This window comes from Anas platyrhynchos, chromosome 3 (genome assembly GCF_047663525.1).
Source record: "Anas platyrhynchos isolate ZD024472 breed Pekin duck chromosome 3, IASCAAS_PekinDuck_T2T, whole genome shotgun sequence".
In the NCBI taxonomy this organism is placed as follows: Eukaryota; Metazoa; Chordata; class Aves; order Anseriformes; family Anatidae; genus Anas; species Anas platyrhynchos.
In genome coordinates, this window is record NC_092589.1 from 23,464,371 (window position 1) to 23,586,266 (window position 121,896).

Consider the following 121,896-nt stretch of genomic DNA (forward strand, 5'->3'; position numbering starts at 1 on the left):
ACAAAGAGAAATCTGTATACTGCCAAAAAAAAAAAAAAAAAAAAAAAAAAAAAAAAAACACTAAAAAACATTAAAATACTATTTCAGTAGTTTGAAATTCAATATTCAGTATAATTATGATTCTTGGTTTCAAGTAACCTCTGGAGATGACAAAGAATACCGTATTTCTAGCCAGCTCTCCTATGTGCTCTGCAGTACCTCTGGAGGCACATGCTTCTTCCTGTTGACAATCTAAAGGAAAACTATCCCCCTAACATTCTATGCTCCCGAATTCCATATTCTTTGGCTGCCTACAATGATTTAAAATAAATTATGCAGATACCCTTGGGTGTGTCTGCTGCTGCTTATTTTACTCACAGAAGGAATATGACTAATTCTATTTTAAGGCCAATCAGTCCTGTTAGGTCATTCAGTCTGCATCCTGTATAAAACAAGGCACGGAATTTTTGTCACTGCTATACTAAGCTCAATGAATGTTACCTGATTAAAGCTTGCTTTTAATTTTTTTGATCTGAATTCCCCAAGAACTCCAAGAATTGTTGTATCAATGTAGATTTTTACCTAGATATTACCACTTCCTTACAGATAATCAATAAAAATTTTGGAGTTGACAGAGCTCCTACAATCCCTGTAGAACAATAGCAAAAACAGACTCATTCGGTAAAGTTGTCCCAGGAAATTTGAAGAGAGAGACAAGCAATGTCTCCGTTTACTTCCAAACATGAGAGATTAATCACCATGATCATTTTAAAAGATGGAACTTTATTTCTAGAAGGTGAATTTGTCTGGGGTGTTTAACGTCAAGACACTGGTTTCTGAAAAGCTTTTGTTTCATTGATTAAAGAAGTCTAAAAATTCCGACCCCATCAAAGTAGTTATGACCCCTAAATAATTACAACTGGAGGTTCTTGTTATACCAGAGAAACAGAGTATTTTTAATCTCTCATTTTAAAGCATTTTGCCAGCCATTCTCATACAGCTTGCATTTCTTCTCCCTAATTTTCCCATCCTTTATGAAAGTGAATATAACCTTCCTAACGCTGGCCCAGCAAGCTTTCACAGAGAGACAAGATCACCCCTGCTTCTCCATTGCCTCCCTTCAGCCACGCTAATGCTCACATTAAGTTTCTTCATGCCTCTGTGACACCTCACATTTGTTGGAACCCTGCTGTCTGAGATGTGGTCCTCTCCTCTGTAAGTATAGCCAGCAATCCCAAGTGCACCCAGCTGTCCTCAGGAGGAACTGTCTTCAAACAGGCTCAGAGCAAACAGCAGCCCTCATGAACCAGGCTGCCTGCTCTGCCTCACCACCATTTACAACCCCATCAAGTCATTTTTCATAACAGCATCCTACTACAAATGCCTGCTTGCTATCCAAAGAGCCAATTCTTCAACCGCTCATCCATGTGCTGCAACAAGTTGTGTAACACTTTTTTTTTTTTTTTTAACTCAAGTGAGTTTGTATTTTGTAAGATGAGAATGGCCCAAGTTTCACTGAGTCATTTCCCTGCGGAGCTGGGGAGAGAAGTAGGCTTCAGATCTTTGGGGTACCTGTCTTGTAGGCTGGGTCATGGCAGGGATAATCAAGATGACTACATCTTTCCTATCACAACCTCTTTCCCTCAAGTTTTCAGAAATGTAACTACACTGGAGTGAACTCCAGCTGGGGTTGTGTTGTAGTGCAGATACCACACCACAAAGCTTATTCCAGTTTCAAGGATACAAACCCAATGAGTAATTTCAGACAAGCTACAGCAGCCTAAACAAGAACAAAGGGCTGGTATATATAAATAATAACTGCATCCTCTCAGACTGAAGACTCTAAGAGACGTTAAAGAAAACATAAAGTTTCTGAGGTTTTTCACCTTAAATAGAAAGACTAAAACACTCACAGGCTGGAAAAATAGAGTCATCCTGCCACAGGACAGAAGCAAAACAGAGTCTTTCACCAGACCAGTATTCAGGGATCTCTCCTCTCTTTGCAGCAATTTGGTTGTGAAGCCACAGCCAAGCCCTCACTCAGGGCTGGCGTTTGGGTTAACCATTGCCAGATGATACTGGGTTATGACTGCTAATCTTTGTCTTCTCAGCCTTGAGGCTGGTGGCCTCACCAGTACTCTTCATCATTCCAGCTCTCTCCATCCCTGGACAGAGTGGACACCATCACTGTTACCTGCAGCAGGAGTTAACAGTATATTTTTAACTTATCTGGAATAAAGCAGAAATTGCACTAAACATTTCCATATCAAAACTTTTTTTTTTTTTTCCCAGTTACTCATTTTTACCATGTTTTTAGGTTGCAGTTTTTTCCACCTGGCTTTTGCTTGTGCTAAACAATTGTTTAAGCTTTTGACCACAAACAGTTAAGTCATTTCTGAGCACAATGGCACAAAACTGTGTTTTTAAAAATTTGCTTCTTTTTTTTTTTTTTTTAATATATATATTGGCAGTCTTATTTGTTTGTTTCTTTTGAACAGTTCAGCATCTCAGCAGGAAGTGGAAGAAAATTAAAATTTGACCTTAGGTCAAAGATGTTTTTTGATGATTGAGTGAAACTCTACTTTTCTTCCACCAACTCTGTAAGATACAGAGCTTGGTTAGTATGCAATTAGATAGTTTGTCAACCAGACAGTGGATCATTCTGGTTTTCATTGTGTTAGCTTTTGAGGTCTAACACCATGCCACTGCTCCTAACTAGCTCTGCTCTGAATTTTCACATGGTGAAATTAATTATTTAGGAACTAGTTGGAACTAGAGGCATGTTTCTATCATTGTCTAGGATAAATAAAACTTATAAACTAGGAAATAAAAACTTATAAACTGGGTGAACTGTTATGAGTATGTTAAAGTTATGGACTGATGCTTTCATTTATGATTGAAGTTTCTTTAAGTCATGATTTAATGAAAGTATAGCAAAGTGGGATGACCTCTGCTTTGAGAGAGGGCAATTATAAATTTTACCAACACATCCTTCTTCAGCCTTTTTACTTAACCTCATCCAATACTCATCTTAGCTCATAACCTTTGGTATAATATAGAAAGCCAGAACTATATATATTCACTGAACTGGTTTTTAAAAGGGTAGGAAAGAACAGTGTTTTAACATGCTGCCTTTTCTTTGTGAGAGCAATCTAACACTTTGTGGTTTTATCACTCACCAGGTGCTCACACAGGTGAGGTGAGGCACTCCATCCTGGAGCCTTGCCATCTTAAGATCTGCCGGCAGGATGCAGATATAAGTTGTAGCTTGTGCCCAGCAGGAAGCAACTTGTAAACACAAGATAAAGCAATGCATACAAAGGCACTGGCAGAAGCGTGTGTGTTAAAAAAGTTAGCAGTTCTCCTGTCTGAAGTGGTCAGGCCAGCAGATAATACTTTGGAGTAGTTTCTTCCTCTTCAAAAAGTACTCAAGTGACCTTAAGCTGCTGAGCTGGCAGCAGATATGGCTCGAGTTCAGTGGATGCACATGTCTGCGCTGCGTGATTCCACCATAGGGACCCGAGACCTTAGGAAAGCACTTTAATTGAATAAAGCCATCCAGGGCATGGACAGCGCTCAAGTTGAATGGCTGGAACAGAATGAACTGAAAGACGCACTGTGGCCTACAAGCTGTAAAACTGTGCTGACCACATCCTCCAATCATTTTTTTGGCGCTGAATTACACAAAGTTGTCTTTTCTTGTTTTGTTGCACATATATATGACACAGATTATTCATTCATTAAAAAAAAAAAAAAAAAAAGAGAGAGAGAGATCTTAAATAAAAATTATTATCTTCAGAATGTCCCTAGATATACTGCTGGAAACAGCAGCTTAAAATCCTTTGCAGAAAACATTCTTTTTTTTTTCTTTCCCTCTGTAAAAGAAATATAACAAAAATATATTTCTTCAATTTTGAATGTATATATACCTGTTTATCAATATAAATATCAATATCAATATAAATACAGATACACACACATGCAGAAAATGTACATATATTAAACTACTGCAAGGCAGACTTCCTACCAGTTTTATTTGGGGTTTTACTATCCTCAGTGGAACAGCCTAAAGTTCCTGGAGTGTTCATAGATTGAGTATACAATGTATGTGGAATATCACTGATAATAACTGACATTGACAGCATCAGCTACAGAATAATCAGTTGAAATTGCTTACTCACTTCCAAAGGGTATCAGTCTCATTTCTTTGCATTTTAAATGGTATCATAACCTTAGTTTTCATTAAACACATTTTTTATACTACATTATAGCCAGAAGCAAGTGTGTGCAACCCCAACTTAATTCTACATGGATGATTAAAAAAAAAAAAAGTTATCCTCTGCAGAAATCAATTATAATTTTTGTCTTCCACAGACGACACCAACTCTACTTGAAAGGACTTGAAGAAGCTTGCACATGGCTCAAGTCAGAGATTCTTATGTCTTCTGACTGCTCAAGGAGTGAAAATTGCATATTACAAAGTCTAAATCAGCAGGTATTGTGCAGTGAGGAAGTTTTTTTGTTCATTTTTAACCAGACAAAAATAAAAATAAAAAATAAATTATAAATTCTAAGCATCTTCACTACAGTTTTGTTTTGTATGAGCTTACAAAATTCTTCCCCTGGTGAAATTAAAGCTAAAGAAATGAAATAGGACAAGCTAGAGCTGTAGTCTAACACAGTTCGTATGGTTACTAAACACAGTCATGTAAGAAACATGAAAATGTTACCTTAGCTTATTTAGACAGTATTGTAGGTCATGCATTATTCACATGTTTAACTTGAGAGTGAAAATAGATGTTGGAAATTTTGCCTCCACACTAATCCTTTTGGCTTAGAAGAGGCTCTGTGATGCTGTTCCAGCAACATGCAAGCTAAAAGGCTGTCCTGTTTGGATGGGTAAAAGCAGCAACAGATGGAGCTATCTAGTGTGAGGTTCTCATAAGTCTTGAACTTCTTAAAGCACTGAACAGCTTGATATAACCTTAAGAAGACCTTCAGAACATCTTAAGGAGCAAATATAAACTTGCTGATTATTAAGTCTTGAACAAGTTACAAATCCTTTGCAGCAATACACAAGAGGCATCAGTAACATTAACTTTAGATCCTGTTGTCCTTGCAGTTAAGCAGACAGTGGACACTCCCAAGCATTTTTAAAAGGCTGCTGCTCCTGCCCTCTGATGCAGACTGAGGACATACAGTTTTTGGATATCTTTCAAGGCCCTAAGTCCACCTGAGTGTCACTCCAGAGATGCAGGCTATGCCTGCCCTACTGGGCTGCATTCCTTCACATCTTTAGAAATGAGTGAGGTTAATTACGTAGATGGCAGTCTTCCATGAATCTTCCTTGAATCTTTATTAAACAAGTGACCCAGCACAGTATTAGGAGGCATTATTGTATGGTTAGAATGGGCTCTTCTTTCCAGATATAAAGAAAATAGAGGTTCCTATTATCGTTAAAACTACCACATACCTTCCTGTAAAATGACTGGAGTGAAATTTCGGGGTATCCTGTGAATTCTAGCCTTGATAATATGAAATCTGCCTTTTCATAAGGTTTTGGCTGGAAATATTATTTTTCTGCACAAATTGTGTTATGTGGTTCAGTTCTTCCTCTTTATCATAAATGACTTCAACTGAGGAGTTAGGGAGGTTGCCACTGCACAATTCCTTGTTTCATCATACTGCTTTAAAGCTTCATTTATATTTTTTACTATGCTGTATATCAAAATCATGATCATGAAAGCTCACCTGTGACATTTCAACAAAGTCAGCAAGTATTGCTGCAAGAACCTTGAGTCTAAACACCTTATAAAAACACTTCCATAAGTAAAAAATTACCCATAGTTGAAAGCCTGCTCAGTCAGTTTTTTATACCAAGATTGCCATTGAGATTCCTTAGAAGCTGTGGGTTTTAGAAGCATATTTTCATTTCTTTGTCTTATTTTTCTTTCCTTTTTTCTAAAAAGGTTTTTCTGCTCAGTGAAACATAAATAGCAGATCTTTCTCATCAAAAGACAGAAAGATATCTTGGATAACACTGAATGTATTTACAAACCATTATTATTTTTAAAGAAGTATTATGGCTTGAAAATTTATTCCTTTACTCCAGTATTCCATTTTGTTTATCAAATAAATATAGGGGGGAAAAAAAAAAAAAGGCATAGAAGTGTTTTTGGCTTTGCGATTGGATATGCTGTATGAGCTATTTGACCTAAGAGAAACTGTATGTGACACTGAAACATGAAAATTTGATACTCTGGTGGAGCACCTCCTTGTAGGGAATAAACTATCCCCTGTTGGTAAATGCAAAAGTTATACAAACTTCATTCCTCCATATTTCATTCTACCACATTTTTTTTTTTCACAAACAATTCAGTGTTTCCAACTGCTACTAGGACTTATATCATTCCAATATACACGTTTCAAAGCAAATATGGTATATACATTAACTGCACACATTTTTTCAAAGGAATCATGTATGTCAGCTGGTGTTAGAAGCATTAGAAAACACTGTATACCAATTAGCTGTTTAAATGATGATGCTCAATAAAAAATCTGAATGGAACAAGTGCCTTTAATTTGCAATTAAGGACAGCTTGATCCCTCCGTAGAAGCATCAGTTCCTCAGTTTTAGCTTGGTTCAGCTTAATTCAGGTTTTAACTATTCATCTATCTATTTAGAGGAAAACATGATATTCCTGTCCTTATACAAGTTATCTAACCTTTCTTTACAGATGTATCGATTTTAAACAGGCCATGTAAGATTTCAGAAAGCCATCCTCAATTTGGAATCCCTAATAGGAGCAAAGCCCAATGCTGATACTCACAGGTAACAGCTACAGGTAATGGTGAATCAGGGGAAGTTCTTCCATGATATTTACACAATCTCCTTCAGGATAGCTCAAGCTGTTTTCAAATACATTAAATAGATATATTGGTGACTGAGGAAAAGCTATCTTTAAATGGTAACTGCAACTATTTTTTACCTTGTCTTTTCATAAAGCATTTCCTACTCTCCTTTTTGCTTGCTGAGAAATGCTGGTTAGTTCAGCAGAGTATCTGGAACATTTTCAGTGATATTCAGCATACAGAGAACACTTTCTATTAGTCTTTCATCTTCCAGGAGAAATCTTGTCTTCATAAAGTTAAACACAGAACACTAGCTGACTTCAATGGGATGTTTGAGGTTCTTCTCTTGCATCTGTTACCATGGTACGTGAAAATCTTTGGGAATCACAACTAATAATTATGTTTACTATACATGGGCAGTAGTGTCATCCCTTTTACAGAGATGGAAACTGAGACAGAGAGAGGCAACACATTCATATCCAAACACTAAGGACTTACATTCTTAAAGAAGTCTTCAAGTTTTTTTGTTTTCATTTTCAATGAATAGATGTTCCCTGTCTTTTAGACAGGGGAATACCTCGTCTGTTAAAAATTTCCCTGTATTTGTTGGATGGCAAGAGAGAATTCTGGGAATGTCACTGCTAAACAATTTTGAACTCATATTTTAACCTTCTAGTTAAAAATTATCCTCAAAACTGAAGTCAGCAGAAAAGTAGAGGTTCCAGCATGAAATTCCATATTAACTTTCCTGAATAGTCTTTGTATTCCTTTCTATCATAGAATCATAGAATATCCCGAGTTGGAAGGGACCCGCAAGGATCATCCAGTCCAACTCCTGGCACCGCACAGGTCAACCCAAAAATTCAGACCAAGTGACTAAGTGCACAGTCCAAATGCCTCTTAAACTCCTATGTTACAATCCAATCTGTTTAGACTGTCCCTTTCTATTACTTAGTCTCCCGTGCAGTGTGGTAACAAATAGTGTTACAAAACATTTCTGAGTCTGGTGGCCATTAGAGAGTGCAGGGCGTGGACACAATGAGCTTAAGACCAGAGTGTGAAGGGATTTACACTGGGGATAAATCTATGCAATCGGAAAAGACTGTCTTAACTCCTTCCAAATGCATTGGTGATAGATTGTGTACTTTTTTTATTCATGTACACAGTGATCTCAGCCTTATGCAGCCCTGCCTTTTGAATGCCCGTATTTCAACTGAATAGGTTTTAAATAGCCAAGAGGGTTATGAAGCTTAGTAGCCTGATAAATGCTCTAGTTTTTGACAAGCATTTTGTATGTACCACTATAAAGGCTAGAGAGAGTCAGGAGAGTAACTTATTCTATCACTTCTGTCTACTTCAGGTGTTCGGTTTTGCTTTCAAATACATCTGGTGAGAGTCTCATTTGCAACCTTTGTCTGCAGGCAAGTGCCAAAGACCTCTATCAAGGAAGCATTACTCTCTGAAAAGGCCTATGTGCAAATGACACTGCTGGTTTTTGGTAGCCCTTACTCATCTTTCCAGGGCCTTGCATGACTAAGGTGTACTATGGAAGACTCTTTCTACAGAAAACACCTGTAGCAAGTATGAACACAGGGATTGTTTAACACTAACAATGGGTATGTTTACTAGACCATGATGCATTCATGACATATAGTTGCAGATATTCTACAGCATGAATTATACATGAATCGCTTAAGTTAAGAGACATCTATAGTAGACATTAAAAGGGGGACCGCTTGAGATAGCTGCTGATACATCAGCTCATGACGCTGAAGAAGGTTGTGTTTGCAGGATTCTCACAAGTCTTTTGTCTCAGAATATGCTTCTACTTTCTAATTTTAAATTTGAATCTGTCTGCTGGAGAATGACTCAGAGAAAGGTTGGGTGACTTAGTATGGAGGAAATTAGAAGTTCAGTCATAGTCAACCCAGACTTTTGATCCTGAGCCTGAGTCACATTAGTTGTACATACTGTAACCCCCACAAATATACAAAGAATCAAATAATTACTTTAAAAAAAAAAAAAAAAAAGAAAGAAAGAAAATAGTATCTGGGCTTTCATGAAGCTCTGACTCTGTCTTAGTCTGGAACTGAAAATGGAGACGAGGAAAAAAAGATACTTCATGCAGTTTTTCCAGCCCTATTTAATGAAAAAGTGCATACAGAATCTTGGCCTCACCATAACCATCAGCAACATTGTGCTTGGCTTCACTGGGCTACTCAGAAGTCCAAAGCATGTTAAGCATGTTTGGGATTCTCAGTTGACACAGTATAAATAAGGCTTCTTATTTCCTTCAGAAAACATCATCACAGCTGGTCTTGCTTGTCATTCTCAGAAAAGAGGGCAAAGATGCAAGGGACTGAGAGACAAAGTAGCTTCTCTCTTTATAATTTTTCTAAATAAAAAAAAAAAAAAAATGTTATGAGCAAAACTCTTACCCTATAATACCATACTAATTTTAAAGTGATTTAAAAATCAGTTGGAAATATATTTTCCCCATTTTAGAAAGGGAGTAATGGATGAATTTATGGAAACAATCTGCTTGCAAAAGGTCGCAGATAGAGGAAGATACAAGTAAGAGCTCATAGGCTTGCCAGCAATGCACCAGTAAATCCACTAGGAAATGGTGTTCTCCTATCATGCAGGGGATATCCAAAGCAAATTATGTCCTTCTGTAATATGATTCTTGCTGATTCATTAAAAAAAAAAATGCCTTGAGAATTCATCATGTTACTGTCCCCTTACTTAAAAAATCATATCTTGTGCTAATTTGGCCCCACATGCCCCCACTAAAGACCTCTTGTCATTTTATCTGAACATAAAGTTAATTTTCTGTGGTAATTTAAACCATGAAATATGTAGGAGATCACAGCCTATACATTTATAGTTGCTGGAATAACTCCAGTATTCATGATTTCCTTATTTTAAACCTTTTCTTTTTTTTTTCCTCACAACTGGAGAACACTGGTTTTGTGCAAATTTCCCCTCAATAACAAGACAATGAAAAGGAGAAAGAAAGTTGCCTGAATATTCCAGAGAGATTCTGAGAGTTAGATCAGAAATTGTGTCCTTCAGGGTGCAATCTTCCCAGCTAACCAGTGAGCTCTTGTGAGTACCAGACTAACAGAGAGAATTATTGAACTCTTTTCTTGGAAGTATTCCTCCTCTCCCCTCCCCAAACACACACGCTCTTTCACCATCTCATCTTCATGTAATCTTTTCCAAAAGATTAGAGAGGAAATCAGGGACCTTTGGAGGCTCTCAGGACACATCCTCGATGAGAGGCAGGCTTCACTATCCAGACCCTTCTCAGCAGCTCTGCACTTTGTAACTCTCAGTATGGGACATGAAAGACAAGTCTGAGGAAGAAAGGTCAGACCACAGAATGCAAGGGGAGATGCCCCTGCTTCTTGAGAAGATAAAGTATCTATTGCTTCTCAGACTTTCTTATTTCAATAACTTCCTGTAGGAGCACGATTGTACCCAGGACCATGTCTGCAGTGACAACAGCAAGGAAAGATGTACTCTGTTACAATCAAGAATGCAGCAGTGAGTAGTGCTGCCATCGTTAATCAGTTACTTCATGGCTGGTCCCACTGAAACCAGTGAGCGAGTGCTCTCAGCCGACGTTGAGCTGTTCCTTGGATGCCCTAGGGCAACAGTCCTGTTATACAGTCCCAAAATTATTGCCTTTACTTTAGCTGCAGCGCTTGCAATAGTACTTCACAGCCTGAATCAGATAGCAGTATGACCCTCAGTTCTCTCTAACAGGGAAGATGGCAAGTCCCTAACTTTATAATAGAGAAGAGTTTAAAAAATAAAATATTTTAAATTTTAAATGGTGCCAAAGAATGCCTTTAGGAAAGGGAAAGCCCACAGCAATATCCCAAGACAGGTCTCTAACACTGCTGAAATCTGAATTTTTCCACAATCAAAGAGTCATTTTTCTATTTTCATATCAAACCCAGAAAAGTTAACAGATTATTATTGTCCACTACACTTTTGCTGAGCTTAAATTGAAAAGGACCAGAAAGAAAGAAAAATCACTAGGCTACCCTCTCTGTGTATTTTAAATCTAATAACTGGTTTGCCTTACTCATTGTGACAGTGAGTCTCCTCTTTAAAAATTGTTTCCAGCAGTGCAGCCCTGAATTTTCTATTCTGTTTCTGCCCCTCAGGGGGGGAACTGTTATGATAAATTGGAGACCTAGTCTGAGATAATCTGTTCAATAGATGTAGTCACTTACTCAATTATATGAGCTCTACATCGCTGGATGAGTTTCTGGGAATAGGAGAACATGGATTTGGAGAAAGTTTTGTTTCTAAGAAGCTCAAATCTCTAGGGATCAGATACTCATGAGACTGCAGCCACTCTACATTAAAAAAAAAAAAAAAAGGAAAAAGGAGCATCTGCCCCCAGTGAAATGGGATGATGGCTCCTTCTCACCAAATAAACTGTCTATTTGAATGTTTGTTCAAAGAGAAACCACTTCTACAGCCTTCAGAAGCCATTTTAACAATTTTCTACATAAGTGACATGTAGTGCATTAGACTATTTTCTGGAAGTGAACGTCTGGTGAATATTTTTGTCTGTTTGCACAGGAAAGGTTTCATATGCAAGAGTTAAAGCAGTCATCCCAAAAATGCTGAATTCTTTCCTCCCATTTATTAGCATTCCAGTCAGCAAAATTGCAGACTAGTCATACCCCACTAGTCAGACTACCTGAACAAAGAGCAAATAGTTCATGACAAACTTCCAAATCCAAATGAAGTGATTCACAATAACTAAAACTGAATAGCTAGCTATTCATAAATAACTTACAAAGAGAACAAAGGTTAACCTTTGGAAAGTCATTTAGTACTCAGAGTTGGCCGTGATCTCTTTCTCACCCCTTAAAATAACAAGAGTGATAAAAAAAATAAAAAATAAAAATAAAAAATAGCAAGCTTTGAAAGACAAGCAACCTAATCTCAGAGAGATGAGCCCTTAGATCATGCTTGAAAGGCTATTGCTGGCTGGGAGCAACAATTACTCTGTGCCATTCTATGAGATGTGGGACCCCTGCGCCAAAAACCAGAAACAAGGCCAGAACAAGCACCAACTTGCCACTAGCAGTAAAGAATGCAAGAATGTAAAAATGCTGCTTTAAGTAGGCATTTCCAAATCCACAGGGCTCTCTGCCTGCTGATTACTTCAGCTTTCTTATTCTACCTGGCTCCACACAGGTCTTTATGGCACACTCAACACGGTATTTGATATTTTTTTTATTACTGTAGTAAACAAAGTGCTTGGCATCTCTGACCTATGATATTTTATTTCATCTATCCTTTTCCCCAGACAAAGTATGAAGAATCGAATATTTGAGACTTTCTTGAGCATGATTCATGATTCATGATTCATCATTCCAGCTGAGTAATATATAACTGTCTCTTCATCTCACACATCTTGTCTGATGTTTTGTTCCCAATGTGACCTTTCATATCACATCTTAACCTAGTCTGTGATTCTTAAGAATTACTGCTGAATAAGTATTACAATTTTCTTCTCTTTATAGGGAGCTATTTTTCAGGTTAGATCTGTTTAATGAAGACAAAACTCTTTTGATATATACAATATGTATGTTTCCTGTGATACACAAAACTACTCTTGTGTGTGCATACCAGATCATGGTTGACCTGTATTCACCCATCTGTGTGAGGGAAGACAATGTTAAAGAGCTAAACTGTAGGGGATGGGATGGCATTTCACTGATGATTTTGTTAGGGCCACCTGTATTATTACTACAGCTACATCTGCGATCAGTGTAGCAGAAGAGTCTGTTAGTTATTAGTGTTCCCAGAGGTAGCAAAAATAAACACATCCAAAATACTGTCATCTTTTGATTTCCTTTAATCATAAGTTTTAAAAGCCTGTGTCTTTGGAGCTGTTTTTAAACCAAGATATCAAATGGGTTTTAATTACATTTTTGTAATATTCTACCATTGAAAAGACCTTAATGGGTGTGATATACATAGATCTTCAGTAAGGCTTAGCTTTGCTCTTCTTTACCTCCATAATATATAAAATGTTGGCAATCTAACTCCTGCCCCATTCAGTTTGGTTCAGCCATTGCCTTTACCTATCCAACCCTGCAACATTTTTAAGCTACAGTGAGCCAGTTTAATGATCTCTCTGATCTTGATCACTCATGGACTGGAACATGAGAAGAGGAGGCTCAGGGGTGACCTTATTGCTCTGTATAAGTACATTAAAGGAGGCTGTAGAGAGGTGGGGGTTGGCCTGTTCTCCCATGTGCCTGGTGACAGGACGAGGGGGAATGGGCTAAAGTTACACCAGGGGAGCTTTAGGTTAGATGTTAGGAAGAATTTCTTTACTGAAAGGGTTGTGAGGCACTGGAACGGGCTGCCCAGGGAGGTGGTGGAGTCACCATCCCTGGAAGTCTTCAAAAGACGTTTAGATGTAGAGCTTAGGGATATGGTTTAGTGGGGACTGTTAGTGTTAGGTTAGAGGTTGGACTCGATGATCTTGAGGTCTCTTCCAACCTAGAAATTCTGTGATTCTGTGTGATTCTTACATGTGGCCTGCTTATTTCTGAACTAGCACAATTATCTTTGATAAACTGAGCAATTTCAGTATTTTAATGCAAGTAATACATTGATTTGTGAGAAAGACACATTACATAAAATAGAAAAATAAACCTTTCCAAGTTCTGTCTGCCAGACCACCGAGAACCAAGTAGTGAAGCATGTAGCATGGTGTAGCATGGGTACTGTTTAGATAAGAGAGTCATGTCTTGGTACCTATACAGGACACAGCAGAAGTTCACCCTGATTACCTCATCAAACTTTGCACTAATTAGTACCCACTTAGCAATGTACAGGCTTACCCAGTGCCCTATGAGATCCCCACAGGGTAGGAAGGATCCTAAATTGGAGGAGGGGCATTAAAAACTTCCCTTAATTGTTCTGCTTGTCTCTAATGAACATTACAGTTTAGCAGATTTTTGGCAACACATTGCTGAGGTATTATTTTAAACTTTGCTTCCTAAATCAAATAGCCTACTGTTTCAAAGCAATTTTGTTCCCTAGCCTAAGGATTAGCTCAAACATTAACAAAGCTGGCCATGGAGGTCTGTGACAGAAACGGCGTGTGGGCAGTGCTTTTGCTAATTTGACCTCTTTTCACAGAAATGAGAGGAAACTGTGATCTGAAGCTGACATTTCCTTAGAACATCGCCCAGCTTTCCTAACACTGGGACCACAATTCACTGATAACAGAGCTTTGAAGTAGCTGGAGCAGAGCCAGGAAACATTGGAAGTATTCTTCAGAGAATATCTGTTTCAGATTACCCCAATTTATAGTAAGCCACACATGCTAACTTTAGCATTTCTTCTGCCTTTAAAGCTTTTCGTCTTCTGGCTGATTGATCTTGAGCCTTTTCCTTTGGCTCAGTACAGCAGCATTTCTTGTCCAAACATTGCATTCCTACTTTGCATCCAACTCCTTCCCCACCATGTGTCACTAGGTTCACTTATCTTTCTCATCCTCTGACCCACATTAACTTTTGCAAATATATGATTTTGCTGGAGTTGAAACAGAAACTGTGCAAGCACATTGCACTGGATGAGGCTAAGCAAGTGCATTTTGTGGGGGGGTTTTTTTGTTCATTTTTTTGTTTTGTCTGTTTACACCTGAAGTCTTCCAGTTCTACTCCTCCACTCATTGCTATCGGAGGCTGCATAGGGATGTGTATGCAAAAGATAACACAGACAGGAGTTCAGTTTTCTAGTCCCATTTGTACTGGAGCTGTACATTCTGCTTTTTTATAAAGTAATGCAAATCACTAGACATTCTCGCAAGTGAGACAGCTGTTGGTGAGAATCTGATTTCCAAGATATATGCACCACAGCATGTGGTGTTTCCTCATGCTAAGTCTGATCTGAGCCCGGGTACTGAACATTCATGTTCACCTGCAGGGCTTTACATGCACATCTAATTTGGTTTCATACAAAAGGACTCCAGCCCATGAGTACCACGAAGTTGCACTGGTGCAAATAAAAGTTCAGTAAGAGGTGATGGCTAGGAATGCTTTCTGATCCAGTCTGTAACACTAGTGCAGTCCTTTAGAAATCCTGGCTGAGGAAGGGTGCCAGGACACTCAACAGAGTGGTTATTGCAAGCTGTGGCTGTACGAGCATCCTTCACTTGTCCAGCCAGCTTTGCATGTCCATGGCTCTGACCAAGCGCTTCCAAAGCAAGGCATGATACGTTGTCTGCTCTTCCATCACTCCACAGGACAGCCAGGAAGCATGAATGCCCAATGCATGTAATCATGGCTGACTATTAGGGCATGAATATTGATATCTAAACAGAGCACATTAAATCCCTTTGCCAGGACCATGGAAGAATCAGTGCCAGTATGGCTTTGCATCTAACCTATGGAAATGTTTGATGTGAAAAAGTCTACAACCTACTAAAAAGAGACATTGTGTTGGCTATTCCCCAGCTGGAATTTAATATTAACCATTGCTATAGAGAGCAAGAAAATGGGATGGCAAGCTGTTCTGCTATCACATACACATACACATCTGGGAAATACTTAGGTTTGATAAATCATATCCAAAAAAAAAAAAAAAAAAAAAAAAGCAATCCATGTTAAAAGGTTCCTTCTTTGTTAAATACAACAAAAGCACCTGCCTTCTTGAAGGAAACCAATGTTTTATTTTATCACCACTGCTAATAATCCAAGTTGCTTTGCAATCTAATCAAAGTAGAAATACCACGATGGACTTTTGGACCTATTGGGTTGCTATTTTCAGGTCTGTCATCTACTGACTGTGATATTCTCCTCTGTCCAGGGCACAGGAGGACTTTCTGAAGCAGTGGGAAGACCAACTCATGCAAGGGCAAGGAAGAGACCCTACACATAGGAGGTTGTTGTTGTTCCTCAGAAGCCATGAAATAAACAGTGGCAAAAAAAACATACACCCATTTGTGTGTCCTGCTCACCAGAAAAGACTATGTACTGCAGTTAGGAAGTGCAGTAGCTTGGCCGCAGCCAGATACTGGCAGCAGCCTGGAAGCTTAGGAGAAGCTTTTCAGAATTGGAAAGTCCACATAACAGTTTGAAGAATTTAAAAAAGGTCCAGAGAACTCCAACTAAATCCAAGTGCTGCCATTAAGCAAAAAGAAGTCTCATATTTGCCCAGAATTAGGACTAACTCCCCACGTTTCTTACCCTTCAGCAGTTTTCATTCTTATATAAAATACTGTTCCCAGTGGTGTCAGCAGGACTTCCTGTAAAAAAGTTACTGCTGAACATGAGTACAGATATTCACCCGGTGCATGAAGCCAGTAAACTTTGGGAGAGAGTAACTTCCCTGCTGTTATCATGTGTTTCCGCTCTTTCTCTCCTTCTTGTGAAATTAGACTATGATTTCACAAAAGTCTGTCTCCTGAAGTTTCTGAGCTTTCTTTGCTCTCACAAGAACAGCCAAAAAAGTAATAATTTTGGAAAAAGACAAAAATGGAATGAATCCATTTTCCAGATTGAAGCAAGATTTTGAGACCAAATTTACCTACATTTATTTTCAGTGAAAAAATATTTCTCTTGATGCATTTTATTTTGAATTGAACAAATACTTAATTACAAAAATGTGATGGATGAGAACTGATCTCACCAAGAAAACTGTAAGTCTTTCATTTCAGGTTGACATACATTATGTTTTTTCCTTCCATTTTTTGGTTCAAATGTAATTGTTCATACAGCCATTTGGCAGATGGCATCAACATTTCGGGGGGAGAGGGGGGCAGTTGTTTATCAAAAGCAGTTGTGGAAGCAAGCAATCCTGTTGGGGCAGACACAGAAACTGACAATACGTTAAAAAATCATGAAATTTGATAGGAACTGCACTCTCCATAGTGACCTAAGAAGTTCAGTAAAGGCATTGTCCTTATTTCTAGTTTTGGTTGCCATCAAGATTATTTTCCCAATTTTAAAATATGCAGTAACTGAAAAGTTGTAAACAGGGACGCTTATTAGATAGCAGTCAAAATGAGTATTTGTCATGAAGAGTCACTTTCAGCTCTTCCTCTTTGAATTGCCTAAATGAGGGCAAACTAGTGCTAGAAAAGAAATGGAAGACTCCAGGCAAGGGAGAGGTGTATGCTTGATCCTGGAGGTCTTTATTTACTGTATTGCATGGAACCCTGTACATTTCAGTGCATTACACTCATGAAATGTTACTCTATGTGTAAACCAGAATTAAACTACCTTCCAAATTGCATAAGCACATTGTTAATGGCAATAAGTTTCCCACACACAACTGCAACAACTTTTTCAGGAAGCTGCCATCCAGCACATGAGTTAAAAAATGCCTAAGTACCATGATGTCAAGTCAGGGGGAGGAGTGGTTTTGTCAAGGTCACACAAGGGTTTCACAAGGAAGGTGAAAACAGTTTAGTTCTCCTCTTTCCCAGTAAAGAGCCTTGACAGCAGACTATGGTCTTTCACTGATGTCAGCCTCTGTAATAAATGATGTCTCCTTGGTGGGGAACTGCCCAATTTGACATCATTAGCAGATTTGGAATTGCTAAAAGGTTTAGGACTTCAGCATGTTTTGTTTTTAATTGAGCATGAAGCTGTCTTGGCAATAATACCAGAAAAAACCTTACACCCAAATAAAATCTGTTTGGATTGGCTGGTCTTCATGAAGTGATTCAGAACAACAAAGAAGCACCTTCTATCTTCATGTCGGCACAGTTGTCACGGCTAAATATTGTGGGCTGCACGTCTTTGAATGAGTGATTGCACAACATTTGCAAAAGCACAAAACATTTGAAATGCATCTTGTGTGGGAAGAAAACAAATGGATAAACCCTTCTCCCTTTTGAATCTATTTGGCTCATTGTAAAAACAGATAAACTGCTGAGTAGAAGACAAATAAGTACGGTCATTCTTGCAGGAAAGTGTGCTTGTGTCACGCTCACCCTGGGTAAAACTAATATATCCTCATTTAGCTTTGGAAAGCTTTCTTCTTGGTTCCTAAAATGAACAGTTGACAGTCCATGAAAGCAATCTTTAAAAATAAAAACACATTTCTAAGTTTGGAAAAATAACACATTAAACCCTGAACTTAAAATCATCTTTAATGGCACTAGTTTTCCAGAGATCATTGTTCTTGCTAGAGCACACAACTTACAATAACACATGCTTTTGAAGAGCAGAATCCAGCAAATACTGAAAGACATTTCCCCCTTCTGACTCCTGGTTCCCCAGCTCATGAAGGCTTTCCACATGCTCCATATGCCACACACTTTAATTTCCAGGATGTATATTATCCATAATTGATTTAATCCCTCAGCATTGGGAACTGTATCTGTATAATAAATGGATTGTGTCTGTTTCTTGTTCTCCTCACCCCCATGATACATACATTTTACATAGACGACTAAGATGTTTCTTCTGTAGCATCAGCAGATTTATTCAGTAAGAGTCCAGTCCCACCACATGGGAATTTTACTGCTCACTTCAGCAAGAGCTGACTTCCCAGTTTGCAACTGTATATCTAATGAAGCATTTTCACAGATGTCTTGAACCAATCCATGAAGTACCATCGAAAGGGGTGCCTTGCCTTTTCCCTGTGTACATTCTTGCAGCCATCCCTATAAAAATTCCACTAACTGTATGGCCCTGCAGTCAGGCCAAATCAATAAGCTGACCTGGCAGAAAGGGAACTCTACCAAAAAAAAAAAAAAAAGTCATAATTTTTACATTTTTAGTCAGATCAGCTTGCTGTATGACTGTTAGTGCCAAAGCAAGGGATGGATGTGAGCACCTAGTTAGAGGCAGCAGCAAAAGTAGACCAGTTGCTTCTGTAACAGCTTGAAGTCAACACAGCCTTGGAGGGCCATCAAGAAACAACCTTCAGATGTACTGGACCACATCCTTTACTGATAAATCAACACAGTTAGATGACTATAAAGGTCTGGACTTAAACCAGCTGACAATTTGACCCATTATTGCCAGTCTCCCCATGAAGATGAATATACTAGGTAGTTGTCCAGTGAGAATGAAATATATCCTCACCACCAATCACTTCTATTTTCAGAAAAGTCTAATTAAGAAGATGAATTCTTAATCACATCTGACTGCAAAATACACTGTACTTATCTGTCCATCAGCCCACAACAATGATTCAACAGTAATTATGATTCTACCCCTGAAATGGCAATTCCATCTATCATTATTACTGCATTTTTTAAAAAAATAGCAAATAGAAACTACCTGTGTGTAATGTAGGAGGACTATTTTCTTTTTGATATTAAAAATTTCTCTTGTAAATTAAGTAAACATTGGCTGAACCTCAGCATTGGTATACTGTTTAGGAATGCAGCCTTGCACAGAGCCAAAAGCTTTCAGGAGTCTTAAGAGAAACCTCAGGCACTGGAGTCATCCCCAGTAAGTATATAAAAACGATGTGTACACGTGTCAAAATGCCAGCTTCAACTGTGTGAATATGTCAACATGATCTGAGCTGGTAGTAAGGCCAAGGCTGTATGAAACAATAAATAAATAAATAAATAAATAAATAAAACTTTTAAAAGGCTGTTTTTTCATATGTATTAACTCAAAGGAAGGAAGTAAAAAAAAAAAAAAAAAGCTAAATCACAAATTAAGAATGAATTCCTGCTCTCTATAAGATGAGGTTAGCAGTTTCAAGTACACAAAAATATAAATAAATAAATAAATAAGTAAGTCTGTAATGTCATACACTGTTCATTCACAACTAAAAGCCATAGCTGTCCATCCTTCTCCAGGACAGTTTAAGATAAAGTTTACCTTGTGCCATGGCATCCACCTAAATGAGTTAGGCAGTCATAGATACCTCTCATGAGCACTCTTCTGATGAGATATCCCAGGTCAGAGGAGCCTGTCTCAGAGATAACCCAACCACTACAACAACACACCACAAACAAAATGAGGCTGATGTTAGGCTTTAAGAATCTGAAGGGTGCTTTCCGTCTTGATTTCTTTTTTCCATTTCCTGTCAAAAAAACAGCATTTTTGCACACACAAAAACAAAAACACTTTTCTCCCTCATATTTATAATACAACTGAGCAATAAGGATGACTCAAAAGCTGAAATTCATGACCTAGCTGGAGACTGAGCTCCTTGAATTATAAGAGTAACATGAACAAGGTATATTTGATGAAGATTTCTGGCTGGTAAGGGAAGGATAGAAAATGTTTGTTGGCCTCTCATTAGTACAGCAAAATAACTTACAGGAAAAGAATTTTTTGTCTATATAAGTGAAAGGTAAGATAGAAGATAATGATGTGTATGACCTCAAAAAACAAAAAAAAAAAAAAAAAGGCAGAACAAAATCCATCTGCACAGATGCAGTAATGAAATGGCTCAGTAGTCATTACAAAAAGATGCAAGGATTTGTGGTTAGGGAATCAGATGGGAAAATAAGATAGATATGAGCAATTCTGCCCTGAGTAGTGAGCTGCCATGGCAGGTAAAATGAATGATGCAAGACATTTAACAGAAGTTGCAGATGTTTAGACACCTAAAATAAAATAAAATAAAATAATAACCACATATTGTCGAAACTCAGTAGGGTTGTACCAATGACATTCAGACTTGTAAACTTATTATAGTAAAACATTCAGGGAGCTTACTAGCACAACAGGAAAAATATGTTCTCCTCCTTTTTCTCAAATTAATGAGAAGTCACCATAACACAGAATAGAAACCACAACCTCTTCACAGGTGATGAGAGTAATTCATTAGGTTCTTCTGTTCAGGCTTGCACACTCCTATCACTGCAAATTCCTTGAAATATGAAATGCAATTCACAATGTATGTTACAAAGATATTGAACGGAGTTCATTATGAGCAGAACTACGTGTCAAGTCACATGAAAACTAGCACTTTCACCTGCATAATACGCAGTCATCATGAGTTTCATACTTCCTGTTTCTCGCTGAAATTAGGTAACAGTTCAAGAAGAAAAATAGTGATATCAAAATACACGGTGCTTAATAGGCATAATGACAAGAGCTGGACAAAAAATTTTGTCAAATCCAAAGGATATTAGAGTAAAAATTTCTGTACTGTGCACTAGCAAAGGACTTCAAGATTTGCACTGTTCAGTTCTCCCCAAGAAAAAGCACTGAAGTCCCAGAAAAACTCAGACAATTCCAAGAGCATATGACAGTCACTGAATTACACAAAGTTGAGGTAATTTTTTTTTGTGGTAGTTTTTCTGATAATTCTTCTGTCTTTGTGACTTTGACCTAATAGTCAGTATCTGCAAACGTTAAAGGAAGTAAACCAAGTTTTGAACTTGTGCCTTCTCTATAAAAAGTCATAAACATCCACCTATTTTAGCTCATACTCTTAACATAGATAAAAGAAAAATGAAATACTATATGAAACACATGTACACATGACATAAGCACCATTATAGTCACAAACGTAGCCAAATGCTAGTCTTCATTCAGTAGGGTAATAATAATTACAACTATATGTGTGCATATATATATATATAAACAAATTCATTTCCACTGAAATATCCTGCTTTGGTAAAGGTAAAATATTGCATTTGATTTTGCCTTTTTAATATCTTTAATTTCCTTATATATATATATATATATATATATATATATATATATATATATATATATACACACACAAACCTTTTTAAAAAAAAAAAAACTTTCAGAGGGAATTGTTCATTGTTTTTTGTTTGCAATGAGCCCAATATATAAATGAAATTTGCCTCAATAACTTCAAAATAAAAATGCATTGAGATAATGGGACATACTCCATACTCTTCAACCTTATCAAAGCACAGTATTTATTTTTATTTCTTAATGAAGACTCATTTAAATAAATTATTAAAATCGTTAATTTTTCAGCACCCCAGTCACATATCCACCACCCCATCTCAGAAAAGTAACAATAGCTTTATTTCAGAGTATTTATATACATCAAAGGAGCAGAAAGTCCATGTAGCACTAAGAGCAACCTCCTGCCTGTCAGGACATCGTTAGCACTGGCTGGCACGGAGGCAGCTCGTAGCCCTTTTTCATCTAACAGCTATTCGATGCAGCACATTTGTTATTCTTCGCTGCCAAGGAGACAATCTGTTTTTCATTTCCTCTGAAGAAGAGCACAATACTATGAGTAAAACCTCAGATATAATTAGACAAAATGGTTGAGTGCCTCACTGAACAGAGAAATGGATCTGTCCCGGATATGAAGAATAGCCACACACCTGAGAAAGAGGGAAAGGAAGAGAAAAGCACTACCTAACCCACTGGAGTATGCAGAAGCTGTCACAAGTTATCCTTTCTTCCTGCAGGTGAGATATTTCCTAGGGCTTTTGCAAACTAATTATGTCCTCTCATAACATCTGGAAAAGAAAACATATATATGCAGATCCTACATAATGAAGTAAAATGTAGCTCAAGATGGAAAACCTGATTCCCACACATTTATAGATCTGTACACAACCCGGACACCATTCCCCAGCACTTTACATCAATTATGTGTGCACTCATATCTGAAAAACGTGCCTTAACTCACAAAGTGAGAAGTTTGTCAAAAGCCTTTTGCTGCTAACAGCAAATATCAATTGATTTGTTACAGTTCATTAAAGGGGAAGATTTTGGAGCAAGGAAAGCTGAATTCTCATATTCCTCTGAGCCACTACTGTGAGCAGCTCCGCCTCACCCATGAGGTTGTTCAGGGCTGCAGGACCCTGCTGAAAATGCAAGGATCCTCCAAAAGAAAGCAAAAGGGTCAGCTATCAACTATCTAAACCTTCTTCTTCAACTCAGGTGGGTGCAGTTCTTGTACCACAACTCACTTCTCAGTCTTCTCCATCAAAACTCGGTAGCTTACTAAATACAGTATTGCTTTGTCCAGTAATAGACCACAGGCTTAGCACTGTCTCTGCAAGGCCTCAGATCTTGTCTGAACTCATCTTACCCTGCCTAAAGCTTACTTTCAGCTTTATCGTCATGCAAAAACAATTATATTTTTTTTTGCCTAATCACCACTTTAATTTGCTTAACTTTATTTGTGTTGTACAGCCATCATTTTTATTGAGACTGTCAGGGCAAACAGCTCTTTTATAGAATGAAATACTTATGAGTGCAGCATAACAATATAGTAGGGCTGAATACAGGCAAGATATGGCAGCAGAAGGCTGGAAAGTGAGGACACAGGTTACAGTGCAGAGCAGTACAGGCACTGGATGGCCAGAAGGGGACTGGAGGCCCTGTGAAAGTCAACATTCTACCAGATGAAGAAACGTGGACCTGGGCAATGGGCAGAATGGGCCGTAGGGGGGAATAAAGTGGACAAACAACAAATATCCACCAGATGAAAGATGCTCCAAACAAAAATAAATTTGGGTGCAGTGTGGAGCTGCAGACTAATGAAAGAAACCAATGTTAAAACATGTTAGAAAAAAAAATGTAAAAATAATTCTAAATGTATGCTAGGGTAAGAGGAAAAAGTCTTCAACACTGCCATCAACGTCTTCTTAGTGGAGGACCTGGGACATTCATTTCACACCATAACTCCTCTTCCTCTTTCACACAGATGATCTTCGTACATACCCTGAACGCCCACAGATATAAGTGTGGTATGTCCATCCATATTAGTGATTGATTGGGGACAGTAAATTCAGTACTGCCAGCAAGAGGAAGAATCTCAATATTTTTTGCCTGCACAAGGGCATGCCTGCATTGCATTTTGTGGGCTGAAGCAAGGTGGCTCTGCTTATACACCAAGTCTGCCAGACACAACCATCTCCAAACATGAAATCATACAGTGGTGGGCAGCCCAGCAGTGAGCCCAAGCCCTGCTGACACTCAGGTTTAGACTACCTCAGGTTCAACACTTCCCTAAGGCAGCCACAGTGCTCTGATTACAGCTGGCTGGTTCAGAGCACAGGCTTCTGTCCACCCACAAATCACCTCAGACATTAACTCACAACACTCATTAAACTTTTTGTATTCCCCACTCCTTCCTTTTTATTTATTCCTCTCTCTCCCTCCCATCACCAATGATTTCCCTCTCATCACTGATGTTCCCATGAGGTACAATGCTCATCAGCTACAAGAGGCAAATGGCTCTGTTGTTCACTTCAAGAGCACGTTTGAGCCGTTGCCTGGATGAACACTACTCCATGAATGCTTTCAGATAGCTGAAGATGGAGGTGTGGCTCAGTCTAACAACTGCCATAGCTGACAGTATCAGGAGGTTTACAATGGTTCAGCAGCTTGGCTTTAGCCTTAAAGTTTTGGGTGGGGACTGTAAAGAACTGGCAGCTGATGATAGAAATGGAATGAAATCAGAGTATCTATCCTTTGTTTATTCATCGTCTTAAAATATTTACCGTGGTCCAAGTAGCCCTCCACACACCCCACATCAGAGTCATTGGAGCTTTTAAATATGTGTACAAATTCAAGACTGGCAGCATCTTGAGTCCATCTCTGGATTAACTAAAACCCTTCTCCTTAGACTATTAATGGACACTGACAAGATGAGACCAGAATCTCAGCTAGCCTCAGCTTTGTATTTCTGCCTAAATCCAAATTAACATTGGGTGTTGCATTACTAAAATTATCCTTAATGAACCCAGGAAATGGCACCCTGGATGAAATCATTCAAGGCCTGATTCCAGCCAGCAAGCCTCCACCCTAAATATAAATAAATATATATAAAAACATTTAGGGCCAACTGTCCTTATTAGGGCAGTCTATATTACAGTACCTAAACTGATTTCAAGTACCCTTCTGACTTCAGTTAACATCTCTCATCTCTCTAATTATTTTCTTTCAAAAAGAGCTGTACACACAGCATCCATATTAAAATCATAAATGTCCACAACACTCCTAGAGATCACATCTGCAGTTTTCTTTGTTCTCTTCAAGGAGATGACTGCCAGCAAGGAAGATTACACGTTGCCTTAAATTTTCCCAGATTATGTCTGGATCAAACATTATTTTTCAGCCTCTTGTACGCATGAAGAGGGCAGCTGGAACATTTCAGATACAGATGTGAACCTTCCCAGAGTTAATTATTCACATCACAGTTTGCATCTTCGATTTGAGTTACCCAACTTGTATTAAAGCCCTACATACCATGCATTAGCTTTGTTGTGTCAATACCTTTTGAGGACTGCTGGCTGCAACCAGTGCTTTAGACATACATTCCCAGACACGTCTTGGTTTGCGTGGTAAAAGACTGTGAGCCTTTTACCAGTATAGCAGTTATTTAAAGAATTAGCAGCACAAAGCAGACTAAGAACAGCTCTTCTAAATACCTTTCTTTACTCTCCATCTTCCCTCATATCACCTCTTCCTTTTTGATGTGAAATTCCTAACCTGAGAGTAAGTGAGGAGACAACAGCATTGTGCAGACTGCTGTGTGTGTGCTGTTTCTGCTAGAACTGCAAGAGAGTTTACCAAAACATTTTCAAAAGATGACAATTTCACAGAGTCACAGAATCACAGAACTGTAGGGGTTGGAAGGGACCTCGAAAGATCATCAGGTCCAACTCCCCTGCCAAAGCATTTCTCAAACCTGAAGGAACAGCTAGTTCAAGCCCCCTCCCATGTCGTACACACACTTTTTACAGAAAATCTGTGAGGTGTTTATGATGATCTATTTCAGACTTCAACTTCAAATGTTCTGGTCTCATGGTCTGACAACTGATTTATATGTTCTTTTGTGGACTTTTTCCCCTTGGATTCCCGGTAAGATAGCCCAGTATCCACTTTCTTAACCTAATACCATGGGAAAGAGGGTATACAAAGACAGCTCAAAGACTGATGTATGAATTAAAAAGAAAGAAGGAGGCAGCTCTGAAAATCATTCAGCATGACTGTGCACACTAAATATGAGTCTTTTTATCACATAAGGACTCTTCCCTCTCTGTGCTGGCCCTGTACCTTGAGATGAATTTTGCTTTAAATAAGTTTCCCTGGACATGTCTGATTGCTAGGAACTCTTTCAAACTTATTATCCACTGGGATCAATTTCCAAACAAAATCTATCACACTCAGAGCATAGATTTCCAACTTTACAAGCCATTAGTTAAGCTGGAAGAACAAATTGCAAAAACTACTGTAGGTTTTCCTAAGCTCTTAAGTTATACGATCTTGTCAGTGTATCAGAGGCCAGCAAGACCATTACTGCTGGAATACCTACTGAGAGGCTGAAAGGAAGGACGAGCCAGCCACTTAGGATGTGGAGAAGTCACTCAAACTCCCCGTGAAACTTCTAGGATTCCCTCTGATTTGATGAGGTGTTTTTCATCCACCACTTACGGCAAAGATACAGTTTCTCAGTATAACATCATAAAACATTTGGTAGCTTATAGAACTGCATTACCTGATTCATATCCATAACACACTTCACCCGTAACTGCACATAAATCAAACCCTTTCTGAGCTTCCAGAAAGGTCAGTTGGGTGTGCATGTGTTTGAAGCTAAAAAGCTACAAGAAAGAAAAGAAAAGTTGCTTAAATACCCAAATTAAAGATCCTAGTTTAGAAGGGGGAGACAGGTTGTTAGTCCTGTGTGTCCCAGAACAGGAATAACATAGCAAAAACTGATCTTGCAAAGTATTCAGTCCAATACCTGTATGAAAGGTATCACTACAGTTATCCAAGCTATCCAGAACTAATCTTTTCAGACTGGATAAGGGCTTCTGATGCATATGTTTTTATACCTAGTCATTAAACACTTCTCATGAACAGCAATTTTTGTTAGAATTCCTCATTTTTGAGGATCTCCAAAACACCATGCAAATGATAGAATACTAGGAATTTAAACAGGGAGTCACCTTTAAAATCTATGTTTACATGTTTCTGTCACTGAAACGTGTGCATGGATTTCAATTTTGTTTACCTAGTATTTCTTACATTTGTAAGAGATGGAAATAGCTCATTAGTTCTACAGCTTAAAACCTCTCACAACAAGGGAGACCAAGGTAAGCTCTGGGAAAGCAATGCCCTGTACAATAGCTCAGGAATCTGTCAGTGTATATTTTGTCAAAAGTTGATAGGAGAAGGGCAGAGATGGAGGGAGATCTCTTACATTACATCTTTCTCTCTTACATTAACCAAATATTCCCCTAAACCCAGCAAGATGCTCATCATACCATTGCTGATGAAACCTCTGTACCTGTGGTGCTCACACTGCTTACAAGTTCAAGCATCTAAGGAAGTGCAAAACAGAGACCTGAATCCAAAAACATGTAATGGATGTTTGTTATGATAGTATAAATCTGACACCAGAGATCAAGTCTCTACTGATCTCTGGTACATCTACCATCTGCTGGCCATGGGAAGCAAAACCATTTTTGGCCATAAAGACTTTTGTGATACTAAGAAGGAATCACAAAAAGTGAAACACCCTGTGTGTTGTTATCATAGCCTATATTGGGCTCAGTTGTAGGATGGACAGGCTTTTATTCAAGATGAATGAATTCTGGGAGCTGCTAAAAGAACTCATTCACCGAAAGCTCTGAGCTTTTTACTGCTTTCAAGCAAAAGCTGGAAGGTTTTCAGATGCCAAGGAAGAATTTTGTAAGTTGGGACAAGAGAATCTTAAACCCTTTTTTTCTTTTTTCTTTCTTTCTTTTTTGTTGTTGTTTTTGATCCTGAGAGCAAGGGAAAATTCATCAGTTTTAGATTATTTGAAGTTTATATTTGGACAGATCACCTGGCACTGAATATGACCACCTATAGAAACGCTTAACTCTTACCTCACATGATTTTTTTCTACTGAAAAGCTTTTAGAGATTAGAGGTGAAAATACTTATATGAGTTTAGTTTGAAGTTTCCAGAAAAATAAAGTAATTCCACTAAACAAACAATAACCACTATAATAAAACTAAAATTCCAGTGATGGAGTGCTTTACATCTGACATTTATTTATTAATATTTTATGATTCCACTCAAAGACAGACATCCCAAGTTTATTTATTTAAGTATTTATCAACATCGCTTTAAACCATGACACTGCTTCATTGGACTGGACTATGTATCCAGTTAATTGTGTTTCCTGTAGGACCAAAGTCTGAAGAGGGCTAACAGACAGACTCAAGGACTTGATAAGAAGGGATAAAAACTCATAAAAGGGTACCTCCAAAGGAAGAAAAACAGTACACTGTGGTAAAATGCCCAAGTACATGCATATCTGAAGAGGAGGGGTACGTTTCTCCAACATCAAAGGTGACAGAGCAACGTCCAATTCAAATCTGAAAGGTGTAACAGCTGAAAATTAAAATAAACTGTCAGCTTGCTTTAAAAAAAAAAAAAAAAGAAAGAAAAAAAAAGACTTTTTAATTCAAAATAAAATGGACTAACAATTTGCAGATGTTTGGAAAGAAAATGTTTGGGTTACTTGCTTTCAAAGCTTGAGCCCTCCCTACCTTTGGTATTCCATTTGCATTTTAATGGCTGTGGTGGCTTTCTGCCATTGTCTGCCCCCTTCATAGCACAAACCTCATGAGTCGGCAGGTCCCGCACTCACTTTTGACTTTGAAATCACATCACTTCTGTCATCCTCAGAGTTAAGCAGTGGAGATTGGGAGAGAAACACAGGAGCTCATTATTTCTGGACAATAGGAATTTATAAAGCTAGAAAATCAAATGTGTATTTACATACATATAGTTCATGCAAAAAAAGTTATACTGGAAAATATTGTGTTGGTGGAATGGTGGAAATCTTTAGTAGTAAACTAAATCCTTAGAGAAAGGAACATAAGACAGCTTTAGGGATTCATGCTAGCAGTTTCTAAAAGCACATGTATGAAGCCAACCTGTACTGCTAAGCCAGAAATGGACTATAAACAATGATTTGAGTCTTTAAAGTTCTACATCAAGGCCAATCCTTCCTCCTCCTAGGGAAATAGCAATGCTGGTGACCAGGCAGTTCAGCTCCATGGAAGGTGTTTGCCCTCACCCAACACAGTATCAACCTCAGCCCTCCACAATTTCCAACACAAACAATTGAACAGGCAGACACAGGACATTAATCAGTGCAAGAGAGCTGTCCCTGCAGATGCATCCATCCACCCCCCCTTATAAGCCTGTCAGCCCTGAGCTCTAGCTCAGCGTCCCACCTATAGCACTGTGTCTCTGCTCTCAGCCAAACCTTAGGCAATGACATGGCTACTACCGGTTGTGCCTATTGGTATTTCTTTTAATACTATCCATGTTATACAGGTCCTGTTGCCCAGCTAGGGATTTTCTTCACTTTTTTTCCTCCATTACTGGAATATATGGGATTTTTCTATGTGGAACTCTTTTTTTTTTTAACCTCAAGTTTTACAAATTTGGCACCCTGACACACCCAGCTTCCTCAATGAGAGTGGAAAAATCAAACTTCACTATCTTTTCAACAGATTGTTTTCCTTTCTGAAGTTTTCTCTTGGCACTAGTACTTATAGAAAAAGGGAAATAAATGCTTTTTCCTGACAAATCTTACTCCCCCAATGTCTTCTACTTCTGAAAGGGATGAATGGGGGAGAATTTCCAAAAATTGATTATTGGCATGGAATAGATATTTTAAGTGTGAATAAGAATATAAAAGCTGAGATAACTAAACTTTTTCCCCAAATATTTTCCCCTCTCCAACTCAAAAAAAAAAAAATGTACATTATCATCTTTACTCTAGTGTTGTTCTGATGAAAGTTTTTCTTTCCATGTTTCTGACAACCTGGGAGAAGATCAAGAATGGCGGTTATGTACACCAAAGAAATGACTACAGCTGTTTGTGTCAAAGCACTGGTAGAAGATTTACTCAGACAGCTAAGGCTTACCCCATTGAATCTATCAATATGGGTCTTTCTTTAGAAATGAACTTTGGAGCCCAGATCATTCTGAAATACATTCAAATCACCCTGGACACATTTACAACATACCCTGAAAAACTGCACAGACATTTCCAACTCAATCTCTTAACCATTTGTGCCACGTAGTGAAAAAATAAATAAATAAGTAAGTTTTTGAGAGAAGGAAGATGGATCTTAGCCTCTCTTAAGAAACTCTTGCAAACCAGCTCTCGAGAATGCTTTGGTAGCCCAGAGCTTTTGTCTAATGCAGATGGACTGCCAGCTTCAGATCTTAGAAACACATGCAAATGAATGTGACCTGTTAATCCAGAGCCAGCAAATCCTTTTCTGTGTCACCGGGCGAATGAATAAACTGCGCCTCACCCTCATCCCCTCACACTAAGTGTGTGAATTGTTCATTACGCTATTGCAAAGTCATCCTGATTTTAGGGATATGGGACTTAACACCTAAACTTAGACACCCCAGAATCTGCTATTCTGCATGAATATTATTCAAATGAACATCTACTTGATTGTGAAAGACACAATGGTATTATCCTGGGGCACAGCTTCCTAAATAGCCTGTTGTTATTTTGGGACCATAATACATTATGAAGACATAGCATTATTCATAGTACTAGCTGTGGTGAGGCCCCGGCCAAAAAAAAAGGGGGGGAAAAGAAGCTTGAGTATAGCTCAGATTTACAGTCTAATCAAAGAAGAAGAAAGAGAAATCCTCATTTTACAGGTTAGATCAGTAAAGTTAAAGTCAGGCAGGGTATATTTTAGGCCAAAACCACCCAGTGAAAAGTGGTGACAGTGAAAGTGTCTGTGGCTCAGGGTATATGTTGATGTCTACAGGGTTTAAGGACCTGCATTGGTTTAGTTCTTGCATGGCTGTGATCTGTAAGGAGCCCTGTGTCATAGAAGAAGGATTTTGGAATGGTATAGATTTCTCATGAATCTCTTCCCTTAGCCACTCCTTTCCAGATCGTTACCTACTGGAAGACCCATTTTAGTGCTGGCAGCTGTGTAAGCCTCAGACATGACTCAGGCTGCCATTGGAACGAGCACACCATGCTGGCTCTGCAGGACCAGGCTGTTGCATCCCCCAGCCACCAACACCAGTCCTCAGAGATACTGTTCTGCTCTGGAGGGGGGAAAGGGCACTCACACCATGGGCTGCAGGTGACAGGGGGCTCAAACAGTCACTCAGATCATTTTAATCATACATCTAGGTTGCTCATCAGGCAAACCTATAAAAGAGAGTCCAAGGGATACCTTTTCCCTGGCCTCACGTCCCTGAACTGCTTCCAGCACTGCTCAGACCAGGAGCTGAGGAGGGCCACAAGGGTTTGAAGTCCTCAAACCTTTCAAAAACATTAGTTTCTGCGGGTTCAATTTGTATGATTTAAGCTTCAGCTCTGAAGTTTTTTTTCCTAGATTTCAGACCAAAATCCCTAACCAAGTGTTTTGAGTATTTTGTCATTTATTATATACAAATTGACCCATAGCAATAATCAGATGCTGTGTAAGGCACTAGTTTAGCTTACCAGTATTTCAAACATAGTTACTTGAGCACTAACTTTCCCTGCAGAGTAGCAACCTCAGTTCCAGGACAAACGACAGGTACTTCCACTATTAAATAGTGCCATCTAGTGCATACTGAGTGTCAGATTAAGCAACTACTTTCCCAAGGAAAAACATCCTGAAAGTAACTGGTAGGCTCAACCTTAACACAACATTTCAAATTTCAATTGGTTGTAAAATTTAGGTTTCAGCTAATGCAAATTAATTTCATCTGTCCAATATTCATGTCCTTTCATTAAATTCTTACATACAACGAATTCCCAACCACGCTGATGTTAGGCATAACTTTTATTGCAGCCATATCATTTTCACAGCTTGTGTCCTGAATTCTAAGTGTAAAACAAAGACAACTCACCAGGGAGTCTCAAGTAAAATATGAAGATTGCTGACCAACAGTATCCAATAAGACATTTACTGGAGCTAAACATCTAAATTTACAAACCTTTGCTTTACTTGTAAAAGCAACATTTGCCACAGAGAAAGTCTGAAAATACCACTTACGGCACAGAATACAAAACAAAAGCTTTCAGGGTAGCACCAGGTGATCCTGAGCAGACCTGTGAGAAGGCTCACACCTCAGGAAAATCTAAAGGAGTGCTCATTTGGATTCACTATTCCTTACACTGAATAATAGTAGAGTTCCAGATCATAGTACAATGTATTACAGTGCGCGTCAATCACAGAAAAGGGATGTCTATTGCCCCCATGGCCAGATTTGTCATCTCTCCTTAGTATCAAGAAATTTTCTGCACCTCCCTGCTCACAGATGCTCTACCAGAGCTTTTGCAATGTTAGCTACAAGTATAATTTAAAAGGCAACAGATGCCACATAAGGAATTACAATCTGCCCACAGAGGAGAAAACAGAGTTTATCCTTGCATCTGTTAAGAGCTGTATGCTTTTTTGGTCCCAAATACACATCAGTATCTTGAGCCACATTCACGTGAGCTGTGATTTCAGCAGCTTCTGTGTGGTGTATCATTCCCTTAAGAGGTGTTAGCATGCAAAAAACATACAGACTGCAGCACTGATAATTCTTTTGAAGTCTTCTAAGGTCTTCTGAATCTGCAGTGATCCAGCTTATCCACGTCAGCAGGAAAGACACTGGTACCACAAGAGGGCCCAACACTACACAAGGTAGACAATCCTGACCATTTGCTTTGATCAAATGGTTTAGGGGCTGTTTCAGCTAGAGGAGAGATGTCAGCTCAGGTGTCTTGGATTAAGTCCAGGTACATAATGCAATCTTCCTGTCCACATTTTCCTTTTGCTTTCAATTGGATAAACTATCTCTCATGCTACAGCCTAAACTATCATGTTTTGCTGCACTGCACACTAAAAAGCTGCCATATTCCACCCCAAACTTGGCTGTATTTAAAGGATGGATTAACTGTTCTTTATGTATGCAACTTGGAACTGGAGTGCACAGCCCATTGTGTGTTTTAAGATCATTGTTATTTAAAATAGCCATTTAACACTGGTATCTTCATCTTCCACTCAATGCTCGAAAGGTGTATACAAAAAAAAAAAAAAAAACACAGCACTGCAAAGTGGATTAATACCCACAATGAACCAAAATCAGTGTTTAGTTAGCCTGATTGCTGCAATGTTTTTCTGGAGGGGGCTGGGAGAGAAAATGGCCTCTTAAGAATTAAGGAAAAAAATAATCCACTTACATCATAGAAAGCTGGAATCACATCAAAGGCTGTGAAAGCTCAGAAATTGGCAGCTTGAAATCCACTAAGAATTGAAATGAATTTATACCTTTTTTTAATAGAGTGGAACAATGATTCAAACAACTTAATCCCTGAGCAATTTCACAACCTTTTGTTACTTTTCAGAAATCCCTCTCTTGTCCTTACCTCTCAAATATTTAAATCTTTTGCCTATTTAGGACTAAACTCTGCTCTAAGCATTTGATCTTGTTGAGTTCAACAACACTGTAGAAGTGTTCAGGAGAGCTGTAGAACCTGACCTCTGGTCTTTACGCAAAGTGGGACACCACGCAAGCTGGTTCTGGGCATAGAAAGCCAGGCAGCCCTCATTTTTAGAGTGGGAGTACTAGCAACCTGCTTCCTGGCAGAGCTGAAAAGCTACAGTACATCCCTGTGACTTCTGGGATGAACTTGTAACAACAGGCTCATCTACCCTTCTGAATAGAGTGATTATAAACAAGTGACCTCTTCAGCTCCAAATTGCCAGTGAAGTACCATGCAGTTGCAGGGTGACTGATGAAATTTAGTATCTCAGACCAAGTGTGAAGTCTTGTTGGTGTTTGAATAACCACTGCCCTGAAATAGCCATGCAAGTTCCTGCTAGCACCAGCACTTTCTACAGGAAACCCTACTGTTCCCTTAAACAGGATGAATTCACACACAAGCACACACATGCCTTTATTGTTTTACTGCAACACTCATCTTGTTTGATCTCTGCACATTCTAGGTATAAAGTCACTTCTGCTTTCCTCTGATGATAGACACCTTTAGTATCCAGTAGGCCCTCATTGCCCTTCTGAAAGGGCTTGAGACCTCTGTACTGCCAAAGTAACGTAACAAGATCTGATGCTTCTGCAGAGCTGCCAAGGGTTCTGGGGAGGCTGACTTGCACTCAAGGGACATCATTTCTGTAGGAGTGTAGCTCTGGAACCTAGGAGAAAAGAATGGGGAATGTCACAGGCACATCTTCTAGAGACAAGTGAGACAGGGATTGCCCAAGGCTCAGGGGATGGACTATTCCCAAAAGCCAGTATCTTTGCTACAACACACTGAGTTCCATTATAATACACTGAGGGAGATCAGCAACCCTCTAAGAACTTAATTTATTGCTGAGCACCAAGGACTAACAGCCCTCTGTTACATTTCTTCCTATCTGGAATAGATGTTTTTAAATATTTAATGGCACATGGGCTAGAACCCAGTTCTTTCATATTCTCATGCTGGGGAAGCATTGAACCTCGAGCTATTTGGTTATTCTTACCCAAGAAGCATTTAAGTTGAAAGACTAATTGGTAAAATTCTGATTTTCCCACAAATTCTGGAGGGTAGTGTAACATGTTAGTAAACAATGGCTTAGCCTCTTCCGATTTCAGATTCAAGGTCTTAGCCTGGCTGACAGTCACATTCAAATGACTGCAACTGCCAGTAGCAATGTCAAAATAAGGTTCCTTACTGGACTGATAATTACAGTAGTTAATTATTTGCACAGTGTCGTAGGTGTGCACAGCAATACATCGTTTAGACAAGTCCCTACCCCAAGGACCTTGTAATCTAATCTGGATGGACACAGTATAGATAATTAAAGAATGACCCATGGAAGTAGGAGCAGAAGAGAACAAAATTTGATCCCATCCACTACGGCTGTGGGACATGTTTACCCCTTTGACCACTTACTGTTATGGCCAGATTTGCAAACGCATGGCACTCACAGCAATCGCCGCAGTTCACCTCCGTGGATGCAGCCCCACATCTTTATTTCTCAGGCTCTGGAGCCCTCCTGTGGCCATTCGGTTTTACACATTTGGAAGTGTTACAGCCCGCACTTGATTTGAGAGTGTTATTTGCTATTTATTTTTGTAAGATCTTGAAATCCCAGTTAAGTTACCACTCCTCAGCCAGCTGAGTTGCACCCTGTCTTTTGTGGGACTCAAAATTTTCCCTCCCGAAAATATAAGTTGCTCCTTTTTCCTTCAAAGAAACAAGGAGATCATGAAGAAAAGAGCTAAAGTAGTTCAGGACATTTTGATACTATGTGGTCAATAACATTGACAAAGGGACAGACCAACACCTACACCAGAATCATAAACCTCTGGAGATGCCATCTACATGGCATTGCAGGTTTGCATTAACCATTTAAAATACGCAACATTCCCAGGCCATAAGAAGAGGGATAACTACTATATAATAGCTAATATAAGTAAAAAATATTTGACACTTAGTTATGTCAAAGCATGAGGAAATTAGAAATTGTTCTGACAAAAGCTTGAAAATACATTTCATTTGCTCTGAACAAACCAGCATAGCAAGCTTCTCATTTCTTGCATAACTCTTCTAATTTCTGTTCATCATTTTGATTTTGTTTAATTTCCTCCTTTCAAGACAGGAGAATTATTCTATAGCCATGCACACACATGCTTACTGTACTCCTGATTTCTCCAAATCAGGAGAGAAGAATCCTCTACAAGCAATTTTTCTGATTTCCAGATAATCTTTCCATAGTCATAACATTCCTATTATCAATCTTTTTTTTAAAAAACCCTCTTATTCTTTACTCTCATAGAATACCACAACTAGCATTCAGATACTATTTCTAATTGTTCAAAAACAAAACTGGACATTTCTTACCTGTAATGGGGACATTATGATTTATGATTACTGTGCAACAGCAGACTAGCCCATGCATTGTATCTTAACTGATAATAGCACAGTATCAAGACAGCTCTACACCACCTGACTAAAACACACCTAAAGCCTCTATCTGTCAAGATTGTTGCAGGCTGTGGTAGATGGGAAACATTAAACAGCACAGAATAACTCTGCTCAGCTGCAGCATGGATAAGCCTACATAACTGAAGGGCCAGAAAACAGGTAGTCACGTACGCCTTCCTGTGCAAATGTCATGAAGGTTGAATCTTTAACTTGCTGCAAGTCACAAATGTACACAATAGTCCCATAAAAGGAGAAAAAACACCACACAGGAAGAATTCATTTTCTTAAACTATACTCCATCAAGTCACATCTCTGTGAAGCACATTAGTACTTCAGTTGACTATTTACTGTCCTTCCTCCCCCCACTAAGAAACTTTGTCATGTGTCTGCCTGAATGCTTCATGAAGTGCAGTATATAGAATAAAGTCATGCTAAAGACAAACATCAGTAGTGAACTGAACATCTGTGCTGTCTTTGCCACAACAAAAGACCAGGGGATTGTACCTGACAAACCAGTATGATCATTTAAGTAGCAAATCATCCTTCTTTACCTGTTTTAATATTTAAATAGTGCAGTTTTAACAGAAATCAGAAGCTCCAACTTATTCACACACGAAACATAAAACTTAACATATCCCAGCCCTTCTAAGCTTACAGTCAGTTGAAATTCCTTGTAAAATGCATTATTTTGAAAACAGGTTGATTCTACTTCAAAATAGCAATTCAGCCTTTTGAAACTTTTCTGAAGAATGTCCAGTATTTTTTGTTTAGAGAAAAAAGTGAATTGATCTAATAAAGCAATTGGCTTTTATTCTTCTCTCACCTCAGTTCCTCAGAGGACTCCAAAAATGAGAGCTGCTTGAGATAGGCCCCCATAACCAAAGCACTGCCAGAAGTCAAGGAATCCATATGTTCTGTCCACTGGTGATCAAAACCAGAAATACTGAGAGCCTCTATTCAAAGAAAAGTTCCAAGATAAACTGACAGAAGTCTGAGACACCCTAAACTCTTCTCTCAAATGTTCTTCATAAATCCACACTAGCAAACACTGAAGCCCTTTAACACCAATGAAGATGTTAAAGCATCACCTCAGCAGTCATCTACTAAGCTTCAGCCAATATAATCCTTATCACTACTTGACTACATAAACTGAGCAGTTTGCAAAAGAAAAAAGCCAGGTGAGGTCTTCAAAACTTTTTTTACCATACCTAAAACTCATGACCTCATTTGCTGACAAAAATCACAAGCACAGAAAGAGATACTTAGAGGCATAGCTTTCAAAGCACTTTCCTCCATCAAAAAAAAAAAAAAAAAGAGATTCTCATTTTCTCAGATGCTTCTAGCTAAGAAACTAAGCTAATTAGTCAACACCAAAGTAGATAAATAGCAGATGGTTCATTAAAATCCATCAGGAGAGAAATTGGTTTTTAAATTGCCATGTTGAATCTTTAAGGAAATTGCATTCACCACTGTCCTTCAAACCTCCACCACCAAAATACAGACATACTCGGAAGTCAGATAAGATACTGGTGTAATATGCTCAAACTAACCAAGAACCTACCATCTTGTACAACTGATGTAGCATAAGAGTTTCCAGAAGCTGAAAAGAAAGACATACTAAAGCTGTTTCCAAAAAACTTACTTGGTGACTTCAAGTCATCTCAAGCAAATGTTACACAAGAAAAAGATTCTATAACAAAAACTTTTACTTTAGTACAAGTCTATTCATATTTCATTCCAACTAAATGAGTAAAACTCACAAGTTCTATTCTGTAAATACTACTAACTATTTCCAACATTCATTGTTAGATTTACACTATCCCCCAAACAAGAGAAAAGAATCTAGCACAGCACATCTGCAATTCCACACCCTAAGCATCAAAACGCCCATCACCTTAGAGTTATGTGTTCTGCAGAAATATTTCCTAAATGAGCTGGGAGTTCTCTCCACTTATCTCTGTCAAAAAGTGCAGAATAACAGCTTCCACAGGCAATAGACAGAGAGTTACTATGTCATTGTTGTGGATAGACTTTCAAACTTGAAAGGATAGATGTTCTCATATAAAGGCTAAAAATAAAACCTGGCTCTAGGAAGAAGTTACCATCTTTTCTCATTCTTCAATTACACAATCACCTTCTGATTGCCATCTGCTAGCTATACAGAAATTCATGAATGCCTTCCTCAACAAAAAGGTTCTTAATCTAACACCTTTAATCAATACTGTGCTAACACACAGTCAGTGAAAGTCATGTTATACCTAATCAAAAAAAAAAAAAAGCCATTGGAAGAAGACTATTAGTCTTAATAATGCCATATAGTACCTTGGGATGGAGAATAGCTGAAGCTCATGCCAACAACTGCCGAGTTCCAGAACACCCTCATGCTCCAGTGATTCTGTAACCTGCCCCAGCCCTCTGCACTGCTGCATCCTCCAGTAACTACTTCCAGCCTTCATATCCAAATTACTCACAGCTTCCACAAGTGCAATTTGATATATGCTAATTTGCCAATTAGTTCTGTATTCTGCTTTCCAACATTCTCACCCCAGCAGACATGAAAAGCAGCCATCCAGTTCTACACCAGGATGGCAGAACAGCTGAATGCTTAACGAATTAAATAGTTCGACTCACTGCTGATTAAATCCAAGTGAGGTTTCCAAAGTGAACTACATAAACTATTTCCCACCAAACAAGCCCAAGTGCAAGGCAGTGAACTTTAGTTTAGAATTAGTGGAAAAGAAATAAAACATTTGCATGTTTGGGGAAATAGAAGTTTTCAACAGGGTCTAGAACTGTTTTGTTAAAAATCCTATTAGTCATGCTTTACTCAGCTAAAGTGTTAGTAGCCCAGATCAAGTCTGTTCCTTGGAGCTTTTTCAGCTACCTACACAGTTGCTCTTCGGAGCTTTCCTGTCTAGAACCTAGTATTTTTGAATGTGTTTCTTCCAATAGCTCATTCAAGTGTTGTGAACCTTTCAAAACTGGATTGTCACCTATACTTACAAACATGTTGCAGCTTTTCATCCTCAACCTTGTAAGTGAATGCTCCTGATCAATAAGAATATTTGCCAAAACTTCTTAAAAGAAAATGTGAAACTGAAATGTTTTTTGTACTTCAAGCCAAAGTTTTACCATCCTTTCAAAACCCCCACATCAGGTTCACTTTACAATAACCTTGGGAGCATTTGATGTTTAGATTGTTGACATGCTTTTAGAAGGCACGGCAATCACAGAACTGTGCCAATTCCAAGGTTGCACTGCACTCCTGGTCCACTGCAAGGGTACAACCTTTAATTTTAAAAAATAAACTTTCAATAGGAGTAAAATCCTGTGGGTGATGCATTTTGGGGTGATTTAGAGATGCTTTGGGTTACTGGCAATGACTGCTTGCCTTAGAGTACATTTGAGCCATGTAACAGCACTCCCCCAAGAACCATGTTCTGTCAGGACTGATTGCTTAGGAGCTCTACATAATTACATAAATTGCTTTCACTTCTTGTACACTACTCAAGCATTGATAGAAGAGATTGGGCATTATTTGCCAGCATACCCTCTTCTTTACTGCAAACGTGTCATTAGACTAATTAATATTGATTACTTAGCATTGCATGGCTCAGTAAGGCAATTACCATCACTACAGAAGTTGGCAAAATAATTTGTATAAGTCATATTTTGCAAGTCTGAAAATAAGGTGATACTTTGTAAAATTTTTCCTTTACCTGGACCAGTCCAAGACAGGGTATTAAGCTTTAATTTCCCTGAACTTGAGTCCCAAACGCAGAGCATGTTTCTGCAATTCATGCTCACTTTAATGGAAATAGAGCTACCCACAGATGCTTTAATTCTGCAGTATCTGATCCAGATCCTTCTGGTGAAGATGGAAACATTACTAAATTTACATATTAATATAAACACATAGCTATACACAGACAAAATGATAACTCTCCACACACAGCATGGGAGCCTCTACAAAGCTAACAGCCTGCTCCACCTTCCAGCTATGTTCAGTTGCCTGTATGGAAGCATCCTTGAAAGATGTCCCTGAACAACACCAGAAAGAAGCCAGCTGCAATCCTGCCTAACATCGCTTTGCTCTCCATGTTGTAGAGCATCCTTTTACACAATTTCTACAAGCAGCTGAATTCAGCAGTCTCTGGAAACATGGATCTCTTGAAATACAGTCACAAGCACAAAACATTATTTGTCTGCAGAGCAAGAGAGAATAAATCCCTTTATTTTTTAAATACCATCCTCACTACAAAGACAGAGAAACTCCATCAGCACCACTCACTGGAACAGCCCTCATGCATCTCTTACAAGTGGGTTAAGTCAAAGCATGATGGAACATTTTGAACTTTTTTTTTTTTTTTTTTTTAAGTATTTTTCCATAGACACATTGATCTCAGGCAATACTTCTGAATTCAAACATTTATTCTGTGAGGAGTACCTGGAATGATCTAATTCCATACATTTCAGTAGTTCCAAACTTCAGTCTAGTAAACCATGAACACAACAAATGCCTTCAGTTCAGCTATGATTTAAATCTAAACTAAAATATTACAAGATAATAACATAGCTTGTGATATCAAAGCAAATTAGTCATCAAAGCTTCAGACTATTCTCAAATATTTAATACACAATGCCTTGCAGTGGAGTTCTCTATTGTCTGACAATGGCAGAACCAGTTTCACTTTGAATTAAAATCATGTTTTCCTCCCCCCTCTTTGAAATTGAGTTAAAAATCCAGGGAACAAAAGTCTATAGCGATACCAAGTCATCAGAGCCTCGGGCTAGTGCCAAACCATTGCCTTTATTTCCCATCCCTTTTTTCACCCCCCTCTTCATGCCCCCAACACACACTTATCTCTGCCTATAGTTTGTGTTTTGGGAATATAAATGAAAATATCTCTATGCTATCCCCCTGGATGAGACCAAATTAGTAAAGTATAGACCCTCCAAAGACAGAACACAAGGACATATCTAGAGAATAAAAATATTTGTAGATTATGCACAAAATGAAGTTGCAACATCAGTTTAAGAATGGATCTCCTTTACTAATGCTGCAGGAAGCAACATGGACAAGCACAACTCACATGTGGCACAGCTTATCAAGATGGTCCTTCTGCACCGGAACACAAAGTATGGAATTACCACTGTCTGACCAGTGCATAAATGTTTCCTTTTAGTGCCTTCTCTTTTCTTGTCACATAAAGGAGAATCTGAAAATAGATACATTTGAAAACAAAAATGCTTGAAACTCTTACCTTGAGAGGAGTTGTTGGTGATGCAGTCACAACACATGGAAAAGAACAGCTCCAAGAGGACCTTCCTTGGCCATGCAACCAGAACTACTGAAGCACAGGTTTAGATTTTGTCATGAACAGGGGAGGGTTTTGTAGGTCATTAAGTAGAGCAGGCTCCACTTTTTCCTGACTGCAGCCCACCAAATGGGAGAACATGGTGACTGTCAGCCCCTCTCTGCCTTCACAGGGGATGCAGAACAGCTGCAGGATAGCAGAACTGAAAAAGGAAACACTAGAGTTAGGTACAGGAGAGGGTAGAAGGAAATACAACATAAACTGATAAGGTAGCAGATTTCAGGAGTATAACTCCTTCCACCAGCAACCTGTGCAAGGGACTGGTAGCAGGAGCTATGTTATAGTGATAGTATGATATCATCTAGAGGTTCATCCAAAAGTTGTCAGGTTTGTATTTACACAAGGAAGCACTACTTGTACTATAGGATTACATTACAGATCCTGCAGGAAACTGCACAGGGATACACTGCCAGGTCAGAAGGAGAGGAGCTCACTGCTGAGGGTACTACGTGCCTTCCTACAAAGACTTACCACAGTGACAGCAACAAGAAAGTTTTAATTCTAAATAACTACACTAGGACAGCTAAAAATAACTAACATCTCAGATACTGTCTAAGCATTTCACTCAGTCCTATACCTATGCAAAATACATAAAAGTCTTCAGTATACACTACATTATTACAGGGGGGCCAGCAGTCTTGATCTTTTATGCTTTGCTCTTGTAACAAGATGTGCTGACAATGACTAATGATGGTAATGAAAAGCACATGATGTCTCTGGCCCAGAAGCAGGTGTTGCCTGTAATGCTTGCTAAAGCACAAAGCCTGACTTTATTTCTTGATTGTAAATTGTTTGCATTTGTTTAATAGAAAAGACTGAAAAAATAAAAAGTAATTTCAATAAAATATTTAAGCGCTCTTAAAGGACGAAATCATAGCAGTTTGGGGAGTGCTTTTTCACCTGAATATTCATGAAGTTCTTAATTAATATTTTCCTTTCCAAATAATATTTAACACAATCTTGTGATTTTAATTTTTAAAAATAAATAAATAAATAAATACAAAGTGTTTTAGAGGGTTTTGCAAAAGTCACTGAATGAGCATTTTGGTGCTGTTTATCATTCACCATAACCATCGATTTAAAATCTTTTTTTATATAGTAAATTTTAAGAACATTTAATCTTTATTTTATGTTGTTTTGTTCTTTTCCCCCAGCCTTGGGCATTTCTTTCATTTATCCCTTCATCTGGCTTTCTGCTTTGTAAAGGGGCAGCACCGGTTGATTTGGGAAATTTCCACTAGAGGGCTCGATATCATAGGACTTCAAGAGCACAGCAGGCAAACCTCTCTGCAAGCATCCATCCCTGCCAACCACATCATGGCACTACGAGTAAGACACCACGATTCAGCAACAGTAATAGCTCAGCTGCCCAGTGCATATTTATTGCCTGATTTATGAGAGTGATTGTTAGACTCAGTTTTTCGACCTACTTCAAGGTGACGTGTAAGTATGGACATCTAAGGCCCATGGAAATAACTGGAAGGTTTTTCTGACAAAATAGGAATTGGTCAAGATTGAGAGAGGAGTGAAAATTCACTACACAGGCAGTAGTTCTTCATATTGTAAAATTCTCAGTTTCGCTCAAGAAATGTAAAACACCAAAATGTGCACCACTGCCCTAGTGTTCATCTCACAAGTGGACACAGCTTCTGTTTTCCATGTGTCAAATCACCCTTAAGGAGTTTGTCCACCTCACAGCCACACTAATTTGCAACAAAGCACACCTGAACCTCACACGTTCCCACATTAGCTGCTGGTCACATTGGCGGTGGGCACCTGAGAAAATATAAAGCAGGACCAGGTGCCAGCAATGGGGCAGGCAGTTCTGTGCTGTTGGAGAACATATCCATCACCTGCTCACCACATCTCTGCTAGGAGAGCTGGGTTCCACGGTATACTAATTGTAGTGCTACCAACAGGAATAAAATTATGGCAAGTCTCACAACATGACATGGATTTATTAGCTGCCTACTTGTTGAAATTGTGGGTGGCTTCAGCTTTCATCTGGGAGAAATTAAGTTTCTAGTGTTTCTGGTGGGGGAGGAAAATGACAGAAAAAGCTGAAGAAAGCACATCCTGGAGGCTAAGGTTTCCTCTTTCCCCCCCTCTCCTGTGACAATTCAAGCTGTTTTACGGTTTCAAGGAGGGAGGGAGGGAGAGAGCGTAAACTGCAGTCATTTGGCCTTCACTTACCCCAAGTGCCTGCACCAGTATATGTCAGCGTGCTGCCTGTTCAGACATCACCACCCAGTACAGAAGACCCAGCTTGCAGGACCACTGAATGCATCAGCAGTGTAAATGTGCTGCATGCATCCTTGGCCGTGCCAAGAGCCAACGGTCCTTCTGTACATGTGTTACACGTTCCATGTGTCCCTTCTCTGCCCACCATGAGATGTCACAAGTGGAGGAGGGAACTGAGAGCCCCTTGCTGCCAGCAGAGCCATTTATGTAGCTTGGGACTTCAGCAAAGCACAAGCTTGCTGAGCACGGGTTTCCTCATTTGTCCATGGGGTTGCAGCCCTGCCTTTCATCTGTTCTCTTTCTAATGTGAGGTGATGGCCTTTTCCCCTAGGAAACACACAACATAAAGTGACATGCAACAGTCCAAAGTGCTAATAAAGCAGCATGACTTATCTCCCCTCCACTCGCCCCCACCCCCCTGAAAAAAAAAAAAAAAAAAAGGTAACTTTAAAATAAAAATGAGATCAAATAAAAAGATACAAAAAAAAAAAAAAAAAAAAAGAGAGAGAGAGAGAAAGAAAGAAACCAAAGGCAGATACCTATCCAAAGGACAGGTTTCCATACAGTGAGAGGCATTCAGGCATTGGACAATGATACCAATAGGGGCAGTATTGGCTGTGTGGATGTTGCCTGCACCCCTGAGCAGAGCTCTGTTCTAGGAACACCACAGGAGTATGGATGCAGACAGCCCAGACTGGTGCCCTTGCTCAAGACAAGCACTGAATGGATGGGCCTTGTTTGCAAAAGCAACACAAGTGCCAAGGACATGCAAACATTTATAACATCCAGAGATTAAGAGAGTTCAGGGTATACAATTCATCTTTACATACAAAGAGCAAATTCTTATGAGGTTGTTAGCCACCTCATATGGGCTGCAGATGTGAACTCAAGCCATGAGGTGAACCCAACAGCTACTAAGAAAGGCTGATAGCAGAGGAGCAAACTCGTTGTCATCAGACTTCTCTGATAACTTACACAAATGGGCCCCGGGATTTGCGTCACCTGAATATGAAATCTGCTGCGTAGGCAGAGGTTTTGTCATGGTGTCTTGCATGTAGATGGGTTTTCTCATGCAGTGTGGTAAGTATCTCATTCTTCGCATTTTGGTGCTTTTTTTTTTTTGAGCAAATGGAAACATTTATTTTTGAGAAATCTGTGACTTCAACTTTTAGTTGCAGATCCCTACACCACATTCCCTGGCTGCGTCAATCTCCACGCTTCCTTAGTATCTACCTAGCCAGGTAAAGAGTGCTTTGTGCAATTTCCTTTTCACTTGTAACTGGCCCTGTCGTAACACTAAAGAAATTTCATATAGGGAAGAGTCCTGCAGTGGGTAGAAAGTGATGCTGAACAATTGACTTAGACAACCTCCATGAGAGACTCAGCAAGGCAGGCTCGTTCTGTGAACTCAAGACCCTCAACATTTGTGTCAAGTAAACCTCATTCCATGAGGGCAGTATCTTACATCTAGTCAGAAATACTTTAGCCATCTCCAAAGAAAACCAGATATGTCCATTGTACTTGAGAAAGTGCAATGAAAATTTTTTGCGTGTTACAGTTATGAGAGTTACTGGGTTCAAACTGTGTTAATTGCTCTGGGTGATCCACTCAGTCACAGTATCTATCACTTTTATTTAGAATGCTTGAAACATCAAGAATGTGCAGAGATGCCAGCGTCACAAGTATCATTACCTTTGCACCAACTGTTGGTAGCATGCAACGATGATAACAACTGAACTACTTTTTTCCAGTTTATGGAACAGAGAAGAAACAAGGACATTCACATAGGAAAAAAAAAGAAAAAAAGAAAAAAAAAAAAAAAAAGGACTGCCACAGACGTTGGGGAAGAATCAGTTTAAAAATTATTTAAAAAAAAAATGTTAAAAAAAAGAAAAAATGTTTAAAAAAAAAAGAAAATATTTTTAAAGTACCTTTAGTCAAAGGGACTGGGTTTGGGGTGAGGGATTGGCCTGGTTTATTTTTTAATTCATAATCAAATTGAGCCTTTTGGAGCAACCAACTTCTACCTTGGCTCAGAGGTAGACAGTCCAAAAGCGAAGATGAATGTGCAAGAAAAATGATTTCCAGAAAGATTTTGGAGGAAAGATTTCAAATGAAAGGAAATGCAACAGTATTAGTATTAAATTAGTATTTCTTACATCTCTTTCCTTAGATGGTTCCCAGACTTTGAAATATTTTTTTTCTACACTGTCTTGCTTTCAAATATTCCTATACATGGAACATTTTACCACTTCTACTGTAGAACTCTAAATTCCTCTGGAAGTTCCTTCTTAAAATCCACTACTTCCCTGCACATTGGTCTCACCTCCATCATCACAACCAATGTCCCACCAGACATGTTTAATACTTAGCCTTCCCTAAGTTAGTAATTTAGCAATTACAGTTCCAAGGCAGGGGTAGAATGAAAATCTCCTCTTTTCTAAGAAATTAGAATAATACAAACAATGACTGGGGTGGAAAAAAAAAATAAAAAAAATCTAAGGATCATAGTCTGGTGCAATTGGGTATAAAATACCCTTCCTAGGACTTCTCTCCCAAATTCTAATGACAACGTCCAGAAATGTATATAGAAAATACTTTTAACTTCATGCCTCATCAGAGTTTAGTGATCAATGGACAGATTTATGAAAAAAAAAAAAAAGTTTCTAAAGGCAAAGAGAAAATGTTCTCCCTAAGGCTCTTTTTGAGATGAAGATCTAATTTAACAAAGATCACCTTGGCTGAGCAATTTCTTAAGACTTTTATACCTGAAATTTGTTGTGTTCATCTTAGATAATTACAGCATTGCTTTTCTTTCTGTAAATTATTTTAGCGCACCACTATTCTTTAGCTTTGCCAGCTAGAAAACATAGTGGTTTATTAAATATTTGATTAAGTAATCTTTAATGCCTCTGCTTGAATATGCGGTATTATTCAAAATACTGCATAGAAACTCCCTGGATAATATTATTTCTGTAAGAGAAACTTTTCTAAATAAGATTTTAAATCAGATTTTGGGGGAAAGGGAAGTTAAGAAATAAAAGTACTGTGCAAAGATCTTCCTTTACATACTTCTTCATTGATGCGTACTTCAGATGAGGACTGAGCATTGGGGTCAACAGTTTATTCATTACAATTTCCTGGAATACTATTATAATTTCCTTGAACACTATGAGACCATACACCAGTTAGCTTACAGCAGCCAATCAGCACATATCCCCTGTGCTATTTCAGCCGTTTTTATCCAACAACATCTTGAATCATTTGGATATATTACTTTGGGATTGTTTGCACTCAGTACATGTTAAGTGTTGCTGGAAGGGGAAGGGAGACATGGACACACTAGCACTCGATGACCTGTCTGTGCTTTAAACAAAGGTATTCTTTCCCTCAAATAGTGAGCTGAACTATAGAACGACTGAGGAGTCCAGCAAGAGGTCCCTCCCACATCCAAAAAGGCATACACTCAACACCTGCTCCCCAGGACAGTGATGTGGAACACCCTGCAGGGACTTCAGTGAATTTGGATCTTCAACAGACTGAGAGTTCAACTGGTCATAGAATCACAGAATGGCTCAGGATGGAAGGGACCTTAAAGATCACCTAAGTCCAACCCCACTGCCTTGGGCAGAGGTGGTGCCACCCACTAAATCAGGTTGGCCAAGGCCACATCCAGCCCAGCCTTGGACACCTCCAGGGGTGGGGCATTCACTCTTGGCAACTTATTGCAGTGCCTCACTACCCTTACAGTGAAGAATTTCCTCCTAATGTCTAGCCTAAATCTATCTTCTTTTAGTTTAAGACCATTCCCCCATGTCCCATCATTATCTACCCAAGTAAAGAGTCCTTCTCCATCCTTTTTATAAGACCCCATTAAGGGTCTTTAATGTTTGCAAAGACTTGATATTGCTCTTGCAGAGGGAACTCACCTGTAGCTAAAGTATCACAGATGGCAATGTGACCCATGTAACAATTTGACCTGCAAAACCTTTAATAAAGAGGTGAAAACAAAGAGTAAGGAGGAAAGACTATGAGACCATGTCCCTCCTGGTACAAGAACAGCAGTTAGTATGGTTGTGAGTGCCTCACAGACCTGCTCAACACTGCAGCTCTCCTGGTACACTGCTGGAGGACCAGCCCTGGGAGGCAATAGTGTGGTGTTACAGGTCTCACTGTGTGCAAGGTTTATGTACACATATACAGAATTATAGGTGTAACAGGGACTGGCAGCAAGGACAGAAAATTCTGGCTTTAAACAAGAGCAAGACATTTTTGTTTGCAAAATATTGGTGAATAATAAATACAGAAGCCCCTGGAAGCCATTCTCAGATGCTTTCCAGGGGACCATTATTCTTCTGGAAAGAGGAAACCCCAACACTTAGGAAGGTGTGGATTGGTAGCAGAATGGAGCTTCACTGACAGGATGATTCACCTCACCTTTGACCACCAGTTTCAGTTTTTCTATGAATCATTATTATTAATTATTAGTGAATCAAGAACTAGCCATACGTTGATAACTAAGGTACATGAGTCAAGGTGAAACTTAACTTTGACCATGATCCAAGATCAATCAGGATTTTACATCCGCTGTGCTTCAGATTAGACTTCTACTGAGACTTCAGGATATTGTGGTACTGATTCTCTTCTGATTTATTCCAGCATGAACCACAATTAATTAGTTATCAATTAATTCAATCATCATCATGTTGATTAGCAACATCAACATGAAGCCAGTGCAAGTAAGAGAAGATTTAGCTCAGTGCAATGTTTATCAGGCTTGCATCTCTGGCCTACGTCAAGGCAAAGAGAGCGACACTGAAGGCCTTGCTGTTACATCACAGCTCAGGAGACTGTATTGATCTTTGAGTCTAAAGGTGGAGAAGGGCTGACTCAGCCCTTACTTTCCACACCTCAGTGACCTCCCACTTAATTCCAGTATTTTACTGGCATCTCACCTTTCCCTGAGGGATTTGGTACATGGTTTGGGATGGGGTGAAATGGTATCAGTCACCTTCCATTCTCTAGAAATAAACCCAAAGTCTAAGCAGGCTGCTTTAAATGCTTTAAAGTGAGTGCCAAACTGGACCCTGACTGGAGGGCAGCAGGGTATGTGGTGATACAGGTTCCTTCCTTATTCAGCAGAAGCCTATTTAGCACCATTCCATAAAAACAATGTTGCTGAGTGTTGCAGTATGATAAATCATGCATTCCAGCATAAGTAGAGGAAGCTGTTGAATTCCCACCCACAATGTCAGCACGTTCCCTGACCTTATTTGTAAATCTAAAACTATGTCTATACTGCTCACAATGATCAAGGAAACATGGTTCTAATTGTCAGGGCTGCAAACCCAGCACATAAAAGAAGATTGTGGCCAAATTGTCTTAGAATAGGGAGGCAAGAGAGAAGGTGAAAAAGGAAACTGGGAATAGGATGGGGAAACTGCAGAGGATAAAAAACTTGCTGGTCAAGCAGACTTAAAAAAGCAGAGGGATGAAGACTAGGACCTGATAATGGGGATGTGGAACAACAACAACAAAAAAAAAAAAAAAAAAAAAAAAAAGCAAGCATGGAAACATTTAAAAGAGATTGTGTCCAATAGGAGCAAGAAAAGTGTTAGAAAGGCATTCAACAGTTAGAAACAGTTAGAGCCTGAAAAGATGAGAAAGAAGGAACGCTCATCTATATGAGGATGAAAGGGAATGTATTATATCAAGTGCAGAGGGATAAACACATCAGATCCCATGTGTCCTGTGGTTTTCTGCTAATTTGAATCAGGCCCAGACAGATGCATGTGTAACCACTAAGATAACAATGGGCTGGTGTGGCCTCACCTTGAGTACTGTGTGCAGTTCTGGGCACCACAGTACAAAAAGGACATGAAACTGTTGGAGAGTGTCCAGAGAAGGGCTACAAAGATGGTGAAGGTCCCAGAGGGAAAGACGTATGTGGAGCGGCTGAGGTCACTGGGCCTGTTCAGGCTAGAAAAGAGGAGGCTGAGGGGGGACCTCATCATGGCCTACAGCTTGCTCACGGGGGAATGGAGGGGCAGGCACTGATCTTTAGTAGCAAGCAACAGGACCTGAGGGAATGGTGTCAAGCTGCCACAGGGGAGGTTCAGGCTGGATATCAGGAAAAGGTTCTTCACCAAGAGGTTGGTCATGCACTGGAACAGCCTCCCCAGGCATATGGTCATGGCACTAGACCTGTCAGAGTTTAAGAAGCATTTGGACTGTGCTGTTAGTCATATGGTCTGAATTTTGGGGTAGACCTGTGTGGTGCCAGGAGTTGGACTCAATGATCCTTGTGGGTCCCTTCCAACTCGGGATATTCTACGATTCTATGAACAATGATACCATAACCCATTCTGATTTTTTTTTTTTTTTTTTTGAGTAAAAACTAAGGTGTCATTCAGTTTATATTAAATTAGCTTATTTCACTCTGGGTCACAAGTGCCTGACTGAAAATACAGAGCAAGTATGGAGCAGGTCATTGGGGAGCACCTTTGAAGTACCACCCAATACTGCCAGGGAATTCCCACATAAAGTCTAGGTTTCTCTTACTAAGTAGCCTATGATCAGAAAAACAAGTCTGACAGAAGCTGTCAAAAGCCAATACTCTGCTGTTTCTTGCTGCCTCCCTTAATTTGTCTTGGTGTGAAGACCCAGCTCTTCAGATGGAAGCCTGTTCTTGTGATAGTCAAGTGGACCCACACAATGTGAGTCTTCCTGACTCCTTGCTGCCTCCTCACAGTGATACTATCTGTACCAGTCCTTCCTATACTAAAAAGAGGAGAAACAAAGCCTTTTGTAGTTTAGAAGCCCTGCAGCCTACACAAAACACCTTCCTAGTATTACTCTGACTTGTAAGGACTAAGCTGCCACTTGTTTCAACAAGTTCAGCTTCAACAAATGAAATCAAAGAAGAGAAGGAAGTCATCAGAGAACTGCTGCACTTAATTTTAAGGTGGCTTTTTCCCCTCCCACCTTTGGAGAAGCTTTCCAACTTTAGTGTAGTTGTTTGCCTTGTTGGTACTCTTTGCTATCATACTGGAACCCACTATTTGACTACAAAGCTCAAGGCCCATTCAAAGCTCCCAGCAGCAGCAGCACTGTGTTTGGGATTTCCAGCCCCACGTGTGCAGTCCAAAACCTGGAATCAGTTACAGAAATCCTGCAGCATGAACGACAAGGTACATTTTCCAAATGGCAGGCTAAATAGACCAAGTAGTTTATTAAGAACCCCATATAGTCTAAAATAAATGTTTAAGTTGTTCTGTGTATAACATTCAAGCTCAGCAGATTTCTGGCTACATGGTGTGGTAAACAGATAATAAATAAGGGAACTTGTTCATACAGATTATAAAATCCTTCATAACACAGAACCTATACTTGCAGACAAATCCCATTCAGCATTCAGTAAAGGCTGTTTCCTGGCTGCTTTTGTTTGTCTTTCACTTAAAACTTCATGCAATATTTCCTGAAATACATTAATTGAATTGTATGTACAAAACAAAGTCTACAGAAGGGCATAATCCCTTGACTGCCACAGGCCTGGGACCAAGGACCAAACAAATGGATTCCTGATGCAACAGGTGAAGCACATAGCTCGACACAGGTGGCAGCTACCAAGACTGAAAGCCACACTGAGCACTCCTATCTGAGAGCTGAAGAGTAGACTCATGAACTTAGTCTTTGCACTAAACCTAAGCCATTTACATAATAACTGATGTCAGTGAGTTCAATGATTAAAATATATCTACATGCATAAATTCTGATGTGCTAACTTGTAACTGGACTCAACATCACAAAGTCTGAAGTCAAGATGTAGCAACCAAGAAACAAAAGTTATGCATGCTTCTGAGACCCCTTTCACCGTAATAAGACTAACTACTCAAACCAAACCCTGCTAAAAGCAAAATTCACATCAAAAACAAACAAAACCCCCCTAATTAACAGGAAGCTTGAGAACTTTGTCTGTGTTTTAAACTCTTCAGGCTCAAAAGTGCCATTCATGTTATGTTTACAGTATGTCTGGCAAAACAGGGTTCTGAGCTTCACTAGTTCTCAGGTGCTTTCCTAATAAAGGAACATTTCACAATACTGCATGCAATAAATTGTAGGACATTTCTATAAGAGTTAATGTTTTTAAATGTTTGCTCCTTAGTACACATTCAAACAAATTCAGAGAGTTTCTTAACAATGCTCAGCTGCACAAACAAAATTTGGCCTTTCTAATATAGTCTTATCAGTGAAAGCCCAGAGGTGGGGGGGAAAAAAGGAAAAAAAAAAAAAAAAAAGAGAGAGAGGATGAAGGTATTGGTTTAGTCAGGCAAAATAAGCAGCAGTGATGACTGTCAGAGTGGAGGTTCGTATAGTTCAGTTCTGCAGCACTTACAATAACCCTTGGTCTCAGAGAAGGCAGAATCACTGGTCTTTCAGATCAGCAGAACTTCTTTTTTAAGTAATCAGAGGGAAAGGTTAAGTGTCTGGAACCTTTACTCAAAATCTGTTTGACTTTTTTCTTTAAAATGTATAACAGCAGACAAATTAGTCACATTTGTTTAATCATTCATACAAGAAAAGTTGCCTATCTCAAGGGAAGTGCCCTTGTAATCACTTCGGTAAATACAGTTGTATTAATCTGGTATAGGATAACAGGTTCAAAGTTGTAAACCCTGGAAATCTTTTACTATATGAAATGTTATTATAAGCACTAACTCATTGTGTCTGCTTGTTATCATGACAACAGCAGTTCCCTAGAGGTCAGGAGGTTTATGCTAAGGTGCATATACTTCAGAGTGCTGAGTAAAGAGCACATGTAAATCTCTATTGTAACTGAACCCCAAACACCTGCTTTCCTTTCCCCCCACAGATACATTTCACTGATATTGAGACACACACAGATGCATCCTTCTTGATTTGTATTCATCCCAAGCTCCCTAAAATGTCTTGAGACAATCACAGATTGGAAGGACTTTCTGTACTTGATCGAGTGCTGCTGCTGGGATGCAGCTGGCTGAGGTGGAAAAGGGGCAGAGGAACTGTCTGTGTGTAAGTCAGCTTCCTTGCAGCCCCAGCTGAGGGCCAAGTTCTTCCTGTACTCCTGAATTTTCATGACTCCCATTTTTGAGGTTTCACAGGTATTTTCTTAACAAGCATTATTGCAGACTGTCTGTATTGATCACCTTCTCCAAATGGCTTGCAACCAGTCAACATTGACTTTTCATTTCTTGTTGTTATTATTATTACTAAAACACACTTCTCCTTGGTGGTGGTAACTGGGCTCAAGCTTTTAATGTCCAACCTCCAGCTCTAGATATAAAACTGAAACACAGATGTGTCAAGAGCAAGTTCATGCTTGAGCTGATTGCTCGTTTAAGCCCTAGACTTAGCTGTGCATCTCCCTTTTCAATTTTTCCAACTCAAAGCAGACAGAGAGCAAGTGCTGGGTGGTAAGCAGAACAGGCACAGCTGCTGCAGTGCCAGCACAAGAGAGATGGGCAGCCCTGGACAGATGGGCAAGGGATAAAGGAGATTAAGGAGGTGCTGGGTTACAAGGGGAAAGAAATCTGAGGAGAGCAAGGGGAAGGAAAATAACCAAAGGATCAGGTGGGCCAGAGCTGGGAGCTCTCAGATAGAGTCAGGGTGGAGCAGGGAGCAGCAGGCTTGAGGAAGGGTGATAACAACATGTTGGCTTATGGGAGTTGTCAACAGCCAAAAGAAAAGTGCAGCTGGAGTGACTACCCACTGGACCAAGTAGCAAGAGAACTTCTCTTGGAGGACTGACAATTGCCAGCACTTGGCCAGCCACAATCTTTTTCTTTTTCCCCAGGCATGTCCAGCTAACATCTCAAGACAATTTTTAGCTCCTCTCCACCCAGATCAACCAGAGCAGTGAAAATTAGTGTGAACCTCATGAATCAATTGGTCCTCTTTCAAAATGATAGAGGGATGTAACAGATAGAAGGCATCAGGGATATTCCCAGCAAGCTGTATCTGTATCCCACTGGGACTCAAGTAAAAACTCTTATTTGTTGAATGGTGATGGATACGCTCACATGTATGGTGGTATATGTGTGTGTGTGTAAGCAGAAATATATGCATGTGTACAAGTGCGTGCCATAAAATAATGAGGTTTCTCCATCAGACCCTCCCTGCTGACTCCCTTTCAGACTGCTGCTGGCACTTACTGTGGAAACAACCTCCATCCTGCGAGAGACACGCTCCACTCCTCTCACAGCTCACCATCCCCAGGCCACCTTTGCCGCAACTTTCTGCTGTGTGTGTGTGTCCCATGCCAAGAAGGCTACCCTCAGCCCTGCTGGCTTCACAGACAGCACAGGCAAGCTGCCGAGCTCCCGGGCCGAGCGAATGAGCCCTCTGAAAGAGCTCTGTGAGCAAGACTCTTTTTTGTTCCCCTCAGCCTCCTGTGGCTGCTGTCTCACGCGATTGCTCTTTGGCCAGGACACAGAGTGCTCAAGAGAGCCAGTATTTGTCTTTCAGAAGGAAACATAACATAAATGCTAGTTGGGGGTTGAAAATATAACATAATTCGGGGAAGCCTTTGTCTTCTGCCAGAAATAGTATGTATTTCAGAAAGCTGAAAGAACAATGAGGACAGCAGTGTTTGGGTCTGCTGGAAGACACCAGCCTTGCTCCCCAAAATCACCCGTTTGTTGGAGAAGCTGTACCCTGCTTTGCAACCAGGAGGTGGAGTTTCTGGGTCCGTGAATGTAAGGAGCTGGTTGGTTAAGACTGGATTTAATATTTTGGGCACTGGGGATGCAAACTGCAAACAAAAAAATGCTCACATCTGAAGACAATAGGAATTAAGAGAAAAAATAAGGGAAATTGTTAAAAAAAAAAAAAAAAAAAAAAAAACGCGCTTTGACAGTCTCTCCGTTTTGTGTCAAAACCATCATCAGTAAGACAATGTATGCACCACTGCCCACTTCTGGACGGACTCAGAAACAGTGCCTGAAAAGAGCTGATACTCAGGGAATGGGGTGTGTGGGGCTCTGACATGGAGAAGGTAGAGGGCTGGGGAGCAGCTTCTCAAGGCACTCTGCACAGGCTCACTGTTATTTCAGCGACCCTGCAGTTCTTCTTGCACCATGACTTATCAACCCAGACAATTTAGGGCTGCCCATTTTCACTGTTAGAAATGACATAATGCCAGAGATGTTTACTAGCAGAAGGGTGATCCCCAGCTAGTATTGTGTCCAAAATCATTTTGGTGCAAATGCTGCACCTCTGTTTGAAGCACAAGAGCTGCAGGGATGGATGGTGTAATTTGTCATGGGGCAAATCCTGTACATTGCTGGCCTCTTACGCCAGACTATGCCATAAGAAAACATTTTCTGTTAAAATGGGCAAGTGAAGGAAACTGGCCTATACAGAAAGGATGACATCCCTTTTTCACATGTCATTTTTAAAGAGAAATTGCTATTTAAAACAATTTCTGCAAGATTTCACAACATCATTTGGTTTGCTGATTTGCAGTAGCCTGGTGTGCTTTATGTTTCAAAACTTGAGGGATCTCATCCACACCAGATACTTCTTACAAGATTTATTTTTAATATTTACACTGGAAAAGAAAAAAGAAAAAAAAAGTTTGCTTTCTTTATCTTTAATTTTGCCATCCTTTAACCACTGAACTTGCTGTATACTAGGCTGTGGACCTCTTCTGCCATTTCAATAACTTGTATAAGGTCTTCATGCTTTCATTTTGCCATACATCCTCCAAAGCCTCATGCCATCATTCTGTTCCCATCTCTCCACAATGAGGTGGGCAGCAGTGTGTGGCCAGCCAAATACAGAGCCTTCTAAAAATGGGTGGACAGTTTAAATAAATATAAAAAATGTGCTGGGACTGGAAGCAGGTAAAGCAAAGTGCAGTGCCATATCGAACGTGCCACTTGCCTTGCACTTCTTGTTTTCAGAGCCCTGCAAGCAGCTGCAGTGATAGCGTTATCTGCTGAGTGCATTGCTGATCCCAGCAGCCTTTCCCCTCCCAGCCCGCCCTGCACTGACACAGCACAGCATAGGCGTGGAGAGAGGAAGCCCTTCAGCCCCACTGGCTACCAGAACTGTTCACGTCCTAAGAAACCACCACCTATTTCATCTCCTTTGGGTTCTGCAGCTACTGCTACCTTGCAATACACAGCAGAGGCTCAGCGCCCGAGGGCCACATCAATATTAGTAAATTAAACAGTGCCTGGGGGTGTTTCCAGGCACTGAACCATGACCATCTGCATTAGTAAGCTGTTCAAACATTTCATGGTCTGTGCCAACTAGCACTCTCCCAAACAGTTCCAGGGCACAGTCCAGAGTCAAGGACCTTTTTGTAATTGGCCATTATCACACAGCCACCCCCTTTGAAGTGGACAATATGCAAGCTACGCCATGCTGCTATATTTAATGTACTATTATAGAAGTAGTCAATAATGCTTCACTATTATAGAAGCAGTTGATAATACTTCACTCTTACAGAAGCAGGCGATAATACTTCATGGTCATTCAAATGCCTGCTATGTCTATAAATCAAGATACGTGTTTCCTTCATCAGACATTTGCTATCTCACTGAAGAAGAAAAAAAATCCCATCAGCGCAAGGGACCACACTTCCGTGGCATTGAAGTTTCACCACACTTTAACAGAGACAAGGACAGCCACGTAGTAGCAGGGCTGTTCTAGCAACTTCCAGACTTCACTGGAGAGTTCATGGTGAGCACTACAACCATGCATCTCCACCTAAAATTTTATAGCAAAATAACTCTCTGGTGGTAAAATGCAGTTAGGACTCAACAATCAATTCCATCTTTGCATCAAAAGGCAAAGCTGGTGTCCCTGAAGAGACAGAGGCTGATTCTTCTCTACTAGACACCTCATTCACACCTCTCAACATTTCACTGCACATCTCCTGTCCTCAGATTGATTGAACCTTCACCTTGCCCTAACTAGAAGAATTAGCAACTTCATCCTAACTATGTTCTAAGTTTGAAAGAGATCTTAAGAGACGCTTCATCTTCCCCTTGTGACCACTATTATTTCCCCACTTCCTACCATGGCCTTGGACCAGATCAGGACTCCATTAGATCATAAAGAATTTGTACCCAGCTGTGGGGAACCCATAGCAGTCTCTTAAAATATTCTTAGACAGGGATGTGTCTAAAACCACATGTGAAAGTCCAACAAACTGTAATTGTAAATATACATTAAAACCTGAAAGCATAAGCAATCACTTGGATGAAACCATACAGATTGCGGATATTTTTAGGAATATTTTCATATAACTTTTTAAAATTGTAACCTATTATGTCCAGCCCAAAATCTTCATTCTTCTGTGGGTTCCTGAAGGACAGGAAAATATCAAAAAGCAGCAGCCCTACAACACAGAAAGTATCTTCTGCTCCAGGAGGACAAAGATAGAGAATAAGGGCCTCTGTGTAGACAAGACCTTGAGTTCCAAGGGCCTTATGCAGACTGTGCAGCACGGAAACTGTCCATTAAATGCCAGGGTTAAAACTGCACATTCCACAACCATAGCCCTTGCTCTTCTTGCCTGAAAACGGTGGGGTTTTTTTCAGCCTTTATTAATATAAGCATAACCTTATCTCTTTGAAGAGAAATCCTAGGATCACTCAGGCAGTGTTGATGCAATGGTTTTCATCAACCACCAACAAGAGTTAGGTTAACAACAGAAAACAAATGTTGAGGGTTTAATTGATTTTTCCTTGAATGTATAGATTTTAATTTTACAGATTTGAGTTAGTGTCCTCCAAACCACTAGTGCTCTACCAGCTACAGGCTGAGGGACATTAACTAAGCTTATACAACTTGCCAAGCACTACCACTCCCTTCAAACCTTCCCTTATTAAAATAAAAAAAAAAAAAAAAAAAACTGTGTAGCTACCTGGACAACTGAAGAATCAGACATTGTCAGGTAGGCCCCAGGCAGCAGATGACAACACTGATGCTAAGGAGAGGGAAGACACTCCTTATTGCTACTAGACAAACAATGTGTTTATTTAAAAATGCAATTTATTTACAACACATTCAAACTTTATTTAAAAAAAAAAAAAACTGTACATAAAATTCAGTTTTCTACTAACAGTTAATAGAACCACAGTGAGATTTACAATTCATTGATTCAGCAATCATGGAAATTACATTTTGGCACATTATTAAAATCACATCGTGAACAGAAATGCTGAAGTAAGTTTTAAGCAACATAACTCCATAAATGTAACAACTTCATAGAGTGACATCCTCACATCAAGGTGTCACCGTTTAAATAAAGTATTTAACACAAAGTGCTTCCACTGTACAGCAGAGTAAATACTAAAACCTATAGAAATCTTCATAGTATTTGGATTACTTTTCCAGAAACATCCCTTTTATCTGCTTTCTAACAAGCAATCCAAACTTTCCCTTAAGGTGTTAAGGAATGACCCCCCTGACTTCATTATACCTTCTGAGGTTAAGAAACCAACTTTCTTTAAAAAGGTGGTTCAGGGGGAGTGTGGTGGAATTTAAATATATTGAGTCCCAATCTGTAGACAACACTTCTATGCTGAAGAAAGGACATTAGATAATCCCATCCACAGACCTTGGCCTCAGAATAAAAGGGTGCATTCAGGAAGGTAAGCATTATAATAGAGAACGGAAGGGGGGAAAGTGTGGGAAGAACTGAACAAGGTAAACAATTGGTTTGCAATGGTAAAGTACATCACACAGCAAGAACAGACAGTGGGGGGACTTGAATAAAAATGGAGTGGAAAAGAAAAAGCCAGTACATAAAAGAGGTATTTGTAAATTGTGTTACATATCCATGACCAGAAGGATAGCAAAACTGATCTGCTTTTATTGAAGAAGAAAAAAAGAAAAAAATAAAGAACATTTGGAGGAAGGAAAAAATGGCTGGACTAAAAATCAGTATCTCAAAGGACACAAGGAAATCAACTCAAAACTTGGCAAAACAAAGACAATACTGCTTTAAAAAGACCAAAGTTATATTTTCTTTTTTACACAGAAGAGCAAAGGCAAGATCTGCACTTTGTTGCTGAAGAACGAATTAACAACTGAATTTACACATTTGGTTAAAGAACATATGACAAGGTGACAAAAGTTTGAATTCACTTTAAACGAGGCCCACAGTTGATGAAGGCCAGTAAACCGTTTTTGCATACAATGTCATGTATGCATACATGTTAATTTATTCCAGATTTAACTCTTGTTCCAGAACTATCTGCCAAGGCTAGCACATTTTGTTGCCATACAATTAAGTCACTTGTGTCCCCCAGATCCACAACCTGCTATATATAAGCTAGTCAGCTGTTTGAAAAATCACCTGTGTTTTAAGCACATTTCCTTTGCTAAAGGACGTGGAGGAGGGCGGAAATCACTGCAAGAAAATCTGACTGCAGTAACAGTGAACTCAGAAGGGAGTACTTGAAGGGGACAGGGTAGCACAATCAACTTGCAACAGTCAGAAACTTTACATTACTGAATTGGAGGGGAAAAAAAGCAATTACGTTAAAGAGGCCAGAAAGGAGAATTTATGACAATGCAATATGCTCCAAGACTGAATTTAGAATAAGTGCCACAGGTAAGTGCAAATACTGAAGCATACTGTATTTCAAAATGAGGTAAGCATACTTCAGGAGAATTGGAAGAGATGCTAACAACTGAAGGGAAATTAGCCAACACAAGATAGACACTTATTGGAATGATGTCTTCTATGAAAGTAGAAAGGGACCACCCAGCAGAGCTAGTTGTCGCACATTTAAAACAGGACAAAAATATTCCATTGCAGGGCTCAACGACAGGCCAGGATATTCAGTCAAAAACCCTATCTGGATACCCTGAAAGCCCCTACATAGAAAATGCAAGGTTCATCTCATCAGTAACATAGCTCTGCTGGTTTTGCTTGCTAATAAAGCATTTTTTAACTTAGCCTGTTTTCTAGACCTGAAGATTTCTATATTCCCTGGTATTTTCCTATTTATTCACAGACAACAATTACAGTACGTTCAACCAGACATGAAAGTTCAAGAATGTTACTTCATTGTGTTTTCAGGTTACACCACTTTTAAAAACTTAAAAAAATAGATAACCACTGTTTTTACAAACACCGGAAGGATAGAGAAAAAGATAGTCCATTTTATCAAATACCCCAATATTACACATATTCTTTTTCTCTAATTCCAGGGTAAAACAATACTGACACTCCATCTTTCAACCATTAAGTAAAAGGTGTATATAAAAAGATTACCTGATTTAAGACACAAATGCATAATTATGAAAGGGTGCTTGTTTTAGAGGATATCTTGGAGGTAAGTTCCTGCACAGACTTTGTTGTTATTTGGGGAAAATTCTACTCCAGTTCTCAGAAAACAAGCAAACCTATAAATACATTTGTTATTTGGATCTACACTCCTCCATTTAAACATCACAGTAGATGAAAATAAGTACAAAAAGAGCAGAAGCATGAGCTTACTTCATGCCACACACTTTAAAAGGACAGAGCAGTTCTTGAAATGTTTCCTGATTTACATTAATTTGTGCAACAAATGCAAAGCAAAATCCTGCTGCTGCTAACAGAACCAAACACACTGGAGGATTAAGTTTTTAATGTTATTAACAAATAGTTTAATTTATATAATACAAACCTACCATGAAAGGCTATAAAATACATTAATTCACCCAAGAATTGGTTCAAAAGGGGTAAGTACAAACCTAGAGGTGTGCAATTTAGACTGCAATCACTGGTCCAGTAAATATCATTTTCCAAGCAGCAAAATACCCTGCTGTGTGTTTTAATGTTCATTGACTTTAACATAACCATCCTTATTAAGGAGCTGGCTGCTTTAGAGCCAGTTGTGGTCCTACCAGGCCCTGGTATTTTCTCAGCCCAGCAGGAAATCAATTTGCCCTTTCCACTAAGCAGTCCCTGAGGTAAAGACACCACTGTTTTTTTTAAAGGTGTCTCTGTGAACTGATAACTAAATAGCCTGTCCAGGCCATATGGAGCTGAAAAGCTGCTTTTGAAAAAAAAAAATGTATTTGAAAGCTTCTGGATCAGATCCACAGTGAGGCTAAGCACTGCACTCAGTGAGTATTAGGTAGTGGGTCCCCTCTTCCAAAAACCTGGGGAGCAGACCAGACCAAAATCCAACACTGCTGACAGGGCAAGTCATCTTGTTTTCCTTAAATCACCCTTGCATGTCTTCAAAAAGAAGCAGCAAAAAGGAGAATGGAAATGCTTCACTAAATACTTCAAAATGCACCTTTGGGTTTGGGAAGGAGAAGCAGGGCAGAGGGGAGGGCGTAGACTTAAATAAATCAACTAGAAATAATTGAAACTAAAATAGGAAAATCTCCCAGTATTTCTATATATATATAAATTATACAAAAGCTCCCTGTAAGTTATAACACTGTTTTAAAAAACTTCAAATGGAATTTCTCAATTAATATTAAATTGTCTCTTAATAATAGAATTGCAGAATTTTAACTATTCGTAATAGACACATTAGCTTATTTATTCAGCATGAATAAGGACAGATGCTCAGTGTTAAAGATACTGCAATCATTCCACACAACAATGAATTAAGACTGTGGCTATTATAACTTCTGTTGCTTGGGAGGTTGGGGGAAGAGGCAAGGGATAAGAACTGAGTTGTTTAATCACAACAATGAACAAGATAAAAGTTAATTGGATGACTACTTGCATTTTTGCTTGCCAAAAATCAATAGAAACAATGCTAGTAATTCCTTAGTTTCATGACACAGAGCATATTCCTTAGCATCCTTCATCTGTGATTAGGTTGGCTCCAGCAGTTCTAGTAGAGAAGCAGGACCAGATTCTGCTCTGTCCCTACATACAGGGTCACAAAAACAATGTAAGCCAACCCTTCCCAAGGGCTTCCCCTCTAATCAGACACCATTATTTTCATTCACCCACTTCAGAAGCACAACAGTTACTGCTAAAAATGAACTGTCTATGCAAAGTGGGTTTTAAGGATCAGTAAAACATCTCTACATAAGTCCTTTATAAACATACAGTACCTCAGCCCAGTACAATCATTAACTTGCTTCAGGGCTCTCAGGAAACAGTTCACTTTGACAGAAAGGCAAGAGTTTCATTCCCAGTAGCACTGGTCATACACTGCAAGCACCAGGGTGGACAGCAATACACCTCATCCACTCTAACAACAGGAATTCACACATGGTTTGGTAAGGAACTCTGTTAGGTTGTATCTGAAAAACGTTTAGATGAATGCACACTTTTCATGGAAATATTAACCCTTATTTCAGATATGAGCTTCTTTAGGTGTATTTTGGTTTACAGCTAAAGCACAGAAATCTTTTTGCCACATTAACTTCAGCTACAACCACTGATGACCCGCTTTCCTGCCTGGACACCTTTGTTCTATGAAAAATTTTTACAGAGTAGACCAAATTGTTTAAAATCGCGTACTGCTCAACTGCGACTTGTCAGACACTTCACAATTTTTCTCGTCTTTAACACTATTCTCTGTCAGTGCACACTCAATAGGGATTTCAATATCACTTTTACTTGAACCATTGTCTTTATGCAGTGCAGAAAGGCAGCTATCATTTTTCTCAGTATAGCCATTACTTTTAGCCAGCGGTGCCTCCTGCTGACTGCAGCAGAGCTGAGAGTCACAAGCTTTTGAGATGCAGGGTGAGCTGCACAGCAGGTGGGAGGTCTTGCAGTCAATGTACTCAGGTTGGATGGTCACAGAATGGATCCCTGCTTCGTGGAAAATCTTTCTTATTTTATAAGCAGCGTCCTGGTAATCAGTAGGGGTTTGGCACTTGATATGAAGAGTAGCAATATTCTTGCCACCTGCAAGCTCCCACACATGCACCTCATGAAGGCTGATAACCCCTGGTACACGAGCTAGTCTGTCAGCTGGAAAACATAAGACAAAGATGTTAGATGGTTTGGTGTGCTGGCTAGGCCTCATTTAGAACCTAATCCAAAAAGAGCTGTCTCCAAACTGTCTTTCAAGGAGCTGTACTTAATAACATACATCTGCTACCTGCTGACTTTTGTTCTTATGCAACATGACCACGCAAGCAGTCCCCTCCATTCTTTCTGAGCCCATACCATCTCTTCCCACCGGCCATTTACCCACACCTTATAGAAGCAATGTTAGAGTACCACTTCCTTGGCCAAGGTCCACGTATTCTGGTTTGTTTAGCCCTGAGCATGGTACAACTCCAGAAAGACATATGTGCTATGCTACAATTAACCAGTGCAAACAGTGCTAGAGAGCTACAAAATTAGCCAGTCTTAAAAGAATTTTCTAAGCTGTTTTGGAAGGCCTTCAGAAGAAGCCACTGCAGGGCTAGGAAATATTATAATTCAATGCTGTTTCTTTCACAAACACCCCACACAAAGCATTAACAGCTCAAGACCTGGTATTTTTGATGTTGTTGGAGTACCACATTCTCAAAATGCATGCTTTAACTAATCCAAAGAGATTTGAGTCATGTTGCTAGGACACAGGCACGTGACCATTTCCTCACAGTTCTTGAGAATTTAGGGCTATTATGAGTAAATACTCCAAACATGTCATTCCAGAAATAACATATGCATTGAAATCTATCATTAAAATTAATAGCATTTCAACAACAAATTTGACTTACTCAGTAGTTGCATATTAACACCTTTGGGAACCATCTGCAACAAAATAATTGAGGTCTCTTTGATGAGTGGGAATGCAGAAGACAAGATGATGACCACCATAATTATTGTCAGGCTTGGATCAATGTAGCACTGCCAGTTACAAGGAGCATCAGGCCCCAGAGGAAGTACATGGAAAATTGTAGCAGCAACTACCACAACCACAGACCCAAGTGCATCTCCCATAACATGCAAAAGAACACCTGAAACAAATGAAAAATTCCATTAGTTTTTTCAGACTTTTTTTTTGAGCAGCTATAATGCTGTATTTTTCAAGTCTGTTCTACCTGACATGAAAAATGCAATATTCCAAGCACTCAAATCATTACCAGATTTTTCAATAACAGCTTTCAGAACAAAACGTCAAGGGAAATACTGACTCCGAACCACAGCTGCTTAAGTGGGATGCATTATTAAACACATAGGGTACACTAGCAACTGCAGTCCAACTCCAATGCCATGGCAACACAAAGTGTCTTTGCCTAAATGCCTACAGATTATTAAGAGATCCTGGCATGTGAAATCTCAACTCACAATTAAAAATTGATGACTAAATCTATCAGTTCTACCCTGGAAGCTAAGTCAGCCAGAGACCACCCCCAGTGACTAATAATTATTCCTCCTCAATCAGTTTCTACTACTCTGTTGAAATCCCAAAAAATTACACGAGTGAAATGTAAGGAATGACTATTCTTACAGTTCCAACTGCTCCCAAACTCCATTTTTTTGGATCAAGCTTGATTACTTATATTAAACTTTGTCCCACCAACACTACTAGCACTCAGACTCAAAAAAGACAAGAACCCAGTTCAACAGTTAGGTGTATGGATGCCACAGGTGTTTTTGTTTGGTTCATTTTTTTTAAAGAATGTGCATGTACTATTCTAAATTCAGAGAAATGCTGTGTGCCACTTCTTATGTCTATAGATATATTTTTGCACTCAAGATAAAGACAGAAAACAGTCTCTTGTAATAACTTTCTTCACTGCTCTTTCAAGTGCAATGACCAAAGCAGTGTTCTTGCTACAGTTACAGTAGTCTAAAAACTTCATTTTTTTCTTTGTTTTTCTCACTGCATAATCTTGCCTCTTCCTGTCACTGCTAAAAAGCACTCCAATTTTTTCTGTCTTTACTATTCAGACAGATCTCATTCCAACCCGTGTCTAATCTGTAGTACCTCTATATATATGAGGTTAATTCCTTTGACAATACTTTTTATTCAGAGGATGTGACAGAATAAAACAGGCCAACTCCTTTTAACGTCCCTATTACAAGCAATTTCCAAAGCTCCGCTCCAATGTAATCCCTTCCTCCAGGCCAGAGAAGCTGCGAATGGCTTCCTCTGAAACTCATTAACAGCACAGCTAAGAGTTCTGACTCATGAGATGATGGATTCTGGGTCTCTTCAGACCTAGAACCATGCCCATGCTGCTGCTCCATGCAGGAATGAAGATCCTTAGCATGAGGAATGGAAGCAATAACCATTGGGGTTCCTTGGAACCACTTGGATAAGATAAGAAAGCATAAACTCGCAATGAATCCAGCTCTTTCTGCTGGAGTCAGGAGTATTCTGCCCCATTTGGCAAACTCCCACAGGGTTTCACTTGCCGTAACAGTGTTGCAGTGTTTCCTCTTTCATTTATAAATAATCTGGATTCAGCATGTGCCATCAGCTATTGCACTAACAAGAGGGATAGGCAGGATGCAATTTCTAAGGTAACTAACTGAAGAGCGGGGCTTGAGAAGAATAAGAGTGTTCCAGGAAGGCTTATTTTGAATTGCAAAAAACAGCACACATGTAAGAATTTTGAAAAATTATGGATTGAGAATATAAAATTTGAAAAATGTGTATTTAACTGACAGGCAAAGTTAATACGGTTAATATATATGTCTCAGTTATGCATTACATGAGGGAAAAGAAGCGATCCCATTTCCCTGTAGACCCCCAAAAGCTATAGGTATAAAAACAGAACTGGAAGGCAATTTTTATTTAATAGTCATTAAGGTAAGACTATGGACAGCAGTGTCTAGACAGCGTATAGACAACAGTTAACAGTGTCTGTTAACTGAGTATAGCTATGTAATTAACTTCCAGCAGCAAAGCAAAAACCAATTTTGAATTTTAAAGACACATCTGTAATGCTGGCTAACAAAAATAGATTTTGCAAAGACAAAGTTAAAGTATCTCCTAAAGAAAAAATCATCTTTTTAAAATTCAAGGAAGCCAGACATCTTAAAATAACTGATACAGAACTCCTCATGCTTCAGACATCTTTGACACTTGCCAGCATCAGTATGCTTAAACACTGTAGTTAGGCAAATACAGCCTTCCCTAAAATACACCCATTGGTTTCTTATCCTTCTCTCCTCCTTCCCTGAAGATGGCAGTTTGCTATGCCAATACTCAAAGCACTCTAATGCCATAAAAGCCAACAACACTAGTGCCTAAATATTCAGGCAACTGTTGTCACTCTAGTTTGCAAGGTGTCCTCCCCTACACACATATTTGCATAACTCTGCAAGCATAATTTTTTTTTTATCTGTTTTGAATAAACAGATAAACAAGCCAAAAAAATAGGTGTCTGACTGCCATGACAACCTCATCAGATGAATTCATGTGATGCCAACTTGTATGACTTTAGAGGAACACCACACCTTCTCATATGCTGTTATGTGACCACAAGAAGCCTGAGGCTATCACTTTATTTTTGTCTTTGCAACAGCCCTTTCCTAGAAGGGAAAATCATTGTTAAATACACTACTTTCGTTTCTGTTAGGAATAGGTACATAAATCTGTATGCATATGAATACCTGTATGCAAGGACTTGGTTAATTTATTCCTAGATGTAGTCATAACGTTTCTCTTTGCAGATAACAGAGATCTGCCAAAGCAGAACGTAAAAGGGGCTTGACTCTGTCCCAGGCTCTCTCAGGAAGAGGTTCACAGTTCAAGGACTTGGAAAAAACACATGCAGAGATACCAGTTTCAACACCTTTCTCCTCATGCTGACTACAAAACTTGTGATTACCATTGCTGGGATTTAAAGAAGCTCTGTTTTCTGCCTAACAGCGTTTAAAACTTGAGAACCGCCCAACTAGTCATGCAATGACAAAGAAAAGTCTCACAGATACCTGCATGACCTTCCTGTATGGCCTCTAGTGGCTTGAGCTAAGTGCAAGGAGCTTTGTTCCTTTCCAAGAAGTCCAGCTGCAGTCTTCTACAGATCCCAAATGAGCCAAACCAGCACCACATTGATTTGCCATTACCCATGCTATCTCACATGACCAAAACCTTTTTGCTAACTGTGCCCAGACACGCAGAGGTGTCCTCAGCTCCATCTCACACTGACATTTTGGGGGGGGAAATTTAGACAGAAGGTAAAAAGTGTTTAAAGTTAATGCAACATTAGCCTCCTGCTGCCATGCCATACATACCTCTGATGTTCAAGGCTTCGGACTTTTTCTCTACTTTCTTCCCAGACCCCTCTTCAGGGCTTTTTTGGTCGTTTGGGGATTCACCTGCATTCAAAGAAGAAACGCTGTGTTGTGTATAAGTTCTACAAACAGAAAAAACATCAACCTTCTCAAGACCAGCTCCTTTCCAAGAGACGACGAGAAGCCAAGCCCGAGGCCACCCCGCACCCCCACGGCCGGCCGCGCATAGAAGGGGGGGGCCCGGCGGGGAGGGGAGGCACCGGGGGCGGGCAGGGGGAAGCCGGGGCTGGGAAGAGGGGGACCGGGGCCGGGCCGGGAGCGAAGCGGGGGGCACGGGGAGCGGGGCCGGAGAGGCTGCAGCCGAAAGGCACCTGCTCGGTCGGCGGCGTCCCGCGGCTCGGGCGCCCCCCCCGTCGGGGCGGCGGCGACAGCGGGCGGCGGAGCCGGGGTGCGGCGGCAGCAGGCGCCCCAGTCCTGGAAGACCAGCAGCCCCACCAGGTTGACGGCCAGGCCCAGGGCGCCGACGATGAGCACCAGCTCGGCGTCGTCGATGCGCTCGGGCCGGGCCAGGCGCAGCAGGGCCTCCACGCAGATGGTGAAGCAGAGGGCGGTGAGGAAGACGGCGTTGCTCAGGGCGCCCACCGCCTCGGCGCGGCTGTAGCCGTAGGTGGCGCGGGGCCCGCGGCGGCTGCGGCGGGCGATGCGGCCGGTGGTGAGCCCGACGCAGAGCGAGATGAGGTCGGACAGCATGTTGAACGAGTCGGACACCAGCGCGATGGAGTTGCCCAGGTAGCCCGACACCAGCTCGGCCACGAAGAAGCCGACGGTGAGCACCAGCATGAAGATGAGGCGGCACGTCTTGCCCGAGTACCGCCCCATGGCCCGCACCGACACCGCCGCCGGCACCCGCAGCGACCCCGGCCCGGCCCGGCACGGCCCGGCACGGCCCTTAACGCCGCCGGCACCGCCCCGCCCCGCGGACCGCCCCCGCCCGCCCCCCGCCCGCCCCGCCCCGCCCGTACCGGGGGGCTGCGGGGAGCCCCGGCGGTGGCGGCTACGGGGGGCTCGGGGACATTGCGGGGGGGATGCCCGGGGACGGCCCCGCACGGGCGGCGAGGAGAGGTCGGGGCTCGGGGGGAGCCCCCCCCGGTTCGCCCGGAGCCCCCCCCGCGCCGCCCCGACGGCGGGAGGTTCGGTGCGGAGGGGCCGGCCCCGGCCGCGGTACCGACGGTTCGGGAGAGGAGGGCGAGAGGGGGGAGACAGACGGATGGACGGACGGACGGACGGACGGACAGACGGATGGACAGAGCCCCCTGCTGGGCCGGGCGGCGGCCGGGGGCGGTGTGCGCCATCCCGCGGAGAAAAGGAGGCTTCGTGCGGGTGTGTCCGGCACGGGGATCGCTCTGCTCCTCGTGGGGGCTTTGTCGTGACAGTCCTCGGGACAGTGGCAGCCCTGCCTGCCAGGGGAAGAGGACAGAGCCCGGCCGCCGACACAGCGATTTGAGGCGGGGGGAGCGGCTGGTGATTACAGGGGGTGCCAGGAAATTAAGCCATTCGCAACTGCTTGGTCCTCAGAAACAACAGCCGATGTCACTAGACTACAGCGATCCCAAACTGGGCTTGGGGTCATCATGCGGTTTATTTATTTTTTCCTCTATCACTTCAGAAGCAGATAAAGAAAGAAAATCAGAACCAGGCCTAAGCACAGTAAACTTAAATAAAAGATGTGAGGCCTAAAGAAAATAAGGTCCTTGAAGTTATACCCTGTGAGATGCCGAGTGTTGCTGTTACCCACAACACACAGCAGTGCTGGAGTTGTGCTTCCACAACTACAATCAGCGCTGAAGTGCCACGTCAGGCATTTCACCACGCTTGACAAGCCATACAGTGCAATCAGGTTATGGACCAGCACAGCTGGGCAACGCTGTCGTGTCCCTCCTACCGAGCTGCTCTTATCTACAACCAGAAATTAATTAAATGCCACGAGAATCTTAAGTCCAAAGCAATTGCATTGGTACTGTTGTTAACTAACTTCAATGCTTTGCTTAAATACATCTTTTAAATGAGGCCTCTTAGTTCCATCTAAATTCTGTGTACACAACCAAAACTTTTTTCTTTTTTTATAATGTAACCCAAAACACATCTCAAGTTGTGGAGTGGACATAAGCAGCCATCCAGGGTATGACCTCTCATGTATTTGCAAGGATTAACAAGCACAACTCCCAGTTACTGGACATTGTTGTCTACGTCCTTCCCACATTCAGTGCCCAAGTGATGAAAGTACCCTGCCATATTCAAAATTAACAGATGCATAAAAATAAATGTATTGAAAAGAAGACTTTCAATAAAAGCTTATAAAGACAAACACAGTAGTGTGAGCAGATAGCACAATTGCATCAACGCACATTGCAGCTACAACATTAGACCTAGCGACATATGATGAGAGACTTTAAATGGTAGTGCTAGATAAAAAGCAGCGTGACGGAACTTGGAAAAAGAGAGAAGAAAACTATGCACAAATTACAAGAAGTTTAAGCAAAAACTTAAAGAAGACAGCCTATATATTCTTTAGTATAATTAATGATAGCAAACGCTGCCTCTGGCACTTCACTTTACAATCAGAAAAATCACTAAAGCCCAGTTTATTGCAACTGCATAGAACCAGAATGAATTATCAGTGGTTCCTGTTCTAGGAGTATGTATAATACAGTAGCTGAAACATCATTAATCCTCCTGTGCAAAATATACATTCATTCTCTTTGAAAAGTATGACATGTCATAGCCCAGAACTCACTTCAAAAACATACATATATCGCAGTTGCTTTGAAGAAACCATGCTAAAAATATTATTTTCACCAAATAAGGTTGTGACTAAGTTCCCTCAGATGGAGCACAATTAAAAATGACTCACTGAACAAGTCAGGAGCAGTACTTGCTGAGAGCCTCAGCTCCAAGTCTGTGTCTGCTGATCCATTGATTTTTCCTCCTTCTTCTGGATAAGGGTCTTTACTCTTTCCCCACTCCTGCCCAACATTTGATTTACTTTCTGTCCTCTGAGCACTTAGCAAACGTTTCTTCGGAGCATTTAGTGAACACTTCTTTCAACATGATCATTTTCTCCTGCTTCTTGTTTCCTGGCTTCTGACCAGTTTATCCATGCAAAGAACTTTCCCTTCATCTTGTGGCTGCTAGAAAACCTCTGGTCGGAAACCTCTCAGAAACCCAAGCCTTCAGTCACCCCATAATGCACCCCACAAAGCTCCCCAGGTCTGTTCGACGCACCACAATCACTTCCAACAAACTCCCCAAACTATCATCTGAACAAATTTACATCAACCATTCTTGTTTAGTAAGTCAAGTCACTTCCAATAACAAGAATAATTAATTTGGTTCATTCTCCAGAATAATGGGTCTTATCCCTGTTGCTCCTTTGCATTTGGATTCCCTTCCACATAGACCTAAAGAAAGGCTTGATCCTGCCCATAGGAGCCACCAACCCTTTTACCGGGGATTTCCCTTGTGGGCACCGTGGTTCCGCTTGCACCAATCCACTTTCAGTACTGGGAAGTTGGACCTTGAATCCTTTTAGAAAGGAGCCATGGTCCCAATTGTTCTGCAGAGTGCTTAGCACCCCTGTGTGTTTCACGCTGACTGTAGGCATCCAACAGTATAATGCTGTAGTACCACTCCCCCCTCCACAACTGAGATTGCCTGAGCAAGCTATGTGCTATAAAACAGAACAACCAGCCCAAATATCCCCATTCCCTCTACTTCTGAATACACTGAGTTGAACAAGTCCTTAATAGCAGGTTCAGAAAATGTTGTCCAATGCTTTTTGAATTATTTGTCAACTTCATTTTCAGCTACAATACTGCTAGAAAACCTGTTGCTGCAGTTTCCCTACCCTAATCAGAAGCAGGAATTGGTAGAATTCTTCTGAACAAGACAACTTTCCTTCTGAACAGCAAAGTCCCAAAGCACTTTTGCAAGCTTCAGGATTTCTTTGTGTCAAGTGTTCAAGGCTCTCTGCACACCAGTTATTAACACTTTTAGGTAAAACAGCCATGAGGGGTCATCCCCTATATCTAACAGCCCACTCCAACTTTGGCCACGTGGGATGCTTAAGTAGCAGTAAGAGTAGAGTAAGTATATACAGAATCATAGAATATCCTGAGTTGGAAGGGACCCACAAGGATCATCAAGTCCAACTCCTATTGATATCATACCCTATACGATACTTCGCCCATAATACTCTTCCATCCTTCAAGTGTTTTCAGCTCAACTGAGTTTCTGAGCTAGATACCTCTGCATCTAGTAGATTTCAATGATTTTTTCTTCCATGTACTTGCCCAGCCTTTCACTCATCAGTGTAAACTTAACATATCTTCTACCCATGGTGACTTCACCTCTTTCTCTCTGTTTTGGACCTGGATCCTTAGTTCTTGAATCAGAGAACAGAATGAACAGTCAAGGACTACTGACCTTCCCCATGCCACTCATGCTTTTGCAGGCTGTGATCACCTCCTCCTTAAATTACCTATTTTCAAGATGACAGGTTAAAATCTACTTAGCTGTTCCCTGCAGAGAAGCCATTACCAGCCTTTGAAAATAGGATATCTCTGAATTATTATGAAATATTAGACAACAGTAGCAGCAGTAACAACAGTAATGTCCTTCCACTGCTGAATGAAGAATGAAAATAACATTACTCACAGCCTCGTGTTGCTATAAGATTTAGATAGTAAAATAATAATAATAATCACCAAAACAAAGACGTAATTATGGACGCTATATTTAAGAAAGATCAGTTAATGCTGCTTATCAAAGTCCTGACTGAGATTACTTTTTAACCTATCATAAAAGTAAAATGATTTACAAAAGCTATTTCGGGAAGAACCTAAAGGATGAAAGAAACAAACGCCCACACACCACCAGACGTGAGGAAGAAGAGTCGTGCCTCTTTAAGGCTGCAGGAAGAAACTATTGCACTTGCAGTGAGAAGCCAAGGCTGACACTAGGCACATCGCATTTAAAGACCATCTCTGTCTGTAAGAGCCTGAAATCCAGCACGTGAGTGAGACAGGACCTTTGTGCTTGTGTTTCTCTTCTTGTACAGAGCCCAAACCATGGCCATTCCAACAACACCTGGTGGCAGCCTTGGGAGGTTCTTGCCTGCACCTTGCACAGCAAATTGCTCTGACAGGCTCTGTAAAATAATCTTTTGTGAAACGTATTTCTGCAGATTAGGAATATTGGGTCAAATCCATAAATGGAAGCAATGTGGTTGGCTTCTGTCACAGATAAATTTGACTGCAAGATGAGTCACAAAATAAACACCAGCGAACTTTACTGCACAATACAGTTGATACAAGGGCACTCTGTAGGTCTCTTCTTCCTGGGCACTGTATGTTCACTGATTTGTATCTCCCTCTAGCTCTAGTCATGTCAGAAAGGTGTTTCTTGGCACACAACAAAGGGCTGAAGGACTGAAGGAAGGGAAATCATTAGGTCTGCTTCACTCAGACAGCAGAAACCTAAAAGTTGTCCCTCCAGCAAGACTCGGCAGTCTGGGTGAGAGCTTTGCCAGCCTCCACTGCCGCATGCACAGGTGGCAGCTCCTGCTTGCTGCCAGGGCAGCTGTGACTCTCCACAGCAGTTCTGGGGCTGTCCCAGGCGGAGATCACCTTCCACCTCCTTCAGGGCATACCCAGTCAGTATATGCTCTACCACCTGGCTAGTGCTTTCTTGAATATTCTGACTACTTGATAATTCACTTCTAAAAATGTGTCTTTCTGCTAAATTTCCCATATCTACATATTCCCACATAACCTTTCCAACCCTGATTTAATTTTGGAAACCAGGCAGTTATGTAACATGTTGCACAGACCATGAGGAGAAGACTGCCAGTCACTGATTTCATCATTGTAAATTATATTGAGTCCTACTGCAAGAACTTCATTTTCTGTCCCAGCAGCATTTCTAGTCTAAAGCTGATTAAAAAAAAAAAAAAAAAGAAAGAAAAAAGAAAAAGAAAAAAAGAAAAAGCAAATAACAACAGAACCGTACCCATGCAGAGTAGCTGTCCAAATAAAACAATAGCAATGAACATATATATTGTGTCCTTAAAATTGCTGTTGTATTGAGACTGTTTATGACTTTGAACTTAGTTCTCTTTCAGTCCTTTCATTTCCTTACAACTCACCACAGATACTGTGATGCAACACAGCCAATCTGTCTGTGCCATTACTATGAAGTTGGTTCAAGGTTGAAAGAGAATGTAGATACCCAAAGTTCAGTAGTACCATTACTGTTGGAATCTGGGTTCACAAGTTTTGAACTTACCCTTATATGATTGTTTAGACCATGCAGGGATACTTTTCTTTCTTTCCTTACAGACTTAAAAATGCTCATCCTGCACTTTCCATTTTGGCCAAAAGTTAGCCCTAAAATATTTGGGTTTGCTTCTTTGGATGCAAAATATTCTGCTTGAAAATAACTGGGGAAAGTGAAACATCTCCCCCTTAGATCAGCTTTTGAGGCTTATTTGAGGAGAATAAAGCATTCAAAAAAAAAAAAAAAAAAAAGGATCAACTGAAGAAAATTCAGAAAAGCATGCTGCTATGTAGACTTTCATAGTCTCTTCCCACCTGTCTTGAAGACTCTGTATTACAGCTTCAGCTAACATGTTAACACAGATCTGGTCACCTTGGGGGTAGCTGCTCAGAAAAACTTTGGAAGATTTTGGTGAGGATTATCTGGCACACTATTAAAGTAAAGAAGACATGCAGCAAAGATATGTGTCCAGTCTTATGTATTTGATAAATGCTAAAAATTACTTTGAGAGTTTCCCTTGCTTTTTTGTTCTACTTGAGAGGACTAACTCCAGTGATGCTATAGAAATCAAAGCCAGAAAATCTAGATATTTGGTTAGAGTGGGCTTTGGTTACCTGCATGCCAGTACCCTAACACCTCTGGGACTTATGGAAATAAACACATATAAAAGGACATTTGTCCCCTTATTTATATATATTACTCTGGTAACATCTAGGAGTTGAATACCATGGTGCACTACATAGGTAGCACAGATCTGTGAGGATGCATTGTGTGACTGCAGCAACTGTTTGGTGGTGAACTTGGGTTCTGCACATGTGACCAGCATCTGGCTGTAAATGCAGTCAGGGCATGAATTGGCATGAAGTGTTTACTAAAGATCAATGCTCTCAGGGAAGAATAGCGTCAGCCTGATGAAGATATATTTGAAATAGAGGTAAAATAGATGTAGTAATGCTGACCTTCAGAAACAGCTTTTAGGCTTATGTCAGAAAAGCATGGTAAGCCCAAGGTTTCTTGTTATAGGTGTTAAACCCCAGGGCTCTTCACCATTCCTTGAAAAAGTCCCCAAGCCATCGGGCTAGTGCAATCTGGTACCAGTTCAGCAACACTTTTGAGAGAGAAACTTGTTCAGACCAGAGAATGCATTCTTCTCTTCTTAAATGGAGGTGAATAAAGTGATTGGTTTTAAGCATTTACATGGTGACTTCTGCATTCCAGAGACAGACCAATCTCATGTATTGAGCACTGGTTTCCTCCATTCATTTTTCCTTGCAGGGAGATGTGTCAGTCAAGTCACATTTTCTTTACACCACTAAAAATGGGGATAAAGGAACAGTTCCTTTAGTGAGTTGTTTTGAGATCTGCAGCTCAAGCTGCTTTGTAAGGCAGCCTTTATGGGAAGAGGATACAAAAATTAATTAAGTGCTAACAGAGCACCCATTTCTATGCTTGTGGTCACACAGCAGTGTAGCTCCAAGTCTCCATTTAAAATACAGTTTTGAGCATTTTAAAAATATTTCCAATCCCTAGAGCACTTTTATCTCCTGTAGTATATGTATATATTGCTGGCTCTGCTCAGTCAGCGAGTGCAGAGCAAAATACAATTGTGTTCCAATATCTGCATGGTTCTGCTCACTGGGTCTACTCTGGGATGGCCCATGGCATTAAGACACAGGTCAAACAGCCGCTTATCCACTTCTTTTGGCCTATAAATGTTCTCACATACCCTGCGATCAGTATGTTTGCAACAATATACACAAAAATTGAGTTCAGAACACTATAGCAACAAAACCCTCTCAAATCACCCAGCCAGTTAAAACTGCTCCCTTTCTTTATCTCAGTTCATTCACACACATATATCCCCAACCCAATCCTACCTACAAAAGCAAAAAGAGATATGCCTCAGAGCAAGGCTCAGAATAAACACTCTTACTCTGCATAAGGTCCAGGAGGAGAAAGTATGCATGTTTTCCATTTATGTGACTGCTAGCTTACATGCTACCTCTTATCTGAGAGGCAGGCTGCTGGTGCAGAGTGAGATAGGAGAATGAAGACCCAGGGTCTTATCACGTAAAAAGCTCACGTAAAATGCATGCTACATTGCAGCTACCAACATAAAAGCAAGCCACTTATCTTTATTTAATGAGTTGTGAACTGTGCAAGGACCATGAGCCCTTTTATTAGAAGATTAACTTGGTTTCTCACAGCACCAGATGCTGTATGCGTGGCTCAGTACTGAACAGGTTGGGCTGGGCGCTGTCTTCTTCAGTCCCTACTGCCCCCCAACCTTCCCCCCAGTACAGATCACAGGACAACAGGACAAATGTTTCCTCCACATTAAATCTTTATTATTTTTCTCAAGACAAACAACAGAGAAGTACTGTAACCAGACTAATGTGGTGCTTTTCAAACTGTGGTCCCCCAACTGTTGAAAATCATATAGAAATGAGCCGAAGAGATGATTACACTGAGCTACACAAACAGAAGTAAACTGATTTCTGTGTGCAGTAAAACAGGCTTCTGCACCTTTATGACTGATTGTAAAGTGTATGGTCAATTGTCTGGTATTTATTGTAAGAACCTGATTTTATTTTCAGCTGCTTATTACGCTGTCATAATCTTCATTTCCGTGAAAGATACCAGACCTCAAAATTGCCAGAAAACTCTGGCTAAAGCTGCTCTGTCACTTCCAACAGCAACGGTAAAAAGAGTGTTTTGTGAATGATAATTCTGGTAGAAGTTTCCTGGGGAAGCTTTAATATTTCTGCGTTTTAGGAACTACTTCCTGGATTTTCAGTCAAAGCAATGACCAGGCTGTGCTGCCTTCAGTGCTGCCGTGGGCAGCCCAGCTGGCCTAAGCACCTCTACAGGGCAGTTCCAGTAGAGTATAAAAACATTTTATACCTGTAATATATAGTGTAGCATGGGAAACTAGACTGCCCAAATAAAGTGCAAAGACAGACCTAGGCGTCCCTCTCACCATCCAGGATTGATTCAGAGATCATCATTTAAGCAGGCAGGGAGAGGTGGGTGCTTACAGCTGGCAGACACGACCAGTGAGAATCTGAATGCGCTACAGAGACAAAGGAGAATGCATTGGATGAATACTTAGGACCTGGACAGAGAGCCAAAAGATTGCAAGAACCAGAGAAAAGACCAGAGCAAAGGGAGGAGTGAGGCATGAGAGGCACGCCAAGCCCAGCCGGAGGGCTGAGGATGTTGGCTGGGCCTGCCTGGGTGAGCGAGGGGGGAAGGCTGGCTATGGCAGCTCAGGAAAGTGTGCTTACGCTTGCTTGAGAAGAGTACGTGTTTAAGACAAGAACCTGAGGAGCAGATGTTGCAGTGAGCTGAATGAGGAGGGGCAGAACAAGGGAAAAGGATGGTGAGGTGAGTGGGTGCTTGTGAGCCCGCTGGCGCTCAGACCTGAGTGGCCATGTTCCTTGTAGGCACGGCTCTCCCAGCCCGGGCTGACTGAACCACTCTGTTTTTCGCTTTGAGTTTTTCAAAGTGAAGCAAAATCACATAAAAGAGAGAAGAATGCTGTTTAAATCCATTCCCTACACGGGGAACGGAGACCTGAAGCCAGCTCTCCTGCTTCCCAGAAAAGCCTAGCAAGCAGAGAGCTTCTCCGCAAACCTTTAGCCTTCATTGATCACTGGACGTCGAGAGATTGCACAGGTGTCATCGAGGGTATCGCCTGCGCACCACTGGATTGCTCCAGGGTGATTCAGAGACCATGACCACCCCCTTCCATTTCTGCTAATGCTGTTGACACACCAGAAAATTTGCTTCGATTTCCGCCTCCTAAGCGAGAGGAAAGTGTCTTTTCCTCATATGCAGAATGAGGACAGGAAGAGAAGGAATTCCTCTTTTTTTTCACATTTTTAATATATATATACAAAGTATATGTATAATGTAAAAGCGTACTCATATGCTTTCAGAATACATTTTTTTGAGCATTTCTTTTCAAAGAAACATTAAAAAAATCCTACTCAGGTAGAATTAGAGGAAATAAATGTGAAATTTTACTTAAAGTGAGGATTATAAAATCAAGTCCAGAAAAATAAGCATTCTCTCTACAGTACTAAATGGCATTGTTTTGCCATTACCACAGGCAGAGAAGACCTACCTTACCAGAAAAAAAAAAAAAAAAAAAAAAAGACAAAACCCTAGACAAACTATGCACTGTGTTTATAGCACAGCACAACATTCATCAGTGGCTTATACAACTGAAAGCAAAATGGAGCTGCCAGGCATTTCTCAGAGCAAAATCTGGATGTATGTCCATGGCTGTGCTGTCCCAGTGAGCTGTTACAAGCAGCATCCTTGAAGCCCAGGGAGAACAGCATTTACCTACACAACTGCATTAATTTTGGTTAATTTCCTAGTTAGTTGCCTGACACTCTCCATTTGTGGCTTTAAGTACTGATGTGTTTCTCCCCCCTGACTGCACCCAGAAGTACAATTTTCTGAATTTTCTGCTGGGATGAAACAGGTTTTCCTCCATGAAGCCACCACAAACAGAGATCATGATTTTGTGAAGAATTGGTGACAGTCCCAAAGGTAAAAGACCATTATTCCCCATTCTTGCCCCCCTCCCACACCTCCCCTCTTCCCAGCTAATTACATCCTGCCACTACTTTTGTCTAAGAGCAGCTCAAATTTTAAAGAATTGTGCATCTGAAAAAATGGACAGACAAAAGCTGTGCATGTGGCTTTGGTGTAAAACACCAGTAAAATTAAACCTTTAATATTGTTTGGAGGTAGCTGTAATGAACAAAAATATTTTCCACTTTAAGTCATATAGGAAATATACTAAACACTTAAATATAAACTAACAAACTTTATTTTCCAGCATGAGAGAACAAGAACCTCCAAAGCACTGTCCAGCCTTCAAGTTTAACCTCATATATAGCAATGTATAAAAGCAGCTGCTTTGTTAGACAGGTCTCTCAGCTATTCCACCAGGATGCCCAGTTAATGTTTTGCAAATATCTGGTTCCTATCCCGACTCAAATATTTCTCTTTTTAAGAAATATGGTTGTATGTATGTGTGTAGATATAAATATATATACACATGTGCAGAGAAAGAGACAGTGTACACACAGATCTATCTTACGTGAAATAAAGTGAGGCATTTTCTGCAGGAGTAAAATAAAGGGTCCTCAGCTCTTTGGATTTGGAATTCCTATGCTAAGATTTGAAATTTGAAAAACCTGTCATCAGGAAAACAAACTGAAAGGCTACACCTCCACGAGCTCAACAGAACCTCCTGCACATTCTTTACAGAAGACGAGGGACTGTTTGCAGTCTGACATTTTTGCAGGCACGCAGACAAAGTATTTAGGCAGCGGAGTACCCGTGGTTCTCCTCTGCCTCCCTGTAAAGCTCATGCTAATGAACAGCAGCAAAGAATTCACAACTTTTTCATTGTTCCAATATTCTCAGAACAGGTTTCCTCAACTGTTTAGCCCCAAATCAAAGAAGGCTGAGACTCCCCTTTTGTCTTGACCTATTCTTTTGTCTTATAAAAACTGTGAATTCTTTGCAAAAGATAATCAGGTCCTGGACAAAAGTTACAGCAGAATTACTCAATTATTGAGAGTTATTGACTGTGGACAACTGGTATTTCAGGAATACATTTTTCCTAGTAAGAATCTCCTTACGGCCATAGCACATCTGTACTACAGCTTGTCCGAGGTTTTGCCAGCCAGAGGATTAGGGAGAAAAATTCTCTAGCAAGTCACTCTTCACTTTAGAAAGCCACTCTATACACAACTTACACATTATTTACTGAGAAGCACATGTAGTAATAGCTGCCTCACAGACTAAGTGGGAAGCACGTACAGGCATTGCATTCATTACCGTTGCTAATAAAATGGGAAAAAAAAAAAAAAAGTGACATTTTACTTGCCCATCTCAGAAAAACAGTCAACAGTCTCTAGAAAAGTCATTAATTGGAAACAGCATGCTGAGATGCATAGTGACTGTATTGGATTATTTACCTTTTTCAGGGTCTCCTTCGGGTGCACGACAGTAACAGCAGTCCATGAAGATAACATAGTTGAACACATTGAAGAACAGACCTGCGATCCCAACAATGAGGACAAGCAGAGCTTTCTCTGTCTTCTGAGGATTGATGTACCTCTTGATAGCCTCGATGAAGATGCTGAACATCAGAGCGACAGCAAAAACGGAGTTGCCGAAGGCTCCCAGCACATCTGCCCGGGAGAAGCCAAAGGTGTTTGCCTTGTGCCATCTGATGCGGCTGAACCTCACCCCAAGCAAGCCGATGATCATAGAGATGAGGTGGGAGAGAACTGCAAAGGCATCTGAAGCTAAGGAAAGAGAATTGCCAACGTATGCTACCGAGATCTCGACAGCAAAAAGGACCAGGCTCACAAAGCACATGAAGATGAGCCTGCTGCTCCTGCCCGAGTAGCGACCCATTCCTACTGCTCCCTGTCCCTGCAGGTCTGTGGGACCGAGCTGCGTGTGGGACAACTGCCCTCTGCGCTTCTGCCCTCCGCCTGTCAGTGTTGCTCACACGTGGGAGCCACTTTTATAGGCAGCGGTAAAGCAATAAATCAGTCTAAAGGGCAGCTTAGTGAGATTCATCATGTGAAGGCAGCTTGAAGGCTCCACTCCCGTGAGTGCTCCACCCTCAGGAGACATTTTGGTCCTGCAAAAACAAAAACAAAACAACATAATACCAGGAGCACTGGCACCATCCGCTGTAGAAATGGATCCCTGGGATTCTGGGCAGTGGCTGCTGTAAAGATGGGCCAGATCAGATCCCAATGTCTCAGAAAGAAAATAAGGCACAGAGAGGAGATCATATGGCCCAGAATTTTAAGCAATTAGAGAAAGCATTTCTTTTTACATAAAACATGTCCTCTGATACCTGTTTCAGCCATTTCTGTTGTCAGTAACTTTAGGTCTGAAAAGATCCTACGTACCTTTGGAAAAAGACATTTGAAAACCAAGCTGCGTTGACGTTATTTTTAAGAACACAGTAAACACACACTGCTTGCGAGTGTAGTTGAAAACATCCAAAAGGCACATTTGAAGACAAAGGAATTGTTCCTCCATTTTAGCAATCTACAGGTCTCAGCTGCTTGTACTGTTGGTACATTTTAACATTACCCATGGAAATGGAGCCAGGTTTGAAGCCATTTTCTAAATATGTTGCCAGTAGACATGAAGGTTGAACAATAAACCCAAAGTGCACTCTTTATTTGCTATTTAGAAATCCCTGCCCATCTCAAAATCCCATCGTAATCCTTTTAAACTTGCAAGGAAAAGAAATAGATTTGGGGAAAACACGACCAGAAGTTAAAGGGAAAATAAGAGATACAGAAATCTTAGATTATATTTGGAGCCATTTCTGGAACAGAGTGAAAAGAACCTGAAGCAGATCTTCTTCTTTCCAATCACTGCAGTGACTGTTGAATTCAAGTGTATGCCTTGCTGTTTTTGCACACTCGCAAATCAGAATGTTTAAGGAAATCTGTCCGCTAACCGCAAACTAGGCAGTATAGATAAGAACAGGTGCCTTCCTTGAAAAGTTTATGATCCAGTTTTTGTTTGGAAAGTTCATCTGTGTAGATACATACACACAGTTAGTTACAAGATAAAACGGAAGGAAATGGCATACAGCACCACCATAGAGAGATAAGATAATAACATTGATAACCTGAACTGACCAACTGTCCTTGCTGGCCTTAGATTTACCCAGTTGAATTAACTTAAGGTCAAAAACTCAAACACTCACCCCCAATTTTCATTTATTTTTTGCTCACCGGGATTCAACAGCCAAAATATTTATGTTTAAAGTTCAGTATGCTTGCAGCATTGCCTGCCAACAAATGTAATTTTTAACACATGGTCATTTGTCTACCTAAACACTGCAGCTTCAACTCCTGAGGTTGGTTTTGTTCACCCTGTTTTCAGAACACCAGTAACACCTTTACAATAGCCAATAACAACATTAAAACTAGTACATGCTCTTCTTCCTCTCCCACTTGTACTATTTTATTCCAGCTATTTTTATGGTGCTTTCTTCCTTTTTCCATGAAAGTGATGTTCAACAAAATTATTTTATCTGAACTACATAGCATGAAAAGTGAGATTTTTTCAACTATTATTCTCCTTTCAGTGAGAACAGGCCAAGTTCTAACTTCCAAGCTCTCAAAAGTCCTACCTTATACAAGGTTTCAATTACCAAAACATGAGCCCAAGCATTACCTTTTCAGCAGAGCTAAAGTGCTCAAGTGTGCTCTATTTTGTCAATAGAGAGCAGCACTATCACTGTATCCCACCTTACAAAGTTTAACCCAAACTTATCAACCCTAAGAACAAAGAAAACTATCTGCAATTCTGTTATAAAGTAGTATCAGTTAATCAACCACATGATGTTATTCTGATTCATTTACTTAGTTTCTAATAGATAATTTACCAAGAGATAAAGTTTTTTATACTGGTGTAATTAAGAGTGTGAATATTTCTACTTGCAGACAGCTCTGTTTGTGCTTTTAGTGGAAGGACACCTGAGACAGGACCATCTCTGCCAGACAGGCATTAGCCTCTCCTCTGTGGAAGATCACCACAGCAGATTCAATCACCTTCAGGTACTTCAAGTCCTACTACGAAAGAGAGAAACATGCCAGGGGGCTGCAGGGGAAGCTCTGTCTTCAAACCCATTACAGAATGAGAGCACCTCAGTTCTAAGAACAGCGTTGTCAACATGTTTACTCATGAATTTAATCAAGTCAACTGGTTGAAGGTTGGCTGTTTGTTCAAACTGATAAGGTTGCAGTATTTGAGACTGTATTTAGTTTTGCCTTTTCTTTGTTCTGTGCTATTAGCAGCTTAAACATCTAATTTTTAAAATACCGGTTGTAGTGTTTTGATGGGAGCTGAAACTGCTTATCAGTTCTTAACAACCTGTTTTGCTCTGCCAGAAACTCTTGGTGCTCTTCAGTCACTTATGCCTGAGGACACCGAAGCTGAGTGCCCAGTGTGTATGACAGTGTAAGTAGTATGCAATAGCTCTTAAAACTAGATTGATTTTGCCATTATGAGAGTCTGGGAGAACAACACTCCAGTCCTCCTACTAAAAGTTATCCTCAAAATACAGTTCCAGTCCATGCTAGAGGCAGGATACCAGGACAGAAAGGTCTTAGGGACACTCTTCTGTTAAGTCAGCTGTGAAAGAAGTTGAACATATAGACTGAGGTATCATTTCCCAAATCCTTTGCTAAATACCACCCTTGAGACTTTGTCTATATAGTGAGAAAAAAAAAATAGATGATTTTAAGATGCAACCAACGCAAATCCTTTAGTACTAATCATCGTCAGAGAATTTCCAAGTGTTCAAGCATTCTGAGCAAGGTGGTCTGAAGTATTTAATAATTTTTGCAATTTTCTCACAAAACCTGGGGTACAACCACAAGTGATAATATGCTGGACAAGCCACTGGTTCAATTTCATATTCAGTATTTTGACAATGTTTTGAAAGCTGGCCACATGCATCTATGCAAAAGCAAACATTTTACATGTTTTTGAAAAGGTGAGAAGTATGAAGACCTGCACTGTAAGTCTCATATATGCTTAAGACTTTTGGACTATTGATACAAAAATTGTATTTTGGAAACAGGCAGAACAGGGAGACATGTAGTATTGATCTAGGAAGAGTCTGGGGAGGATCTTACTGGTGTAATTTTTTAATTGCCAAGTTTTCACTCAAATCTTCAGGACAAGGGGTTTAGGTAACCTTCCATCATGCAGCAAAATCAAGAATGAGGAACAAGCTAAGTATGCACCATTCAAAAGTTACTCTTTGGTGCTATTTATTGCCAGGACTTCCTTCTTTAAGCCAATCTTATGCTAACAATGAAAGGTTTTTTTCCTCTTCAAATCATTTCATACCTCTGCAACACCCAACCTTCTCTGCTAAAGCTACACACAGTAAGTGAAGGAAAAGAAAAGGGACTTTAAGGAACATGGCATAGATACAACCACAGTCTAAAATCTTTAGCGCTTAAAATACCTCCCTTCAGATTGCCTATGCATTACTCATTGCAGTATCACTGTGAGACAGCTATAAATGCCAATTTATAAGATAACAGAAACAGAACTTTGCAAAATACCTGCAATGCCATTAACCTGCATCCAGCTAACAATGTGGCATTTATTTTAAGATAGTCTTTCAAATGTGATTCAGGATGGGGTGGATATATTCTTTGAAACATCTGGCTCAAGAGGCAGTTTCCAAAAATAGTAGAATTTACCTTGCCTAAAAGTTAACAGCAAGTTTGTATTGAAAACTGAAAAATTTACAAGCTTTGAAGGCAAAACTAAAAGCAGTCATTTTATGTGTAAATTTTACGTAGGAACACTGAACTGGAGTGTTTATGATGTTCTTTCCAGTCTTTCAGACATTTTCTCAGAGTACAAGAAAATATGCACCAAAAATGAAAAAAAAAAAAGACAGACATGAGCAAGGTATATTCCATCCTTCCCATTCAGCAACATAGAAAAAACAACCAAAGCATATTACAGCTCACGATACATGTTTATTATTAGAGGTGTTTACAGAAAAGTCTGCGAATTACTGCTAGTCTAAGACTGACAACTGGGGGTGTTTATGGTTTATGGCTTTGTTTTTTGAATCATCTAAAAAGTCACAAAACTGATTAAGTTTAGGGGCTATTTCAGTCTTATTAAAAAAAGTTCAATTCACAGATAAAGGAGAAGGTGCTTTCAATAGCAGTTTAATAACTACGACCAAATAGGGTGTAAAACTTGGCAGGGTTTTTGCCGCAGACACATTTTGCCCCGCTCTGTAGTTCACGGAGAGGCTGAAAAGGTATGCAGAGACTTTTTGCTCCCATGGAGGGGGCGCCAGGCTCAAGATCTTGATCCCTGAAATAAAAGCATATTAATAAGTAAAAATCTTTATTTAAAAATGAAGATACAATAAAGTGTATTATGCATAAAATCTCAAAAACACACTAAATTAGACTGAAAGTTTCAAATCTAAGGGTGTAAGTATACTGTATTACACAGGACAGCAAGAGTCAAGGACAAAGACTGTACACGAGTGTTACACCCACAGGCATCTTATATGCCTGTTTTACATTCAGAACATTTTTATTTTGATCTTGGCAGATCCTCTCCAGTTTGGTTGTATTTTACCTGGCAGTGGTCTTCTTGATCCAATCCTCACACTCAATTTCCCCACAGAAAGGGATTTGTACAATCTGAAATGAAAGGGAGAAGGGGTAGAAAAAATGAGCTATGCATCTAGAAAAACTTCTCCTTGTCTCTGGAAGACTGGAGGACAATGTAGCTACTAAATTCTGCTTGCAGAATCATTTTAGTTCTATCAATATTGTGAATAAGCTTTACTGATCTGTGGTTTTCTTTCACCAAATTTACATCCTTAGTGCAGAATTCTCAATTTGCCATGAACTGGAGCACACCTTTAGTAAGCTTCACTTCATAGCTTCACTTTCTTGCAGTGAAAAAAGGAACCATTACCGCTCTAATTTTGCTCACATTAATCTTTTGTTAAAGTTTCAATACACATGCAATTATTCTTATAGTTTGAACTAAACTTTGCATGTAGCTTAAAAGAACACAGAAGCGGCCCATATTTTTAAAGAGTTAATAGCCTACATTTCAATTACAGTCAGCAGAATACAGTAACAGGAATTAGGCATGAGTACTTCAGCTTACAAACTTTCTTCTTAAACCACAGCCAGTGCTAACAGTATAATTTGAAGAAATTACAGAATACATGTGGCATAAAATATCATGCATACAACATATAATGGTAGATGGGGAGTCATAAAATGATGAACTTCAGTTTTCTCAATTAACTTAGAAATGTAAAAATATTTATTCATATTTCAAAGTTTATATATTAAACTATATTCAAGTTCTAATATAACATAAATCGTAAAATTCCCTTGGCACTCTCTAGAATCTAGCTGTACATGAACCTGAGTACTGGATATTGAAGACCAGGCATTTTACACATTGGCAGACAGTATCATTTGATAATTCTGCAGAAGGAGAAAAAAGGGTATACCTACAGCGTTCATGAAAATTAAAAGGTAACAATTTATGAACGTGTACAAATAAACAATTAACTCCACATTATATTCTTCCTCTTGGAATGAATTTGACTCTCCATTTCAACTGATTTTTACACAAAAACATATTTTTCCTCAACTGTTTCTTTGTCTTGAAGACTAGTATAGTTTAAAGGAGCACTTATTTTGGAAGCATATCTTGAAGTCACGTGTAGTAATACTACTCAGAGAACAGTAGTACTATTTGAACACCTATGTGGAGTAGAATTATTTGTTAAGTAAAGGCTAAGGATTTTTATGTTAAAATCTACCACCAGAATCATGAGATGCTTTAAAGAGAGCTGCTCTAAGGAAACATTACTTTGTAGTCAGCAGGAAGAACCCCAAACCATTTCAAAACAGAGTATTTTACACTGTTATTTAGTTTTGTAAAGGAAAATAAGACAATACTGCTACTTCAGCACCTATGCACAAGAACGTCTAAAATATCCATATCCTCAACTTCGTAAGCATGCTAAATCAGTCCCACCTCTGACGTTCACAATCATTCCTTCAAAACTAGCTATAAATCAGATTCAAGTGCAATAGAAGCAAGAAAAGAGTGTGATCAAAAGTCAAGGCTAACTTATAAAACTATTTTTGAAGTCAACAAGAGTAACCGAGTTCTTGACGCTATCACTTTCCATCAGAAATTCTGAAGTTTTCAGAGTAGACCTAATTGGTGTACAAAAAAAAAAAAAAAAAACTCAACAATTGATCTCTCTATAAAATGCAGTCTTAATGATTGATTCTGAAGATTGTACTACTTGAATACATTCGTCTAAATATATGAAGAATTTCACAGGCTGACAGCCGGTGACAGAATTTCAGGGTTAATGGGAGCAGATCTCTAAAAAAGAATGAGGCTCAAATCTCTGGTGAAGATTTAATCACTCACCTAAGTTTCAAATGCTTTGCCAGAACTTTAAGTTTTTCACAGATCTCTAGCATGTCTATAAAGATAGATCAGATGAACTCAATCATCCACCATCATGAGTTATTCTTACTATCAACCCAAGGAGGGTTCTGATTCCCAGCAATTCTCAATGAACTCAATGGCTTCTACTCAGGTCATAAAGGCAAATCTTCTCTGACGTAAGTAGCATGTACTTTAGACTCTAACTTGGACGCTATCACAAGATTTGACAAGAGTTTTTCGCTGTTTTTATTAGCACAATGACAGTAGCTTATCTTAATCTGAATAAAATATTTACATTAATCTCTCTGAAAAGCACCTTCTAATAAAAATGCAAACACTTTAAATGCAAATTATCAAATTGCAGCAACACAATTCACTTCAAGGCACTCTCACCTCTTAGATAGCACTAGAATTTTACATCATATTTAATAAATACAGTATTTCAGCAAAAGAAGAAATAAATAAATTAGCTTGGAAAAGCTGATTTTTCTTTGTGCAGCTCTACAGGCAATGCTTCATCTGCTTGTTAGGGGAGAGTTCCGTAACAGCTAGAACATGGATGGATGTATACACAGTCTTTGAAGCTTTTAGCCTCTGATTATTTGTAAGGGACAGGAAGGGTATGAAGGCACTTAGAAGGATTTTGGAATGAAGTAAATACCCTTACCTTTCCTGAATCAAGCTCTTTTTGAAAATCTTCCATATTATTGGCCACCACCATATGACTTTTTAGGTCCTCAGAAGCTCTAAAAGAAAAAAAATCAGTCACGGTAGGCTTATATACATAACCTCACTGGCTAACTGAACCAAGTTTTCAGAGCTAGCCAAAACAAAAATTACAAGAGAAGCTATATATTAATTTGAATCTTCCTAATCAGATTATGTTTTTCCACCATTCTGCCCTCAAAGAGATGAAATCTTGATTAATTGCTACTGGGTGGTGCAGTTAGCTGCATATTTTACTATGTTAATTCACAGTTGTGCACATCATTTCAACATTGACCAACTGTAGGCAGTAACAAATACTACAGGCAATTGTGTTTTATTTTGTTTTTTAAATTACATTCCAAATCTGAACAACAGAATGATTCTTAAATAGATAAACATATTCTGCTTGTAAACAACCTGATCACCATGAAAGGAAGTACATTCCAGCAGTCAAACTCATCTGATATGATGCTTGATCAGCCAGTTAGATCTTTCCAGGTGTGCTTGGGAACCAGAATTTGCAATAACAGACATGCAGGGGATTTGGGATATGCAATAACCAAAGGTGACAGAACACTGGAACAGGCTGCCCAGAGGGGTTTGTGGAGTCTCCTTCTCTGGAGACATTCAAAACCCACTTGGATGTGTTCCTGTGTGACCTAATTTAGGTGTTCCTGCTCTGGCAGGCAGATTGGACTAGATGATCTTTCAAGGTCCCTTCCAATCCCTAACATCCTTTGATTCTGTGTGAAACAACAGTTTGAAAAGCAATTGTTTTCTCATAAGAAATCAAATGTATGAAATTCAAGAGGACATAGGGTCTTACCATACACTTCTGAAAATAGATCTTCAACTACTGAAGCTTCTTTGACAACTTTGTATCTTTCAAAATTCCCTACCAAAAGCATCTTTCGGAAATGAATCCCATACAATACCATCCAATTAACTATTTATGATATATACTTTTTTTTATTAATACTTTACAAGAATTCAAAGAAGTATTTTTAAAGTCAGTTCACAACCTTTAACGTTGTGTTTCACAAGCACTTAAGGAAACTTCTGTCAACGTATGTGAACAAGTTCTGGAGGCGGAATATCAAACATCACAAACAGAAAGATGGGCCAAACCTGTCTTTCTGAACAGTCTAACCAATAAATCAAGAAATTCTTCTGACAGGTAAATTACATGTGTGATTAGCATAGCCATTTGTTATATCACTCAATTTACCTGTTATATAGGTTAGCGTGGATCTCCTCCAAAATCTGCTTCAGTTTATCTTCTGCCTCATGTTCTGAAAGAGTCAGCTTCTGTCCTGTATCTCTTCTGACAGCTACAAACTGTTGGCTTTTCATGTCTCGTGGTCCCACTTCAACCCTGACTGGAACACCCTTAATGAAAAAAAAGTGAGAAGTTACAATGAGTGATTCTCAGAAGAGTTAATATTCTTTCTTTTGTTTTTTGAAGCACAGTCCTAACACATTATTTTAAAAACTTAAGTTTCTTTGAAAAAAATCAGCACATATTGCACCGCTTTTATTAATTTCTGTCTTTCCCATTCACACTCTCTTGCTCCAGTCTTGTTTCGCTTTCAGATGTGTTTCGCCTTCAGATGTATGAATAAGAAATAGCAGTTCTGTTAAACACAGACTTAATATCAGTGTCAATAGCATGGAATATTTGACTATAAACAGATAGCTTTTTTATGTAAAGCTTTTATGCTTCATAAACTTCAGTGGTAAGAACCATGTAATTTCTCATCTCCCTTAAACAGGCAGACAGAAAGTTCGCATTTTACTAGTTAGAGTCTATTGAGTTCTATTTATTTTCCTCTACATCCTGATGTCATGTGTGTCATAAGCTGTACATGTTTTTTCAGTGGAAAGGGTAAGAGTGCATAGGAGAGTGGGTATATGAGCATGTGTGGTGTTGTGCGGACTTTTTGGTGCTGCCCAGAGATAGGACAAGAAGTAGTAGGCAAAAACTGAAACACAGGAGGTTCCATTTGAATATGAGGAAAAACTTCTTACCGTGAGGGTGACAGAGCACTGGAACAAGTTGCCCAGAGAGGTTATGGAGTATCTTTCTCTGGAAATAGTCAAAACCCACCTGGACATGAACCTGTGCAACATGCACTAGGTGACCCTGCTCGAGCAGGGGGGTTGGACTAGATGATCACCAGAGGTCCCTTCTGACCTCAACCAGTCTGTGATTCCCCATACCCCATATTCTTCATGCCATGAATTAATATATTAAAATCCATCTCAAGGATGCAATATCTACTCCTCCTGCAAAGCTACATAAAAAGCTGTTCAAAGTTATTCCTAACAACTTAAAAATTTTAATTTATGGTATATTTAAAAAAATGTATTTAGCATTTCCATCCCATTTTCTAACTGTAACAATTTTCTAGTGAAAGAAAGAATCTTAATGGCCACACAGGAAGACTACCTAAGAAAGAGCAATTGAACTACAGCCAGACACTATAAAACAACTAGCAATGACTTGTCTGTCTTTGGAGGTAGCGTGAGAAACCTGGTAAGCTGAGAAACAGATAAGGTAAAATGCTTCCCAGTTCATTCTTGCACTTATTACTCTAGTATCCTTGTATGTTTTACCCTATTAACTTCCTTATCGGTACTCAGTAAAATGAGTTCACTCTGTCTGCAATTACGTTGACGATGCAGTGTATGTATTCTACTTGTTCTTACCGTGTCAAAATTTAAGACAAGGAGATAAAATATGGTTTTTTTGGGGGGAAACATACAGGTTGAAATTCAGAAGGGGTGAGGGGCACCAGGTAACTTAGTGAAGTAGCACATAAGCCATTTGTGAAGTTATAGCTGCAGGAGACCTGAACAATGCTGGACTACTACCAGGGCAATAAATTTTTTCTCGTTGTAAGCTGAATACCCGAAGTGCTTGTCTACCGCCAAAGCTCTATGAAAATCAGCATTCATGCTGAGAATACTAATTCATTTTTTTAATTAGGTCTCTTATTTCTCAACGTGATTCTAAATGAAGGTTTTATGTATGTATTTTGATGACATCTAGCTACAGTTCAAATATAAGACGACATGTATAAATGGTTTATTCTGAATACTTTAGTACATTTTATAAAAAGCATCAAGTTTGCCCCCTGCTGCACCTCCTTGGTAAACCTATTTAAAAAAAAAAAAGCCTCATAACATGAGTTCTTGGTATTAGAGCTTAATTTTTTAAAATGTAAGAGGTTAGACAAAAGAAAAAGAACTTGGAAACAACAGGAACTTTTGACAATTCAGGGAGCTTCTATCATCTTACAATGAAGACAAACATATTAATTTCAAATTCCAAACGAAAACATGATCCTGTAAAATCACTCTCTACATTGTTCAATTTCTAATTATCATATTTTTGTTCCATTCTGCTATTTTTGTTTTACAAAAACCTCTTATAATTGATGAAACAGAGCTGTTTCGTTTACCTGCTATATAAAGGGCAACATAATAGTGTTTTAAATCAACAAAATTGCTCCTTTCTTTGTCAGCACTATACAGGTTTATCTCCTCTGTTCCACTGTGTGCAAAGAACACACGATTGTGATCCTGAAGACACTTTGTATTTGTACAAATTTTTAAACATGCAGTTGATTTGTAGTAATAATGCCATTTTCTAAGTATATAAGGTGAAGACTTTAAAGTTCAAAAACTGCTAATGACATGTTTATCCTAGCAAATAGCAAGTCTTGGAAAACACTTGTTCTTCATATATTAATAAAGAGAAACTCTAATAGAGGTGATCACTGATTATAAGGCAGTAATTGTCCATTTAGAGAAAACATCCACCTTTCTAATAAAATACACAAATACATACCCCACATTTCAGCTTTGAAAAACCTTCTAGAAGAAAAAAGAAAGTACCTTAAGTTCCCAATGATTAAACTTCCAACCAGGTGAATAGTTGTCTCTTAGATCAGCACGTACACGGATATTAACACCAAGCAGCCTTTTACGATATTCATTACATTTCTTCAATAAAGCCTCTTTGTCGTCTTCAGAAAGGGAATTTGTGATACCACAGGGAATAATTACGACCTGCAATATAACATGACAGGTATTTCATATTATAATAAAATTATCTCATAATTACTATATAAGCTTAAGAAATTATTGTGGCCCAGTAATTTATTTCACTATCTCAGAAGTAAAAAATATATTTCCCTTTTCTTTGAAATGATACAGATATAATTATTTTACATGGATGGACTATTAAAGGGAGCTTGTCCACCTCAAGCACCCTAATGATTTGTATCAAATTTATACAGCGCATTCTGTAATTAGACAGCTGTGTTAAACTCTTTGGTGCCTATTAGGAAAAGCTCAAGAATTCCAAGACAGGTAAGGAAAAGAAAGGGTATTTGAAGTCATATTATGGACAATTTCTACATACCTGAACACAAGCTACTCGAGGTGGGAGCACCAATCCCATGTTATCTCCATGAATCATTGTCATTACACCAATAGTTCGAGTTGTAATGCCCCAGGAATTCTGATATGCAAACTGTTTTTCTCCCGGTTTCTTGGGATCTTCAAATACAATTTCAAACATCTTTGAGAAGTTCTGTCCTAGGTGATGTGATGTTGCTCCCTGAAATAGTGACATGCAGAAAATTCTGCTCAATTGAAAGTTAAGTCTCACTAGTATCAGTTCAAGGCTTCCATCTTACTGTAATTACTGAAAAAAAATATTTATTAGATAAATACCTGGATAGCTCTTCCACTGGCAGATATAAATGCTTCTACAGTTGTTGTATAATCACCCCCAGCAAACTTCTCCTTTTCTGTCTTCTTTCCTTTCACAACAGGTATTGCTAGGAGATCTTCATACACTTGAGCATACAGATCAAGTATTTGCATCACCTATGATGAACATGCTATTTTAAGAATTATTTAGTATTACGTTTTTCATAAAACATGAAATATATTTATAATCAAAGTGTTAGCATCTAAAAATCTTAAAAAAAAAATATTTTCCTCAAAACCGTGATAAAAAAAAAAAATAAGATTTCTTCAACTGCTTTTCATTTTGCCTCATCTTCTATGAACGAAATACCAACAAATACAAACCATAATAGATAAGAAGAGTCATGGCAAAAATATAAGTCCAATTGTTTATATTGACTCCTACTTTCCATCTCAAAGTTTGAATATCTACTATATAAATAAGGATATACCATGATATTCAATGAAGCACCTGTTTCTGGACAAAGTACTAAAATTTCTTATCACTAGCAAGTTAACTCATATAGACTTTCAAGGAAAATTAACATCCTCTATGAAGATTACACTCTTCCAACTTGTCATACTGTTTGAAATGACTAAAGCCTTACACACAAGTTACATCTGAGATAAAACAGTTGCTAGCATACTTGACGTTTATCATGATGGCTCCCAAAATAAAGTGAGACCAATTTCCACCAGGTCCTAATTAAAAAGATTTGTTTGTGTTGCCATGGAGTAAGGTAAGATAACTTTCTGAAAGCAAAAGCGTCAGTGCATTTGCTTTTTTACCTCCTCTGCTGCTTCTTCATATGTTGCAAATGCTGTGTGACCCTCTTGCCAAAGGAACTCACGAGTGCGAAGGAAAGGTTGGGGATGTTTGAATTCCCAACGCTATAAACAAGACATGACAAGGAATAAAATTGTATGCCATGATTTACACTTAAAATCAAATTATTTATTAAAAATAATATTTATAAATATGTTGCCACTTAAAAGTTCGAAAAATCTGAATAAAGTTTAAAAAGTCAACTATTTACAGATTTGTACTTAATATCAATATACCTTAGTAATGTAGATTTTATCAAGTGATAAAAACCATGTTTATACTTGTGACATGAAATATGTGCTGTGATTAGTATCATCATGCCACGTCCACATAAAATAATTGCCATACACTGCACTTATGATAGAACAGTTCAGTCAGAAATTATGTACTGACATACCACAACATTGCACCACTGATTAAGCTTGATTGGAAGATCCCTGTGTGACTGCACCCACTTTGCATATGCAGGATACATAACTGTGAAAAGAAAGCAGTTTTGGTTCTTTGCACAATGCAGCCGCTTCATGCCAAAACTTTTTCTTTGATACATGTAAGCTTAACGTTCTCTGCTGTGAGAATTATCCTTTTATTTATAGTTCTCTTTAAAACATATTTTTTGTCTTAACACATTTTCACTGAAAAAAACTTTAATTTTATCCTGTCTCTCTAGAGAATAGCTTGATGTTGTTTTTATGCAGGATGTGGATCAAAGTACAATCAAATCAAACCTTAGTATATAAAATATTTAATTAAAAAAAAAAAAAAAACAAACATTTTTTCAAAGTCAGTTAATTTTCAGGGTAGTAATGAAAAAGTTCCTGGAATGTAAATTTCCCAGAGAAGTCCGTTGAAGGGAACTAATAGTGTAAGTGACATTTGCAGCAGACAGCAGCAAATTTTAGGAAATATTTTAAGGAGTTACAGTAAAACATTCAAAAAGATGGGTTTCCACTTTTCAAAAGGGACTTCATTTATCAGCTTCATTATATCAGTAACTGTTTTCTTTACAGTCAAACTGAATGACAAGACGTCTACCTGTTTCACTTGTGGGACGTACAGCAATTGGTTCAGCCAGATCTGTTTTCCCAGATCTTGTGACCCATGCAACCTAAAGGAAAAAAAATAATTAAAAATCAAATAAAACACGTTTGAGGAAAACTTCCTTTCATAGTCAGGTGCAGACTAAGGGGTTGGGTTTTCTTGTACTAAGATTAAAATAATGTTTTGAAGTGTACCTCAGGGGCAAAATCAGCAATATGAGTCTTCTCTTTCTCTAGCGCAGCTTGGGATACAAACATGGGGAAGTAACAGTTTTCCACGCCAAGTTTCTTGATCTCTGCATCAAAGAAGTTCTTGATAGATTCCCAAATAGCATAAGCCCAAGGACGAAGCACGTAGCAGCCACTCACATCATAGTATTCTATCATCTCTGATTTTGTGATCACCTTTCAAAAGAGTTAGATACTGATGTTTCAATTTCATACAGAAAAAACACTTGATAATTCAAGCCTATAGCATGCAACTCCTATTTAAAAATATTTGTGCTCAAAATTTAGCAAAGATACGTGATGAGATCGCTTTTGTTACCTATACAAGAAAGTTACGCAGGAACATTAAGTTCTATAATAGATCTGAATACTGTAAGAACTCAGCAAAAATTGAATTTCATGAATCCAAGGTAAGAGTCAGTAGCTACTTTCCATGAACCAACAAACTGCTTTTGCAAGAACTTTCTCTAGCTCACATCAGAAGATTTTTATTCCTTTGGGCTTATGCAAAAATTGTAGTAGAAGCAAGAAATAATTTATAACACTGATATATATTTACAATCTTTAAGTAACCTAGTCATCTCTTTTCTGCCCTTGTGTGACAACAAACTCCTTCAGTATCAACAGATCGTAACTTTTGTCATACATCATCTTGAGATGAAATAAAACTTCCAAGCCTGTGAAATTCCTATCACTTCACTGAAGTTGTGTGCACTTAATGAAAGAGGAATTTACACACGCACACAAATTATGAGAACACACACACACTCATACTTTTTACAGCCTACTTTAATTTATTCAGCTCTTCAATCTAGGCACTTCATTATTTGAGACTATGATAACAACATAAGAGCAAGTACTTCAATGTGCATTTGAAAAAACAGAAATACAATATAATATATAAATCAATATCCGCTTCGTCTTTATAAGAGAGTGAAATAATTCTTTAATTAAAACTGGTGTGCACTTACCTGAGAGAACCAGTCTGCAAGATTTTCTTCTTTCTTAGCTTCTAGACCCAGCCTATGGTATTAGAAAAGAACCAGATTTGTGCCATTGAGCATTTAGCAATGAAATTTATCTTAATCTTTCTTTTTTTCCACCCCTTTGGTTGGGGTGGAGGGACAGGGAACAGAATATTTTAGTTTTATTTCATAATACCAACTTTTCTTCCCTCCCCCCACCCCCCCCTTTTTAATTTTTTTTTTTCCTCCTGACAGCTCAATATGAATTGGCTGGTATGAATTGCTAGCAGCTCCTCACTGAGACAATGAGTACTTTTAAAAACAGCTTGGTTTCTTTTCCAGTGTTTGTACCCTTCTAATTCTCACCCAGCGTTTTATCAAGGAACCTCATAACAAAACAAAAAAACAAAAAACAAACAAACAAAAAAAAAAAGCACCACCAATAAGAACATAAGACTAACCAGACATACACACAAGCTGTTTTACCATGTATTTTTAAAAATTTCTTACCCAGCCTATGGCTGTGGTTTCAATAAACAGATGCAACTTGAGCTATCCAATTAAACATATCAGACACTGTAAGATAAAAAACTGACTCTCTAAAAAATAAAATAAAAAATAAAGATAACTAGTAAATCTCCAAGATCCTAAAGAAGGCTAAAGCCCTTCAATTTTAACCAGATTCAAATGACAATAGACAAAAGTAAAGCTTCCATATATCTGTAAGCAGAGATGTTTAAGGGTGAAAAATACCTTTCTCCAGAATAATTTTTATACAAAATAACCACACCTCTAACATGTAATCTATATATCTGAAACAGGAAACAAATAGTGTTGCATAATATTTGTTGTGAAAAGATCTCTACACTTTCAGCACGTGGGCAGGAGAAGGGATGCACCGCAGTCATCGCTGGAGAGTTCCATGTGCAATAGGAGAGTGCCAAGCTCTGGGTTGGGCTTACACACTTCTCATGGTACTCACAGTACATATTTTGGAAACCTTGGTAAAATAAAACGAACGCAAGGCTTCACCCCCCCCCCCCCACACACACTGAGCAAAATATAGCAGAAGCTATTTATTATTTTTGCAGAAGCAAATAATGAAACACAGCAAGTTCCCAATGACAGCTGAGCCACAACAGAAGACTGTGTATATTGCCTTATGATTTCTACAGACTAAGCAGGAATTCTCCTCACTAGGATGATGAGGTGCAACAGGCACTAAAGCTTCAGTCACTTGCTTTTGCTTGATCCCAAATATAAAAATTAATAATGACTTCGTAATTGTTCATGCTTTCAAGTGAAACAAGAAAGCTGTAAATATCTGAAAATCTGAATAGAGGTAAACAGTTCTGGTTCTTAGCAAATAGATTTAAGGTCGTGTCTTTACCTGGTTTGTTTCTTAGGGCCTTGACCTTCTCCTGATCCACTTGAGGAGAGATCACTACCACTCTGTCCTTGCAAAGGCTCTTTTTTCGGTCCATCGTTTTGCTTCTGTTGCTTACTCTGCTTTTCTGACTTGTTCTCTTTCTCTTTCTTCTTCTTGTCTTTGTCATCAGCACCACTAGCAGAAACTGGTTTATAGTCAACTCCTGCAACAGACTTATACTGGGCCTTCAACTGAAGAAGTTCCTTAACAGCTGCATCTATCTTTTCCTTGAAGGACAAAAAAAAAATAAATTCATACAGAAACCACAGAAGTAAATGCTTTATCAAAAAAGCAAAACAGATCTATGTTTGGCATTACGGACGGACATCCACAGTGTTGGGGGAAAGCCTCTGCAAAAGCTGATACTCAAATGTTTTAACATTTTAAGGACTATATCTGACAGGAACAATTTAAAAAGCACATTTCAGATCTCTGAATTCAAACGCTGCCTATTCTGAATGCACATTTCTAATTCCTATAATCACACTGATTTGAAATAGATTTTCAAATTTAAATACCCATATAAAATTTAATATTACAGTATTTTATTTTTATACCTTTTCTGCTTTTTCTGCTTTCAATTTCCTAACTTCATCTCCTTGAAGAGCTACTTTGTTAAATAGCGCTTTAGCTTCAGGTGTGTCAGGACCACTCTGTGCTGTATTTGATGCTTGGGGCAAAGCACCTTGAGCTGCTGGCGGATGTCCGGGCTTGTAGTCCTGTCCAGTCTTTTCCTTATAGTCAGCTTTTAGAGAAAGAAGGAGTTTTACTGCTTCATCTATTTCATCCTATAGGGAGGATAAATAGCAAGATGTACTAGTGAGAACTAAAGACTGAACCAACAAGAAACATTGATTTTTAAGCTAAGAAAATAAAATTTCCATCTAGCAATCAACAGAGGGCTTCACAGTTAAGGAAAGACTCAAGTAATAGCACAACGTTGCCCCTAAGCAGCAGAAGTGTTTTTAAGCACTATCACGTTGTATGAGAATGCTTCCCCTGCCCCACCAGGCCAGCTACAATCAATAATTGCAGCAGAATCTACACTGAAAAACACAACACACTGTTTTAGAAAATGACTTTAAAAAAATCTACAAGACAAAGGGATTCTACAGCATAGAAATATAGAGAGGAAAACAGCAGCAGCTCCTGAAAACACATAGGTTTGTCTCCTGCTCCTTTCCACAGCTCTCACTGAATGTGCTAAGTTTTGATAAATCTCGCTATTGTTGCAGCACGCTAGATACTTTTATCTTCATCTGTTACAAACACAGCAAGAAGTAAAACATATTAAAACTTTCTGCAGGATTGACATCTGTCATGCTTGTCTATTCATCTAGATGTCAGAGATAAGTTTGACTTTTTATATCTGTAAAATTTAGAATGAAGTTTAGAATGAAGTCTTTCTCAACTTCATTCTAAATTTTCTAATGAAAATTTAAAAATTTAAAAATTTAGAATGAAGTTGAGAAAGTATTCAGTATCAGAGTGAACTTGTGACATTACCAGACCATGCAAGTTTGATAGCTAAGCTCTGACCAGGATATAAGGGAGTTTATTACACCATTTGATCATTACTTGGTGAAATATTTCCCCCCGGCGGCAAAATGTGGTAAGAATTGCAACTGATTACTCTGTATTTACTGTTGTACCTTGGAAGCTTTCTCTGCTTTCAGTCTGCGTACCACTTCACCTTGTTCAGCTACATTATCATAAAGTGCTTTGCCATCCACTAAACTACAGGATCCCAAGTTACTGCAGCATACAGAAGATGGAAGTGTAGCAGAAGACACACAAGGAGAAGGTGTAGGTGGATTTCCAGGCTTGTACTCTTGACCTGTCTTTTGTTTATATTCTGCTTTTAAATTGAGAAGAACTTTCACAGCCTCATCTACTTGTTCCTGAAGCAAGAAAGGAAAAAAAGCAGTTGCAGATGAAGACAGAAACAACATAGATGCAACACAATAGCTAAGATAACATAACCTTTACTAGAGCGGGCACTAACGTAGCTGTTGTAATACAACTTCTAGAGGTAACATGTTAGTAGCAGGTGTCATTACCAAGACCTGCACTAAAACTTTTTAGCCAGAATACCTATGAGCTGAGTCATATAGGATTTAAACAGGCAGTATATATGTGAAGGCTGATTTCAGTGCAAAGAAAGCTCCCAATTTAAGCAGCTTAGTTCCATGCAGTTAGAGCAGTGCATAGCTCTGTGCACAGGAGAATGGGAGCAAGTTCTCAGACTCTGAACGAAGAATGGGTTCCCTTGACACTATCAAATTACCACCAGATTCATAATTGCCATTCTAGCCTTCAACTTACAGACCTTTTTTTTAAGTTACGGTCTATATTCTCCTTCACTTAGCTTGTACCATTAATAAACAAAGACAAAAAAAGTGTTTATTTTTTTTTCAGGCTCTCCATGCACTACCACAGAACTTGTTAAGTCAACCATATCAGCTTAAGAGAATTCAAGAAAGCATTTTATGCAATTTTAAAGTATTTGCTTAGATTTTGTTCCCCAAGTTTCACAAAACCTGTGATTAGGTTTTAATCTAAACTGAAAATACTGTTCCACTCAGAAGTATTCACTGCTATTACACCTTTGAAGCTTTCTCTGATTTAAGTTTGCGGACCACTTCGCCTTGTTCAGCTACTTTGCTGTACAGAGATTTGCTGTCTACTGGACATGGGGGTGGAAGAGTAGAAACAGGAGAAGACTGAGCAGGGTCAAAGACCACAGGTGGGCTTCCAGGTTTGTACTCCTGGCCTGTCTGTTGTTTATATTCTGCCTTAAGGGATAAAAGGACGTCCACGGCAGCACCTATCTGATCCTGAAAGAAAGAAAAGGGTAGAAAAAGGGAGACACAAAGATGCAGAGACATGAGACTTTGAAGTACATATTAAACGTTTTTATGAAAAGACCTGCAGATTATGTACACCTATTCTGTTTTCTTAAGTATGCGGTAGTTGTTTCATCTATTATTCTCCTAATGCAACAAAGTATCTGAAGTCAAGGAAACCTCTTTATCTATCCTGTATAAATTTATAACAACAAAGTTTACATCTCCCCATTGATTAAGATTTTACGGTGCCACCAAGACACTATTATGAACAGTATTTATCCACCAGGCACAAAGTATATTACTTCCTCTCTTTTTTTTTGCTTTGCATTAGAAAGAATGAACAAAGCTACTAGTAGCTATGTTTCTTATGCTCAGATCCAGCCAAAAAGATGTCTTGAAGATATCTGTTGTATTTGAATCTTTACTTTTCCTTTTTAAAAGAATCTTTAAATAGCAACAAATCAATCCTATGAAGTCACATAATTTGACTATATTTAGTAAAATTAATAAATAAAAAAACTGCAGGACATTTTTACCCCAAGGACCAGATTCAGATAATCAACTCATGCATTGGCATAAATGCTTCAGAAGTAAGAAATGTTTGTTAATATCCATAAAAATGCAAGCAAATTCCTAGCATTTTGTCATATTTCTAGCTAAAAGATGAATATTGGAAAACGCAAGTCTTGATCGAACACAGCTCAGTGCAAATTATGATCAGCGTGAAAGCATTGAATCAACCCATTCACCTCCACAGGCAGAGGACAATGGGCTATGCAAACCCCCAAAACCCAAACAAAATAATAATTTAATCAGCCACCTTAGGTGCTTTCTCAGCTTTCAGTTTTCGGACAACTTCTCCTTGCTCTGCTACTTTATCATACAGAGCTTTACTGTCCAGGGTACCAGAGGTCTGAAGCTTTGAAGACACACACTGTTCATTCACAGACATTGGAGGACTTCCAGGCTTGTACTCCTGGCCTGTCTTCTCTTTATATTCTGCTTTCAAGGCCAGCAACTGTTTCACAGCTTTATCAATATCTTCCTTTGCTGCCTTCTTAGCTTTCAAGTCACGAACTACATCACCCTGTGCAGACACCCTGTTGTAAATAACCAGATGGTCTTCAGATGCAGTACAGGTTGGAGTAGAGGTACCACCAGCAAGTGGAGCAGACTTTCCTTTTACTGCTGAACTAGCCTTTAAAAAAAGAAAAAAAAAGCCAAATATTCAGCATGACCACCTTGTACAGTAATACATTTTACAGCACTTTTTAAAAACACAAATTTACCTCTTTCTTTGCACTTTCAGCCTTGGCCTTCTCTTTTGACCCAGATGTTGGCATTTCCTTAGTATGTCCATCAGGAATGTAAATCAAAATGCATGGGGCTTCTTTACAGCTGTAAGGACTATAGGAAGATTTATAAAAAACAAGAAATACAAGATAACACATAAAACATTTATTGCAACAAATGTTCTGCTCTTCAAGTCTCTCTTTCACAACTCCGTATTTGCCTTTGTATACAGTTGTAGTTATTCAAATTTATGTAGCTGGGGATCTGTATTGATCCCTGTTACAAACAGCAAGTTCTCTTTATATAATAATGCTATGCTGAACAGCAGTGTAATTTTAGATGTTTGATAATTCTGTAAAGAACTGTTACAAAGAATATTTGCGCACACTAATTGGGCAAATGACTGTTTTAATCTGTAACATTGTTCCTTAATTTATATTCTTAGAATCAGAACAAGGAAACCTGATCTCTACCAAATCCAAGCTAGTTGAGGTGCACCAGAAAGTGCCACACGCTTGCCTTAAACAGTTGAAGACACAGGAACATAGACAAAAACCATGATAGTCCACAAAAATAACCCACAGAAAAGTGGTAAAGAGGAAGATATCTGCAGCATTGGTGAAATATTGGCAACATTACTGTTGACATGACGTGTAAACATCTTAAAACACAGCAAATTAAAGCAAATTCTGTGATGTCTGCTTGGCCTGTTCTTAAGTAGCTTACCTCACTGGCTCATATGGTTGATCACAAATAAAGAATCCTCTTCTCTGAAGTTGTATTATGTCCCCTTTTTTTAAATCCCTAAGGCAAGGATCGCCTAACATCAGTTCTTCTTGCTGTAAGAGTTAAAATAAATCAGTCCAAACCTAACAGGGCACAAGAAACAGTAAGAAAAATGGTAGAGCTGTTGAAGGATAGTGCTAATTTTTCTAAGTGTTGAAATGTCAGTTAATTCCAGAGGCAGCAGAACAAGTACTCGCAAGAAGATGCCACATTATAAGAATGCAACGTGACAAAAAAAAATTAAACTATTGGTACCAGGTGTAAGAGCCAGGTAATGCATGAGTATACAAAATTACAATTAAAATCACATTACTACATTTCAATTCATGTTATGAGAAGCTGAATGGAAAACATACAAACAAGATACATACCCTTTGCTTGTTTGACAAATTAAGTTTATCAAGGTTTTAAAAACTGTCAAAAGACAGTAACAAGAAATAGCAATGGCAAAAAAAAAAAAAAAAAGCTTAAAGCTTTGTAAAATATAAAGGGGAAAAATATCTTACCTTGCTATTTTGGTTGATATATTGCTTGAAATCCTCATCTTTACCTAGAACTGGCTTAGTGATTAGATGTTCATAATTAACACATACAGTTGGGATGAGTGGTGCACGTGGAGTGTCTGCTAACCAAGTGATCTTAGTGGTTTTTTTGAAGTCCTTATTCTCTAAGTTTAACTTGGTATCAATGGACAGAATTTTTCCATTTGAATTTCTACAGAAAAACAGAAATGATGAGAGCAAAACCTAAATGATTTGTTCTCATTTGATACCACAGTACATCAACAGATCCATTAAAAAAAAAATTGTTCAGAGTTCAATCTTTAAGCGTAGGAAATGGAAAAGTGTAGTCACTGCTGTTGAAATTCTTCTTTACTTCTGATTTTTTTAAATATCACAGGACACTTCGGAACATGAGAAAAATCTCTAAATCTCTACCTATTTGTTTTACATTCTCTGTACCAACTCACTCAATTCTGCCACTGTCTCAACATAACTATTTCCAAAATATTATGACATTAACGGTTTCCTTCCCTCACCCCAAAAGTTCTGCAACTTACATTTTGATTGTGTTAATTTTTTAGTATGCTAAAGTATGTATTTCTACAGAATAAAAATTGTTAAAATTCAAAGGTGGTTTGTTTTGTTTTTTTGTCTGACAAAGCTGTTTCACAGTGGAACACCACCAACAAATACAGAACACTGAATAAGGGAGACATGCAGTAGGACCGACTGGTGATTTCAGACCTGGATCTATAGTAAAATATGCTCTATGCCAAACATCCAGCTTTGAAATATATTTCAAAGTAATATATACATGGACACCCACTGAAACTGTTAAAAGATACTTACTACAAATATCAACAAAAAGTTGAAAAACAAGTTAATTTCATCTCCCAATATTTTTACCTGTTTAATTTAGTGATGATAATATTGCCCCAATTTATGAATGTAACCACCTCTCCCTCTGTCAGGGTCTCTGCATCTGCACCCTCGATCAGCACTCTGGAGCCATACCACACAGGTTTCAACCCAACATCGGCATTCTGTGAAAAATGGTGTTTATTTCAAAGGAGAGGCAATTACACAAACTGGCTAAATTTAATGCAGTGCTCAAACACTACTTTCCTTATGACAGAATATAGATGAAGATAAAAGACTTAAAATAACAGTAACAGAAAGCAACAGTATTCCTCTATACATATTTCTCAATTTTCTAGTTCGTAAGAGCTGCATATGTTCCTCTGACAGTACATTCAAAAATTATATCTCTAACAATAAGTCCATCACAACTGATAGCACACCCTATTTCCTTCAAGTCCATACATTTTCAAGATCTTACATGTAAAGACTAACTAACTTTTAATCAAATTCGCATCTTGTTATGCAAGTTCGCTTCAAAACAAGTTTCTTAACTCTCAGCTTCACTTTTTTACAAATAATATGGAATTAAATATGCAGCTTCTCTCAGCTGGATAGATTCTTAAATATAGTAATATTACTGTATTGCTTAGAACAATAAAAATACTCAGCTTTATAGCATTTTTTTTTTTTGCATTTTGTTTGTTTGGTTTTGATTTAATTTTATTTTTCTTTAAATGCAAACAGATGGGAGCTCAGAATTGTTCAACTGATCAGGAGTTTGAAATTTGTTTCTTCTGGTCAGTGCTTATTTCATTACATACTGGAGGCATCATTCTTAATAGCAATATTTTAGCATGTAGTCTTGTATCTTACCAAACTTCTTTTTGACTCTAAGAGTCACAATTCTCACTCGCATCTACTCAAAACCTGTTTCCCTGTGAATCCACCACAGGGAAAAGGGCAAACTAGAGGCTGATCTTTAAGTTACAAGAAATTGCCACAGATGTATTCAGAGCAACAAAGTGAAGAAGAAAAAAAAAAGATAACTTGAAAAACATTTACTTGCTTCTCGGTTAAGTTTGATATCTAAGGGATGCTTTCAGAGAAGCTGAAGCACAACTTGAGATGTCATGCTCAAAGTAAAGCATCTTTCCTAACTGTAGTGGAAAAAAAATATGTACCAGCAACACAGGCCCCTTTTTGAGGGAAATTACTCTGAATTGATTACTGAGAGTTTCAAATCAGTAAGAACTGAACTGTTGCTGGTAACTATTTGCTATCTGAATTTAAAAGCCACATCCAAAAAATCCAAATAATGGTAGGATTAACAGTTTAATATTTCACTTTTCTACTTAAGTCTAACTTTATATAGTATTTAAAAGAAATCTTTCCCTTCATCCTTCTCATCTTGCATTCTTCATTCATGGATAAGCATTACCTACTGTATTGTAACCATAAAGCTTGAATTAAACTTTATATTTAAACTTCTCTGTCAAAGCTTGAATTAAACAATAATAAAAAATGTCTTAGCCTCACTCCATGTTTGTAATATCTCACCTCTTCTCAAAACTCCCTTTTGTCATGACTTTATCTATATGCTTTTGTAAATATATACACTGCAGTTTCCTATATCATTCTCTTAAATGAACAAACACGTTCAGTAATTGCTGACTTTCTGACAATTTTATGAAAAAAGCACACCTTAGTTTTATCTCCCATGGTCCAAACAAGTTAAAATGAGGGACTCTCCTTGCTGACTGCTCTAAGCCAATGTACTTCCAACCTTACTGATCTGCAATACAAGAATAGTAAGAGCAAAGCGAGAACCTTTGGATGTTTAGCCACTTCTTTCATCTCCTCTTGAGCTTCAGGAACATTTACTGGGACCACTGCATCTTTCAGTAAAGCAGTGTACCGAGGAGCTACTGGGTCTATAACCTACAGAAAACAAATGAGGGGGATCATGAATATATGCCATTGACAGAGAAATAAGATGTTGTATAAAACAATAAAAAAGGAATATTAATTGGTATTCTTTATGTTACTGCATTTTTTTTTAATGTATGCCCTAATGTTACTTTGATCCAAATTTATAAAAGATAAAAAGTGAGAGAACAGTGATAATACAAAGAGTTTCCCTTCTTTAATTTTTACTTTGAGTAAAAACTGTGCACTGGGTACTGCCATCAGAAGTAAGCAAATTTATGAGCTGATACCTCATCGGGAAGATAGTAAGAAGTACTTTGATAGTTTTACCGGTATTAAATCTGGACCACTTTCTTTCTAGGTAGCTGAATTTAAAGCAGTAATTTATTGGCGCAGTTTTCTCTTTTGTCCAGCAGCACAAAACCTGATCCCATACTAATTTTTCAGGTGAGTACTCCAGGAATCAGGGACAGACTTAGCTACAGAAGAAGCACCAATTAAGAGTAAAATTTTAATACAGCAGCATTAGATACTATAATAAGGCAACATCATAATATTGGCTTCATCAGGATTTCTACAACTTGAGCCTGGCAAGAAAAACATACCACCAAAACTTCTCCCTATATTTTTATTGTCCATTCTCAAGGTTGGCCCAAGCAGTTTTCCACGGTGTTTCTCATACCTGAAATACTGGTTTGACTAACTTTTCCTAGGAACTTAAAAATGTAATTCAAGTGAAATAGTTCTCTAGGACCAAAAAAGAGATCTACCAGTTTAACTGGAAGCTAACACAAAAGAAAACATCTGCTTTTATTAATATAGTGACTTCCCTCCCACCAGTTTATTCCTGCACAAGTGAAAAACTATGCAGAAAATGTAGGAAAAAATATTTAACATCTAATTACTTGATATAAGCAAGTAAGCTGAAGCCAGACTCCAAGATGTTAGAGACATTTTAAAAAAGGACTTTCGTATGCATTTCATTGTATATGTATTTTGTGATTTAATATCGTAATTTTGATAACTAAACGACTGAATTTTACCATGTTCTTACTAGGCTTTTTTATTTTAATCATAACCAACAATCCTGCCTCAGACTGCAAATATTAAAAATTTTGTAAATGTAAATTTTGTACTGATTAACAAGTAAAATAAGTTCTCACACTAATCAAGTCTTTGAGCTCATAACTACCTGTATGCAAACAATAGCTTGCAAACTGCAGTATGAACAAAAGCAATCTGCACAGACAGATGTGAACGAAACTGACTAATAAATGTGGTGCTGTCTAAGGAGTTAGAGATCAAAGAAAGTCAGTTTAAAAGGTGATTCGAAAAATGAGCCCTGGCAGTCCATTGTGGATTTCCCCCTCAAATTCAATTATTCGTCATGTGTATGCAGCAACAGAAAGAACCAATTCATAAACCTTTGTGTATGTAGAAGACCAAATGCAAAATACATGAATGAATACAAGACGCATGCCAGACAAGCAAAAGCTACTTAAATGAACAGATCTGGGTACTACCTAAGCAAAAACGAGCAGGAATCCCAATGCAAAATAACAGGTGTTTCCACAATCACACAAAATATGCAATCAGCATTCTAATAATTCGCCTTATTATAGTGTCCAAGCATCCGCTGCCAAAAAGCAACTAACCATGTCAAGATGCAGTATTCCTTATTTGACATTCAGTTAGAAACATCAGCAGTGCTGGCTTTATCTACACAGGCAGTATACCCAGCATCTTAGACTTTTGCCACTGAAAGGAAGAGTGGCTAACATGAATCAAATTGAGTAATACATACATTTACTTTAACGGATAAGCCAAACCAAAAATGGGCAGCATTTTAAAGCTAGGAATAATGCATTTTCAGTGGGTTTGTAGAGCTCCTGTTATATACGCAAATGTGACTGTGCTATGAAGCTGCAAAAATGATTGCTTATGCTATGTATGCTTACAGCACTGTAAGCTATATGCTAAGGTAAAAAGCATTGAGTAATACCTTCTTACAGATAGCTCGCAGCTTGAAAGCAGAAAAATGAAATGCAGTTTTCATATCAGCTTTACATATATCATTATATTTTCCCATACTAATAATTAAGGCAAGTAAGTATTGGTTTAGGATAATCGACAGGATTAGTGCTAATTCAGGTTAGAAAGGGGAGGCAAGGGGGACATTCCATTTTCCTGAAAGTGTGCCAAATGATGCAACATATTGCAACTGCTACTTGTGTTGATAAGCACTCCAATGAATGCTAGATTTTCTACATATTCCAGACAGAGGATATCACAAGTAGTTTCAAATTCAAGTAAACGCATACCTTTTTGTTAAAGGACCAAATTTTATCCCACTCCATATTCACAACAGATCGAGAGGAGCCCTGGAAAACAAAAAACATCCATGAATACACAGTCCTTTAAAGACTAAGAACCCTCTACTATTTGCATTCATCAAAACAGTTTAGATTGGCATCTCAAGCTTGCAAAACAAGTAATTTTTTAAACACAAAACCTGTTACAGCACTTTGCAAGGACCTGCTCCTATGTTTTAAAGCAGTATACGTGAAAGCAGCAAGCCTTCAGAAGAAATTTAACAGTCACACAAGTATTTTAACTGAAACTTCATGAAAACTTGTCCTTACCAAGTGAAACTCAAATGATCAGAAAAGAAGGAAATACCCACCTGAGCAGCAATAAACTGTTTTAGACCTTCAACTGTCATGCCTCTTCTCAGGACACCACGCACAGTGGGAAATCTTGGGTCATCCCTAGCAGAAAAATTTTTTATCAATATCACATGTTAAATTCTACCTATTAGTTAGATCATTCAAAAACTTTAGTAATACTGCTGCAAGTGAAAGGCACAGCTTCAATGCACTGTGCTTGTGTGAATTAGATGAGAAGACCTAACTGAAAAGACTAAGCTCTTATCCATAGAAAATGTCTGGTGCAGATTCTCGTCTACTGTGTGTTCCCACAGCCAGGTCACTGTGGGGAAGAACCAAGGAGTCGTCTCTCTACATTTTGACCTAACTGCAGAAGCGTAAACCCACTGCTCATCCTTTCTAGGAAAATACATAAGGTTCCAGGCCACCTAGAGCCCTCTATCTTCTGCAGAAATCCAGTTAACAATCAAAAAAGAATGTAAGAGAAAGAAGCAGGGAACAGAAGGGAGGAAGATTTCTGGCATAGCTCAGGAATGTATCTGATGACTCAGTGTGGAAAATGTGTAAGTTGCAAGAGCTACAGCCCCAAAATAAGCTACCTTATATTTATTTTAGGATACGAACATGCATATACACAGTTACTGTAGCATAGTAAACAGTCATATTGTGCATTCAGAAGCCATTGTAATTAATCTGTTCACAAATTCTGTTTAAATATTTATTCATGCTGCTTTGATACTTAAGCACTGTCCCAAACAGAAAATGCATGCATCAGTCACAAGTATCTTCAACAAAGCTGAACTACAAATGAGTAACATACCATCCATCCACGAGCCCTTCATTGACAAACCATGTAAGCTTTCTCTTGGACAACACAGTGTTGTTGAGGTTTAGCCTGCTGTACTCCCATATATACGGCTTCCTTATGCCCAGTGCCTCAATGATCCAGTAGAATTGTTCATCTCTGTCATGGTATTCAGTTGTTCTAAGTGCATGTGTGACACCTTCAATAGAGTCAACAATGGGGCAGGCAAAGTCGTACGTAGGATAAACCCTTGAAAATTAAGACCTTCGATTGGCAAGGCAGAAGAACAAAACACTTTCCTCATATTTAAACATTTCAAAATAATCATTGTTTATATTTAGATATTAGAAATATTCAGCTTATGATCCTAAATATCTTCAGATATATCTCTGTATATCTTCTTTAGGAGAGCATGTACAAAATAGATAACCCACAAAAGAACAGAGCAACACATTTTTAAAACAAAGAAAGCCATCAGGAAATTAAATTATCATAGCATTAATATTCAAGACTAAAAAAACCCTACATTACTACTGTTTTCAAACAAAGAAATTTCAGAAAGTCAAGAGACTCATTACATATTCTGACTGAAAAATGCTAGCAGGTTCCAATTATTAAGTTTACCATGGAATGGTAAATACCCTGAAAAAAAAAAAAAAAATCACATGCCACACAAGAAGAAATTGAACATACTTGTAGGTACTACCAGTACGCGGGTGAGGTTGGTTTTTACAACGATAAAGAGTTGGATCCCTCATACATCCATTGTTACTATTCATATCTATTTTTGCTCGTAGACAACAAGTTTGTCCATATTCTGTTCCCTTTTTCATTTCTTCCCACATTTGTAGATTCTTATTAACACCTAAAACCAATAAATCATTTTCTAAGTTATTCTGAAGTTGATACAGAAACACACTTTATTACTGCAGTAACAAAAGACAAAGCCACCACCTCCCTTAGACACATTTTACATTTTGAATTTTTTTTTAAGTGGTAATGAATGCACACGTACTCAGATTTACTGCACCTGTCTAAAGGTATAGTTACTTTAGCCCTGTAGCACTAAACATTTGGGGGTACTGTTGGATGAAAATCTCAATGTGGGTCAGCAACGTACACTTGCAGCCCAGAAAGACAACCACATCCTGGCCTTCATCCTGGCCTACTGGTGTGACCAGGTAGGTCGCAGGAGGTGATTCTCCACCTCTACTCTGCTCTTGTGAAACCTGACCTGAAGTACTGTGTTCAGCTCCAGGACACCCAGCACAAGCTAGAGCAGGTGCAGAGGAGAGCCACAAAAAAGATCAGGGGGCTGGAGCACCAGCCATATGAAGGCAGGCTGAGGGAGCTGGTGTTGTTCAGCTTAGAGAAGAAAACGGAGACCTTTGTAAGTGTTTTTTTAATAATTAAAGGGAGCCTATAACAAAGATGGGGAGAGACTCTTTATCAGGGAGTATACTGACAGGATAAGGGGCAATGGCTTTAAATTACAAAAAATGTAGGTTTTGATTGGATAAAAGGAGGAAATCCTTTATTTTGAGAGTGGCGAGACACTGGAACAGGTCGGATGAGGACTTGGGCAACCTGATCTAGTAGGTGGCATACCTGCCCATGGCAGAGGGTTGGAACTAGATGATCTTTAAGGTCCCTTCCAACCCAAGCCTTTCTGTGATTTCCAAGTTTCTAGAAGAACCTTACAGTTATGCAATTAGTTAGCTCATTCAACTTTTCATAAAAATCAAGTTTTGATGCCAAATTAAAAAGATACAAAAGCAAAAAGAAAGCTTAAAACTGCTTACAGTTATTTCTGTGCTTAGATTCCGTTCTTTGCTCACGCTCTGCTTTCATTTGTTCTGCAGGAGTATCATCTACATATGCCTTCCCTTCTTGAATAAGCTGCTCAGCATATTTCATTATTGTTTCAAAGTGATCTGAGGTATATGTAAATTGATCTGGTTTGATATGCAGCATAGCAACATCTTCAAGAATAACCTGTAAAGTGTGAAATTGTATACTGTAATATTCTAGAAAGTTAATTTTCTTAAACCTCTATCCTCTTCATGCCAGACGAGGTCTTTTAATGCTCCATAGTGCTGAAATGCTAATGCATAATAATAATATGACACATATGAAAGGACCAAAAGGCAAGCACTTACTGATTCACAGCCTCTGATTACATGTATGAGATCAGGCAGATAACTTCAAGAAAGAGGTAGGACAAGAAAAGGAGATGAAAATTCAATCTGTAAGAAGTAATTTCTTTAAGTGATATTTATAATGAAGACACGAGTATTACAGGAGTTGCATATCTACATACTGTAAAATACACATTGGAGAAAGGGAAGAAATAAGCTACCAATAAAAGGTATAATAATAAATAAAAGGTTTTTAAGGTAAAGATGATGTAAATTTCTTGCAAGCGTGAGACTTAAATGTAATACCTTTGCCCTAAAAATCTAGTGCAAAAAAAAAAAAAAAGAAGTGCAACAACAGATCTGTATGTCATTTACCTTTGAATTTGCTTAATACAGTGAATGTATTTCCCTGTTCTCTTATCATACCTTTTCAAAGTCTTCCTTCTCTTTTTCTGGATTCGTGTCATCAAACCTCATAATAAGTTTTCCTTTGAAGTTAACTTGGTAGTGCTGATTTAGCAGGGCAGCTTTGGCATGACCGATATGCAGATATCTAAAAATAAAGAAAAATAAATAAACACACTAGCACTATTTTGGTTAGACTTTTTGTTTTTGTATGGGAAGAAGGATGAATGGAAAGCAATACATAAGTTAAACAAAAAAGAATATTTTTTAAAACATGGTACATTTATGAAAACAGATTGTGCTTTTTCTAACATAAATGTACTAGTTAACCATTTAAAGTATCTAAATCAGTAAATTTCAGGGTCATCATGAATATAAAATTAGGACTTGAATTATCTCGTTTTACAGACTAACTTAAATTGACTATTGATGATACTTAGTAGCCACAAGATAATCTGAACCTATTGCATTCAGAAGACTGGAATTTTCTAAAATACAATGAAACCACCATTTTTGTGTGTAAGCTACTGATAATTTAAACCAAATATATAAAAGTCTCTCCCAAAAATTTAAAATATACAAGCCCCTAAAGAACAGCTTTAACTAAAACACCAGAATTAAAACATTAAGTGCTACTAAAGTAATGTGAGAACCATTTATGTTATACACATATATAATTCATGATAGTGACAGTTTATACTGGACTAAAAGAGTAAGATCCACAAGCACAGAAATCACGTGATACTGAGCAGACAGTTTACTGAAGAAGTGTAATAGGAATTTCATAGCTTATCAGTCACTTCTTAAAAGAAGCTGAAAATTAAAAGCTTGACAAAAATTTTGTTTATGAAATTGGCTGTGCATTTTTAAATTCTCTTTCCTGTGTATCTATAGGTAAGAGTAAAATTCTATGTACGTGACACATTTCATAGAATCATAGAATATCCTGAGTTGGAAGGGACCCTTAAGGATCATCAAGTCCAACTCTTGACACCGCACAGGTCTACCCAAAAGTAATTTACATTTGGTAAATAATATCTCTGCTGAATAAAACACTTCTATACTCCTAAGTCATTTCTGGCTACCCCTGCATTAACCATATCAGCAATTAAGATGATATAATAGATGAGATCAACAGATCAAAGAGGCTGGCTGTGAGGCTCATCACATCTCCACTGTTTGGTCTTCACGGGTTTGTTTGTATCTTGGACTACATATAATCTGGATGCCCAGGCCTCTGTTACACATTTAGCCTAAAGCTTCCTAAAGGGATGCTATCCTATACACCTTTCCCTTCTCCAAGTATTTATGCCTCTTACCCGCTTGCTTCAGGAGGAAACCTTACAATGACCTTTCCCATCTCTGCACCAGGAAGTTCAACAAACTTCCCAACATCAGCTTTCTTTTCTGTTGCCTTAAAAAGTAACGGAAACATAATTACATATCACAGTTGATGAACAAACAGATATAAAACCTCAGATACGTGCCTGTGCTCCAACACCATCTTTCAAAACAGACAACAAAGAACTGTCATACTGGACCCCAAAATAATCTCTTAAAAACTTTCACATTACTCTTAGCACATCAAAACCAGATTAATTCTGGAGTTCCAAGTTACTGTGTCTTCAGATTTGATCCAGGACTGAAGAGTCCTCCAAGTTGTTTAATTTACTAGACAGAAGAAAACAGTTGCTAGCTAAGTTTATCTCAGTGTTTTTAACCTGATTAACAAGTTCTATCAATTAAAGACTTTGCAGGTCTATCAGAATGCTTGAAATCATTGTTAGATAAAGGAAACAATATATCTAGAGAGCAGTGCTGGCTCAGAGGTGGCATTTTTACATTATTCCATTTAAGCTTTGAACTACATCACTCAAGCCCTTCCAAATACAAAATCATAAGGGTTTGTTTGTTTGTTTTTAAACAGGAGTTTACAAAATAATAATTTACATTGTAACTAATTCCTTTTAATTCTCTAAGTTAAAAAAAAAAAAAAAAAAGTTCCTTATAGTATATTCATGCGAATAAAGCTACTCTCCTGAGAAGATCTGAGTAAAGCTTACCATTTTGATCTTTGGTGTACTGGAAACCCACTTGGCTCCTACAGACTGAAAAGTTTGTTGTACCTCAAGAAAGCCGTACCATCGCTTTACATGGATGGGAGCTTCATTTTTCTGTAATTGTTCTTGCCAGATGTTATTGTCTGTTAGAAAACAAAATTTTCAAGCTATTAAATTATCAAAATTGAATGATTACCAACAGTAGTTTTTAAGACCAGTAAAAGATTATGATTTTTTAAAATGTACTTGTTCCTTCTTCTGAAAAGACATTTAGCCACAAGGACATAAGTCATTTTAAACCATATTAAATAGGCAAACTCCCTCCAAACCTAAAACATAGTGCATTCATTTTGGATTCAGCATAGCACAAGGTGCAGCAGACTGCACAGCATGCACTTCTCTTTGTATCGCTCACTCCAAAATTAGTAACTTTTTATTTTCAAAACAGAAATGCAGGGTGAAGCATGTATCAATACTGCTGTTTATTATTGAAGACCCAATTCCAACACTAATATTCAAGAAGCAACTTCACTAAAAGGACTCACTAAAAGAAATGCACCCATTTCAGTTCTCTCTCAAGAGCTGTAACTTCGAAAAACTACTGAATGTAGTTTTTACCCTTGAACATGCATTTTACTTTCAAGAGGAATTTTGTCATACTGAATGATGGACTGGCATTTATCAATTTTAGGCATACATCTGAGAGAATATGAAAAAACAAATCCATAAAGACAGATCCATCAAAACTTATTTTATCTTCTGAAGAGTATTTCAAAGTGTAACATATACATCTTTTAGTAACTCAAATAAATCACCAAAGAAATGCAGTCTGCTAAGGTAACATAACTGCAAAGTCTGCGTATACAATTTTACTTCGTAGTCCAAAATTCAAATATGCAACACAACATTTTGGCCCATGGAAAAGTGTCTTATAGAAGCAGCTGGCAATAACGACATTATTATAATTAACACAAAACAAGTTTTTGTGCTAAAAACAGTATTGCCATTCATAAATACATCACGTAAATTTCTACATATACAAATTCAAAAAAATTTCCAAGGCTTCCTTGTCCATACTATTCCCATCTCTAGTGATGTGTAGACCAAAGCAGTATGCACAATAGTACAGACTCTAGTATAAAGCTAAGAGTTGCTAATAGCAACCACAAAATAAATAAACTAACAAACAAACAAACAAACATACATACATACATTTGTGAACTCCTGCTATACTATGACAGGAAACCAATGAGAATGAGAACATATACCAGTACCTTTTAGGACAGCCCAAACACACAAGTCAGCAAGACTCAGCGAGTTTCCAACCAAGTAGGTTCTCAGAGATAGACAGTGGTTGAGCTCCTGGACTGCTGAAAGAAACTGGCTGGCAGTAGATAACTTTGTAGCACTGAACTCCAGCCAGTGGTCAACCTAGTTTTAAGGGACATATTATGAGATACTCAAAATTAGTAAAGTTTGTCAAAAATCTGCATGTACATTTAATAGCCAAACAGAAAATATTAACTGGAATATTAGTCTTACATATATTGGACATTAAATCACAGTAGATGCATAAAGAATATTTAAAATAAAATATACTGAAACATTCACTCAGAGCTGTACTAAATGATTAAATTCAATTTCTTCCTTCAGTATGTATTCAAACTGCTGAAACTATACTGACTTAATTGAAACTATTCCCATTGGAAAAATAAATAGTAGTTCTTAGACATTTATTTTATCACAGTATACAATAATGGCAATCCTCCAACTGTTTAGGTACCACATTTGTGCACTAGTTGATCATCCCGGTATCGCTGCTGGGTAATTATGCCATTTTCCCCTCAGTCCCTATCTTCTCTGCGTCAGTTCCTTTTAGGCTTGAAGAAACCAAATCCCTACCCCATCTCATTTCCCTTCCCCCTCTCCCACAAAAGTCTTTTTTTTTCCCCCTATAAAAGGAAATACATCTTGCTGCATAAACTCAAAAAAAAAAAATAAGAATCAGGTCCTTGGTTGATACATTGCTCTGTCCACAAATTGAATCCTTCAGTTCTGTAAGAGACATCTCTTAAAATCCTCTGTCCCTGTTTCATATTCAAGTGTTCTATAAACAGTGTAAGGAATCCTTCCAATATCTGAGCCTACGTGGCAGGCACAGACATAATTACATTGCTACAGAATTGAGTTCAGTTGTTTGCAGTTATGTTCCAAAATATTTTGACCACAAATGCAGCTGTCGATGTACTTCTCAATGTGCAGCACTATTTTTAAAGGTGCAGAAGTGTTAAGTATTTTATCAGAATTACCAATCTTAAAAGTGTGTTTGCAGAGGTTGTGGGGTTTAATTTTAAAATAGGTTTTGGGCAGAAAATTTAAGTAGCTGCAAGACACACTGTAACTTTTTTAATGCCTTACAAGCAATATACTAAAGACAACAGTTCCCTTAAGACCAGCTATACAGGATGAAGATTGATTTGTACCAGCTTCAAGTGGCTGTAGAAAAGAGTTGAATAAAGTCCTTCTGTTCCCTCCCCAGGTTTCAGAGGAAGTAAATTTCAATTCATCTACTAGTTCCAGTCACCAACTTAAAATTCAGCTAGAGTCAGGAAGAATTCCACACAGAATCACAGAATTTCTAGGTTGGAAGAGACCTCAAGATCATCGAGTCCAACCTCTAACCTAACACTAACAGTCCCCACTAAACCATATCCCTAAGCTCTACATCTAAACGTCTTTTGAAGACTTCCAGGGATGGTGACTCCACCACCTCCCTGGGCAGCCCGTTCCAGTGCCTAACAACCCTTTCAGTAAAGAAATTCTTCCTAACATCTAACCTAAAACTCCCCTGGCGTAACTTTAGCCCATTCCCCCTCGTCCTGTCACCAGGCACATGGGAGAACAGGCCAACCCCCACCTCGCTACAGCCTCCTTTAATGTACTTATACAGAGCAATAAGGTCACCCCTGAGCCTCCTCTTCTCTAGGCTGAACAAGCCCAGCTCCTTCAGCCGCTCCTCATAGGACTTGCTCTCCAGGCCCCTCACCAGCTTCGTCGCCCTTCTTTGGACCCGCTCAAGCACCTCGATGTCCTTCTTGTAGCGAGGGGACCAAAACTGAACACAGTACTCGAGGTGCGGCCTCACCAGAGCCGAGTACAGGGGGACAATCACCTCCCTACCATCTCATTTCACACCATACCCACAATTTATAACAACTTTCTACAATTTCTGTAAGGAAGGATGACCAGGAAGTCCCTCTTTGGGAGAGAAAAAAAGTTCAGTGCCTTCATGGCACCATTGGGGAAGCATTATGGAATACAGGACTTTATATAAGGGAACATCCCATCACTGTGGTAAGACTCCTGAGCCAGAAGGCATTCAACTTGGATCTCAAGCACTGAATGAAATCAGGGTCAGAATTTTATCTGTCATATACAGCAAAAACCAACTTAGTACCAAATCACAAGTACTTTACACAGTGACATACTTTAAGTTATAACATACTTTGCTAAGCACTTAATTATTTTCTAATTTGTAGCTGCTGTAGGTAGCATGTACATATACTGTGTTCTTTGGTGTTAACGCTGAAGTGTAACACAGTACAGGTGTTACATGGTAGAAAGCAATGGCAACAGAGCTGAAAAAACTGCAGACATCATCTTAAAACTTCAAGTATCCCGTGTCAGTGAATTGTCAGGTTAAGAGTCGCTGTTGCAGGGGTAGGAAAGGGCAACCCTTTCAAAGCTCAGGTTTATAACTCTTTTAAGTAGAAGCAAGATTGAAAAAAAAAAAAAAAAAAAAAAAAAAAACACATAACCCCAAAAAAACCTTCAGCTTCCCTCATAATTATAAACTCAGCCTAATAATAAAATGCAGAACAGATGCAAGACCCTTAAAAAAAAAAAAAAAAAAAAAAAAGAGTGATCACAGTCAAATAATGGGGGAAGGCATGATTCTTTCTCACCTCAGTGTGTTCCAAAAGGTTTGAACCATACAGGCCAGCAGAACTAGCAACTCTAGCCAGGTAACGAGCTATTGAATTCACATCAGTAAACGATACATTTCTAAAAAAAGAAAGAGGCAAAATAAAGGTATAATATTAAATCCAATCTCAACTGTACACACATAGTTGAAACAAGCGTAAGGCAAAGAACAACAAAATTTCTGGGTAAAACAGAAATTTCCAGGTCACCAGAAAAAATATCTAGCAAAAGAACTTATCAATACTCGCTTTTCCATTACCAGATGGAACAACAATCTCTTAATAAAAAAGCAATTTTGTTTAAATAGAGAGAAATGAAGAAAATAAAGCTCTTCACATCTGACAGAATGTGTAACTTGAGCTATATATTTTCCAGAATATAAGGAGCTAAATTGACTTTTTTTCTTTTCTCCATTCTCTTTTCTTTCCTTTTCAGACATGATGGATGACTTTGAAGAAGATTCCTAGAGAATCTGCAGTGGAATAAAGCAGTCTCCACCCCGGCTCTAAGGGCTAGTCAGAAGAGGGGAAAAAATAAAATCGTTCATTTACTTCGCTCAATTCATACTACATAGAGACCATCCTCTGTTGAACAGACTTGGCTGTTCCCCATTCTGTTCCCCAGACTTGCTTTCCCCATTCTGCTATTGAAAATTCTTCAGAGATCTGGAGGCCAAAGGCTCTCTGAAGAGCATACTTCTTCCTGTGTTTTAATCTCCTTTCTCCATCCTACATATAGCATTTAAAACCTGCGTATTCTCAGAAACCTAGCTTCAAAATAGCCTAACATAAAAGTGAATATTTTTATTAACATTTACTGAAAAGCTTTGGAAGAAAGAAGCACCACAACCATCAGTTCTCCAGATAATACTGACCTGCACAGACTCACATGGTTTACTAAATCATTATTTCAGTTAATTTCTAAAATGCATTACAGAATGGTTCTGTGCAGAGGTCAGAAATACCAGCATAATAGTAACATTACTCTGAAGCATGTACATGCTCATGACACAAAACAGAAAAGCTGGACTGCAGTTTGTTACCTGATAGATGCAGGTATACCAGAACACTCCAGAAAGCCATCAATGCCTAGCAGAATGGTTTGTTTGACAGCTATTGCCACACGAAATTTTGCAACTCAGGCTTCAAAAACAACCTCTAAAATACTACTAAGCACCTCAAGTTAGTGATAAACTTTACAGACAACTAGCTGACAGCCACGTTTCAGCTAGTTAGCTGAGAAGTTAATCACCAGATTTTAAATGCACTTTAAATTATTATCTAGGCCAAAAAAAAAGCAATTAAAATATTGTCTTGTTCAGGTCAAGCCTTTTCAACTAATGGTTCCCCCCACAAAAAAATCAAAGTCTGTAATATCCCAAGTGAATTTAAAGTCATGCCAAAATAAGATAGCTTCAGCAGAACTGATGCCATGAAATCCATTTACCAGAAGCATTAGTTGAGGTATGCATTCAGCTGATGCTTCTGAAGTTACAGATACACTTTTAACTGACTTTAAATAGAGAATCAATTTTTTTCAAAATGATGGTACAACCGAGCAAGAAAAAATTAATGCAATTCTGAGGTTTGGAATTACTTCTCAAACATAATCCAATGCCAGGGATGAGATGATACTAATGCACAAAAAATTCCATGCGATGGAACCGTGAATTTAGACCTTTTTCCCGGGACCAAAGAGCTAAAGGAGTTCTTTTGCTTTAGGTTTCTGACCATTTCCATAAGAGCTAAAATGAGTGGTTTTGCAATGCAGTGGAAGGAAGGCAAATTAGTATAAAATTATTTAATAGAATAGAGGAACAAATTATTTCATAGCTCATTATATAAATTTATAATATTCCAAGATCACCCCGATGTATTAAAGAAATGTATATGAGCATATCTTGCGTATATGTATATCTTCTCATACATACACACACATATACATACGTATACACATTATCTAAACTGAGAAAGAAGTTGGAATTCAAAATCTAAGACTATTCAAGAGGAAAACACTCATGCAACTGAAAAGTATCCAATTATATTCTTACTATGTTCTATAACCCACATAACGTGCACTAAAAATTATTAATGCTGTACCAGTTAAGTCCCCGTCACATTGCTGTAGCTGTCATTCAGCACTGCAAATTCAATACCATTGCTAGATAGGTCAAGAGACAATGTGTAAGAACAGAAATTACAGTAAGGAAAGAACTCTCATTTGAGCTCATGTCTAACATTTTAACAGTATCTTCTACTGGAACAGCTCACAAAACATGAGTTTTTGAGCAGGTCTGTGAATAACAGATTATCTTCCCCTGTTCTTCTAAACAACAATCAGGTACTCAAAAATTACTTAAAATAAATAATACTGAAGTCATCACAGTATCGTTATATTTTAAGAATTTAATGTCCATGGGCCAGAATTTGTCCCTTACTTACAAATATGAGAGATTTTCATGGATATGTCAATGGTTTTTAGGATACTGGGATATCTTCTCTTGTTACATCCAGACACCTTACATGATATAGAATCCAAGATTACAATGCAGCTTCCCAAAACTTACAAAATTAGCCTGCATTTTTGATATGCATCAGAATTCTGCACAGATCATAAAAAACACCCTCACATACCAAACTTGAAAATACTTATTGCAATGAGAGATAACTTTTAAAAGGACAGACAACAGATTTCTATAAAAAATTATAAAAGTATTTCAACAGGATGCAGATGGATACAATGGATAGCATGGCATAGTTAGTTAGCACTTTTCTGAGATAACATCATTTGCTTACGTGCTGGAGTGAGACCAAAGCAATGCCATATAAACCTTTAAAATTCATTCTATCGTATATGTACACATCAAAGGAATCATTTATACCACTCTTTTGAAGTATAAAATTGCCTTTCTTTTCGTAAATCATGGTACATCAAAAAGGCAAATATTTAAACAACAGAGTGATAGGTACTACATAAATGACTGAAAGAGACATAAGTATCTGCAAATAAGATACATTCTTTCCATGAAGAGGAAGTTTAGGATATATTGTAAATGTATTGTCTGTGCTACAAAAAGAAAACAGTAATGCAGTCATCAATAAAGCAATTCTTTTCTTTCTCCTACCTGAAAAGGTTACCACCAGTCTTAAAACCACGTGATTTTAAAAACTGCTGACCCAAAGCTAGAAGGAGAGATGCAAAGTCACTTACTCAGATACACGAAGGATGGTTTCTTTGCCTTCTTCCACTGAAATTTTGATATCATTCTTCACATGTTCCACCGTCAGCAGAGCTCCTTTAAAAAGGAAGAGAAAAACATGCTCACCTTTCTTTCAGGAAAAAAATATTTCACAGCAACAATGATACAGTAACTTTCCTTATCAAATAGGACAGAGCACCAGAACTGGCTCCTTCAAGTAAGATTGCTCAGGGAAAAAAAAAAAAAAAAAAAAAAAATCAGTGTTCAGTCTCACACACAGGAGACTTCTTATTCTTGGCAATCCCTACGGCTTCAAATTGATAATGCCCAGCATACAATAATCTGCAGTGAGCTCAGCAATTGTCAGCAGCAATACATTTTGCTTCCTAAGGGTACTGTAAAAATGAGTCCTGTCCTCCAGAATGCAAAGAGAGCATGATCAAATTAATTTACTTTAACAGCACAGAAACTTACACCACCACAGCCCTGACAAATGCATCAAAAGAGATCAATTATCGAATATACCAGTACTTTCTGAACATGGATGAGACTATTTTTAACCTGATTTAACGTTTATGAAATGATTAGCCATCCAAAACCAATAGAATTCTATTCATGACAAATAAAGGAAGCTTATACTGGGTTTTCAGAGTAGTTCATCAGTGACAGTAAAGGATGGCCTCTAGAAATAAAAGAATTATTGAGGTTTTTAGGCTATATCATCAACTTGAAAACAGCTCTGTCCATATTCAAAGTAGTGGTTTGATGCAAACCTGCTCTGATCTTGATGTTCTATAGCACAACACAATAGCTCAAACAGAGCACCGAGATAACTTGGCTGTCTTATTTCTGGAGTGGCTCTGGTCCAGACCCAGCCTGCTGAGCCTTAGTAGAGGAGCTTGTGTTCTTTTGTGCTGCTCAGAAGCACGTCCTGACAGCAAGCTTTCCAGAAGCACGTATTACTTAAAGGAAATTAACCAAAGGGCTATGCGCTCGGTCTGGAAAGGCACCTAACCTGTTACAGTCTGCACAGTGCCCCACACACTTCATCTTCCCTGACGAGAACAGACAGACCACCCAAGGCAGCTGATGTGGCAAGCTATAAATACACCACCCCAAACACAAGTCTCCGGAGCTAGGAATCCCCCAGCTCTCACCTCGGCTGCAAACCCTTCTGGCATTAAGCTTACGTTAACAGTAATCCATTCGTGAAAGTCAGCATGACGACACTTATGCAACGTGCTTGCAAGACACGTTCGGTATTTTAATAACATGCAGGGCAGTGCTTTGAAAACGACGGGCATTGTGCACGCCCGGCTATGTAATTAATCCTAGTGACACCAACAGCTACTACACTCTGCCCAGCGCACAGCCATGACGGGTAACACCAAATAGGATGAGTGTGCTCGTCCTCCTAACACAAACGCTTGCCACAGCGTTTCATCGGGAAATTGCAATATTTCTGACATCATGATATAGTCTTCGCAAGTAGATCTCCAGTGACACTTACCAGCCATTAAAAAAAAAAAACAAAAAAACAAAAAAAAACCAAACAATTCCCCTAAATTAATGGTAGCATCGCAAAGGCATCATCCTCCCCACAGCAGGGCAGGCTGCGAAGACGGTTCTCGGGTTTTACAGGCAAATAAAAGACGGACAGACCGGAGAGGGCGAGACCCGCAGCGCCGCTCTGCCGCGGGAGCCCGGCGTGGGGGCAGAGCGGGGCAGCAGCCCGGCACGAGTTACGCTGCGGGGCCGAGGCAGGCCCTGCGGGGAGCTGCGGGGCTGAGGCCGCCCCGACCCGGCACTCCGGGGGGCTGCCCGCGGCCCTGGAGCCGCCCGGAGGGCCGTGGAGCTGCCGAGGGCCGCATGATGCAAGGCGGCGGCCACGCGGCAGGACGGGAGCGGGCGGGGAGCGGGGTCCCGAGAGGCGCCGGGGGATGGGGAAGGGGCAAGGAGGGTCCGGGGGGATGGAGGGAAGGGGACGGAGGAGGAACGAGGGGGTCCCGGGCCCAGGGGTGCCGGCCGCGCTTACCGAGCGGGGCGCTGCCCGCCGCCACCGTCAGGCTGAGCGCCGCCATCCTGCGCGGCACCGGGGCGGGGCGGCGGCGGCGCCAGCTCGGCGGGGCGGGGACTCGCGTCACGTCCTGGGGGCTGCCCCGGGGGCGGCCGCGGCCGGCCGGGCAGGGGCTGGCGGGCGGGGAGGGCGTCCTCACAGGATAGTCAGGGTTGGAAGAGATCATCTGGTCCAACCATCCCCCTACTACCAGTGTCACCCACCAAACCATGTCCCTAAGCACCACGTCCAACTCTCCTTGAACACCCCCAGGGACGGTGACTCCACCACCTCCCTGGGCAACCCGTCCCAGTGCCTGACTGCTCTTTCTGAGGAGAAATGTCTCCTCATCGCCAACCTGAACCCCCAAATAACAAAGGCACAGCGCACCGGTTTGCCTCTTTTCTCGCCCTGTTGTGCATTCCCTTCCTCACAAACCCGCAGTGGGTCTGACCGGCCTTGCGATGGGTTACAGAAACACCGTGCTCACAGCTTCTGGCAGGGGCAGCCCCAAGTTCACATTGGTG

At 39.1% G+C, this 121,896-nt stretch overlaps 2 protein-coding genes and 2 long non-coding RNA genes across 8 annotated transcripts; all 4 read right to left on the minus strand.

The window, feature by feature from the left end:
* Positions 1–8,956: 8,956 nt before the first annotated feature.
* LOC140001993 (uncharacterized) lies at positions 8,957–10,312 on the minus strand. Its single transcript, XR_011807829.1, has 2 exons — positions 10,081–10,312; positions 8,957–9,226 (listed from the first exon to the last, which is right to left on the minus strand). It is a non-coding gene; the product is annotated as an uncharacterized lncRNA (long non-coding RNA).
* A 23,350-nt stretch (positions 10,313–33,662) lies between these two features.
* On the minus strand, positions 33,663–41,727 carry LOC106019061 (uncharacterized). Its single transcript, XR_001193612.5, has 3 exons — positions 41,568–41,727; positions 40,983–41,238; positions 33,663–33,940 (listed from the first exon to the last, which is right to left on the minus strand). It is a non-coding gene; the product is annotated as an uncharacterized lncRNA (long non-coding RNA).
* Positions 41,728–61,658: 19,931 nt separating this feature from the next.
* On the minus strand, positions 61,659–79,384 carry SLC30A10 (solute carrier family 30 member 10). Of its 2 annotated transcripts, none has more exons than XM_013105385.5 (4): positions 78,828–79,384; positions 66,490–66,573; positions 63,018–63,257; positions 61,659–62,277 (listed from the first exon to the last, which is right to left on the minus strand). In XM_013105385.5, the coding sequence occupies exons 1-4, from the start codon at positions 79,270–79,272 to the stop codon at positions 61,805–61,807; spliced, it is 1,242 nt and encodes a 413-aa protein (XP_012960839.1). In that variant the 5' UTR covers positions 79,273–79,384; the 3' UTR covers positions 61,659–61,804. The 2 variants fall into 2 exon arrangements, with proteins under 2 accessions (XP_012960839.1, XP_038032276.1); XM_038176348.2 differs by lacking the exon at positions 78,828–79,384 and adding an exon at positions 66,861–67,471.
* Positions 79,385–83,379: 3,995 nt separating this feature from the next.
* Positions 83,380–121,497, minus strand: EPRS1 (glutamyl-prolyl-tRNA synthetase 1). 4 transcript variants are annotated; one of them, XM_027453128.3, is made up of 34 exons: positions 121,349–121,497; positions 119,325–119,409; positions 116,096–116,195; positions 113,405–113,561; positions 112,134–112,273; positions 111,390–111,484; positions 110,092–110,218; positions 109,330–109,522; positions 108,221–108,392; positions 107,543–107,776; positions 106,740–106,824; positions 106,378–106,437; positions 103,958–104,068; positions 102,176–102,312; positions 101,273–101,480; positions 100,707–100,819; positions 99,977–100,094; positions 99,508–99,885; positions 98,445–98,675; positions 97,491–97,739; positions 96,396–96,626; positions 95,800–96,065; positions 94,416–94,467; positions 93,412–93,621; positions 93,212–93,284; positions 92,574–92,653; positions 92,140–92,241; positions 91,333–91,488; positions 91,019–91,216; positions 90,490–90,663; positions 87,818–87,978; positions 86,549–86,627; positions 84,022–84,086; positions 83,380–83,748 (listed from the first exon to the last, which is right to left on the minus strand). In XM_027453128.3, the coding sequence occupies exons 1-34, from the start codon at positions 121,392–121,394 to the stop codon at positions 83,598–83,600; spliced, it is 5,037 nt and encodes a 1,678-aa protein (XP_027308929.1). In that variant the 5' UTR covers positions 121,395–121,497; the 3' UTR covers positions 83,380–83,597. The 4 variants fall into 4 exon arrangements, with proteins under 4 accessions (XP_027308929.1, XP_027308932.1, XP_071891626.1 ...); XM_027453131.3 differs by lacking the exon at positions 98,445–98,675; XM_072035525.1 differs by lacking the exon at positions 97,491–97,739.
* Positions 121,498–121,896: the final 399 nt, after the last annotated feature.

Bases quoted from the DNA above. Each gene is read 5' to 3' on its own strand.
- SLC30A10 (XM_038176348.2), bottom strand. From the start codon at position 67,368: ATGGGGCGGTACTCGGGCAAGACGTGCCGCCTCATCTTCATGCTGGTG. The intron at 66,574-66,860 runs GTGCCTTTCGGC...CTTTGAATGCAG, and splicing joins GGACGCCGCCGACCGAGCAG to GTGAATCCCCAAACGACCAA. The intron at 62,278-63,017 runs GTAAGTCAAATT...TATGTTTTCCAG, and splicing joins TGTTAATATGCAACTACTGA to CTGACAGACTAGCTCGTGTA.
- EPRS1 (XM_027453128.3), bottom strand. From the start codon at position 121,394: ATGGCGGCGCTCAGCCTGACGGTGGCGGCGGGCAGCGCCCCGCTCG. The intron at 97,740-98,444 runs GTGTAATAGCAG...TTCTTGCTTCAG, and splicing joins AATCAGAGAAAGCTTCAAAG to GAACAAGTAGATGAGGCTGT. The intron at 93,285-93,411 runs GTACACTTCAAA...TTTTTCCTTTAG, and splicing joins TTGCTGATTTTGCCCCTGAG to GTTGCATGGGTCACAAGATC.